Source organism: Malania oleifera, chromosome 13, assembly GCF_029873635.1.
Source record: "Malania oleifera isolate guangnan ecotype guangnan chromosome 13, ASM2987363v1, whole genome shotgun sequence".
NCBI lineage: Eukaryota > Viridiplantae > Streptophyta > Magnoliopsida > Santalales > Ximeniaceae > Malania > Malania oleifera.
In genome coordinates, this window is record NC_080429.1 from 2,781,865 (window position 1) to 2,926,043 (window position 144,179).

A 144,179-nucleotide genomic window follows, 5' to 3' on the forward strand; every position below is an offset into this window, starting at 1 on the left:
CGTAGCACATCAAGTGATGGTAGAAATTGCCAGGAGTTCGAAGGAGCAGGGTGGTCCATCTGTAGGCCATGGTTGTACGATCGAGAAGTTCATAAAGATGAATCCTCCAGCTTTCTCAGGGGGAACGGATCCTGCAGTCGCTGAGAATTGGGTGCAGGTGATGGAGAAAATATTTGCAATGCTGCAGTGTTCAGAGGAGCAGAAGGTGCTGTTTGCTGCCTATAGACTGACTGGGGAGGCCGAGAGATGGTGGTCAGCGGTGAGAGTATTAGAGCAGCAGAGGATTGTACCTGTAGAGATAACGTGGGTACGGTTTAAAGAAATATTTTTCGACAGGTATTTTCCAGCCTCTTCCAGGGAGGCTAAGATTACGGAGTTCCTGAACCTGAAGCAGGGACAGCTGTCAGTACAGCAGTACGCGGCGAGGTTCATCGAGCTATCTCGCTTCGCCCTGTACATTATTCCAGATGAGGCAAAGAAGGTACGACAATTTGAAAGAGGCTTGAGAAGAGAAATTTATAAGCAGGTATCGATTTTGAAGTTGCAAGACTTCACCGAGCTGGTTGACCGAGCCACTATAGCAGAAATTGGTGATCGATTGGAGGCTGAGGAGTAGAGGCAGAAGAAGAGGTCTACACCTTCTGGTTTCCAGCAGGGAGTTGGTTGTGCCGCGTGGAAGAGAGGTGGCTATTATAGGAACTAGAGACAGAAGACCGGGAATCATGGTTTCCAGGGTATGCAGTCATCTCCAGCTTACCCATCTTATGGAAAGAGACACCTGGGAGAGTGTCGTATTGGGCGAGGTGTCTGCTACAGGTGCTGGGAGCCAGGACATATGATAAGGGAGTGTCCGACACAGATTGGTACTATTCCTAAACCTGCACGAGGAGGTTAACAGGCACCACGAGGAGGCCAGCAGAGGAATACGCCCCAGCCAGAGTTTTCGCTTTGACGCCAAGAGATGCTGAGGCAGCAGGAGATGTGGTGACAGGTACTGTTTCAATACTGTCATTTAAAGCTACTGTTTTGTTTGATTCTGGGGTGACGCATTCGTTTATCGGCCGGGATTATGTTAAATTATGTGGGTTTGAGCCTCAATAGTTAGAAATTAGTTTGTCTGTTGCTACGCCGACTGGGGCCATGGGGGTATGTAGAAAGGTACTCAGGTACTGTCCAGTGGATATTCAGGGGAGGTCTTTGTTAGCTAATCTGGTGGTTTTAGACATGCATGGGTTTGAGGTAATCTTGGGCATGAATTGGCTAGCTGCCCACTATGCTAGCATTGATTGCCATCAGAGAGTGGTAGTGTTTAGACCTCCAGAGGGACACGAGTACAGATTCGTGGGATCACGTGTGCGCACCCCACCTCAGTTATTATCTGCTATTCAAGTGTGTAGATTGCTATCAGAAGGTTGTCAGGGATATTTAGCCTACGTGAAGGCTGTATCAGAAGGGGAACTGAGGTGGAGGATATCCCAGTGGTGAGAGATTTTCCTGATGTATTTGTAGAGGATTTGTCGGGACTACCTCATGATCGTGAGGTAGAGTTTGTTATTGATCTGGTTCCGAGGACAGCGCTGATTTTGAAGGCGCCGTATAGAATGGCAGCGGCAGAGCTGAAAGAATTGAAAGAGCAGTTGCAGGAGCTGTTAGATAAGGGGTTCATTCGGCCCAATGTGTCACCTTGGGGAGAACCGGTTTTGTTTGTGAGGAAGAAGGATGGCTCGATGAGATTATGCATCGACTATCGAGAAATAAATAAAGTAACTATCAAGAATAAATACCCGCTCTCGCACATTGATGATTTATTACGCTCCGAGTACCATCAGGTGAAAGTCAGGGCAGAAGATGTTCCGAAGACGGCATTCAGAACACGGTATGGTCACTATGAATTTCTAGTTATGCCGTTTGGGTTGACGAATGCTCCTGCAGTGTTTATGGATCTTATGAACAGGGTTTTTCACCAGTACTTGGATCGGTTTGTGGTAGTATTTATTGATGATATACTGGTGTATTCGAAGAGTCCAAAGGAGCATGAGGAGCATCTGAGTATAGTGTTGCAGGTGTTGCGAGAGAAGAAACTATATGCGAAGCTTAAGAAGTGTGAGTTCTGGCTGGAACAGGTTACCTTCCTTGGACACGTTATATCTAAGGGTGGTATTTCTGTTGATCCGAGTAAAATTGAGGTGGTAGTAGACTGGGTACAACCAAAGAACGTGCACGAGATCAGGAGTTTCCTGGGATTGGCTGGGTACTACCGCAGGTTTGTTGAGGGCTTCTCTCGATTGTCAGGCCCGTTGACCAGATTGACCAGGAAAGGAGGGAAGTTTGAGTGGTCTGATGAATGTGAATAGAGCTTCTAGGAGTTGAAGCAGCGACTCATCACTATGCCTGTGTTGACGATTCCTTCAGGAGAAGAGGGGTTCGTAATTTACAGTAATGCGTCCCATAAAGGGCTTGGATGCATGTTGATGCAGCGGGGGAGAGTAATAGCCTATGCCTCACGATAGTTGAAAGAATATGAGAAGAACTACCCTACCCACGATCTAGAGTTGGCGACGGTTGTTTATGCACTGAAGATTTGGAGGCACTATCTATATGGGGGTAGGTGTGAGATATTTACTGACCATAAGAGTTTAAAGTATTTCTTCACACAGAAGGAATTGAATATGAGGCAGAGGAGATGGCTGGAGCTAATAAAAGATTACGACTGCACTATTAGCTACCACCCGGGAAAGGCTAATGTGGTTGCTGATGCTTTGAGTCGAAAATCAATAGAATCATTTGTATCTGCAGTGGAGATTCAGCATCTGATTCAGATGGATCCGGAGAGGCTCAGTGTGGAGCTGGTAGAGGGCGATCATCAGGCGTTCATTGCTGACTTGGTTTTGCAGCCGACTCTACAGGAGAGGATTAAAGCAGCTCAGAGGAATGATGCAGAACTAGTAGAGCTTATGGGAAAGGTACAGGATGGTCAGGAACCAGAGTTCAGCATTTCAGATGATGGAGCCCTGAGGTTCCATACCAGGTTATGTGTTCCTGCCGATCTTGAGATCAAGAAAGTCATTCTGGAGAAAGCACATCGATCCCTATATACTATACATCAGGGTAGCACTAAAATGTACAGGGATCTCCGAGAGTCCTTCTGGTGGAGCAACATGAAGAGGGAGATAGCTCAGTTTGTGGGTCAGTGTTTGACGTGCCAGCAAGTGAAGGCTGAGCATCAGAGACCGACGGGATCGTTGCAGCCACTCCACATTCCTGAGTGGAAGTGGAAGCATATAGCGATGGATTTCGTCTCAGGATTACCGCCAACATTGCATGGACAGGACGCTATTTGGGTAGTGGTGGATCGATTGACGAAGACTGCCCACTTTTTACCGATCAGAGTTAGCTACTCCATGGACAGATTGGCTGAATTATACATCCAGGAGAAAGTTAGGCTCCACGGCGTCCCAGTGTCCATAGTTTCAGATAGAGACCCAAGGTTCACATCTCATTTTTGGAAGAGTCTGCAAGGGGCCATGGGTTCTCAATTGTCGTTCAGCACAGCTTTTCATCCTCAGACAAATGGACAGACAGAGAGGACGATACAGATTCTGGAGGATATGCTGCGAGCATGTGTGCTGGACTTTGGAGGTCGTTGGATGCAGTATTTGCCACTAGTTGAGTTTGCGTATAATAACAGCTACCAGGCCAGCATTGGGATGGCACCTTATGAGGCACTGTATGGCAGGAGGTGCCGATCCCCGTTGTACTGGGATGAAGTTGGAGAGAGACAGGTATTGGGGCTAGAGCTGATACAGCAAACTCAAGATAAAGTCAGACTCATCAGAGACAGGATCAGGACAGCGTAGAGCCGGCAAAAGAGTTATGCTGATACTCATCGGTGAGAATTGGAGTTTGACACAGGAGATCATGTGTTCCTGAAGGTGGCACCGCTGAAGGGCGTTATGAGGTTCGGGAGGAAGGGTAAGTTAAGCCCTAGGTATATTGGACCATTCGAGATTCTTGAGAGAGTAGGTCCAGTTGCCTATCGTTTGGCATTGCACTTCTGAAAATATTTTCTGCGCATAAAGTTGTCAAATTTTTTGTACCATTTCCTGGGAGCTTGTTTGAGACCATACAAGCTCTTCTTCAATCTGCACACAAGATCCTCTTTACCTTTTATTGAGAATCCATATGGTTGGTGTATGCAAATCTCCTCATCAAGATCACCGTGAAGAAATGTTGTCTTCACATCCAACTACTCCAGATGTAGACCCTCAGAGGCAACAATGCTTAAGACTGATCTAATGGTTGTTAGCTTCACAACCGGTGCAAAAATGTCAGTGTAATCAATTCCTTCCTTTTGCTCAAAGCCTTTGACTACCAATTGGGCTTTGTATCTCTTGGATCCATCATGCTCTTTTTTGATGCTATATACCCACTTGTTGTAAAGAGTCTTATTACCTTTGGGTAACTTAGCTAGTTCCCACGTTTTATTGGATTTGAGGGACTTCATCTTATCCTTCATTGCAAGCTCCCACTTGCTCGAATCTCCCATATGACATACTTCATCATAGCATTTGATTTCTCCTCCATCTGTAAGAAGTAAATAATTCATATATCTCTTATTTGGTACATGCTGCCGAGAAGATCTCCTAAGCTCCATAGCTGGAGTATGAGACGGTGGTGCGACAATCTACTCCATAGGTTCCTATGCTTGAGGAATCTCGGTATTTTGCTGTTGTGTCTCCTTTGCTTGAGGATTCTTGGTGTTTCGCTGTTGTGTCCTGACACCTTCTAGGACATCATCAAAGTCTACATAGGTTGTTTCATTTTGAATTGGTTTTGCGGGTTCTGTTAGTTCTGTTGTGTGTCTATCTTTGTACATCACCTTTTCATTAAAGATCACATCTCTACTTTTGATCACCTTCTTGTTTTCATCATCCCAAATGCGATACCCATACTCATCTTCACAGTAATCGACGAAGGTGCATTTTCGGGACTTTGGATCAAGCTTGTTTCTAACATGATTATTAATATGCACATATGCTACACAACCAAAAACTTTCAAATGTGAAAGTCTCACCTCTTTTTCGCTCCATACCTTTTCTAGTAGATTGTTGTCCAATGGTTCTGATGGACTCCTGTTAATCAAGTATGCTGCAATATTGACTGCTTCTGCCCATAACTGTTTTGGTAAGTCTGACTGCATACGCATGTTTTTGGCTCTTTCGGTCAATATTCGGTTCATCCGCTCATCTATGCCATTGTGCTGAGGCGTACCTAGTATAGTTCTTTCCATCCTAACACCATGCTCATAGCAGAATTCCTTGAAACCGTTGTCATCATACTCACCATCGTTATCGGTTCTCAACTTTTTGATTTTCAAACTAGTTTCATTTTCAACCATTGCTTTCCAAATTTTAAAAGCATCAAAGACATCAGATTTGTATTTCAAGAAGTAAACTCATTCCTTCCAAGAATGATCATCAATAAACGTCACGAAGTAATTCCTTCCACCTGGGGATGAGGCGGTCATCGATCCCCATACATCTGAGTGGACTACTTCAAGTCTTTCCTTCTTTGGGGCACTAGTGAATGTTTAGAAACTAACCCTCTTCTGTTTCCCGAGTATACAATACTCGCACATATCAATCTCTACTAACCATAGATCACTCAACTTTCCCTTTGAGTGCATCACCTTGAGTCCATTCTCACTAATGTGACCAAGTTATTGATGCCAAATGTTACTATCGACATTTCCTGTAGCAACTAAAATAGACATACATGCATTTGAAGTCACATAAAGCGTTCCACTTTTCTTACCTCGTGCAATCGTCAATGCACCCTTTAAAATCTTCCATTCATTGCCAATGAATGTTGTGATGTATCCCTCATCTGCCAGTTGACCAACTGAGATCAAGTTCTTTCTCAGGTCTGAAATATATCTAACATCCTTCAGCTTCCATACTGACCCGTTCATTTTGATCTTTACAATTCCCTTGCCAGTTATGTTGCAAGGTTGATCATTGCCAAGGTATACTTTACCGAAGTCACCTGGTATATACTCCTCTAGGCAATCTTTACTGCAAGTGACATGAAATGAGGCTCCAGAGTCTAAGACTCAAGACTCCTTCCTGCTCTCCAAAGAGCATATCGACATATCACCTTCTTCTAGAGCAACATTTTCTTCTGTCTTTGCCTTATATTCCTTTCTTGGACCTTTGCACTGGTTTCTAAAATAACCGAACTTTCCACAATTCCAGCACTCAATGTTCTTTGTGCCTTGGGAACCTTTTGGATTTCTAGATTTGGATCGTCTGGACCTAGATCTACCGCGATTATTTGATCGGCCATGTCCACTTCCTTTCCATGAATCTCTTCATTAGCTTTCCACATTCAATGTTGAACTTTAAGTGGAAGCAGTGTTTAACATCTTGATCTCTTTCGTCAAAATCATGCCGACGACTTCATTAAAATTCAACTTTGATTTTCTTACGGAACTACTGATCGTAATAACAATACCTTTCTAACTCTCAGGCAACTGACTAAGAATCAGTAAGGCACAAATCTCACTATCAAACTTGATTTCAACTAAGGCGAGTTGATATGACAGTTCATTGAAATTATTTAGATGTCTACTAAAACTTTTACCTTTGGACATGTTCATGGTAAATAACTTCTTCATTAAGTGTACCTTATTGGTGGTTAATGGTTGCTCATACATGTTGGAGAGCACATCCGTAAGAGACTTGATGGTTGTCATGTGCTTGATATTAAAGGAAACAAACTTTGTCAGCGTTAACCTGATAGTTCCAAGAGCTTTTCGATCAAACAACTCCCACTCGTCCTCCTTCATGGAATCTAGCTTTCCCTTTAATGGTAAGTGCAACTCCTTACCAAACAAGTAGTCTTCAATCTGCATCTTCCAGAAACCAAAGTTGGTGCCGTTAAACATCTCGATCTTTGAGCTATTTTCATTTGACATCTTGATTCGTCAATCTAGAGATGGAATCAACTCAAATGGACAACACGATTAGATTTGGAACAACTGAAAAACTTCGAAATGGTTCAAGTCATTCAAAGAAAATTTGGTCAAACCTTCTGGTCAAAATCGGTCAACTTTTCGTTAAACTTAACGGAATATACTCCCACTTAACAGAATATTCCGACGTCGTTACTGATGACGTTAATTAACGCTGTTAACAAACTGCTGACGTAACTGGTGGGACCCCGTGACGACGTGGCAAATGGCGCTGACGTGGCCAGTAGGGCCCAATGATGATTGTGCTAAATTACACCAAGTAAATTCCTAGAGAAGTGGGGGTTCACAATGGACCGCTTAAGTCCCACTTTTCTAGACAGAATTTTCCTTAGACGTGTAATTAGCACAATATAGCTCCGGGGACCTCCAATCTGTTCCGATCTAGAAATTTTGCTCTGATTTGGCAACTTTGCTCCAACCTGACTCTGATATCACTTGTTAGAGATCTAGGAATAATAATCACACACAAGCAAAATAATCACACAAAATAAAAACACCATATTTACATGGTTTGGTCTAATTTGACTTACATCCATGGAGCACAACGAATATACTATAATCTGGGAGAAAAATAAGAGAAGGAGACTCACACTCAACTCAACTCTTCTCACACTTTTCTCTCACCTTCAGCACTCTCACACTCCTTGCTCACTCACTTCACTTGCATTCTTTACACAATAAAAATTTTTCTTATTCATAGATACATAGGATAAATATAGAAGGAAAAAAGTTATTGCATTCTAATGGATAATGAGCACATGGTTTTTAATGGATTATTTGAGCATGTGATAATTGTGTGTGTGTTTTTTTATGGAATGAATTTGACACGCTTATTCTCCTCTGCTGCAGCTCATTCTCCTCTGCTGCAGCTCATCCTCTTCAAAGCATTTCTTCTTTTTTTTCGTTTCCATATTTTCTCCGTTTCCATTTCAGCTTAACATATAGTGCACCTCCCTTAGTGTTTTTTTTTTTTTTTAAATCCCAAACTCCCGAAGATATGAATGGCAAATTTTCCTAAACTTTCAAAAATTTTACTAACCCTGCCAAGTTTTGCCAAGAGAAGACATGAATTTACTGTTGGACTTTTGTGGAGCCTAGTTGTGTGCAATCTGGATGATGATTGTTTTTGGGTGATTGTGTCAAGCGGTCACACTTCTCAAGAGAGCGAGAGAGAGAGTATTGTATCGCTACACTCTCTGTATTTTTTTTTTTTTTATAATAGTGAAATCTCTACAACTTTGTGGACATAGGCAAAATTATCGAACCACGTAAATACTGTTTTGTGCATGTAATTGATTTTTCTTTGGCGTGTATTTTTTCTATATTTTGTTTCTCATGGGTTTCGAGAAGTTGTTGTCAATTCCCAACATTTAGCCTAATTTTTGGCTAAAAAATAGTCATAAGAAGTAGCATAAGTGCCCCAAAAGTGAAATGTTTAGGGAGTTCCTTTTTCCCAAACCTCGAAGGAGATTCATGGGTTTTGAAATCTCAAAAGAGATTTGAGTTTTTAAACCAAATTTTAAGGGAAGTCATTGTTTTTTATCCCGACAATAATAACAAAGATGCAATTTATTCATGTATTTTAAGAATGTCATTTAATCGTATGTATGTAGATCACTTCATAATTAGGATATTTTAGGATTTTTAAAAATGTAACTAGCTAGAGTTTTTTTTTTTTATTACTTTAGACTTTTTGGTAATCCTCTGGTTGAGGATTTGGAGCACTCATTTTAAAATGGGAATAATGATTTCAATGTTGAAGTTTTTTTGGGAAATATGTACCAATTCAAGAATAAAATTCTGAATTATAAAAGGTATGCTAGATGTGGAAATGTTAAAAAATTATTTATTGAATCAACAAACATTAGTATCCGTTTGGATTAAGAATTTCACTTGGGAAAATGAAAGGAAAAGAAAATAAAGAGAAAACTCGTTCTTCCTTGTATTTTTCTTTTCTTTTAAATATTATCAAAAATAAAAGTTTGTTTTAATATAATTAAAAATTAAGAAAAATTAAACATTAATGTTGTGTAAAATCGAAATTTTGTTTATGAATTGGGTATATTTTTTATTTTTATTTTCTCAATTTTTTCGATAATTAAATATGAAATGTGAATTCCTTGATATTTTCCTTTTCATTCCCTAATATTTTCTAAATTCCAAATAGAGCCTTAGAGTTTACTTTTGAACTTACTATGCATTTGGGAGCACGAATTTTAAGCATTGAATTTGAATTTGTGTAAATTTAGATAAAATATTGAGACTAAAAATTTTAGTAATCCACATTAAAAACAACAAGTTAGCATAGAGCTAAAAGAGTTAAGTATTTATGATTGGAAGTATAAAATTATGTGGAGGTTGTTTTAAATTCTCACATATTCAATAAAAAACTTGACGACTAGAATCTTAACCACTATCTTATTAATAATTCAAAAGGTTTAATACCCTTCAAATTACTTTATTTGTTTAGTCTAAAATGCTTATTCGTTGCAACATTTCTCAAATTTTATTCACAAAAAAAATAAAATATCTTTCTCATAAAAATATTTTTGTTTTATTCACATCATAATATATATTTAAAATTTATTCAATTTGTTGGTTCATCACGAAATTTGTATCATTACTTTAGTATTATAAAATCATTTATTCTAGTGTTCTAATATTATATTAATGTATTATGTACTATAATATTATTACATTGTAGTCTTCCAACATAACAATGTTATATTATTATAATATAAATAATATTACTTTATATTTTAAAATTATAATAAATCATTAAAATAGTGATAATAACATAACTTTATATTTTAGTTAAAAATTTTCAATTAATGAAATCACAATAAACAATGGATCCTACATGAGTGTCACCCGTTAGGATGATATGTGGTTCGATAGGACTTGATAATTGATATTATTTTATTAGTTAAAAAGGCTAATTAGAAGATTAGGTCAATCTTTCAACAAAACTTACCTTATGTTTGGATTTGTAATATAAAATTATATTAAAATTACAAAAATATGAAATTTTGCTTTTTAAACTTTTTGGAAGATAAAAACAAATGTTTTAAGGTACAAACCAAACGCACCTTAGTACTTATTCTAAGTCATTAGAATTTCTTGTCCAACCCCCACGTATGTGACTAACACAAGTCTCAATTGGAAATTAAGAAGAAGGAAAACGAAAAAAATGAAAAAAAGAGAAGAGGAAAGTTCCTGCGAAGACTTGACCCCAAGCAACCTAAAACGGTGCCGTTTTTGAAGATCCTTGGACGAAGTAAACTCTGCCCTAGCAGCAACACTTCTTCAATCAAAAGTGAACTTGTTTATTTATAGCAGTAGAAATGGTGGTCAAGCCGAGCAGCCCAACTGGACTGTGACTTTGCTCTACTGTCTCAGATTGTACATCTTGCGGGCGCGCGAACTCTGAACACTTTCCTGGCATTTTTTTTTTCTCTGGAAACAACCGGAAAATAGTTCATAAGCAAACAATCAAGCTCTGGGGAGCCCCTCCTCAAGTCAATTTTGGATTCTGGAACAAAAAATCAGCACCCTTTAATCTTCAATGCCTGGTTCATGATTGCCCAGAATTTGCTTTCGATGGATCCATGACTGCCGGCGATAGCATGACCCAGTAGGGAGTAAAGGGCTTCTGAAGAACCCTTGGGTTTGAACAAACTCAATTGGGATATGGACAGATCTAGGTCCAAGAGGAACTACTACTATGACCAGGACTATGAATCTGAAACCCTAGCGAGGACCAAACCCAGGTACAGCAACCATAACCACCACCATTATACAGCGGCCGGCCACCATCATCGCCGCGGTGGCGGTGGCGGTGGCGGAGGCGGCGGCGGCGGCGCCAGAGCGGCCAAGGTCTCGGACTCGTCGTTGATGGTCACCACGAGCTACCGGATCCTTTGCCTCGACGTGAAGGCTGGTGGCGTAATTGGGAAGTCCGGTAGCATCATTAAGGCGATCCGGCAGCATACCGGAGCATGGATCAATGTACACGAGCTGGTTCCGGGCGACGAGGAGCGGGTTATTGAGATTTCGGATACCCGGCGGCGCGACCCGGATGGGCGAATGCCGCAGTTCTCGCCGGCGCAGGACGCGCTGCGGCTGGTTCATGAGAGGATACTTGATAGTGATGGAGGATTTGGTGGTGGTGATGAGGAGGATGATTACGGGCCGCCTCGGGGCGGTGGCGGAAGCCGGGTGGCCACAAGGCTTGTGGTGTCGCGGATGCATGTTGGGTGTTTGCTTGGGAAGGGAGGGAAGATAATTGAGCAAATGAGAGTTGAAACAAAGACCCAGATAAGGATTCTGCCAAGGGATCACAGTTTGCCCCGTTGCGTATCAATGTCGGAGGAGATTGTTCAGGTTAATTTTGGCCCTTCTGCCTGTCCTAGTTGTCTGGTTTTGCAATTTTGAGATTTGATCTTTGGGTTTTGTTTAACTGGATTTGTTCAGTGTTCTCAACTGCATTGATAACTAAGTAACTAACACTGGTTTGGGTTGCTTTGAGTAGATTACTGTGATTTTGGGAGTTGGAAGTTCTAGGGGGATAAATATAGATTGCACAGAGAGTTCCAAGAGTTGCCACATTGTCCACATTGTTGTTTCTACTTGTTCAGTAAACTGTACCTGAAAGTTGCAGCAGCTATTGGAATTGTCTGTAGAAATTTTGAAAATTGATCTATGGGTTTCCTTTTTAACTGGGTTGTGCAAGTATTTTCTACTGCATTGATAACTAAAACTGGTTTGTCTTGCTTAGAGTCGAGATGACTGGATTTGGAGTTGAAGTTTGAGGGGGATAATTCTAAATTGCCCAATGAGTTATAGGAGTTGCCCATCGTCCACATTTTGCTTTCTACTCATTTAGTAATCTGCAGTTGACAGTCGTGGTATCTTTTGGAATTGTCTGTTGCAATTTTGAAATTTGATATCTAGGTTTCCTTTTTAACTGGGTTGTGCAAGTATTTTCAGTTGAAATTGTAGTATTTTCTGTTCATTAAGTAATCTGCAGTTGAAAGTTGTAGTATCCATTGGAACTGTCTGTTGCAATTTTGAAAATTTATATTTGGGTTTCCTACTTTCCTTTCTAGCTGGGTTGTGCTAGTATTTTCAGCTACACTGATAACACACACTGTTTTGGCTTGCTTAGGGTGCAGATTACTGCATTTAGAGTTGAAGTTTAAAGCTATACACCTAAATTGCACAGTGATTGTAAAGGTTATCACATTATTCCTGTACTGATTCCGTAATTTGTAGTTGAAAGCTGCAGACTTGTTTCTTTCTTAGCATGTGTCTAATCACAGTCATTGTGGAGGTGCCACTTCCTTCACTTGCCATGAAGAGTTGGTTCTGGGGGAGATTGGTACTATTAAGCTATGGCATTCATCATACTTCCACAAACTACCTGCCAATAGTAGGAGTTTACGATTTACAGTTCATTTTAACCTCAAGGCTGCTACAGCCATTCTGTTGATTTTTTTTGCTGGGGCAACTGTCATAAAAAGCAATTTAACCATAAAGTAGAGGAAGCCTCACTAGTATGAGTTTTATTGAAGTACTTGACCTGGTTTTGATTTGTTCGATGATTTTATGGTAAACTTGTTTATGAAATGATGAGAAGTTGTGTCTTATATCCAAATCTTGAACTGAAAATGTTATCGTTTGTGGGTTTGATATAGATAGCAGACGCTGCCACAATTATATTTCCTATTTTCGACCTTGGTTTTGAGTGGCTAAGTATTGTATTTATCTTATGGAGGGTGTGATGGTTATTTTAAATTTCTGGGATGACATCAATGTGTTGAATATTAGTTCGGAACATACTACTTGGATTGATTCCTCTTTTTCCAGCTATTGCAATACAAGCATTTGAAATAGGCTCTTTCAACAGAGTATGAAAACTAAACTTGTCTGGTGTGCTAAAGACTGACTTTGCACTTTATGTTGCCCCTTTTAGTTGTCAGTAAACTTGAAAAGATTAAATAAAATCTTCTTTTGGCTAGGACTGTGAGGATATTGTTTATAGTCACTAGGCAACTCTATGCTCAAAGGACTATAATATGAAGTATTTATGCACTTACAAACCAATTTCAAAACACCTTCATCCCAAGCTTCTTGAAAAATATGGTAACTAATCTCGTACAAGAAAGGATGGGAAGTTGGAAATGAAGCAGAAAAATTAGAGACTGCTTCACGGTTCACCCTTTGCAGGCCTGAATTTGCAACATTTGGACTTCTGGGAGCTCTTTATGGTTGCTGAAAGTTACTTTATTAGCCTAATTTCATTAGCATTCAAGTAGTTCAGGAACTCATGTTTTTTCTGTTTTTTGTGCTTGCACAGTAAAATTTAAAATTTATATATTTTGATTAAGATTCAATTTTTTGGATATGGATGAATCTACACGTGGTGTAATGACTGAATATGCCTCTGCCCTTTCCCCTCAATTTTATATATTTATTAGATATAAACTTATGTGATCTGCTTCCAATAGCTTAAGCTTTGTTTATAGATCCTAACTAGGGGCACAATATTTATCTAGCAGTTGTATGCCATTCTCCTGGTGTCTGTCAAGAACAAGTTTGCTATTCTAAAAGAGAATGTGTATTTGTTATGACCATATTTTCTCAACAGGGATCAAATTTTTTTGCTTGAAAAATAAGTTCTGATTTGAAATTTCTTTGTTGTCTGATTTAGTTGTTTCCCTTCCAGGTCGTGGGTGATGTGAATGCTGTGAAGAATGCTATAGAAATTATCTCATTGCGCTTGAGGGAAAGCCAACACCGCGATCGTAGTCATGTCCATGGGCGATTACATTCACCAGAGCGATTCTTTCCTCCTGATGATGATTTTTCTCACATGAATAACACATCTCGACGACAATCTTTGGATGGGCCTACTTTCGGATCACGATTACCTGCTACCATGACTAGCTTTAGAGGCAATAACCATGCCTCGCACGCTTCTGGTTCCACAGTGGAATCTGGGGCTGCTCCTGCACTGGACAACATGCAGCCATTTTATGGTGAGGACATTGTGTTTCGAATACTCTGCCCAATTGAGAAGGTTGACAGTGTTGTTGGAGAATCAGATGGGATTATGGATTTGCTTCAAAATGAAATTGGTGTTGATGTTAAGGTTAAGGATCCTATGACTGGGTCAGATGAACAGATAATTAGTATTTCTTCTGAGGAGGTACATGCATTCTCTCTTTGTTATATGAGTGGAAGTTTAGTCTTCTTATGCTTTCAGTGGTGAAGATACTCTTTATTTTTACTCTTTCATCTTTTAGAGCTCTTATAATTAACTATTTAGCACATCTTACTGTACCTAGGTCACTAGGTGGTTGAGATAAATGCTCTTTTATGCTTGTGGTCCCTCCCCAAAAAAATCCCTTTCCCCTCATTCTTTCTTTTTTATTTTTGTTGATTTTAAATTGATTTTAACGGGTTTATGGTTTATGTTTGTACAAAAAGGGTCCTGATGATGAGCTATTTCCAGCTCAAGAAGCTTTGTTGCACATCCAAACCCGCATTGTTGATCTTGTTCCAGATAAAGACAATGTTATTACTACCAGATTACTTGTTCCATCCAGTGAAATTGAATGTTTAGATGGAAGAGATGGATTGTTATCTGAGATGAGGAGATCAACGGGTGCAAACATACAGATCCTGCCAAAAGAAGAAGTCCCTGCATGTGCGTTAGCAACTGATGAGCTTGTACAGGTTTGTTGACTGATATGTGTATTGAGTACTATGAAATCCTGAACTCATTGAAATGATTTTGGGAAGATAATGTGCGCAACCCTAGCCAAGGTTCCCTATAACCATTCAACATTTGGCATTTTTTAACTGGTCCTTCATTTTGTCTCCAGATAGTAGGGGAGATAAAGGCAGCTCGAGATGCTCTTGTTGAGGTGACATCAAGACTACGGAGTCACTTATATAGGGAGTTTTTCCTAAAGGACATGCCACCAACGTCCAACTCTGCAGCAGGCCCTGTGGAGAGTGCATTGGGGCAGGAAACAGCTTCTCCCAATAAAGCAACTCCAGCTCCTGAAGTTTATTCTGGAAGTGGTCCTCCAGTGACATATCAGAATGCGCAAATGGTAGCAACAACACAGCTGTCAAAGGTAATTCATGGATAGGGAGATGTTCTTTCTTCAATTAATGTAGCCTGTGATTTTGCTTCCTTCTGAAACTACTATATTGTTCTTGGTTTGTTGCCTTTTTTTGGTGGGGAGAGTGCGGGAGTTTGGGTGTGTGTTAATCATAGCCAACTGCCCCTAAGCGGATGTGGACTTGATAAATTTGGGTTTGAAAATCCTCGAAGTAGCCTTTTTTTATTTTATTTATATTTTTTTTATGACCACTGCTGCTGCTGCTACTACTAACAGTAATTATTCTTACAACAACAACAATATTAAAGGGTCATCAAAGCTCTGATAACTTGGTTTCTTCCTGGGTAAGCTGCCCTAATATGATTTTAAACTAGATGCAGGATGCAGGCACAAGATTTTGGAGTTCTAAAACTCTGGCCTGTATTTTGTAGGAGTCTGCAGGGTCTAGCAGTGAACCAGTAAAGCAGAACGAAAGTGACCGGCGTGAAGATGCGCCAAGTGGGTTGAGCAGGTAGTGAATCTCTCCTTCATTTAATTATGCAGATTCCCCTTGGAATCACCTTCCCAGTTGTACCTACCATTTATCTTCATTTTTCTTAGAATCCCCGTTCCACTTGTCACTCGGAGTATACTGGAAGTTGTAATACCAGAGCATGCAGTTTCCAAGCTCATAACGAAGACGAAAAACAGGCTTGCTCAGTTCAGTGAGGTGCATTTGACTCTTTGTCCTTATTTGTTTATTTTTATTTAATTTTTGTTTCAATTTGCGTGTGACCAAGCACCTTTTCTCTTGACCATTTTCTATTATTTTAAACAGTTGTCTGGAGCCAATGTTATCCTTATAGAAGATAGACCAGATGTCACAGAAAAAATTATTCAAATATCAGGCACTCCAGAGCAAGCTGAGAAAGCCCAGAGCTTGCTCCAAGGCTTTATTCTTAGCAGTAAGTCTCTCTCTCTCTCTCTGTGGGCGTGCGCCTGTGCATATGCTAATTATCGGCTTTCTTGGTATTTTATCTGTGTCCCAGCACAAGAGGATGCCCTATGAGGTGGTGTGACGAATGGGCATATACCAAAATGGGATGGTGGCTTCCTGTGCTAATTTGAATGCCGATTTCTTAGATGTTTTTATGAAAACCATGGGGAGGGGAGAGCATTTCACTCCATAATCCTGGTGGAGCATTAAACATTCTGCTGTAAATTTAGTAGCCAAGCTCTACTGGGAAAAAAAATTTCATGGCTTAAGCAAGCAATGTAGTGTGTCCATTTTCCTGCATATATGAGGCTGTGGTTCAGGGCTAGGGCTTTTCTACTTGATTTTCAATTAAGTGGTCTTTTTTAGTCCCTCCTTTTTTAAGGGTAGGAAGTACTAAAGTTGTTACACTTGATTGGAGTCCAGTTGTGATTGCTGTTCTCTAAATGGCTGGAGTTCTTTTCGGAGCTAGCATAGAGCCATCCAAGGGAAAGTGATGTTTGAAAATGAGATGTTCTGTATATAAACAGAGACAAGCGTATAAATGGTCCTCTAATTTTACTTCTCTTTTTTGGCCCTGCTTTTCACAAGCCGCCCATTGATTTTCAGTGTGCTTTTCTTTGTTAATTGATTCATGTTTATGTTTAAACTTGACCCCCCTTAGTTATTAATGGCAGCCACGACTGATTCACTGTTGTATAAGAATACTAGTTTCTCCGCATTTATTGAATTAGGAGGAATGAAATTAAATTTATTACTTGATTTTATCATACTCTTCATTTAAATTTTCATTTTATTCTATTCCTATTTCGTTTCATTCTTCAAACCAAATACGACACTGAGTTCGTCTTCATAAGATAATTAGAGGTGTAAGTTAATTGAAGGTGAGTCAATTTGATTTTATTCAATTCAAATTTTATTTAAGACTATTATTCTTGAACAACATATTTTGTTATGCCATCTTGTCCCATCCTATTCCTTATCGCTCTTAATTTTACTAAACGAGACTTGATTCATTACCATTCTCTTTAAAAAAATTGGCATCAAAAAATTGGCATCATGGTTTAAGGTTGGATTTAAGTTTTATCCTTAATGGATCAAAAGAAAGGTATGATGATAAAACAGTAAAATTTTTTTGAAAGCTAAGAGGTTGTTTGGTATTACTGTCAAAAATTAGAAAAAATTAAAATAAAAATTTTAATTAAAAAATACTCATTTTCATATTTAAAGTAAAATATTATAAAAATATGATTGAAGTCATAAAATTACAAATAATAAATATTAAAAATTACTATAATAAAAGAAAATTTATTATAATTATTTTATTTAATTGATCTACTTTTAGAATTTACATCACAATAAAAAATTTATTAGACATAATAATTAAAAAATAGTAAAAGTATTTTATAATTGACTTTATTATTATTTTTTGAAATTCATATATGTTTTTATTTTAATTATATTTAAATTTGTTTGATTATTTAATTTTGATTTTAATTTAAAATTATATAAAATGAATAATTTATTTCAAAAAAACTTATTTTTGAATATTAAAATTTGTGGAAACATGTTGTCAAAATAACTGAAAATCATAAAATCTAATTTTTAGTGTTTTTGCAAACAGTTGAAAACTATCAACACAAATAGAATCTGACAATGAAAATAAACGCATTTTTATAGCTTATTTTTTCACCGTGGAAAAATATAAACAAAAAACCAGCAATGATACTAAATAAGCCCTAAGGTATCTAGCAAATCTCGTCAGCACGTGATTGAACCATCCTATTGGATGTCTATTATTGGTATGATGTACTTTACGAATTCTATTACTCTCTAAAAAAAGATAGAAGACAATCAAGTAAAGAATTCGAATTAAAATGAAAATTGTTGAGACTTGAGAGATGACACATTATAGGATTAAGGTGGCAAGCTTTTACAAGTTTTAATTTGATATGGACATTTAATTAGTGAGCAAACCCTATTTTTTAAATAACGAGTTATTCAATTGAGGAAAAATTTTTTCTTAAAAAAATAAATAATTTAAAGAGCTTTTCATTAAAAAAGGGAACAAAAAATGCCTTATTTTTTTTTCTTCTTTTTAATTTTATAAACATTTTTTAGAAAAATATTGGCTTCCTTAAAGTTTTTTGAAGAAAGCTGCAAAAACTTGTTAGTGATAATTGAGAAAGTAAAAGAACATGATCTTACTTATGTCTTTTTCTGCCACAAATATCCAACTTTCTTTTTCATCTCCAAATAAATCAAGTTTCTTACCCATATTTTAATTACTTTTGAATAAATTTATGTGTCTATCAAACATCGATACTCTTTAAACATTTTCCTAAATATTATTAAAATCTTTTTATAATTTTAAAGCACAATTTTAACATTAGAAATTGTCTTAACATTTCTCAAACATTTATTGAATATCCTCTTATATTTTTAACAATACTTTATGTTGAATTTTTGAGTCTGATCCTTGTTTCGATACTGATAAAGCAAAAATATTTCATGTGTGTGTTTAGTATTTGAACATGTCTATATTTTAGCACACACATGTGATGAAGGGAAAAATTGAAGTCATGAGAAGCTTAAAGAATACATCATCTAACTTATTTCATGAAGAATTGAAGAGCAAAAGAAGAGAAGATGTTTATTTGTAAATTGTATTGCATTTAGATTTATATTGTAAATGCATGCTTTACATGATATGATATATAAGCTCAACTAACCATAGACTGACCTTAGGGAATCTTAAGTTTTCTTGATAAACCCTATACTCAAAATGTCATACTCATACACTTAAGGGTTGAAATGTTTAAGATCATAACAGGGCCAAACTTACACTTTTAACTAGGCTCGATCGAACGACCCCTTCACGTTTAAACAAGCCTCAGTTGACTGATCGGTCATTTTAAAACTTTGAAGAGCCCAATCGACCGACCATGTTTTGGCCTATTTTATAAAGAGCCGACCGACATTTTAGCCTTAGAAAGCCCTAGCTGACCGACTCTTAAGGCCAGCCAACCGAACCAACAAAGGTTTGGAAATCGCTTATGACCAACCGACCGGTGTCTTCCATGGTTAATCGACCCACTTTGAAATTTTGAATTTTAATAAAGGCCAGCCGACCGACGCCTTCTCTAGTCAACCGAACCTCACGGGTTTGGACATTTTTTTCAGCACTAAACGAGTTTAATTTTTAATTAAATAATTTTAATAATCCCCTCCATGTCCCTAACGGTCAGATTTTTTGGGAATTTTATATATACCCATTTCATAAGCTTAATTAGGGTAAGATTAGATTGATAATCCTCTCAAATTTTTGTGCTTTAGTTCTTACTCTCTTATACTCATTCATTTGAAAAATCATTTCTAAGAGAGCTTTTATTTTCTTTTTACTTCATTCACTTGCAAATTTATTGCATTTAAGAGTTGTTTAAGAATCATTCTTGTGAGCATTTATATCATCATTTTTAAAGCACCCACTCTCACTCGTCTTTCATTTTGACAAAACAATTTTTGAGAGTGAGATTAAAGTTTCTTCCATATATTTTTGTGATAAATATTTTTAGGAAAACTTATTCTAACTTGTGAATCGTTTTGCACATCTAATGCAAAATCCAAAAGCTCACATTGTTTTTTATTGCAAAAATTTTCTTGAGCAAATACCCTATGCTTCTTCTACATTTATTTTGAAATATATTTTTGATAAAATCTTTGGGTAGGTTAAAAGAACCTTGAGCATATTTTCATATATATATCTTTGCTTGAAAGGTTTCTTATATTTATTTGGACAAAAATTATTTGAAGGCAAAACCCTAGGTTCTTCTATTTTTTATTGAAAAATATTTTTGGAGAAATTTATTTGGGTTTTAATCTTTAAAGTATTCATCATATATATTTTATTCAAATATTGCAAAAATTGTTTTGAGAAAAATATATATACTTTACTGAGTTTGAAATTTCATATCATTCAAAAGTGCATATAAAGTTTCAAATTGTACATCTCTACTTGTTTGTAGAAACATCTCATTGTACGAAAAAAATTAATATTTTTGTATTTCAGGCTTGACCTGAAGAGGGTGACTTTGTCTTGTAAGGAGGAACCAGTTTGACTTAACCTAGTAAATTGAGATAGTGAGACTCCGCCCTATAAGAAGGAACCAATTTGACTCAGTTTGGTAAATTAAGTTGGGGGGACTCTGCCCCGTAAGGAGAACTGGTTTAGTTTCACCCGTAAGTGAGATGGGGAGACTGCGCCTCGCAAGAAGTATTGTAAACGGCGTTGCTCCACCTGGTTAAGTGAGCACATAATGGAATCTTTGGGTGGTTGACTCAAGGCGGGAATATAGGCCGGAATGATCGAACCTCAATAAAAAATAGCTGTATCATTCTCTTTCCCTATACTCTTTACTTTCCATATGTTTATACTTAAATTGTTATGAATGATTTATTTGTTTTAAATATTTGCATATATTGACATTTGTGGTATTGATGTTTGCATAGAAAGATCCTAGGTTGCTTAATACTGGATGTGGGTTAAAAATGAACACACTTAATCTTGGGAAGAAAATTTTAAATATCCAATTCACTCCCCTCTTGAAAATACATCATTCCTGTCACTTTGAACAATTAAGGGGTCATTTGGAATCATAAATGCAAAAGTGTTTTTTTTTTTAAAAGTATTGAATTTAATAAGTATTGAATTGGAAAAGTGTTGAAATTTATAACTGGTGTTTAGTTAATTAAGGGGTATTTGGATAGTTACTATTATTATAAAGTACTATATGATTATTTTAAAATATATTTTAAATTAAAAATAATAGTATTTTTTATTAATAATTTTATCAATGACTTTTTTAATTATTTATAATTAAAATTTAAATATTTTCTATTAAAAACTAATACAAGATTATTATTTTTAATTAATAATAATTTTCTTATTAATGTACATTTATAACATATTTTATCATATTAAATTATGATAAAAATAAACTTCATAATTTAATTTATTTAATTTCAATTTAAATTAATAAATAGTTATTGTTAAATCTAGAATTGAATTATAATAACTAATATTTATTTTTTAATATATTTAAAATAAAAATGTTAATATTTTTATAATTAAAAATTCAAATGATAATTTTATTAATTTTTTAATTAAAATTTAAATATTTTCTATTAAATAAAATAAAATATTATATATTTATTAATTAACAATAATCTTGATAATTATATATATTTATAACATATGATTACCATGATAATTTATGTTAAAAATAGTATTGATAACTGAATTAAAATTTTAATTTATTTAATTTTAATTCAAATTTATAGATGGTTCTTTTTATTCATTCAAGAAGTTAATGTATGATAAAATAATATATGATTAATTTTCAATTAGTAATTATGTTAATTGTCATTTTTAATTAATATTTAAAAATAATTAATAATTTAATAATTTATTATGCTAACTATTATTTTTATTCAATATTTAAAATTTTTATTAAGTAAAAATAATGTAACATTATTATTTTTATTAAAAGTGATCTTATTCTCATTTTGTATTTATACATATGATTATCTTATTAATTTATATTAAAATATTATTATTAATTAATTTAATATTAATAATTTTTTAATATTAACTTAAATTAATTGATGGTTCTTCTTCTTTATTTCATAATTGAATTATGTTAATTAATATTTAATATATAATAATACATGATAAAATAATATATGACTATCTCCTAATGCATTTTTTTAAATTATAAAATACTTACTAAATTTTCTTATATTTACAAAAAATGACCCTACCCATAAATAGTGCAACTTATAAGTGGCCGAATAAATATTTTAGATTCCTTCTCAAAATTCAATTAAACAGTTACATAAAAAATGTTTCTAAAAAAGTACTTTTTACATAAGTGTTTGTTATAATATAACTCAAATCCCACTTTTTTATTTTTTATTTTTTGTACAAATATTTATTTTAAGTGATAAGCGCTATAAACACTTCTTTTTAAGTGCTTCTCAACAAGGGCTTAATGAATTTTTATTTGTAAAAATTGTAATTAGAAAGAGTAAGAACAAATATATGAATCTTTGAAGATAAAACTTTATTAAAATTAATACTACTTATAATTAAAAATGAATATAATGTGAATTTTATTTTTGAAAAATAAAAACTTATATGTATTAATATTGAACTTAGTTACACAGTGTGATATATATATAAAAAAAAAAAAAACACTCAATATTTATCATCTATAATTTATTTAATTGTAAAATTATATAATCATTAATTAATAAGCCACTCTCATGTTATTTTACATTTTTAAAATTTATTATATTTTAATATTTGTACCATATTGTGTTCGTGTTTCCCAGAGGGTTGTACAATTTTCAATTTGAATCTAAGTAATTGACCGAATTGTTTTGGTTCATTCTATTCGCGTCCAAATGTAAGAGCTGAAAAAACAAAATATTTTCAATTTTTAGTTTTCACACATAGTCCATCAACTATCACAAACACTAACATGTAACCAAACCTAGCAGGCAACAATAGTAGCCCAACCCCATTGTCTAGACTTAATTAAAATTCGTTAATCTAAATCAAACTTTATGTGTCAATTGATCCATAATCGAGAGATGTAAAAATTTTATTTGTGATTAAATAAATTGGATCGGGTTTATATGATAGATATCCTTCAACCCTTAAAAAAAAAAAACACTAGACTCATAAACCATTAATCATTAGCCAAGTTGGAACACTGTCAAGCCCTATTTTTTTTTTGGATTATGTACCGGGTATCCATGTGTTCGTTTTACGGTCCACGTGACTAATCCTGCGCTCCTGAAAGTTGACCCCACAACTCTAAAGGAAGGGTAAATTCAGTAGTTCAGGGATGGAAACGAATCCAGGAGGGTTTGAACACCTAATCTTGTGAAAGGCACTCCAATAGCCCATACTATTACCTGAATCATACCCTGGGAGTCAAGTCAAGCCCTATTCTTAATTTATCATTGGTGTGTATAAAAATTATTAAAAAAATCAAGAATCAGGCCAAAATCAAAACGTTTCACATTTTTATTCGGTATTTTGATTTCAGTATTAATATTTTTTAAATTCAATTTTTGATTTTTTAAATAAAATAAACCAAACCAAAACAAACCAAACCAAACCAAACCAAAAAAATAAAAGAACCGTAACACATATGTATCATATAGATTTTGTATATTAAATATTCTATTTTATCTTCTTTTTAAAATAAGAAGACCATTTAGAGGGAGGACTGAGGCTTCCGCCGGACTCCGCACTTCAGGTCGCCTTTGCGATTTCAAGGGCCTTGACCAGTAACGACCAAGCAGAGCTTCACTTCGGCTGCTCTGTATTCGCTGTTTACTGTTAGCAATCTGGAGTCTTCGTCGATCTTCGTCTACGGCACGATAGGCCTCCATTTACCACCAAACGACAGAATCGCCCGACCGCAGGTCCGCAGCCGCCGCACCATTTTTTCCGGCAGAGGTGTGTCCTGTCGACTTTTAAAATATGATCTCGACTCATATATTTCGACTTTGTGAATTTCTTATGAAATTAATGATTATTGGTGCCTTCGTGATTTGATTTTTAACAGTAGTAATAATGCTAGTTACAGCACTGGTCTTTGAAGAATTAAAATGCTTATTTTTACTAATCAAAACACTGATTTTGAAACATTTAGACAATGATTTTTGAATAGAAGAAAATGCTACTTTTGAACCCTAATTCTGAAAAAAAGAAAAAAAGAATTCTGCATACTAAAAACACTAATTAACATGCTGATTTTTGAAAAATAGTTAGAACACACTAAAGGCACCAAGTAAAACACTAATTTTTTTAAAAAAACACTGAAGACTCTAATCGACTACTTTTTTAGCATGAAATTCAGAATCAAGACATTAATTTTTAAGCATTAGAATTTTGATTTTCAAACACCTGGACTCCTTTAAACACTGTTGTTTTTACTAATTAAGAAACCAAAAAATACTGATTTCTAAACGCTAAAATTACTAATTTAAACAATGGCTTTTTGAAGTATTACAGTACTGCTTTTCAGAGTTAAAACATTGACCTCTTTTTTAGCACTACAAAACACAGGCTTTAGCACATGAGTAAAATAATGTTAGAAGCATTTATTAGTGAAGTACCAAAACTAGTATTCATTGAAAATGAGTATTTAAAAAAAAAAAATGATCAGTCAATGAAATTTTGTGTGCATATTCTTGTTATTTTATTAAATTTAAGTGTCCTATTCAGTCTATGACTTCTATTAAAAATTCTTAATTTCCCTTGGTCTGCTAATTTCTATGATGTTATTCTGTTGGCTGATGTTGGTTCCTTTTTAGGAAGTTTTGGTTGTAAATTGGTTGGTTCAATTTTCACCATGTTTGGAAGGAACCAAACATTTTGGTTTGGTTTGGTTTTTGCCATTAGTTTGGTTTTTTCCATTAGTTTGGTTCGGATTGGTTTACCTGTCCATTGAACTAAAAAAATTTCAATTTTTCTCTTTCCACCTGCGAACCAATCGAACCAACCGATTGCATAATCCTAGTTGCTTATTATAGGTGGTGCTGATATTTATTCACGTGACAACTTAGGCGGGTGTAAATGTCCAACATAAACAGGCAAGCCCTTTTGCAGTTTTGCTGATTCTAGTTGGTCTTCTCAGATTCAGCCCATCTTGACCCAAAAGCCCCACTCTGATAAAAGCTTAGCTTGAGAAAAGTCAGAAATGGAATGAACCAAAAAAACCAGAGCTGGTGACGAGGGAGGACAGCAAAACTTCAGCATCTCAATTCCTTTCTGCAGGTATGCGAATCTCTCTCTCTCTCGCTCTCACTTAGCAATTTTGGCAGGCTCAATCTGATATGGTAAAATGATGGTCTGATTCTTTTTCCCCTCATTTGTTTCTCTCTTCTGTTGTTTATCATTTGGCATTTATCTGTTTGTTTGATTCATTGATTCAAAGATGGTAGTGGGGATATTCATAGGCAACACTAGTTTAGCGCAAAAATATTATCCTTTAGGGTTTGGGCTATAAACAATGCTGCTGCCTTCAGGATTTGGCCTGAAAATCGTTTTTCTCTGGGAGAGATTAAGGTTTGAGAAGATTGTAGTGTGCGACAGAGTTTCTTTGGCGCTGGTGGCTTTGGCATTTCTCTGTTTGCGCTAACCTTTTTAATATTCTTTTTTGAGTTTACTGTTGGGGATATGGTGGCTGGTGTGGAGATTTTTGGGGGTTGTTGAGGCTGGAAACTCGACCTGTGGCTTTGATTGAAAACATATTAAATGTTTTATGAAATTGATTAGGTAGATCTTTCCATATGAAAGAATATTTAAATATCTAAAAGGATCACCTACTTTTTTCGCTTTTAATTTTCAAGCTTCTCATAGGCCCCTTAAATGTATACAGTTGACATATTCCTTGGTTATGTATGATATGTTGGCTGTTTCGGACTGCTATAGTGAGGCTGTAGCTACATAGATGCTAAGGGCTATATTTGCTGCCAAAATGTATTCCCAAGCCACTTTCTGCCTTTGGTCTTTGCACTAGGACCTAATTGACAAGATGATCCTTCAACTTGTCATCCTGTAATTAAAATACCATGATTCCAATGTAGAAAAGCAGCAGAGTGTCCACGAGCTTGCAAATAGTAAAGTAAAGAAATTAGTTACAGTGTACGGACTAAACATCAGCCATCTGGCCCATCTCAATGTACAGTAGAGCCCTTGTAGATGCTACTTTAACAACTAAAACAATCCAAAAATTAAATGAATTTTTGGTATTTCATCTGATTGGAAATTTTTATTGCTGATTCCATATGATCTTTCTTTCCAGAACATAGCCCAATGCATATACAAAAGTAATGCAGCGGTAGCAAGTTGCAGCAGCTTCATCTTAACATAAATGAATTAAAGTTTCAGGGTTACCTTGTATATTTTTTTAAAAAAAAGGATACAGCCCACTTATATTCTATGCAAATGAGCCAAAGGGCTGTAGTTATAAAAAAAAAACCCACTCAAACCTTTATGAATTTCTAAGGAAATCTGAGAGGAATTTGCAGGTTTCATCATTTGGGCTGGAATGTTTTTAATCTTGTGATTATTATTTTGTCTTATTCCTTTTTTGTTTGTTTATTTGTTTTTCCAGTTGTAGATGGGTGTGTGCATGCTCATGTAATAGTTTAGCAATCTTTTCCATTTTTGATTTTCCAAGGAATTACAAAATTTCAACCTTATTTTCTAGTCTCCAGAATTTATATGGAAAACTTGGAGAATAATGCAAAGATCTCTAATTTTCTTATACAAATGTTCGAAGAATGGCAAATAAGGTGGTTTTTTTTTGTAATTCATTAGTAAATTGAAAATGGGAATGAAAATTGTTTTCAACAACTAAAAAGGCCCTAATATTTGCTTATGTAGCAGGACAATGAAACAGCCACAATGATGACGACAATGAGAAGGGGTTATCTAAATCATCCTATATTGTGTAGTATGACTTAAATACAAGTGGCTGAAATTTGACGTGAAGTCAACTGAAAATATTATATGGTTTGAGTTTTGGCTTTAGCCTTTAAGCTTTCTTTAAGAATCAATTGTAAAGTGAAGTTTCATTTGAAGTTTAAAATCTTGTTGATAGAGTGATGGAGGACTGGTACTTGAAATATATATTCCCAAATAAAGGATGGCATATTGTCTGGATATGGAGGCTGTATGTCTCTAGAATATGGCCAGTTATGGGAGTCGAACATATGAAAGCTTTAATTTCTGAGTCGTGTACCTTTGTGTTCAAGTCAAGCATAGGAGGCTTTTCATCAACTCATTCCTGGGGCTGTGATTCTTGATTCATGTAGGTTATGGATAAATTAAGGAATGAACATATTCGCGGTAAGTTAGGTGTAATTCCTGTAGAAGATAAGATAAGATAAGGGAGGGACGACTTAGATGTTATGAACACTTGTAACGTAGGCCACATAGTGCGTCAGTGAGGAAGAGTGAGTTAGTTATTGTGGGGGGGCAGTAGAAGCGTTAGGGGTAGACCTAAAATAACTTGGAAGGAGATAGTAAGGATTTAATAGCCCTGAATCTGTCAAAAGAAATGGTCCATGATCGCATAAATTGGCTAAAAAGGATTCGTATAGCCGACCCCACCTAGTGGGACTTAAGGCTTGGTTTTGTTATTTTTTTGTTGTTGTTGTAGATGTCCTGCCATTAAGATCCGAACATATAAATATAGAGATATAGAGAAGACTGGAATGCTTTTAGCAAAAAATTTCTTGTCATGAATTAATGTAAATAAGGACTACAGATGCATGAATCCAACTCCCTGATTCTGAATCTGAACATTTCTTCCCCCATCAAATGTTTATTTTATTTTATTTTTATAGAGTTCCTATTTATTTGTGTGCACTCTTCTATTAATCAGTACAGTATAGGCATCAAGTGCTTATTTTTTTAATAGGCTTATGTTTATTTTTCCCATCAAATGTTGATATTATCCCTCAGTAGGCATGCATCAATTACTGCACTTTAACTAGGATTATGTTGATATTTTTGTTTGTAGTGCTTACTTTATCAAGGTTTTGTTCTTTTTTTTTTTTTAAAATGCTTCGGCGGCTTATCATTGGGTGTTGACTCTCATTGAAGATGACAATTTAAAAGTAGTTAATTACTAATGATGTTGACATGTAATTTTGGGATTGGTTTGTTAATGTTGCTTTTAAAACTTGTTAAGAGCTTTTTTCTAGATTATGGTCTGTTAGATATTAAACTTGGATGTAATTTATGGATTAACGGTTGTATATAACTTCTTTTCTGTTAATATGTAATTTTCTCAACTGTTTTAAGGCTTCATTGTTGGAGCTTATTTTTCATTCGTAGTGCATGAACATGGTTAGGGAGGTTTGGTAGGCAAGTTTGGCACAACGGTAAGGTTGTCGCTGTATGACCTGGAGGTCACAGGTTCAAGGCGTGGAAACAGCCTCTTGCAAAAATGCAAGGTAAGGCTGCATACTATAGACCCATTGTGGTCCGCCCCTTCCCCAAACCCCGCATACGAGGGAGCTTTGTGCACCGGCCTGCCCCCTTTAAGTTTATGCAGGGTTTAATTCTCTTTTTTGGTCATTTTTATTTATTTATTTATATTTTGGGGCATTCTATTATTTCCTTTTCTGGACAATTTATTGTGCAGGGTGTGAGCTGTAATATGTGCTTAAGATCTGATATATTTTGATAACTAGGTCGTTAAAAATCAAGAACAAAAGAAATGAAATTTATTAAAAAACCCACATATATAAACTCACGACTTTTGTGGGATAGAGCGAGTATCTGCCTTCGGACTCACCTAAAATCTCTTTTGCTATCCTTATGATAGAGTTAGCCATTTTATTCTAAACAGTATTTGCATCTACCTTACCACCTATTGTCCAATCACTCTCTTTGATAAATTTATCTTTAAATTTTACTATATTATCTCCCTTCAAGCTCCACCATCTAGTCATCTTGTGTTGATTTATATTACTCTTTCTCTTTCATTTTTTTAGTATGTATATCTAATACTAGAATCTATGTTGTTTAGCCGAACTTTCACTTAGCATAACTTTATAATCCTTACAAGATAGACGATCCTCGTTAGAAGAAATCTATTTGGCTTTTATTATGCTCACTCTTGAAAGTTATTAAGTGTTCTTCTCTTTTTATAAAACAAGCATTTCATAACCAAACTATAAGACATGGCAAAATCTAAAATTGTATCGCTGGCCTCATTTTTATCCCATATCATCCATGTATCCTCTCATAGCTTATATTATCCTTTCCAATGTGTCCATTTAAATCAATTCCTATGAATGTATTTTCAGACGCTAGTATCCCATGTAAAATACTATCCAAATCTTCCCGAAATTGTGTTTTAGGAATTTCATGTTAAGCCTATTTGGGGAGCATATGTACTAATGATGTTCACTATCTCTAGGCTTAGAGCTATCCTAATTTTAATGATCCTATCACCTATTTTTTTAATATCTACTACATTATGTTTTAGGTTTTTACCTACAATAATTCCTACCCCATTTTTATATCTTTCTTTTCTAGTGTATTAAAGTTTAAATCCTACTTTTTCAGTTTCTCTGACTTTCTCTCTTACTTATTTTATCACTTGAAGGCAAATTAAGTTGGTTTTTCTTCTAAACATTATTTCCACTATTTCTATACTTTTGCCCATAAGAGTCCCTATACTTCAAGTTGCTAATCTAATCCTAGTTTCTTGTGCTAACTTTTTAGCTCTCTCCATTCTATGCTGACTCGGTCTATTCCCTTGACCTAGGTGAGCTTGGTAAGAATTCATGATATAAAGACCTTACAAAGTTTTATGTTGGCTGTTAGTTACTTGACATAACTTTGCTCCTTTATTCGGGCTTGGGACCGATTATGTGTACAAAGATAATTTGTGTTACATAGGTGATGTAAAAGTTTGAGTATTTTTTTGAATGCAAACTTATTTCACATAGACAATTTTCTTAAACACACCCTACAATCAGCGGAAACCACACAAACAACACATTGCATTTAAAAATCTCTTAAGCATACAATTTTGGCGTGCAAATCCAAGCTAAACTAAAATTAAAAAAACTCGTGCCTTAGTAGTTATTGAAAATTTTTGTATACTACTAGATTTGCAAATGAAAAACACAAAAATGCATATGTTAAGTCTACAGATAATAATCACAAAATCTACTTTACTAACCAACAATTGGAAAAAAAATAGTAATAATATTTATAAAAAAGAAATAACAAGAGATGAGAAGATCTCACTGGTGGCTGAAACTGTAGGGCAATGATAACTAATCAACTAAAAATACTACCATAAGTTGGCATAAAAAAATTGATGCTGCTAACTAAAAATCAATCGAAGAATATTGAAGCAATGAGGGGTTGCAAGATTTCTTCAATCCAAATTCAAGATTCAAATTCAAGATTGACGATGAAGTGGAGTAGTCAATGGTGTCGACATAACCTCTCATTAAATTCACGCCCCCTCACACATAACTACCCTGATCAAAGCTGGATGTTCTCTTCTGACATGTTCTTGAGATAAAATGTGCGATCTTGTGTATTTTCAATCGAAATTTTATTGGCCCAATCCTTTAGAAAAACTCTGAATTTGACAGTTCGAAAGAGACAAAAAAATACGAAAGCACGAAAAAATTTGAGGATTTGATTTTTTCATTTCCAAGAAAATAAAATTCAAGAAGTGGCAGTGTGTATGTAACTCTAGATTTCATATTGAACAAGTTGGATGGCGAAGAAAAGAAGAGAAGAGAGAGAGAAGCTCCACAAGATGATGAAGAAACTCGTACAAGAAACCACTACCAAGAACAACAGAAATCAATAATAATAATAATAATAATAATAATAATAATAATAATAGTTTTTGGCAACTTGAATAATTGTTTTAATATTCATGCATGGACAATTTTCTAGACTTTCTAATTTTACAATTTTCTTCTTTGTTGAAAAAATTTATCATGTTGTAGTTCCATACATTCAGATGTTTTGCGAGGGGATATGATAATATGGTAAATATAATGATATTGGTACTAAAACATTATATTTTTATACACAAGGGCATTATGATGAATTTTATGTTATATAATTCCATTCCTGTAGTTTTATTGTACATAGCAAGAGATGGAATGGAATTGGCATTGCGTTCCATCACTGACCCCATGCTTCAACCAAACATTGTAATGGAATTTGACATTGCATTCCATTCCTACAGCAATTCTATTCCTCCCTCAATTCTATTCCATGAATCAAACATGCCATTAAAGTTTTATAAATTTTATTTATTTATTGTCGTTATGGGAGTTTTTAGCAGTTACAAATGTTAGTCTTTGATTTGAAATGGTTAATATGTGTGATTTTTTAAAATGTTTACTTTTTTTAATTACTCCTATATTTTTCTTTTGAATATTTAATTTTGAGTGGTTATATGTGAGTGTTGAAGGGCCTTCACGGAATAGTATGGCGAAAAAGTGCAGGTTCAAGGCTACTGGAAGTTCTTTTATTTAATAGTAGTACATCGTCTAACAGACTTATGTGTGCCTTTTAGTTGACATATATTTGCAGTCTCAATTCAGTCTGTCTGGTTGGGGAGAAGTGGAGAGAGGTGAGAAAAGAAATGGGTTTCTCTTTGCTTAAAATCACTTTTTCTCTTCCAAATAGGGAGAGAAATGAAGAGAAATTACTCAAAGAGACTAAAACACACTTAGACAATTTTTTTATAAGTAGTCTTGAGGGAGGTATTCTTCAAACTGACAATTGACTTTTATTTTCTTTGCCAATATTTCCGCTTGCTCTATTATTAAATCATACAATATGGGGAGAAATTAGTTTCCTTTCTTTTATCTCCACTTATTCTTTTCTTTTCTTCCCGCTTTTCTCCAACCAAGCATGGTTGTTAAAATCACGACTTGGATCATAGAATCATACGATTCTACAATCCAATTTCACCCCCATGATCCAACTCCTAAGGAAAATCGCATTGCCGTAGAATCGTAAGTGGGATTGTAATGGTCCTACAACGCTGCCTGGATTGGGTTTTTTCCCTCTTTGGGCTTTAATGATAAGGCCCAATATGTGTTTTTACTGTACCAGAGGGCCTAAAAATTTCACATTTAGGCCAAATCTTCAAATCTAGGGCAAAATAGCTCCTAGCAGCAGTAGGCTTTAGTGTTCGATCAACAGCTCTGTTCTTTTTGAGTCTTTGACAATCAACTAATTGAGAGTGATCACTGATTGACCAGCTCTGTTCAACAAGTACAACCAGAACCAGAGAGCTTTTGGTGTTCAATCAGCAGCAAGCCAGCAACCAGCCAACCTTTTGAACACCTCTCGTCACTCTCCTCCAGTCGACTACTCCTGTTCATGTTCGATCAGCACTTGCCAGTTCCCACTCAGTTGCTGATAGCTCTTTGGTGTTTGAATCCACTCCTCAGTCCTCTTCTCTCTGTTGAACACCTCAGTGGTCAGCACTCTTTCAGTCTTCAAACAGATTCTAGGTATGCTTGAGCCTTGAAACATTTTTTCTTCTTGAATCTTGAAAAGAAATAACCATTTAACAGAATGAGCGTTCAGCACTCAGCTCAGCAGTGAGCTACAGCTGCAGCTACCGAGCTCTGTTTTTCTCCTTCTTCCTCTTTTTGTTTTTTTTGATGAGTTGCTGTTCTTTTTTTATTGAAGAAAGAATCAGCAATCTCTTTTAAGTTATTTTAAGTATTTAACTTCATTGAAATTTTCTTTTTGGTTGATGATTGATTTGACTATTTTTTTTTTTGTGAATTTGACCAAGGTATATGGAATTTTGTTGATGATGATCTCTTTATTTTTTATTATTTTATCAAAAATTGGTTTAATTGAGCTAGATTCCCAAATATAATAGGAATGCAAGGATTTGAACCTTGATCTCCCTGTTGTACGAGGGACATTCCTAAATTATGTTTTTAACTTGATTGACTATTAATTAGGCTTATAGTCTTGTTATAAAATCCATATACATTGATTTTAAATATTTATTTTACAATGAAACTAGAATCTTATGATTGTCGATCCGATTCTACGATCTGATCCTGCAGACCCCTCCAATGATCCTACGTAGAATCCTGATTCTGAAAACCCTGCAACCAAGCATACTGTTGAGGGATTTTTTCAAATGATTATGATTGACAATCATGTCTTTCAGCTCCGTGTATGTAATTGCACTCTTATGTAGAGCATTAACGTACCATTGTCATTCTTTGGTTGTGTGCAGGTGGAATTGTCTTATGTTTCCCATACATTACTTGTTTTCAATCTGATGTGCATATCTGTTTGTAATGGTTTAAAATTATTTTTTAACTGATACAGTCAAATCTTTTTCTGTTGCGTTGAAAAGATAATTTGTCAGGGTTGGATGGCTCATATCCAATGCGGCCGGAATATCCTTCGCCAGATTGTGAAACACAGAAACCTTCAGGACTCTGATCCTATATTGAATCCGCTTTTATATGCTGGCCAAGGTGTCAGATACAGAAAGTTAGAAATTATTCTTACAACAGTGAGTCGATAAACCAATTTCTCCTTTTTCCACCATTCCATTAGGTTACCTGGCTTTTAATTAAAATTTGATTGTTTTAATACATTTAGAGCATTGATAAGCTTGGCAAAGCTGGTGAGACAGTGAAGGTTGCTCCTGGATACTTTCGCAACTATCTGATGCCCAAGTTGCTGGCTGTCCCAAATATCAACAAGTTTGAATATCTTATCAGGGAGCAACGCAAGGTTCTTTTTTCACTGCACATGTTTTTATCCTCCTGGCTTTGCCTGCTTGGCAGTTGGGAGGCGTATACTGGGGTTTTCATGTCATTGTTTCTAAATATGAAGTTAAGAGGCCTTGTAAACCACTGACAAAACTTTGTCAATTCATGTAAAAAAAGGTTCTGTTTTCATGCACATGGCTAACAGGTCACAGTGGATGTAATGTTGATGTTATAACTGGAAATTATTCCAACATTTCCTTTTAGCATGTTGCAAGATTGTCAGTTTAGCCTACTTTGAAGAAAAATTTCAACTGTCTAACCTCGACATGCAACTTCACTTCCTGGTGAAATTGGAAGACCTTATCTCAGATTCTCAATGCTTCGAGTATTAATGATCTTTACTCCTTTCCTTTTCTCCTCCCCCCCCCCCCCCCCTTTTTAAAAAAATAAAGGGGAAAAAACCCATGCATAAGCAATTGCACGTATGGAAACTCGTGCATTTGTGTTTATGTCAGGATGTTTCCTTCATCTTACAGTGCTAATCATTCAATAGCCTGCTGGTTAAGATTTAAGAGATCCAAAAATTTTATTGCTACTTCATACCTGAGCTCTTCCCCCCCCCTCTCTCTCTCTCTCTCTCTCACGCAAAAACATGCAAGCAAGTGCTCACAGATACATGTGTGCATTTGTTTGTATCTCTCAACTGTTTTAGCTTCTTATTTACATGCATTTGAAAATTGCATGACTTGTGTCTTATTGCCTTCTTTGCTTCGTCATATCTTCTTTACTTTCTAATCATGACCTTGTAATATTTTTAGGAACTTACTGTGCCATGCGTATCACTTGTTTTGGTCAGATTTACCAACCTAAGGAAGTGGAAGTGGTTAAAAAAGTAGTTACTGAAAAGGAAGAAGATAAGATGAAACAATATGAAACAGCTGCAAGACGTCTGGATGATGCTCGGCTGGTTCGTATACTCACTCTCTTAATCACTGTCATGGAATGTTAAATAATGTTTGTTTTTAATCTTTTTCTATTCCAAATTGAGAAAAATGATTTTGTTTGCCATTACAATGCTTGGCTCTCTGTCCAAAATCAGAGAGTAGAGCATGACATGGAAAAAAAACTTATGTTGTGTTTGGTTCATAGAATGTCTATTACTAGGAATAGAACAGACATAATAGAAATATTTGATACCTTACAAAAGAAATCGGGTTGTTATCATAAAGCAAGTGGCAATACAAAAATTTATTATATTCCATAACATGAAATAGATAAGGAATGACCATTCCCAAATTTCATGAATGCCAATTCCTATCTTATATTATGTTTGGTAGAATAACACAAGTTTTTTCATAATTGACTTTTTTCTCAATTACCGTGTTAACAATTTTTATCTTGCTCTCATTTTATTCCATTGAATTCTTAAGAATAGACATTCCATGTATTAAATGCAACCTTGTTCTCATCTTATTCCATTGAATTCTTAAGTATAGACATTCCATGAATTAAATGTAACCTTAACAGCATGTTTGGTATGAATGAAATGAAAACCAAAGGAATGGAATCAAATTTATCACTTGGTTTGGCCACACTTTTTATTCAAATTTTCATTCCATTCCTTTCCTACTCCATGCTGTTCCGCAAAATAAGGATGCCATAGTAGTTTGTTGAAATAACTAATTTAATTTCATCATTTGTTTTGTAAGTCAATGACTCGATTTAATTTCCATGAGTTATACCTGCACTTAGAAAGTTCTGTAGGTTTTGTATTTCAGGAATCAAATATGCCTCACTTCTGGATCTTTAATCTGATCAATATGGTATTCTTCTAGGTCTTGAGAAGGTTCATCAAGGTTGATAATGAACTGCGTTCACCTGTGACAAAAGAGGAGCTTGTGGTTGAGGTGCAATTTAGCTTCTTTTCTATTGATTACTTGCTCCTTTGAAGCAACATGTTTTTGCAATTTGGGTTACTGGTAGTGGGTTCAAAGTTTGAAGGTCCATGCGTACAGCTTGTCTTTCAATTTAGGCTAAATTGCATTCCAAGCATTACAAGTGCCTGAAGTTTTGCTAAATGGCACTAACCTCTGAAGTTTTAATTGTAAGTATGTAGTCCTTTTCAATTTCAGCTTTTATAACATCCCTAATAAAGACCCAGACTATTCTTAATCATAATTTCAATGATGTAATTTTTAAACTTCAAGAGGTTAGTTCATTTCAGTGAGCTTCAAAGACTTGTGATATAATTTACCATTCAATTTACAAGGGAGTGGTCTGATCTTTGAGCTAGCCACATACGGTTGGATGGGGTTTAGACATTAGAGGCATTGATTTATGAAAGTTAATTTTATTCATCCAATATCAGGTGGCAAGGCAGCTTTGCGTGCGGATTGAGCCTGAAAACCTGCACTTGCCCTCGCCATTGTCAGCTTTGGGAGAGTTCGAGGTTCCGCTTCGATTGCCCAAGTCCATTCCTTTGCCGGAGGGGAAGGTTCGATGGACCCTTAGCATTAAAATCAGGAGAAAATGACTTGAGTTTTAGGCTTCACAATTCGTGTCCAAGTGCAAACATTTTGATTTGCATATTTTGCCAGTGATGTCTCTTTCTGATTCTGAGTGAAGCCATGGGAATTTTTTTTTGAACATTCTTGTGATGCAGAGTTCGCTTGTAGAAAGAAATAGGCTTCTGTTGGACATTTTATTTTATTCTTTTTTGTTGCAGGAAATACATTCCTGCATTGCTAATCTTTCCTTTCATCCTTTTTTCATGGTCGTGGGGTTGACCTAAAGTCTTAAACCCATCTTTTTATTATTTATTAGAACACTGCAACGATTTGATTGTTTGACTTTTAATTTTAACAGTACCAAAGGGGCTATCTCTTCAAATACCCCCGGGGGGGGGGGGGGGGGGGGGGGGGGGGGGTGGGGGAGGGAATCTATTGGAAGCCTCAAGCGCCACGAGATTAACCAAAAATAACAGCTCAGGCTTGAAATGCCTCTTTATAGAACAAAAAAAATATATGTCATTGAGGTGCCGTGGCAGCTACTAGCAATATTATAAGCTTGTTTCCTACCAAATGCTTGTAAAATAAGTATCAACTATTACTTAGCTACTCACTAGTAGTGTATTTTTGAATGTCTAAATGTAATATGTTATTAATTTTATTTAAATTATACGAATTGTAAATTTATTAAAATTTAACTTATAAGTCTTCCAATTTAATAAATATATTCCTGTAAATTTGACTATATATTTTATTAAAACTGTTCTTTTGTTTTTTGTTAAAATCGTTATTAAACTGTATTTTATATTTATTAAAGTTAGAATTTATAAAATCAAATGCATTAACTATATATTTAATTTGCTAAAATAATTTTATATATTTATATAAATTATATGTAAAGTTATTTTCATGGTGTATGTTGTTTGTAGGTGATATTGTCTTTAATTGATTTAAGTAGGGATTGAGTAAAATTTAAGTTAGTATTATGAAGGAAAATTTTGGAATCTAAATGTTTTGAGTAGATATATAAAATGTAATTTCAGTAAATAGTAGAAGCAATATAGAGAAAAGATTAAATTTGATGGCCAAGAAATTAATAGTGCTAGTTGATTTTGATGATCTACAAACTAAAAGGAAGTTTGAAGAAAATGTAATGTGTGTTTATATATATATATACTAGTTGATTTCGATGATCTACAAACTAAAAGGAAGTTTGAAGAAAATGTAACGTGTGTTTATATATATATATATGTGTGTGTGTGTGTAATTAAAGCATGTTGGGTACAATTGAAAAGTGATTCAGAAGTGTTGTATGATTATGTAATACCCTTATTTATATAAGATTGTTGTGAGATCAATTATGTTATATGGATTAAAATATTAGACAATTAGGAAATAATATATTCAAAAAGTAAAAGTCATCGAAATGAAAATGTTAAGGTGGTGTTTTAATGTTAAAAGATAAATCAAGAAATTAACATATTTATAGTAAGTTAGATGTAATTATTGTGGTAGATAAAAGAGTGATAATTTAGATGGTTTGGACAAATACAATGTAGGCTAAATAGTACTCTAAGGGGCAGTAGAAAGGTTAGAGAGATAACTAAAATAACTTAAAATGCAATAATGACTAGGAATCTAATAACGTTGAATTTATCGAAAGGAAATGCCCATGATCGTGTAAATTGACAGAAAATGATTCATATAACCAATTCACTCAGTGAGACTTAAGATTTGATTTGATGTTGTTGCTATATATGAAATTATATATTTAATATATTAAAATTTATAAATAAATATTTTATCAAATTAATTTATATACTTTAATAATAAATGTTAAAATAAATAAATTATAAATATATGAATTTTATTTAAAATACGAATGTTTTATTAAACTAATTTGTATACTTCAATAACACATAATTTAAAACAAATAAATTAAAAATATGGGAATTATATTTAAACTATTGATATAATTGATAATTATTACAATTCAACAAAAATATTTATCGATAGAAATTAAATTATAATTTATGAAATACAATTTATAAATTATTAAAAATTAAGAATAATTTATTATAAAATTGCAAGTTTTCCGGACATAATAATAATCACAAGTCATGCTAAATTCTTTATAGAAACTTAGAACCAAAAAAAATTAAACAACTTATATAATACATAATTTTTTAATGTTCCAAAGCAAAATTATTATAGAAAATTAATTTTAAATTTGAAATAATAAATGTCACAAACACTTTCTTTAAATGCCCAATCTCCGGCCCACCTTTGGACATTCTCGTCGAGTCATCTCATGATATACCAGGTGTCGGACTATACTACTCCCCATCACCAAGGGCTTATGTTAGCGTCTTTCCCCTTTACTCACTCACTCTCTCTCTCTCTCTCTCTGTTAATTTTCTCCGTTACCTACGACAATGGCTTCTCTTCTCCACTCCCCTCCTTCCAACCCCAGGTACTACCTCTCTCTCTGCCCACCTTCCAACCCCAGGTACTACCTCTCTCTCTCTCTCTCTCTCTCTCTCTCTCTCTCTCTCTCTCTCTCTCTCATGTTTAGTAAAAAAATGTGCTTCATTTAAGATTATGTTGGTTAAAATTTAGTGTGTTTTCATCTTTTATTGTATTTGTTGTTATGATATTCCTTAATTACATGCTTTATCAATGGATCCCTCGTTTGAGTAGTCCTTGTTAGCGCTTCTTCGTTGGAGTAGTACATGCACGGATTTTAAAGTCGATAAACGTACGAATTTAGGTATATCAGCGAGAAAATTTAATTCCAAAATTCTGGTCTGACATTGACTAATGATTCTAATTGTACCCATTTAGGCGCATCTCCACTCCAAAAGTTTGATGCTTTGGTCTTCTGGATAACTGGGTCATGAGGTTTTGGTGATCATATATATGGGTCGTTGAAAATTAGATAGTGTTGCTGAAACACAAATTAGAAAGGAAGTTGAGGGCTACGGCAGAAGACAGAGGAGGGTAATTGGAGCTGGTGCTCCAGTATTACTCCCCAATATTAAGCCGGTGGGAGGGTTCTCAATGGGATAATGGGCTACTAGGCTAGGATTTTTGTGCACATGTTTGGGCCCTAGAGGCCTTTAAATAGAGAAAGGAGCATTAGGACGAGTGCTTGGAAGTTCTCAAGTGTGGTGGATTGGGTGTGGGAGCTGAGGCTCCCCACCCGGATTTCTCTCTCGATTGTCCGCCAACATGTCATTTTTGGGCATGAGATTGTTCCAGATTTTCCTATTTTTTTGGTAGTGGGGAATATGGCCATCCATGTGGCATCACCTCTCTAGTTGGTCAAAATTACACACATTGGTTGGCTCTCAACCCCTTGTTTGAATTTGAGAGGTCATGCAAAGGAAGGAGCTTTTGTTGTTGTTGGACACTTTCCTGCATTTGGGAGCACATAGTTCGTACCTTGGATTGGATTTGGACAAAATGTAGCATAAACTTATATTGAGCTTCTTTCAAATCCACACAAATCCAAATCCATCCATACTCTCCAAACCTTAGGATATTTTAAGATTGCTTGGTTTTTCATCCTTTTCTAGATTAGGATAATGGTGGTGTACGGAAGGATGGACCTGGAATCCCATATCAAGAAGCTAGGGAGACCTTCCCTAATGATATTGAGGCTTATCCCAAGTGATTTTTAAGGACAAATAGTGAGGGTTATGTGCCAAAGTTGGACAATAATTTAAGTGAGCCATGAAGAACCCTCGAGTATTAGGATCCTTCTATGAAGGTATCAATGAACAAGAAAGGATATATACTTCCCAACATTGAAGAAATTAAATGGGAGCCATGAACTCTGTAAATGGGTGGTCATTGTGCTTTTTGTGTGGTGAAGCTTTGCGAAGAATAGACAAAGTTTGTGGGACAATTCAAGCACGGTCATGGTAATTCTTGAGTTGCATGATGATTAGTTCACTTTCCTTTTCCTCTGCAGCTTACTAGTCTACATATTATCTAGAGCTTACACCTTTTTTCTGTTCAATCATTTGGTAGACTACATTTTTATCACCATTGATATCACCATCTTGTCTTTGTTGCTTTTTTCTTTCATGTCTGTATTTATATATATTATTTGTTGTATTCTAGGCAGATTTTGGGACTGTGTTTTGTTACTTGAACTTTTCAGGGTGGGCCAAGTGTGCCTAGGCACGAAATTTGACCAGCTGCAAAAAGGCATCATGCATTTCTCTGTTTGTCTCCAAATCCAGAAATCTAATGTCAAGATTTACAAGATTCCCCAGCGTGCCATTGCAAGACCTTTTGCTACAGCTGGTTCATTGGAAAAGAATGGGGCAAATGGTCATGTTTCTTCAAAAATCTTGGCTCCGAATGATTTTGAAAGGTGGGAATTTGTGGATAAGTATTCATGTAATTGAGTGTATAATCAACTTATTGCAGCTCATGTTTAATAAATTAAGTTTCCAATTCCCAAATGAACATGTGAGTGCATACACACACACACATGAAAATATTGGGGGGAGGGGGGGTTAAATGATGGGTTTGACCAAAACTAAGATAAGTTTTTGTTGAGTTGGGTAAAAAAATTAGTTTATTTAAACAAATTTTTGCAACTTGAGTATCATCTAGAGGCTTAGTTGGTTCTTAGTAAATTCTATATTTATCCTTGGTGCAAAATTTGATCTCTATTGGTGACTCCCATGAGGATTTTCTTTCAGATAATTTTTTTTCAATCGACTCATATTCCTAATGCTACTGCTTTTGCCCCCTTCTCTTTGATTTGGAAAGCTAAATTTCCTTCTAAGATTAAGACATTTATGTGGACAGCCATACAACAAGAAGAAGCCTTAAGTCCCACTAGGTGGGGTCGACTGTATGAATCATTTTTTGCTAATTCACATGATCAGGGGAATTTTCCTCAGCTAGCTTAAGAGCTATTAGATCCATTCTTACTACCTTATTCCAAGTTATTTTAGGTCTACCTCTATCCCTTCTTCTACCCCTTTCTATTTTATGTGAACAACAATCTTGGAAAAATTAATACCGATGATTTGCTTCAGAAACAAAGACCAAACAAATATTCATTACCTGATGTGTACGTCCTTGTTTTACGAGTAGAGAGACTTCTTCACATTGTTTTTACACTATTGCTTCTGTTGGACCCTTTGGAGTAATTTTTTTGGCAATTTTGGAGAGACATTTTGTGCTATGATGTTTAAGGGGTTTGGGAAGGGGAAGGAGAGAGGCTTTGTGGAAGTGTTTGATTATGGCTATTATTTGGTGTATATAAATGGAGAGAAATACCAGGATTTTTAAGAGTATGGACACTTCTATCTACTTGCTTTGGAAGAGAGTGGTGTTTAGTGCTCCTAGCATCATTGTGGGTTTTGGCAAGTAAGTTCTTATCTATGGAAGACTTACAGTGGGATTGAGTTGCTTTACTCAAGTAGAACTGTTTTTTAATTATTTGTTTTTTTAAGGCTTTTGTTTTGTTTGTTCCTTTTCTTTTCTTTTGGAGGATATCTTACCCTCCATTTTTTCTTTCTTTCAACCTCTTGTACTCTCTTTCTCTAATCAAACTTAAGGGTTTCTTATCATTAAATTTGCACTCTTTGTTTGGGGTGTTCAGTGCCAGATGTGTTAAATTTCCATATTGTGTGTACGGATGGACTAAGCTAACCACTAGTGTTGAAATAGTTGATTCTCCATTTCTTTACTGTTTCTTCCTCCATCCAATTCGTTAATAATGCCTCGTTAAGTTTAAACTCGTGAAATCTTTTACCAATTAGGCATTCTACAGATAAGGATTGTGTATGTTATGCCTCCTCAGACCCTCAATATGTCATTGGAGCCTTGTGCACTGGATGCTTTACGTTTTATTTTCTGGGGAAAGTATTGATGGTTGATTTTACAGCTTCTAAAGAGAGTTCTAGCTCATTCAGATTCTACTGAACACTTTCATTGGTTGCATGTGCGAGTTTCACCTTGGAAAAATAACTAGCAGATTATTTACTTTTAGCAGGTCTAAAGTATTGGACGATAGCTCAGGCGTGCCCATGCATGGCTTGTACGATTTTGAGAGGCAATTGCAAGAGTTATTTGATGAAGTCAAAACTACGATTAAGGAGGGCAATATAAATGATGCTGTCGATATACTACGGGCAAATTACAATTCTGTGAAAGACCAGATGGATGCAGGTGCTAGAGGCATAGAAGAAGCTGCTATGCTTGACATAATTACCCTAGGATACATGGCTGTTGGTGACCTAAAGTTGGTTGCATCTTTATTGGATATGGTTACTTCTTTTCCCTTGTGCCTGTCACCCAAGTTTCATTATATTCCAAAATGTCATCAGCTAGTTATATTACTAAAGCCATATGCCTGTAATGAGTAATTTGTTGAGTGGTATTGCAGATCATTTGATTTCAACATGTAACCCTTTTCCAAATTGATGACATGAGGAGTCATTCCCAGTTTTAGTTATACTAATTATTATTTATTTTAAAATTTCATTGTGATTTTATTTTCTATCAGTTGATAAATTTCTCTACCAATTTGATTGGTATGAATATGGTTTATGAGATATTTGATGACTATTAACACACACATCACATGTTTTACCACCCATCCTGTAAATACAAACATTCAATTTCCATATTAACAGAGAAGCAAATGCATTTCTTTCCATGGTTATCGAAAATGTACTCTTTTGTGCATGTAATTGCAATGAAACTTTTTATTTGCAACCACATGCAGGTGCACTCTCTCTCTCTCTCCCATGTTATAGTGTTATAACTGACAAGTCATTCTGAAAGTTTTAACTTTTGACATATGAATTCTGTATTTGGAGAGAAGCAAATGTTTGCATATTCACGCTGATTGAAAATTTAGCTTGATTCCTTTCTCAAATACATGCTTGATTTGGTGCTAGATAGTCTTACCAATTGATGATGCCTTATAGCTTTAAATATGTCAAATGTTTGCAACAGATTATGTTTGCATGATTCCATGCCATTTCTACATGGGAAATTTGTGTTTGTGTCTGTAGGCTTATTTATTTTTTCCCATTTCCTTGTTTTTATTCCATTTCCTTATAAAAACTAATTTTTGTCTGACATTTGTTTGTTTATTTGTTTGTTGGGTGCATTTTTTATGTACAACCAGTTGAATGAGGTTGTTTCTGGCTTAAAGAATGAGGAGCCGCTTCTGGATTCAGTACTTGTGCATATGGGAAGTATGTATTCAGTTTTGGGGAAGTTTGAAAAATCAATGCTCATGTATCGTAGGGTTCTTGATATTCTGGAGAGAACTTATGGTATGTGCTGCACTTCATGCTTTACACTTTGCAGCAAGTCAGTGTGATTAGGCACACCTGCCTAGGTTTTTTTATTTTTATTTTTATTTTTTCATTCAAATAAGTAATTATGTCTGTAATGTTAATTTCAACTTTAGTTTCAGCATGCCCAGATTAAAAGTAATTAAGCAGGGTTTCAATTAACGAAACTTTAGATTTAGCATGCTAAACTTGCCGGCCACAGGGCTACCTTTGGTTGACCAAAACACTCAACCATTCTGCATTTTAGGAATTGTGTTCGTTTAAGTGCTATATATTTATATTCAGGGCCATATTCTTGTTAAAGTATTAATCCCTCATTTCTCAAATACTTGCCCAACAGACATTTTGACCTTGTGTGTTGCACAGTGTGGGCTTCCTCTTGGTTTTTCCTGATATGCTTAACTTGAACTGAATAACTTAGTGGGCAGTCACAGGTCTTGTTGCTCTTCATCAACCAGCTTGTATGACCATTTAAGCTGCTCTTTATATCAAATAGAGTATCATTGACAGCTTGTGGTGTCTAGAAATGAAAACAATTCATCAGTAATATAGATAATGCAATGAGTAGCAGGGATGTCAGTATAAATATTTGACTTTATTATTCTGTTTAACTTTCATAGATGCCTATAAAATTTGAATTCAGTTTTTTGAGAAATCATCACAATGTTGTGTTTTTTTTTTTAATTGTAATGTGTGTAAAATCATGTGATAATCTGAAGGGTTCTATTGTGAAGGAGAAGAAAATATTGTGGCCGTGTTTCTCAAATTCAGTAATAATTTGAGCTACCATGTTGATATATTTGGTTTAGCTGCTATTTCTTGGACTTTAACTGGATCCTTTACTTGTTTTCTAAAGGCCTGTTTTAGCAATATGCTACAAGCAGCTATAATCGACTGCTGAAAATATCTTTCTTTTTTCTCTATTTTTTTTTTGGCTAGGGAAGAGTAACACTTTTCTCATCACACCATTGTTGGGAATAGCAAAAGTTCTTGGTTCTACTGGAAAAGTAACAGAAGCAATAGAACACTACCATGGTGCAATGACAATTTTGGAATTGAGCAGAGGTTCTGAAAGTGAGGATTTGGTGGTACCTTTATTTGGACTTGGAAATCTTTTACTGAAGGAAGGACGGGTTGCAGATGCAGAAAATTCTTTTATTAGGTTATAGCTTTCTTGCATATTGAATGAGTGGTTTGTGATTGGCTGTTCAAATTATTAACTCTCTTCTCCTTCTTCTTCCTGTGCCCATCACCTTTGCTTTATTCCTCTTTATTTTTTTTCTTTTTCTTTTTCAATTGTGTAGAATTTTAGATGTATATACAAAGTTATATGGAGAGAATGATGGAAGAGTTGGAATGGCCATGTGTTCCCTAGCCCATGTGAAGTGTGCTAAAGGTTAGCTTTATAATCTTTTTCTATTTGTATGCAAATGAATTTCTTCTTGTTCTATAGTAGAAATGATGATGATTCTTCATTGTATTACATCATTCTGTTTTGCCACTGCACATGGTGGACACTAGAACTTGTGGAGGGTTGAAATTTGCTGCAATTATGTGCAATTGAGAGTAATGTTGGATTTCCTAGATCATGATGGAATATAAAAATTTTATGCATGTATTGTGAATTTCTGAAGTCCCAGTGTTGTTTCATTCTTTATGATTTTAAGTAGATGAAGTACATTCTAAATTTCAAAATGGGTTCATCTGCCATTTTCTTGCAAGGGAGTGTGGATGAAGCTATTCATTTATATAAAAGTGCACTTCAGATCATCAAGGATTCAAGTTATATGGCTTTAGATGACAACATCATGGAGAAGATGAGGATTGATTTGGCAGAATTGCTTCATGTTGTTGGAAGGTTAAAACCCTGATTTTAAATTGAGTTCTACAATTTAAATGCTTTTGAATAGTCAAGTTTTGGATGTTTTATTTTCTTTTCTTTTTTTCCCTTTTAAATTCATTTGTTGTTTCAATGGAGGAATAAGCAGTTGCTTTAATAAGGTAACTGTTTGTCTTGAGGTTCAATAAAATCAATAGGTAGAACGAATTTCTTATTGTTTTATGTCCTTCATCATTTTGTTGTGGTCTTGTGGGTCCTTTGTGTTCAATGTTGAAGTGACTACACATGAGTTGCCAGCTAGGGTAACTAGAGAGGTCTAGGAGGAGATTTTAAAAAGATAAATAACTAAGTAAAGCCTAGAATCGAAAATTAATGTGCCCTTGGAGTGACGGTAATCAGGAATGTTCATGTCTATTCGCAGGTGATATTTGCTCAATTGCACTATCAAGTTGATCTCAGAAAAAAATAGCTGTGGGTGGGTTCCTATTTATAGAGTTCCCCACATTAATGAAAATTGGTAGGTGTTGAGTAATTGGGTAAAGTAAAAGACCTAAACTCAATGATAAGTCTCTCCCTCTATTTATAATACATGTTGTACAATTGGAATGACTATAATACCCTTACTCACACTTATTACTAACAAAACTATAACACATAATAATAATAATAATAATAATAATGCTAAAAGATTAAATAACCATTAACACTCCCCCTCAAGCTGAAGCACATATATCATATGTTTCTAGCTTGTTACAAATGAATTTCACACGAGCACCTCCCAAGGCTTTAGTGAACGAATCAGCAAGCTGAAACTTAGAATTCACTTGAGTGGCCTTAATGAGCTTATGTACAAGTTTTTCTCGAATAAAGTGACAATCAACTTCAATATGCTTTGTTTGCTCATGGAAGACGGGGTGGCAATATGAATAGCAGCTCGATTATCACACGTCAACTCTATAAACTGAGAATGTGGAAAACTTAGTTCTTTCAACATGTTCTTCAGTCAAACAAGTTCACATGTAGTGTGTGCCATAGCCCTATACTCTAACTCAACACTTGACCTGGAAACCACAATTTGTTTCTTACTTTTCCAAGACACATAATTACCACTGACAAAGGTACAATACCCGGTTGTGAATCTTTGATCATATAGTGATCCGACCCAATCTGCATCTGTATATCCCTGAATATGACGATCCCGATCCTGATATAAGAAACCTCTCCTTGGTGTACCTTTGAGATATCTCAAAATGCGAATTATTGCATCCCAGTGACTTGTTCTCGGGGAGTCGAGAAACTGACTCACAACACTTGTTGCGAAGGATATATCTGGTCGAGTGACTGTGGGATAATTCTAAGATAATTCAACTTTCCAACAAGTCTCTGGTACCAACTTGGGTTAGGCAACAAATCACTCATATTTGGCATTAACTTACTATTGGGATCCATGGGTGTATCAATAGGTTTGGACCTTAACAATCCCGTCTCATCTAAAAGACCAAGAACATACTTCCTTTGCGTACGGGATCTCGATACTTCTATACCTAAGAAGTACTTCAATGGTCCCATGTATTTGGTTTGAAACTTTGTAGAAAAAGCTTTAGGTTCTGGATGCTATGATCATCATAACCAGTGATTACTATGTCATCCACATATACTGTAAGCAAAATATTGCCTGATGGAGTATGACAATAAAATATAGAGTGATCTATTGCACACCGATGAAGGCCAGACTCAAGCACTACAACACTAAAACGGTCAAACCATCCTCTTGGAGATTGTTTTAATCCATACAATGACTTCTTGAGCCAACATACTAAGCCTGACTCCCCCTCCACAACAAACGCAGGGGGTTGCTCCATATATACCTCCTCGTGAAGATCACCATGTAGGAAAACATTTTTCACATCTAGCTAATGTAGAGACCAATGACAAGTGGTGACTAAAGAAATGAACAAACGCACTGAGGCAAGTTTAGCAACGAGGGAGAATGTGTCTGAATAATCCAAACCATACACTTGAGTATACCCCTTAGCCATAGGGCGGGCCTTTAGACAAGCCATAGAACCATCAGGATTGACTTTCACATTGTACACCCAGCGACAACCAACCATAGACTTATTAGGAGGAAGGGGTATCAAATCCCAAATATCATTATCATGTAGTGCACTCATCTCTTCAACCGTTGTCGTCCTCCACTCGGAATGGGATAATGCTTCAAAAATAGTTCTTGGAAGAGCAACAGAAGACAGAGCTCTAACAAAACAGTAATAAGAGGGTGACAAGAAATCATAACAAACAAAAGTAGAGATCGAATGTTGGGTACAAGTGCGTTAACCTTTTTGAAAGGTATTGAAGGATCAACATCACGAGAAATAAGATCATCGGACGAGGGAACTAGAGGCATAGTAGTAGAAGCTTGAGGAGGCACTTCTCCCTTGAGTTGTTGTGTGTATACCTGCAAATTGGAATGATTTAAGCGACGAGAAAGACTTAAACTGGATGAAGATGTAGGAGGATTGGGCATAGATACTAGGTTTGGATTTGGAAGGTAAGGCAGTGGAAGAGACTCATCAAGGTCAACATAACTTAAGGAATTCAAGTAGTATGGTGTGGACTAAAAAAAAGATGACATCAGCAGAGACAAAGAATCAATGTAAACTAGGACTATGACATCGATATCCCTTTTGAGTATAGAAATAGCCTAGAAAAATACTGAAATTAGGAATAGCTTCTCAAGAGGGGGGGTGAATTGGATTCTAAAAATTTCTTTGGATTCCTTTTAAAATACCTTAAACTTCTTTTATTTCTTTTAACCAATTCTTGACTTGTTTTTTTAATTCCTTAATCAATCAAGAACTTAGTTCTTTTATCCAATCAATTAAACACAATCTTCAAACCAAACAATCAATTTATTTGCCAAGTACAAGTTAAACAACAAACAACCAAACCAAGATATAAAGTATTCAGCACTTTGGTAATATAAGATCTTGAGATAGTTTGTTTGTTTATATAAGCCCTGTGATTATGAATTATAATTTATGCTTACTGAAGTAAAGCCCTGTATAAATAAATCCAATCACTCTTTTCAAATATTTAGAATTCAAATAAACTCTTGGCAAATTTATCTTTGGGGTGTTAACCAAGTAACGTACTCCCGTATGGTTTCCGCAAGATATGGTGTAACCAACGTACTCCCTTTCGGTTTCCGCAACCCAAATCAAAATTGGATTTTAAGTTTACTTGATTTCCAAATATGCGTAGTTTGTATAATTTAGATATTTAAATCATCCACGCAGTTGTATATGAATTGAAAATAAAGAATAGGGAAGGAGAGAGTGAAACGGAGATTTTTACGAGGTTCGGCTTATATCCAGCCTACGTCCTCGCCTTTGGCAAACCACTAAAAGATTCACTAAACCTGTTCCGTTGACGGGTAGAACAAAATCGATTACAACATTCTTTGGTTAAGGTTAGAGTCTGCCTTCTCCAAACGATATTCCCTCGTTCGGTCACTCCTTACATAGGTTAGAGTCCGCCTCTCTAAGCAATATTCCCTTGCTTAGCTAACGATCCAAACACCTTGGAACGTCAATGAACTACAAGAAACACAAGATAAAATCTGCGTACAAGTATACTCTCTCAAAGAGCAAGTTAGTACAATTTCAGCACTATATACTTCAATGTAAAATATCAATAGGAAATAGAATGAAGTTCAAGTGTAGAATTCACCAATATTCTTCTTAGAAGAGGATTAGCAGTAGGAATTCAAAGGAAGAAGGATCAGCACTTTAGAGTTCTCAGCAAAAGAATTTTTCAATGAGTGAGCAAGAGAACTTAGGAAGAACAAGAGTACTTTCAGCTTCTCAAAACAGATTTTTCAATTCTTGGATTTTATTTTGTTTTGCAAAACCATGTATTTATAGGCTTTCAAACTTGCAAAAGTTTCCTTAAAGAATTTTCCTATTTATTAGAATATTTAAGGTTCAAACGGCTATAATTTAAAACATAAGAATTTTAAAAATTTGCCCGTTGAACAGTGTTTAAATGTCTGACAGCAGTGACCCCGTTTCAGTGTTTTGGCCATAACTTTTTCTGTATAACTCCAAATTATGTGTTCTTGGTGTCAAAAGAAAGCTAAGAGAAAATCCTACAACTTTCATGTTTACCACTCTTTGAAATAATGAGTGTTTGATAGAGAAAAATTCACCTCAATGCGGCTGTATAAAAACTGACAGCATTTTGGAAAAATTTTTTTTGGTGCTCTTTATTCCAAAAATGATTCTAACCTTTTTAAAATAATTTTTGACCTTATAAAAATATTATTCAGGTATTTTAAAAAGTATCTAGGTCTAAGAAGTTAATCTAAGAGCTTCAAAATATTTCAAACGATATTTTAAACATTAAAGCACTTACATGAGACTTCTAAAATATTAACATTCTAAGTTCTTGAGTGTTCATGCTTTGTCCTTGGATTGAATCTATCTTTTTTTCAAGCTTCCATATTCTTTAAGCTTTCTCACTTTGCCTTTCTTTGGCTCTTTTGACTTTAATATGCCTTGGCTTTCAACAACTTATTCATGTCCTCATGTTCTTCAACAAGTAATTCATGTCTTGGCTTATTTAAGCTTCATTTGATCCTTGTGAGCACTTTGACCTTGCTTCCATCATATTTGATCCTTGTGGGCATTTTGACCTTACTTTCACATATATGAACCCTGAAATATCATTACTCACACAAATACATTAAATTTCACTTGTTTGTTAGCATCAAAACAAGATAATAAGATTTTAAGCCTTGTAAGGCCAACAAATACATTTGATAGCACGAGGATCCAACTTATCCATTCTTGGAGATAACTGATGGACAAAGGACAGACAACCAAATATATGAGTAGGAAGGTAGAACAAAGGAGCCTTAGGAAAGATAATTGAATGTGGAATTTTACGGCCAAGGACAGAGGATGACATTTTATTGATGAGGGAGCAAGCTCTGAGCAAAGCATCACTCCAAAAGACTTTGGAGACATTCATTTGATACTTAGGGTACAAGTGACTTAAAGAATATGTCTGTTTTTCTACTTTTCTACTCCATTTTGTTGTGGAGTGTGGGCACAAGAGGACTAATGGATCATATCAGAGTTAGTCATATAAGTATTGAATTGGGTACTGAAGTACTCATTAGCATTATCACTAGGAAGTATCCTGATTTACATGTCAAATTAAGTCTTTATTTGGGAACAAAAAACACAAAAGATATCAAACAACTTGGAACGATCGTTTATTAAATATAACTAAGTCATCCTAGAGTAGTCATCAACAAATGTCACACGACTAGGACCCCAAACATCAAAATGGACAAGCATGAAAGGACTAACCACCCGTTTGTCGACCCGGAGAGCAAAGGGAACATGATGATGCTTGCCTAATTGACAGGACTCACTCCGAAGATTAGACACAAAACTCAATGTAGGAACTAGCTGTTTTAACTTGTACAAGGACGGATGACCAAGACGATAGTGAATTTGAAGTGGTGTAGCTGCGACTGTGCAGGCAATGGGTGGAGAAGACGACTCAAAAGTAGTAAAGTCCACAAACCTCACGTCTTGTGTCAATTGTCTTTCCTGTCTTCATATCCCGAATAACCACGGAATTAGGAAGGAATGTAATAGGATAATTTAGTGATTTTGTAAGCTTACTAACTGACAAGATTAAAAGAAGATTTAGGAATGTATGAAGCAGAAGAGAGAGAGAGAGAGAGAGAGGGAGTAGGGTTTACTGTTCCTTTCCCCTTAACAGCAATAGTGGACCCATCAACAAGGGTAACTTGAGGGAGATTTTTAGGATATTGAAGGTCAGAAAAGAAGTTGGCTGCACCTGTTATATGATCAGTGGCAGCAGAATCAATAATCCTAGGACTAGTAGGAAGGATGCTAGATGACATGCAGACTGTAGGATTACCTTTCTGGGAAAAAGAAGCAATGCGATAAGATGCTTGTTGAGACAATTGGTATTGTAGAAACCTGGAATACTCCTCTGATATTGTCGTAGTACGCGGTTCACTCAAACAAGTGACTAGCGAAGGAATCATACTTTTTGGGATTTGGAAACGCCATCGTAACATTCGAAAACTCAGACCAATGATCATAAGATTAATTGCTGGAACAATTGGAACAATCACAAACAAGGTGACCCACCATGAACAAGCCACAGATAAATCAGTACAAGGCTGCCATAGCACCAAGAAACTCGCATGCAGCCCCAAGAAAGCAACACTCAGCACTGGAACAATTGGACAGGTGAACCTCCAAAACTACCATGAGCAAATCACCAACAACCTCAGATCCAGCCCCAAGAAAGCAACACTGCCACTGCCTCACACACAAAAAAAAAAAAAAAAAAGCTTATGAGCACTGCCACTGGCCCAAGAAGGTCACCAATGGCTGTTACTAACACCAAACAACAACTAACAAACTACCATGAGTGCATTGTCACAACAAAGATTGGTCTTGGAGCAAAAAACACATGCCAACAGCTTGATATTTTGGTGTATGGAAGGAATTAGAATAGTGAATAAAAAAACACAGCAAATCCAATAAACTCATTAACAATTGATAAACAGCTTCATGAAGCATCAAACAACCATTCCTTGGGTGCTGCACTGCCACGGACGAGGTGAACAACTCACCGATGGATATAGCACTGCCACAGCGTCACAACTGAACATATGAATGCTGCTACAGCTCCAAAAAAACTCACAAAGAAGCATTCACAAGCCTTGAACAAACATTAACAGAATGCCGTGAGTGCATAGTCGGAAAAGGTTGAATTTTTGAGCAAAAAACTGATCTAACAGCTTGATAATATAGTCTAGAGAAGGAATCAGAGCATGGCAGAGGAAAAAATAAGAAAAAGGTGGCCGGAAATTCACTCATGCGCTGGTGCGTGGGGTCAGCCCTGCCAGCATTTGGTTGGCGCGTGGGGGCTCCTCCAGCAGTTGGGTTTTGTGGGGGTGAGTCGTGGGGGGGGGGGTTGGTTTCTGTTTATGGGTGTATGGTTGGTTTTGTGAAATAATATGGGATGGAGGTAAATCTAGGAAGGACAGCCATGGGAATGGTGTTTTCCAGCGACGGGAGAGTAGGGTTTAGTTTGGATCACACTCTGATACCATGTTGAGTAATTGGGTAAAATGGAAGACCTAAACTCATTGATAGGTCTCTCCCTCTATTTATAATATATGTAAGTACAATTGGAATGACCATAATACCCTTACTAACTCACACTTATTACTTACAAAACTCTTAACACATAATAATAATAATAATAATGCTAAAAGACTAAATAACCAACCATTAACAGTAGGGAACTCCTTGCAACATGTAGGATAGTAGGATGTGGTAGGCCTGTCATTATGTCAGAATTTCTAATGGGATGAAAACATAATATGAAATGAAGGATAAGCAGGTCAAACACCATCAAATTTGATTTTTCACCACTTTGAAGGAGCTAGTTTATTACCAGTAAATGAATTTCTCCTGATTTCTGAACTTTAATAAGTGGGAGATGACTCTAAATTGGGAAGGTAACCATCAAAAGTTGTGGAGTTGATACAGTTTATTGTAATAAATTAGTTCTTTGCATTTCTGATTGTATGGAGTGATCTTGGGTCGTGCTGAGTGATTATGAATCTGCTTTCACTTCAAACAAGCTAGGTTAGATTGTAGACTGAAAGGTGAACAATCTGTTGTGTGCTGGTGCCCTGAACTTGCAGCGCTTGATAAATAATTCTACCTGTTAGTATTAACTTATAGCATTAGTAACTTAAAAATGTCATCATGTTTTCTGTTTCATCGTTATTTGGATTCTCTCAGAGGGAAAGAAGGCCGAGAGCTACTAGAGGAATGCTTGTTGATTACTGAGAAGTATAAAGGAAAAGAGCATCCCAGCTTAGTTACCAATATTCTAAATCTTGCAACCTCCTATTCACGCTCGAAGAATTTTGTGGAGGCTGAACGCTTGCTGAGGACAAGCTTGCAGATTTTGAAGAAGAGTGTGGGGCCAGATGATCAGTCCATCACCTTTCCGATGCTGCATCTTGCAGTTACTCTGTACCATTTAAAACGGGATGAAGAAGCTGAGAGTCTTGCCCTGGAGGTTTTGCGCATCCGAGAGAAGGCATTTGGTAAAGAATCTGTTCCAGTTGGTAAGTTTTTTTTGCCCATTTCTTTTGGTGGAAGCTTTGGGTTGTTTTGTGGCTTCAGTAGCATTTTTTGTTTGTTCATTAACCACTTGATGTTTTAATTCAGGGGAGGCTCTAGACTGTTTAGCATCCATTCAGATGAGACTGGGGAGGGATGATGGTGCCTTACTGGAGCTGCTTAAGAGGGTTCTGAGAATTCAAGAGAGAGAGCTTGGCTACGAAAGTGAGGAGGTACTTGAAACTCTGAAAAAGATTGTATTCTACCTTGACAGAATGGGGAGAGGGGAAGAGAAATTGCCTCTGCAGCGAAGATTGTCTATGCTTAGAACCAAATTCAAGCAAAGGGTCCGGTACTAACAGCCTTTCATGATTCAAACCCTTGAGGATGGTTCTCTGCTGTGTTGGGGCAACGAGGAAGACTCGAGTTTCTAGATACAAGAACTTGCTGCAGAGTCGGGAATCATCGGCCTGATCAAATCTCTACTGGATCATCCAGTGCCTGCAAAGCTAATATACTTTCACACTGCCCATTGACAGCAGAAGACAAGAAAAATATTGTGCAGCAGTACATCAAATCAAAGATCAAAAGAGAAAGAGATGAAAAATTTTGCATTGTGGTAGTCATCCACAGCTGGGCCAGGCGGCCCAGGCTCAATCTTCTGCAAAAGTTAAGAGTACATCAAAGACCATTCTCAGGCTTCCTTGCATTAACCGAGGAGAGCATTGGGAGGAAATTAACTTTCGATGGGTTTCACGTGAGAAAGCTTAAAGAGAATGAATGTGAGTGTTGAACTCGAGGTGGGTGCATCCCATTTTTTCTTGCAATTGTGCCATTTGATTTCTCCAATTTTTGTTTGGATCTTAAAGCAAACAAATGGTAGTGGTTACAAATTTAAAGTTTTTCTACCCAAAGGCCATGTTTAGTTGTATATGGTGGCAACATGATTTGTCTTATCATATAGTTAAAGCTTGTATACAATTTTTTCTTTTTAATAGAGAATAGTATTCTTATGTGCGCATATTTATAGTACACAATTTTGAATTAAAATTATATGTATTATCAAAATTAATATTGCACCCGTGCATGTGGGGTACAGTTGTCTAGTTTGAGGTTGGGGTGAGCATAATTTTGTTAAAATTGAATTTAATCGAGTAAATTCGGTCGATTTGGTTCAGTTTAAAATTTATTTGGTTCGATTTAGTTTTCATTGTTGTTGAATTTTGACTTTTAATTTTCGATTTGGTTTTTAGGTTTGGTTAATTCGGTTAATCAAGTTAATCGATTAGTATAAATTAATAATAAATAATTATATATATTATATATTAAAATATTTTATATTATATATATTAAAAATTTATATTTTATAAATATATTAAAATATTAAATCGGTTGTTTGGGACACATGTCCTTCAAGTGGACGAGGTGTCCTATTGTTGATCTTGTCACATAGTCCTCACTTGGACAAGGTGCGCATTGAGGTGAGCTTATGTGTGACCTGGACAAGGTGCTCCACGTAGGTGAGTTGGGACATGTGGCATTCACGTGACCAAAGTACTCCAATGTGAGTTCATGACGTGGCCTTCACGTGGTGAGGGTGTAACGTGATGAGCTTGGAATGTGGCCTTTATGAGTTTATGTGGCTTCAACACATGGCCTTCACGCGGACACGTGATCAAAGTTTTAAACCCACCATACAATTATCACGTGATCAATGTTTTAAACCTTAGTGACCACCCTCAACAAATTCAGTAAAAAAATTTCATTACCCAAAAAAACAAAAGAAAAAAAATAGAGCTTCAAGATTTTGATGTATTTAAATACACAGATATATGAGTTTCTTGCATGTGTAAGTGTCCTTTATTTAGTATTTAAATATAGAAGTAATAGTTGTCCAATTATTGTATGTGACTCATATCAAGTAGAACACGTATACAGAGAAAGCAAACTAATGCCAGAAAGCGGAGTGGAACGGAATGACAATATTAGCATTTTGGGTTTGTAATTTGTTGTTTTATTGGTTAAGACAATTAATGGGTTGATTGGCCCCGCGATACGGTAAAAGGGTATTTGAGGAATTTTCTTAATACCTTTGTATGATTTTTTTTTTTGATAACCCGAAGACTCTCACCACCATCGCACTACTTTGGACATTGTGGTGCGGCACTAAACCCAAGGGGGTGAAAGTCGTCCGTCCATTGACGTACCCCTAATAATTCACGAGGGTAAACTTTCAAGGGGCAATCAAACTCGTGACCTCTGTATGGTTAGGGTTAGTATAAATACAAATGTTATTACCCTATTTTAATATTGTGAAATCCAGCTCCCACTTGCTCTTGTGGATGTAGGCATACTGTCAAACCACGTTAAGTCTGTATGTTTTTGTGGCTTTATCTCTATGTTTTTCCGTACTATTCATTATAATTGCTACACAATGTGACTAAAATATTTTAATGAAAAAATTAAATATTTCAAGTATTTATTAGTTGATAACTTAATTCAATTATTATTAATGATTACATATTAATTCAATTATTACTGTAAATGGTTACAAAAATTAAATAAAAACTTCATGGGACGGTTTAAAAAATAATAAATATTTTTTTATTGAGTAAATTGATGTTGATGTAACCTCATAATGTTTATATATAAGCATATGGTGTTACTAGTAAGATGCATATAATCTTTTTTTTTTTTTTTTTATTACATTGGGTTCCTCTCATCCCTATCACCACCAGTGGATTCTCCAGCGGACACTTCCCTTCGGGGTACACGACCTGACACGCAACTTGGCGGGACTGGCGAGAGAGACTAATCCCACGCTTGTACGCACGGCGCCCTCCACACGTGTAGGAGTAAATCGCGGATGTGCACTCAGACTGATAGGGTTCGAATCCTCAACCTCTCCGTAAAGCGGCCTATGAGAATTCGTCCTTACCACCTGAGTATATGCCTGGGGGCTAAGATGCATATACTCTTCTTTGTATGAGTTGTGGCACCTTAATTCTTCATAATAATTTTTGTATTTTCTTATATATGGAAAGTGTTTAATTTTTAATATTATTTATTATTATTATCTTTATTTTTTGAAAATAATGATGTTCAAGACCCTTTAGACACTCGACTAATTCGCCGGAATAAAGGATCTACCTTTATACCATTCTCCACTTAATTACAAAAGTATCAGCTGGAATGAAAAGTAGAAGCCTCAAAACTCGAATCATGGCAAGTTAAGTCTTGAGTTTTTCATTTGAGTCACCATAAAATGTTTAGGATTCACTGTTATCCCTATATTTAGGGAGGTTTTTGATTTGTAATTAGATAAAATGTAATATAAAATTATACTAAAATTTATTCAAATTCACTCAAATTCAAATTTAAGATTCGAAATTCATGCTTACATTTAATATAGCTTCAATATGACTTCGTGTACAAAGTACACAACAAAAACTAGAAAAAATTAGGATCATAAAAATATCGAGAATTTCTTGAGTTTGTTTTACAGTGAAAAGCTAAGTGTAGGAAGCACGACTTATAAACATAGTTGGTTGGTTCATTGGTTGAGTTGGTGGCAAGACTTTCCTAGTATTAAATAAGTAAAAAAATATATACAGAGAAAAATAAAAGAAATAGTTTAAGAACAATATAAAATAGTTTAAGCATAGTTAAAAGTTAATAGCATACAATATAAAATTTTGTCACTAATTTTTCCTATATTTATTTTTCTAATTCTTTCTAAATTTTAATAAAATAGATTATTTTATATTTTTATTTTCTCTCTTTCCTATTTTCAAGTTGTAAATGGTAAATTTCAAGTGTTCAGAGTGATCATATTAATATGCTAAGAAAATGCATGTGAATAATTGGGGGGATTGAAGCATGAGGCACAAAATGTAGGTAGGGGTGAGCATTCGGTCGGTTTGATTAAAAAATCTCATTAACCAAACCAACCAAAATTCCTTAATTAACCGAATTCAAAATCGACCAAACTGAATTTCAGATAAATTGGTTAACCGATTTTAACCAATTTAATATTTAAATATATATATAATATATATAATATAATTAATATGTACAATTTTAATATGTACAACATATAAAAAATAAAAAAATTTAGTATATATAATATATAATTATTTATTATTAACTTATATCCAAAAAATCGAAAATAGAAATTCAAAAAAAAATAAAAATTGAACCGAATTGAATAAATTTTTAACCAAATCGAACCGATCGAATTTGCTCTATTAATTCAGTTAATTCAATTTTAATTGAATTATGTTCACCCCTAAATGTATGTGTCGGGTTTTTGCAAAAAGTGGATAGGATCATCACCATCCAAACATAAAATGGGAAGGGTCTCTCTCTCTCTCTACATAAAAATATTTTACTATTTTATTTCTAAAATAAGAAATTTTGAAAAATAATCTAATTTTATGTGTATTTACTATCAAAATTTGTACTACTTAAATTTTATTATTAACTAAATTTTGAGGCTTAGTTCGATCTCCTGTATATTTTTAAAAGGTTTTTTAAAAAGAAATTGTTGAAAAGAAATTTTTTTTATATATATTGAAAAGATATGGTTTCTTGTAAAAAGAGGAAATGTTATAAAGAAAAAATTAACTTTGAATGTTTGGTAAAAAAGTTGTGGTGTGCTTAAAGGTATTTAAAATGATTAAAATAAATATGTATTTTTAATAAGTATCCGTCGATCATTTTTTAATATTTGAAAATAAATTAGGACATTAATGGAAATGAAAATTTTGTTAAGGGAGAGTCAAACTCGCCCTTAGACTTTAAATTCCAACTTTTTTTTTTAACAATTCAGGGACTTCAACTATTATCGGGTCACTTCGGACACTATGATACGATACTAAACCTAGGAGGTGAAAGCCACCCACCTATTGATATACCTCTGGTAATTGAATACTACTTTAACTGATCCGACAGCTTTTCAACTCTTCTTAATGACCAAAAACGAAGAACTCTTTTAACAAAATGGAATTAAGCATAATAATTTTTGCTTTTTTAAGTAAGATTTAAATGAAGCAAGAATTAAAGCTTTAAAATTATATAATTAACATATATGTCTGTAACATATATATATATATATATATATATATAAAATTAATTTTTTAGAATCAAATTTGACGTCAACGATAATGTCGATGTGTTTGGACGTATGGCTGACTTTCATGTAAAAGATTTTTTCCCTAAATAAGGACAGACGTCACGCACCCAAAGGGACAGAACAACTTGTTGTGGCCACAAACAGGGGAGACGATCTTTCCTCGCAATTTTTTATCTTTTGGATGCAAAATTTCTTTTGGGCAGTTTTCGGATTTGCACGCACCCGGATTAATCCCATTGATTTAGTTTAACGCCGGGAGTGATGTAAGAGGCAAGCAAGAAAAACAGAGGACCCATTTCATCAAATAGTCTCTCTCTCTCTCTCTCTCTCGGTGTCTGTGTCCTAAGATCCAAGCAGAAGTTGTTTTGTTTCTCGGGGGAATTCCAGAGACCCATTTCCCCTGTTTCGCTACTCATCCCGATTGTACGATCGGAGAAGTTTCTTAACTGGTATATTTTCTTTTCTTGTCTTTATCCACTCTGTTTCGTGTTGAAGCAGGTGAATGTTTCGTTTCTTTATTGCTTTTGGTTCCTTCACTGTGCTGGGCTGCGGTTGGGAGGGTTGGTGAGCCGGTTTGAGGAAGAAAATTAAACTTTGGAGGTTGTTTAGTAATCATCCGAGTATCCTTGGTTTTAAGTTTAGCTTCAATTCATCATAAGTGAGATAAAAATTTGAAAAGGAGAAAAGGGTTTTTTTCTTTTCTTTTGGGTTCCTAATATACGATGTAATCTGTCGATTCTCTTGATCTGTGCAATTTTTTCTGTATTGGCAAGAGAAAAAAGATTCTTGATAAGGTTTCTCATCTTTTTTTGTTTGAATATTGAGGAAATCATATCCATTTTTCCGACAGCCGGTTTGTCTTTTTTGGGGGATTTCTATGTGTGTCATCATTAGCTTTAGTCGAACCCGGGAAGCATTTAGAGTAGGGTTACTGAGATAATCAATATTTGTTCATCTATAATTAGCTGCCATTCCATTGATGATCATAAATTTACACAAGCGTACTTCAGTTTAGGACTGCTGTTGTGGGTCTCATTGTGGCTAATCATCAGTTCTTCTTATCAAGGTTCTTATTTTTTTGTTTCACTTATTTGCTTGCTTACATTTCCTTCATTTATTTATTAGAGCTGCAATTGCGTCACTTTTGGAACAATGTTGGTGATCATGGGGAAACCTTACTGATTTCTAGTACTTTTTTACCCTTTTGAAACCCCCAATTTTGGGGCACAAGTGCCCTCCAAAGAGGCAGGCTTACCTAAACTCGTTCCCCATCTTATGTGGACTTGAATCCCCATTTTCACATGGGGGGTGCAGAGGGATGACCTCCGGGCTCAAGACTCCGTTTTCTTCAATTATTAGTCATTTGAGATTACCTTCTGGGAGTCTTTGTTGAGCAGGACTTGTGTTTGTACATATACTACGGAATTATATTTCTATTAGGTGTTAAGTTGAGGTGTGATTTTTTGCCTACCCTTTTCATTCTTTGATGCCGGCATGACCCATGTGCCTCAGAGGTTTTTGGAGACCATTGGTTGAAAAACAATGGTTCTAGGTTGTTTTTCCTCAGAAGTGTGTGTGAAAAGCTGTAAATCTGGTGCAATGCAATACTCAATTTGATGGAGAATTATGGTCCTACATCTTGAATTTATGTTTGTTGGAATACCTTCACTTAAAAACTCACATAATGCTGTGCCTTCTTTTGCAAAACTGCAAAACTAAGAAAGCTTGTGTTCGATCTTGTTTTTTTTCCACTACTAGCATGTCCATGCCCATTGAAATTAAATTTGAATCTTGTGTTCTATTTTTAAATGGAAAATTTGCTCACTTATGGCTTTCCTTCTTTTATCTTACAGGTTTTCATATTTAGTGCATTGGTTTAATTACTTGTTGATATAAAGTCTTTTCTCTTTATTTCTTCCATTTTATCTCTCTCTCTCTCTCTCTCATTAATTATATGGGAGCAAACTATTGCAGCGTGAGAGGGTAGGAATGTTATGGATGTTGCTAATGCGGGAATATGAGTCATGCTGCTCATGCATACTTCCCAATCACCCTTACAGCCATTTTAAATTTTTTTATGCCTACCATACCAGAAACGCATTGTTTTGTCGACATTTAGTAGTGATGTTTATTATGTTGCTCTTACACAGCTCACACTTTCAAGGTCCCTTGGTAACAATCTCAGTTTACCTTGTTAGGAAAAAAATTGGTTATTCTTTACTTATGAGGGAGAGACTCTAATTTTACGAAGGAAAACATCAATTCTGTATATCTGCTGACATAGCCTACATGGAGAAGGCTTCAGATGTGCTAGAATTTGTTAGATGAAATAGGCTATTAATAGAGTTTGAAAAATATTTCTTGTTATCTGTGTTTATGTTATTCCACTGTGTTGTGAAAAGGATTCATCATAATAATTAAAAAAAAAAACTATTATTTGGGAGGCTTGAATTAATCAGTTAAAAGAACCAAGGTCTTAAATTTCGATTTCAACTCAAATGTCGAAGCTCCAATAGAATGGAAATTTCGCCGGAAATTTCAATTTGAAAAAATAATGGAAATTAGTAGTAAAACTTGGAATTCTTTGTGAAACTTTAGAAATGGTTAACAAACATAATAATATAAGTTTTAGGACTAATATATTACAAATTAAATACATCTATTCTTTGTATGAGGTGGAAAATTTGTAAAATAGTAGCTGTATCAAACATATTTGTTAGATAATGTACATTAAACATTGTACATTAAACATATTCAGTTAATACAAATGAAATTCATAAATCATTTAAATATTGGAAAAGTTGTAAAATAGTATATGTATCAAACATATTTGTAAGATAATGTACATTAAACATATTCAGTTAATATAAATGAAACTCATAAATCATTTAAATATTATTTATTATACAAATAATGATAATTTAGACATTAACGGTTAAATAAAATGTTATTGCAAGTTTATTTTTTCATATAATTTCAAAAACACTTGTAACAATCTTTTGTTTTGATAAAATAAATTAAGATAGAAATTTCACTTCACTCCTAAATTTCTCATTTGAATTCTGACAAAATTTCCTCGTATAGTTAAAATTTTGAAAAGTTTTGCTAAAATTTCGGATGATTCGTTGAGATTTCGACGGAAATTATGCAAGATGGAAATCGACTGCCATTTCGATTTCGAGGGTGATGGAAATCGGAAATTTCTACAATTTCGTGAAAATTTAAGACCATGAAAAGAACTAGCTTACTTGCCCATGTTGGTAGTTAAAAATAGCAGGGACATTTGTCGCAGGACACTGCATGATAAGTCATTTGTTCGAATGGTTGGTTTTCATTTGTCTAACTTCTGAAGTGTTTTTATATGGAAAGCTTATTTGAACCTAATTTGTAGTGTAAAGATTCTGTATAAGCTTTCAAATGTCTTAATTTTGTTTCAGGGCAAATGCTCGTTGGAATATGTCTTCTTGTGATAGATTCCTGTTGTACTACTACTGCCTTTGAAAAATCCATTAGAGACAAGTAAGAAATAGAGTTATGGCAGCAGCAGAAGCAAGGGCAGCTTGGCAGCGGGCTGCCAACCGTTGCTTTGTTCAAGAAGATGCTAGGAGAGCTCCAAAATTATCTTGCAGCACTTCATCGTCTTCATCAAAATCTCAATCTGAATCTGAACCAGGTGATGGATCAAATGGGCCATATCATAATAAACCTGGTTGCATGCTTAATAATCCAAACTCTGATATACCACATGACATAAAATGGTGGTTGCACCTGCAACCTGGCTTTGGGCACCAGAAAGATTTTGCATATGAACAGCTGAATACCTTGGAAGCTGAGGTCGATGTTTTAAGTGCTGGATTTACTAATCAAACTTCCAGATGTACCGGGGTTGACCAACACATTGAAGAAAATGCTCCTCAAACTGGTGTTAGAAGAAATACGGACTCTTGTGTGGACCATCCATTGAAGGCCTGTGCCACTTGTTTGAAAATTGACTGGGACACTAGAATGCCTGAACTCAAGGCTGTCTTTAATGATAATCCAAAATCAGTACACAAAAATACGGATATGGGAGAGTCTTGGTGCTCGGATGATCATCTGATGGATTTTGACTCCCTCAACTCCATAGTCTCTAAACAGCCCAAGAAGCTGTCTTCTGATTTAGGATCCCATTGGATTGAAGCTGAGAAGTCTGAGCCATGGTGGCGCATAACTGATAAAGAGGAGTTGGCTTACTTGGTTGCTCAGAAGTCACTTGAGCATATTGAGAATTGTGATCTTCCACAACCCCAGACCAAGCACTTCGGGAGGAGACCATCTTCTGGCCTGGAATTTGACCGTTCTGGGATACTTGCTTCATCCTTTGATCAGAAGGCAGGTATGGGCTTCTCCAGTCTGACTAGCTGTACATGTGAAAGTCCCACTTCAGTGAGCATGAGTGAAAAACAGTGCGCTGTGGGTGATTTAGGGAGCTCACTGCATGTTTCAGGGGGACTGCTCAGGTATTCCTTCGAAATTGTTATCTTACCATTTTTCTTCAATATTGCCATTTAGGATGTCATGATTTTTTCGATGAATCAGTCCACAATCCCTTCCATGGTATTTGAGTGCATGGGAGGACATCCTCGCTCCTTTTTAGAAAAAATTAATTGAGGACATCACCATAATAATTAAAAAAGGCAGAAAGGATGTGTGTTATATGATATTTCAAAATGCCTTTCTGCTAATGAAATCAGATAGAATTAGCAGTGGACTATGTATGTGCTCCACAGCTTACAATTTTCAAGAGTTTCAATTTCTGACCTTAATTTTTTTACTATTATTTCACTATTACATCCTTTTAGTTATTAAAAAAAAATGTACAGTGAATAGGGGTATTTAAAAATAAGACTGCTTCAGATGTAGCACCTTGACAGGTTCTGGGAAGCTGCATTGGCACCACTTTTAAGATTTTATTTCTAACTACTGGAATACTGTGAAATATCCTTGCCTTTCTAAGCAAGGTGAGAGACTTATTGAATTTTTTTTTTTTTTTTTGGGCAAGGCTAAAGATGGGAATTATATGAAGGATAAAATTAGAAGTATTAGTGCAGTTTTTCTTCATATTATGAACTCCGCCATTTTTTTGCAGAATTTATGCAGTTCCATCTGCCAGGGTGTTCCTTTTTGGTTCTCTTTTCTTTAGCCACCACACATGCTCGCTGTGTGCGCTTGCAATATTTTTGAAAAAAAAATGGAAATCGTTAAATCACATATCTGTTCAAGTTATCCTCAGTCAACATGAGGGAGCTGACTTTTTCCCAACAACCCCTCTCTCCTTCTTTCTACTTTCTTGATAGCCTATGTTATGGACAGAAAGTTTCTGTTTCTCTCTTTTTCATCTGAATCATTTATTTTACATTTTTTAATACTTCTTATTCTATGCTCCCTTCTGTCTTAACAGTTGAGGGTATTGCATTTGCCCCCTGCGACACTTTGTTCCTCGACCATATTTTTTGTGGATTCCCAAGACAATTAATGTTGTATATTTTGCTTAGGAGATGATAAAAAACTGATTGAAGCTCTAACATGACAAAAACAATTTGGTAAAACAATTTCTGCCTGTGATGCCTTTAATGACCTAATGTTTTCACACTAGTTGGTCCCAAGCTTAGGTAAAGGAGGAGAGTTGCGTTAGGTAGTTGATAGCCAATGTAAAATTTTCTTGAATAGCAAAGAAAGTTGGTGGTGGGATCAAGATGTTCAAAAAGCCGTGAAAATAAAAGGAATTTAGTATAAAAGATGACAAAAATGTAGAAACGTGAATAACTTTGAAAAGTATAAAGAGGCGAAAAAGATGCAAAAAAAGGTCACTAGTGAAGTTAAACATAGATCATTTAATGGTTTGTATGTGATATATTAGATACAAAAGAAGGGGAAAGAAATATATTTAAACTTGTTAGAGCTAGAGAAAGAAAACGTTAAGGACCTAGGTAATGTAAAATGTATAAAAAGTGAGGATGATATTGTTTTGGTTGAGGAAGAACACCTAAAAGAAAGATGGTGAAGTTATTTCAGTAAGTTGTTTAATGAAATCCAAATAGAAGGCTTATATTTAGAATTGACAAATGAGGAAAAGATTAAAAATATGAGATTTATTAGCAAGATTAGAGTTAACGAAATTAAATTTGCATTAAAAAAATGGAAAATGGAAAAGTTATAGAACTGGATTATATCCCAATTGAAGTTTGGAAATGCTTAGGTGATAATGAAATTATATGGTTAACTAATTTATTTAACACAATTATAAAAACTAAGAAAATGTCAGATGAATGGAGGAAAAACACTTTAATACCTATATATAAAAATAAAGGAGATATTTAAAATTGTAATAACTATTGTGGAATTAAACTTATGAGTCATACGATGAAATTGTCGAAAAGGGTAGTTGAACAAAGGTTAAGACTAGAAATGAAGGTCTCAGAAAATCAATTTGGTTTTATGCCTGGGAGATCTACTATAGAAGTTATATATCTTTTAAGAAGATTAATGAAAAAAGTTTAGGGAAAAGAAGAGGGATTTGCATATGCTATTTATTGATTTAGAGAAAGCATATGATAGGGTACCTAAGGAAATTCTATGGTTGGTTTTAGAATAAAAGGTGTATGTAGTAGGTTGATGTCATTAAGGATATGTACGATGGAGTAATGACTAGTGTGAGGACTATAGGTGGAGAGACTAGAGAATTTTCAATCACAATAGTTGTACATCAAGGATTTGCTTCAAACCCCTATCTTTTTGCTTTAGTGATGGATCAACTGATTGGGAGCATCCAAAATGAGGTTTCATGATATATGTTATTTGTGGATGATATTGTATTGATTGATGAAACTAAGAGTGGGGTAGAGGCTAAGTTAGAATTATGGAGAGAAATTTTAGAATTTAGAAGTTTTAGGATAAGACAAAATATATGAAATGTGATTTCAATAATAGTAGGAGGAATATTGGAGACAAAATTAAACTTGATGATTTAGAAATAAATAGCACTTGTAGATTTCAATACCTTGGATTTTTACACAAGTTGAAGGAGAAATTAAAGAGGATGTAATGCATAGAGTTAAAGCATGTTGCACAACTAAGAAACGACATATCCAGAAAGTGAAAGTTGTTGAGATGAGAATGCTTGGATGGATGAATGATATAACATTGAATGATAAATTAAAAATTGAACAAATTTACAGTAAGTTAGACATAGCTCCTATAGAAGATATGATAAGGGAGGGACGACTCGAATGGTTTGGGCACTTGCAACCTGGGTCACATAGTGCGTCAATGAGAAAGAGTGAGTTAGTTATTGTGAGGGGTAGTATAAGGGGTAGAGGCGGACCTAAAATAGTATGGAATGAGACAATGATTAAGGATTTAATAGCCCTAAATTTGTTGAAAGAAATTGTCCATGATCGCATAAATTGGCGAAAAATGATTCATATAGCCGACCCCACTTAGTGGAACTTAAGGCTTGATTTTGTTGTCGTTGTTGTTGTAGATTATATAACATACCACCATTTTCTTGGCCCAGGGTTAGCTTTTGACCACCTCAGCTGATGGTAGAGGTCTAGCTTTCCTTTTTATCAAAACATATTTAAAAAAAGAAAGGAGAAGCATATATCTATGGGAATCTTCCAAATTGTTTGCCAATTTTCAAATTATTGACTGATTTTTATTCTTCCCCAAAAGTTTGTTTGCGCCCATTGCTTGCACATTTTTTTTTTTTCTTTTTAATATTTATACTTCTCTAGATTTCAAAGTTGAGGGCGGGCCTTGGATCAATAGTAAGATTGCTTTTTTGTGACTGGTTGCTCATGGTTTCAAGTCCAAGGAAACATTCTCTCTACATAAAATTAGGGGTAAGGCTGTATATACTGTGACGACCCTCTCCTTACCCTTGTGAGGCAGGGAGCCTTTTTTCTCTAGATTTTTCAAATTATGTCTGCACTGCATGGACCATCTGTGCAAATTCTGTTGTGCTGACTCTGCCATATATTCAATTGGTCAACAGTAAAATAGGCCAAAAATTTCTGGGCCCACTCAGCTCAATGTAATTAACACACACTTGCTCATTATTCATTAATTCATTATTTTCTCTTCCAGCTCCAACAATATCTATGGTACACCCGATCTGGTGGAAGCCCAACACACTGCTGAGAGTGATCCCAGCAAAGCTCAGCTGTTGGATGCCCTCAGCCATTCTCAGACACGAGCAAGAAAGGCTGAGGAGGCAGCACGACAGTTGCAGACAGAGAAGGAGCACATTGTGAAGCTCATTTTCAAACAGGCCTCCCAACTCTTCGCTTACAAGCAGTGGTTCTATATGCTACAACTGGAGAATCTCTGCCACCAGCACAAGATTGAGGAACAGCCAACGTCCACTCTATTTCCAGACTCTTTACCATCAGTTCCATGCAAAGGCAGGCAATCAAGAAAGAGTCGGCACAAATCTGCAAATCAGAAACCCGGGATGCCAGTGTATAATGTGTGCAAGTCTGCTGTTGCTTTTGCAGTGGGGTTAAGCCTTGCTGGTGCTGGGCTGCTGCTGGGTTGGACCATGGGTTGGCTGTTCCCTGCCCCCTGAACCGAACTTTGGCAGCCTGATGAAAATACCCGACTTTGATCGTCATTTAGGAGGTAGGCTTATGTAGAAATGCAGATTTCTCATTGATACAAACTTCTCGCAAGCTGAATGAAATGGCCAATCGACATCGATCTTCTTTTGGGAGGTTGGTTCGCAAGGAAATGCAAATTTCTTGTCGTTTAGATTTTCAGCTACTTTTGGTACATATCTTCTTGTGTAGATTTTTTTCACCGTTTGTGTTTGTGTAGGCAAAGAACCCAGAAGCTTTGCTTGGGATTTAATCTGTTTTTGTGGATAAACCTTCCTGGATGTGTTAAGAATGATACTTCTGTAAAAGAAGTGATGAGATGTGAATATGGAAGTGAAAACACATTGGGTAAAAAGCTTGTCCGACCTGTGTTTCTTTTTATGGGTATTTGGGAATTGGATTCTAGCTATGGAATGACCAATTTTTTTTGCCTTCTAGTCAAAGAATGTATTGTTGCAGTGACAAAAATTAGAGACGATGTTTTGCACATGCAGCACAAATGTGATAAATCTGTGATTAGCGGAACAGATCGGCATGAATAATTATTAAATATGCTGTTTAAATGTTCATTCGGTTGAAAAAAAAATGGCATTTTTATTGTAAATCTAATATTTTTTACATGAATAATTATTAAATATGCTGTTGAAATGGTCATTAGGCTGACAAAAAAAATGGCGTTTTTATTATAAATCTAATATTTTTGACATGAATAATTATTAAATATGCTGTTTAAATGGTCACTAGGTTGAAAAAAAAAATGGCATTTTTATTATGAATCTAATATCTATAAACCCCATCAGAATAAGGAGAGAACATGATACTGTGAGATTATTTTTATGTAATGTTTGTTATATGAATATATTACAATCTATACAAATTCAATTTCAATCCATCTCTGAACATTGGGTTGAAGAAGATCACCTTAATCATATAATTGAATCATAAAATGATGATTAAATATTTAATCACAAGTGGTTTCAGAGCCAAAGGTTCGTAACTTTAGGTAAGCGACATTATAAAAAAAATCAAGGCATGAAATTAATTTTCCTGACGTGTTAATAGTTGAAAGATCAAATGTGTGACCGAGATCAATAAAGATCATTTAGACTTGGAAGATGAATCCAAATAAGGTCAAAATGTGGAAAGTAGGATTGGTTCAGAAGTACGTAAGGTGCGGTGATAAGACTTACTTGAGCAATTGTTGAAGAATTGGATGATAACCAATTTAAGAAGACTTACCTAAAATTAGGAATTTAATAATTTGGCTCCAACCCATCCTTAAAAAATTACAAGGTTTCACATTTTTACTCTTCTACCAATTAATAGCCCATAATTGAGCTCTATTAACTTAAAATTTTCAAATTAATTATTCAAAGTAAAAAAGGTTTAAATACTTAAAAGATTGTATTTAAAAATATCAAATTTATGCTCTGAATTTAAATTTATTTAAATTTAAGAGAAATTCATTTATATTATATTTTATTAAATTTACACAAATTTTAATATAGACACCAAATTTAATTTAAAAATAAAATATAAAATGATCTTTTAACTAAAAACTTAAAGTAAGGAGCTCTTTCTATTTTTATTTTCTCCTGTCATTTTGTTTTAACGAGTTGTCAACTTTGACCTTGCCTACTTAGCTGACCATCAGACCACGTGTAAATTGCCGACCCACAACTCATTAAAAGAAGACGCCCAAATTTCACGAACATCACCCATTATATAGAACAGATAAACTGTAATCCAAACTTTTCTTCCACTTTCTGGAATCTGCATTCTGGCTTCTGTAATTCTTATCATCTCTCTCTCTCTCTGTGAAGATGCCCTTCTGTGAGGTCGGTGGAGATGGAGGTGCGAGCAATGGGTTCAAAATTTTCTACAAAACATATGGTCACGGGCCGACCAAAGTTCTTCTCATCATTGGTGACATACCCATTTGCTGCTGTTCATTGTTTTCTGGATTGTTTTGATTTTCAGTTTCTGGGTCGTTGATGGTTTCTCGATCAATGGTCAGGTTTGGCTGGGACCCATGATTCGTGGGGTCCTCAAATTAAGGGACTAACGGGGACGGAGACTCCCAACGACGATGATTTCACGGTCGTTGATCGGAAACCAGGGGGTGATGGAGGCAATGGGCTTGTTGAGGTCTGCGCATTTGATAATCGTGGAATGGGTCGGAGCTCGGTGCCCACCAGAAAATCGGAATATACGTGAGTTTCGTCGTTTAATTTATTTAGTTTAACTTTGTTCTAAATTTTCTGTAGTTTGCTTTCTTTTTTTTTTTTTTTTCTTTTTTGAAAAAAAAAAAAAGTTTTGTAGGAGGCAGTTTGGGTTTCGTTTTTCTTTCTGTGACATTTTCAATGAAACAAAATTGTTAAATATTTTTCTTTGGTAGTATTAGCTCAGCTTCAGTTTGGTTGCCGGGAAATTGAGGTGAAAAAAAGAATTGAATCTTATGCTATATATGGTCGTCTAATTCTGAAATATAGTGAGAACTCAAATGCGAGCTCTAGTATCTATATGCCCAATCAGTGTAGTTTTTTATTGCTTGAAGTTCTGAATGTTATTTCTTTCCTACGTTGCCCTTGCCACAAAGGGAGCATTTTTATATCTCTTGTACCTAAGTTGCATTTCCAATTATATTGAAGTTTTCACTTATATCTTGTGATTGCTGGATGCAGAACAAAAATTATGGCGAAAGATGCAATTGCTCTATTGGATCATCTGGGTTGGAAAAAAGCCCACGTTTTTGGACATTCAATGGGTGAGACCATGATCCAGAAAAGTTTAATGTAGTCGATGAGTAAATTGTATTACACCAATCCTAGTCAAAGAAAGATATCCCAAGGAGTTGCCAATTTGCCTTCATATTTAAATATTATTTTAGTTGCAATGAAAAGCGAACATGTTGGCTGTTTGGGATCAAAGATTTAGCTTTGAGTTGATGGAACAAAAGTAGGGCCCCTTGGAAGGAGAAGTAGATAATTTATGCTTCTTCTTTTTTTTCCCACTCACAAACCCCTCTGAATTCAATTATTATAGATTTACGGTTATGATTGAACATGTAAGGATTTTATTAGTTCGGTGACCATATCAATCCTCCTTCTATGATTTGATAGAATTGAAGACTGTAAGCTTTATTCGCTCTTACTTCAAGCAAATTTTTTTGCCGTATTTTCTTTTGAGCCAACTCTTCGGCTGATTTTGTTTTGTTACCATTGATACAGGAGCTATGATAGCTTCCAAATTGGCAGCTATGGTTCCCAATAGAGTTCTTTCTCTGGCTTTGTTAAATGTAACTGGTGGAGGCTTTCAATGTTTTCCAAAGGTATTATCTGTATTCAGCAGATAGATTTTGCAACATTTACAATGTTATTGATTGTTCAACTAAATGTAAGCTATGAGTTCTTTGTGCATAGCATTAGTATCTTCCATTCATCTGGCACAAAAATAATGTTCATCTTGTATTCATCTGTTGTGCTCATACTTGATTTGAGTAGTAAATTTACTTCCACTCTGGAAGTTGCTTTGGTGAATAGATTTTGGATGATGCTACCTACTCTTTCTATTATTTACACATTTTAACAATCTGTTGATGACAAAATAATGAGGGTCTTTGTCCAGAACAAAATAAATGATGTGCAACATTATTTCATAATTTGTTGCCATGGTAATATGCATGGGAAATTTGCTTTTAGCGGGCGAAGTGTCAATTAAACCCAAGGAAGAAATGTTATAATTAGACACTCATTTATGTGTCTCTGGTACCTGTGCTGCTTTATTGGGCATGGATTTGGTGATAAAATGCAAAAAGTTCAAAATAATGGGAAAAAAATAAAACAATATGAAGTTTTAAAAAATTATCCTGTCAACATATTGACATTCCATGTTAAAACACTTATGTCAATAAATATGTGAATGTTGAATTATTTATTGTGCATACCATCCAAAGAGGGTGCCTCCCCTGGAGAGGCCTAATTGCATAGGCCTAGTTAATATCTTTTGAATACCTACTAGACTTTTGAACATCTCTTGGAAAATTTCCATCTAAGTTTGTACCTTCAAAAAGGATGTTCATAGTTTGATGCCCTCCTCTCTTTTCAGCATAAGCTTCTTTGGGCAATCATCAGTCAGCAGGAGGTTAATCTGAAGAGAGTTAAATAAATTATTGCACCCAAAGCTTTTTTGTTGTCGTCTTCAAGTTATTATAAGAGATGCTCCCAAGTGCCAAGTCCTGTAAACGCAAGGTCGTTTTTTAAATCTGTATTCAAAACTAGGAAAAAAAACACACACCTACAAATAAGTTAGGATGCTTGACCCCTCAATGCCTCAAAAAGACTCCTTTTCTGGGTGATTTTGTTGAATCTGAAAAAAGAATGAGAATCAACTACGTAGCGCTTAAATCAGAGAAAAAATGCATACAGTGAGCTATGAGTTGTGAAAATGGACATGAATTTTATAAAATGACAGATTTGAGGTGTTTCAGGCGCTCTTTGGGGCGATGCCTGAAGGGGCTGAGAATGAACTACTGAGCTAAAGGGTTTTAGGTCCTTGAAGGGGAGTCTGGACTGTGGAACCATAGAGAGATGAAAGGGATAACCTGGAGAATTTGTTGGATAGGTTGGGGTTTATCGAGTCTTACTGGAAGGAATGAGGGCTCTTTTTAACCCCTAGGACTTGTGAGCAGGGAAAAAAAAGTCATAGAACAAGTTGCTGGTTGCGGTTTATGTTCTTCTAGTCAGTGTTTTTGGGAAGCTGTTTTGTTGTTGTTAAAACTTGATATACATTGTTTATTCCAACATGGTATTTGACCTAGTTACCAGGAGGTCCTGGGTTCTAGTCTTGTTGTCCACATTTATTATGTGGTGTTGAAAAAATTATTATATTCCCTATAGTGGGTGTTATTTATTAGTTGTTTATCTCTCTTTAAGCTGTCGGGCTACACATGTGGGGGAGTGTTAAAGCTTGATATACATTGTTGGTCCACAATCTAAAAGCTTAAGCTTTTAGGTAAAGTGGTATTCTAACGATTTTCATTGGCTCTTATAGTAAGAAGATGGGAGTGTTTAGAATTAAAAACAGCTTTATGGGTTTTGATTCCTATATTGGAGTGCGACTTGCATAATATCCTATAATGGGTGTTATTTATTTATTGTTTATCTCTCTACAAGCTATTGGGATGCACGTGCATGGGAGTGTTATAACTTGATTTGCATTGTTGACCCACAACCTAAAAGCTTAAGCTTTTAGGTAAAGTGGTATTCTAACAATTGGTATTGACTCTTATGGTAAGAAATGGGGGTGTTAGTGTGACTTGCATGATATCCTTTTTTCAAATGTACAATTACTTGGTTTGTTGTGGGTCGTAGGTCCACACTACTCAGATTGATAGGTTCTTATTTGCTACAAATAGGGGGCAAATAGGGGGGAAAGATTTTCCTAGTTTGACTTGGGGGATGCTCCCTAAAGTGGTACCCAACAAACTGAAGTCCTCTCTTAACAGAATGACTGGTGTGTTGGTGTATACAATTTCTCAAGCCTAGAGAGCTTTTATTGGGCTTTTCAGATTTTAAATGCAGCTTCAGTGGCAGAAAAAGAAGGGAGGGAGGGGGGGGGGGGTAGGAGGCTTATAATTGTTTTTGTTGGGTTTTTCTTGATAAGGTTTTAAAGAGAGGGGGTTTTGGGATAAGATGGAGTAAGTGGATTACGGGGTGTTTCTATTCTTCATGTTTCTCTCCCCCCTCCCCCCCCTCTCTTCCTCTTTTCTCTTTTTTTGGGTTATTGTGAATGGAAAGCATAAATCTGGTTTAAAGCTTCTAGGGGTCTTTCGATAATGGGGTCTTTCTCTATTTTTTTTTGTTTTTTCCTCTCTCATGATTGGTGCGTTGAGTAAGGAATGGATTTGGGCTTATTTAAGGGGGGTTAGGGTTGGTTTTGAGGATTCATATATCTCGCTTTGTTGGATGATATGGCCAGTTCCCTTAATGTGTTAACTATCTTGCAGATTTTTGATGACTTGTTGTTTTTGAGATTGTTTTATTCAAGAGTGAGGTGGTTTGCGTTAATGTGAACTCAGGGGTTCTTTCTTACAATTCTAGGTTCGAAGGTGCCCTGAACTGGCCTATTACGTAAGTTTTCTCATCTTCATTTTGAGAATCCATAAATGGGCGCTCATGTTTAGGAGATTAGATGGATAGAGGGGACTTTTGCTAGGGGTCAGATTACTCTCGTTCAGGCTTGCCTTTCCTTTTTCCTGCTGTATTACTTGTTCCTTAAATAGGATTTTGTGAAGGTGCCTTCTAAGTTGGGGAAATTGATGAGATGCTTTTGAGGGTGGGGAATAAGAGTAGAGAGAGGGTGGTTTGATTCTCGTTAACTTGTCCCAAAAACATTTCCTCTTGAGGAAACAGTTACAGCAGTTTTCATTTGATTCCCTTTAGCGCAATTTAGTCTATCAACAAAATGGGTGGGATGCTTAAGTTGGATTAAATTGTGCTTGCGCAAGCCCTTGAAAATTTTTCATACATATCCTCTTTTTGTTTGTCTAGCTTTCATAATGATCTGGAGTTTGACTTCTTTTTAACTTTCTGGAGCATAGAGTTGTGAAACATTCGTTTGTGAGGAGTCTGAATGAGAGGGAGACAAATTATCTAGTCCTTCTTGTTGAATGTGCTAGGTTCTTTCATTCTTCTATGGGGACAAACAAAATGAGTTGGGCATAGGATGCTTCTGGGACTTCTCTTGAAGGCCTTTTTTCATTATTTTGACTTATGTTCCTACTGCATTTCCTTATACCTTAATTTTATTTGTAAAATTAAGGTTCCTAAAAAAAAAGTAAAAGGGCTTCAGTCCTTAATAAAATCAACACTAATGAAGGTCAAGTAAAGAACTTTCTCCTGATGTTTGTGTGCTTTGTTATAAAGAAGCAAGACGTGTTCTCAATTAAAAATTAAAAAAAAAAAAACAAATTGTCCCCTTTTCATGAGTATATGGAATAATCTGCCCCATTTTTATTGGGTTTGTCTATCTCCTTGAATAGACCATATCTCCTTCATTTTAGGGGTGTTGAGAATAAAAAATGAGAGCAAGGATCTTTGGAGGTGCACAAGTTTTGCAATTATTTGGTGCATTTGGTTGAAGTGTAATGCTAGAATCTTTGAGATATTGGTACTCCTAGTTTGGTGTAGAGTAAGCTAGGCTTTCTTTTATTGCATCGATGGTTTGCAAATGGTTTATTTTATAGGGGTCTCTGTCACTGCTTTGCAACAAAACTAGAGTGCTTTGTTCATTAGGCTTTGTATTATTGTAAGTTTCTTTTCTTCTTTTTTGGCTTTCTTGTTAGCTTGAAGGAAACATTGCCCCTCCCTTTGTATCTTTCTTCTTTCTCTCAATCAATTTCTGTCATTAGTTTTTTTTTTTTTTTTCAAAAAACAAGGACAGATTTCGGGTGTTTATATTAGATACAAAAATTCTTTTGACCTACAAAAATGACTCCCTATTATTGTTCGTGTATGTCCTACTTGGTATATGTTTGTTTATAGCTTTATTTGTACATGTGTGTATATAATATGAGGAACTCTCCTTATATTGGCCATTTTATGGACAATGTATTGCATGTTCCAATGTTCCATACACAAGGCCGATAGTTTAAACTAACTATACAGGAAATAACTTCAAACATGAATCACATAAAATGGAAACATGGCATACTTGTTGATATGCATACTTTGAAAGTCAACATTACTTAGCCTCATTTGTAAGTGCCCAATCAAGTGTCATATTTGCTTGTATCAAACTAGAGGCCAACTTGTTAACAATCATTGGTAAAGAGGTCAGACATTAGGCATGTCAACTAGAGCAGACCGTTTTATTAATCAATTGATACGATTGTCAACTCCGCCTGTGATGCAGTTAATGTCCTAATCTTTTCACACAAAGTTGGTCTCAAGCCCGGGTAAAGGAAGAGGGTTGCATTAGGTAGCTGATAGCCAGCGTAAAATTTGTAAGATCACTATGATGTGAATCCTTACCGAATATTTGCTGAGGTGTCCCCTACGAGCGACACATTGCACTTATATCACCTGGGTGTAGCGAAAAGTAGGCGAGGGTGGGTTAGGTCGTTGCCCCGAAGTGACACAACGTGTCGGCGCTCAGGTACCTTGTCAAATATTGCGAGGTTTCTCACATCATTCTGGACGTGGGCGGGTAAAGAAGTTAGTTCAGGAGACTAGAAGTAGATTAGCAACTTGAAATATAAGGACACTTATGGGTAATAGCACGGAAATTATGGACACAATGATTAGAAGAAAAATTAATATAATATGCCTTCAAGAAACTAAGTGGGTGGGTGAGAAAGTTAGAAAAATTGAGAAATCGTGATTTAAACTTTGGTACACTGGAAAAGAAAAACATAAGAATGAGATAGAAAATATTGTAGACAAAAACTTGAAAATGGTGTTGTAGATGTAAATAGATTAGGGGATAGAACTATAAAAATCAAAATATTCTTACGCCAAGAGATAATAAATATCATTAGTATTTATGCTCCTCAAGTAGGCTTATCAGAATATCTTAAGAGACAATTTTGGTAAGATATGAATAGTATTATATAAAGCATATCAGGGACTGAGAAAATATTCGTAGGAGCATATCTGAATGGACACATTGTAAGAGATAATAAAGGTTATGAGAGGATACAAGGAGGATATGGATATGAAGACAAAAATGAGCCTGGAGAGATGATCTTAGACTTCACAATGTCATACAATTTTATTACAATGAATATTTGCTTTAAAAAGAGAGAAGAACACTCAATAGCATTCAAAAGTGGACAAAATAAAAATCAAATAGATTTTTTCCTAACTAGGAGGGTAGATCGTTATTCATGTAAAGATTGTAAAGTTATCCTAGGTGAAAGCTTAACCACACAACATAGATTTTTAGTGTTAGATATATGTATAAAAAAATGGAAGAGAAAGGATAAAATAAATCAGTGTAAGAGAACCAGATGGTGGAACCTAAAGGGAGAAAATATAATAAAAGTTAAAGACAAAATGATCAAAGATAATGATTGGACTATAGAGGATGGTGTTGACACAAACACTCTATGTTAGTGAAGCTAAATATAGATCATTTAATAATTTGTATGATACATTAGATAAAAAAAAAAGGGGGAAAGTGATATATTTAAACTTACTAGAGTTAGAGAAAGAAAAAATAAGGACTTAGGTAATGTAAAATATATCAAAAGTAAGGATGATATTGTCTTGGTTAAGGAAGAAGACATAAAAGAAAGATGACGAAGTTACTTTAGTAAGCTATTTAATGAAAACCAAATAGAAGGCTTAAACTTAAAATTGACAAATGAGGAAAAGACTAAATATAAGATTTATTCGCAAGATTAGAGCTAACGAAGTTAAGTTTGCACTAAAAAATATGAAAAATGGAAAATTTATAGGACTGGATAACATTCCAATTCAAGTTTGGAAATGCTTAGGTGATAATGGAATTATATGCTTAACTAATTTATTTAACATAATTATAAAAATTAAGAAAATTTCAGATGAATGGAGGAAAAACACTTTAATACCTATATCCAAAAATAAAAGAGATATTCAAAATTGTAATAACTATCGTGAAATTAAACGTATGAGCCATACGATGAAACTATGGGAAAGGGTAGTTGAACAAAGGTTAAGGTTAGAAACAAAGGTCTCAGAAAATCAATTTGTTTTTATACCTGGGAGATTTACCACAAGAAATGCATTAATTAACAATTTGAAAATACTAACTTGTTAGGAAAATATTTTATTTTGATAATATTAGTTATTTGATATTTATGTTCTATATTTTTCAACTTCAACCTTCTTTTAGTTATTTTATATTTGTATTGTTCGAATGTCTTATGTGTCTAATAGACTAATGGAGTGTATAATATTTTGTTTTATTAATTAATTTAGCACACATAAGAATTTATCACACATTAGAAAAATGAGAAGCATAAATATGCGCACAGAAGTAATTTTTCTATCAATGGTGGCTTAAACCAAATTTAAACTTCTTGTCTTTTCCAAATAACTTAGTTGAACTAAAGGATCCAAAATACACTAAAACTCTTTCTAAGAAGAGCTAAAAACCTGAAACATGCAAGTATGCTAATATGCACAAGGTTGTGCGTGCTTGAAAAAAATTCACAGTCGTTACACCCGCTTCCCGTTATGTTACATTTGCTACTCCCATTTCCCGTTACACCCGTTACCGTTACGTTACGCTACCTGCTACCATGATTTAAAACCATGGTACCTTGAGAAGTTCTATGGTGGGTTTTAGAAAAAAGAGTGTATGTAGTTGGTATACTATTTTCATTAAGAATATGTACGATGGAGTAATGACTAGTGTAAAGACTATAGGTGGAGAGACTAGAGAATTTCCTATTACAATAGGTGTACATCAAGGATCTACTTTGAGTTTTATCTTTTTGCTTGAGTGTTGGATCAATTGACTGGGAGTATCCAAAAAGAGGTTTCATGCTGTATCTTGTTTGCAGATGATATTGATGTAATGCATAGAGTTAAAGCAAATTGGGTAAAATGGAGAAGTGCTTCAAGTGTGCTTTGTGACCGTAGAATACCCTTAAAATTAAAAGGAAAGCTTTGTAGGACGGCTATAAGACCAGCTATGCTATATAGATCAGAATGTTGGGTAACTAAGAAACAACATATCCCAAAAGTGTAAGTTGTCGAGATAAGAATGCGTAGATGCGTGAATGGTATAATATCATTAAAAAATGAACATATTTGTAGTAAGTTAGGCATAACTTCTGTAGAAGATAAGATAAGGGAGGGGCAATTTAGATGGTTTGGGCACTTGCAATGTAGGCCGCATAGTGTGCTAGTAAAGAGGAGTGAGTTAGTTATTGTGAGGGGTAGTAAAAAGGGTAGGGGTAGACCTAAAATAACTAGAAATGAGATAGTAAAGATTTAATAGCCTTGAATTTGTTGAAAGAAATTGTCCATGATCGCATAAATTGGTGGAAAAGAATTCATTTAGCCGACTCCACCTAGTGGGACTTGAGGCATGGTTTTGTTGTTGTTATTATTGTAGTTGATACGATAGTCATTCCTGTGTACACAAATATAGGTAGTTAATAGAAGAAGGGGATCAAAGTAACATTATTAACATATATGAGGCAAGTCCGTGTCTAACATATATTGAAGATGTTAATCACAGTATTAGATGTATGGTAGTCATGGAAATATGTATCTGTCAAAATTCATTATGACAATTATATAGGAGTTAGTCAAAAGACTCAAAACAAATTGTAATTTTGATGGTTAATCATGTTTTTTGACCGGGAATCCCTCCTAAATATTGTCGATTTCACTTTGACGGAAAGTCGATGGTGGTCTAAGGTTTGTTCTGCAGATGGAATTTACGAGATGAAATAGAATAATTTTTTTAACTGTGACAGTCCAGTTGTACCTATTCCCAGATTAATAGTCAAGTAACGGCTTCTTGCAGCTTGAAAGACGAACTATATCCATTGCAATTCGTTTCTTAAGGGCGAAGACTCCTGAGCAGAGGGCAGCTGTGGACTTGGACACACACTACACAAAGGTCAAATAACATTCATTTTGTCTATTTTTTGGGTAAACTATAATTGTTTGCAGATTATCAAAGAGGAGCTGCCAATAAAGTAATTTTTGGGAAGAATCTCTCTCTCTCTCTCTCTCTCTCTGCCTTTTCTTGTTATTGGGACAAGAGGGGGTGGAGGGGGATTGATGATTTCTCTATTGAAAAAGAAGGGATACTTCTAAAAGAATTTCAAAAAGTTTTAACAGTGAATCATTCAGGGTGGGCTAAGCTGAAGAAAATCTATTCATGAGAACAGAATATTGTGTCTGCTCTAAAAGTTTTTGTAAGCTGGTTATCTGTAAAATAATTTTTGTATATATATATATATATATCTGTGTGTGTGTGTGTGTAACTAAGTGTAGTAAAAGCTCTTATTCCCATGCCCCCATCCCCACAAAAAAATATATTAAAAGTTATATATAGAAAGGAGCATATTGTTCCATTACGTTATAGCTCAAAACAACTCATAAGGATTTCAGGTTTTATGTGCAGGAATATCTTGAGGAATATGTTGGAGCTGACACAAGGAGAACAATTCTACATCATGTAAGGATTACCAAAACTAACCCTGCATCATGACCACATTTATAGGTTAATTCTGGTAAACTGAACTTCAAAATAATTTTTTGTTAGCCTTCACTTTTGGTGGACTATTTGCGTTTCTGGCTGTCTTCTTGGTAGATAGATGTAGAATCACTGTAACAGTGACATAGTAATTGTCATAATTGAAAAGGAAGGGGAGACTGATTTATTTTTGTAGCCAAGCTTTAGGATATGGTCATTATGTGCTTCTGAATCAACTTCTTTTTTTCCATATTACTGTAACTAAAATCCATCTTTTGTAGGAATATGTGAAAGGTATATCTACAACTGGGATGCAGTCTAGTTGTGGTTTTGATGGTCAAATTAATGCATGCTGGACGCATAAAATGACAAATACAGAACTTGAATTGATTCGTTCAGCTGGATTTCTCATATCAATTATTCATGGCAGGTGGGCAGTCATTGCTCAGAATGTTACTCCTTGTTACAGCCCTTTTGAGAAAATTATAATTTATGGAACACCTGAAAGAATCTCTTTTTTTTTTTTTGGACTATATAGGTATGATGTCATTGCGCAAATATATTATGCAAGGAAACTTGCTGAGAAGTTGTATCCCTCTTCCAGAATGATAGACCTTCATGGAGGGCATCTAGTGAGTCATGAGAGGACAGAAGAGGTAATTGCTTGGTTAGTTTTTAGAGTTTGAGTGATAAACTAGGCCATGAGATTCTTGGTGTACTGAAAAAAACTGTAATAAAAGAATGTATCTCTGGGTATTATGCAGAATTAGGGCATTAATTGGGAAAATATCATGAAAATTTTGGGAAAGTTTTGAGATTGAATGTGGGAAAAGGCATGCAAACTTTGAAATGTTATATAGGACAAGATCTCGATTTATGCCGAAGTTTGCTAAGAATTTTGGAATCCATAAAGATGTCATCTGGATTTTGCAGAATATTTATTTTTCATTGACGTCTGAACATGAAGCCGGTGGTAACACTGGTGAAGTGGAAACTCATTATTTGGCATATAAAATATGAGAGAAGCTCTCATCACAACTAGATTGGAGTTCTCATACTACATTGAAGTACTCGACCATTCAGCTCCCCCATGGCTCCCACCTATGATCCCACAGAAACATCCATTAGTATTATATTAACTATATGATATATGTTCATTTTATAAAATCCTAATTTCTTTAAAATTTTCAATGTTCTCTCTTCTATTGTGCAACTAGGTTTTTGTAACATTTGAATCAAAGCAAGCATTGGGTAGATAAACACAACACAATGGGATCTCTAAATTGATCTAACTGCAAAATTTTTCAGGTTAATCAAGCTCTTTATGAGTTGATCAAGGCTTCAGAAATGAAGATCAGCCCAAGTGAGTGGACAAATTTGCCAATGGAAAGTTCTGGTATGTGGCAAATATCCTTCTTTTTTGTTATTCTCCTGTGAATTTGTCATTTCCCCCATCAGAATCACTCCTTGAAAACCAAAGATTCAATATTCTATGATGGATTTCTAACCAAAAGAAAAAACTACTGCTGTTGAAAGGAACTATATTTCTGAGAATGCGAACAGAGAGACCAACATTACGACTACATACCCCTTTCATTCACTTATTCTTGTTTGGCACTAATTTTAAATTATAAATTGTTAATCTCTAATCTACTTATATTTCATTGAGTAGGGACACAAATGTCACTACTCAGCAGATCAAATGCCGATGGAGGCTTCATGTTGAGCACCGTGGAGAAGCTACGTCTTTGCCTAGTATACCTTTTTGGTCTCTTGGTGTTGGTATACGAGTACATACGAAGAGCTTTGAGAAGTCTAAAACCAGTTAGAGTTGGGTCTACCCTTACATAGGCCGATTTTCTCTGAATTTTCATTTTTTTATTGGTAAGCCCATTTCTAATTTTTTTTACATGACATTCTATTGCTTTCTATCCCAAAATACACCTGCAGGAAAGGAAGGAGAAGCCCAACAGCCTACCTCTGTTCTTTTTGCAGGGTCTCGTGTATTAATTTCTGAGCCCACGATTTGCCTCATACTATAACTGCTGGGTATCAGCTAGACGAAAACCCCCTAGACAGGTGAACCAGCCTCTTGGACGTTCTTGTATGCAACAACAAAAGGGGATTGGAAACACTAATGCAGGTTTTTCTGCATCGAAGGGAAAATTCAGCGGGAATAGCTAGCATCCTACCCTAACATTAACTTGTCACTGCATATGCTAACAGCTATGAGAGAGTATAGTATATTTGTGCTGCTCACACCTTTGGAATTTTATTGATATCTGTTGTGAGGCATACTTTTCCCCTGTTAAGAATATTTATGTGATTGAAATTCACGGCTTATGAATACTCGATATACCTATCTGAATTCAAACGAGTCCCCACAGCCCAATCGTTAACAGAAAGCACCAGTTGAATTTATGAAACTGAGGTAAAAGCCAGCCAAAAAAGTTATTGTGAGAAGAACCTGAGCTTATGGTAGATGGGTGTTCTGGATTTGGACAGTTCCAAATAAAACAAGTAGACTCGAGGAGAGTTTACAACGTAATGTGTGCGCTTTTCTATGTTACTCTGTTTTCACCAATCTCTCAATTATAGTGCAGATTAGCATTTCTAGTTTCTAACACGGCAGAATTCTCAGGCACTGTAACCACAGAAGTATTGCAGAGAGATAGAGCGAGAGAGAGAAAATGAGAGAGAGCTTGCCTGGTGTTTCCCTGAGAGTTGAACATCCATTGAAGTGTTCACAAGGCAGAGAGAGAGAGAGAGAGAGAGAGAGAGAGAGAGATTCTGAATGGTGTGAATAATATTCCATTGGAACAAGGAAAGAGTAAATGCAAAAGGGGAACCCACATGAAAATAATATACTCCTAGAAAGAATATGCCAACGTATGAGTTTGGGCTGCACTGGTACGCCAAGCAAACGGTCTTTGGCTCTGCTTCTGTCATGTCTTGATTGGATCAACTTCGAGGTTATGATAGGGAGAGTTCTTCCAATTGAATCAAAAGGAAGGTGCCAGCTTACTTAAAAAGTATATAATAATAATTAAAGGTTTTAATCTCATTTTCAAAATGGGAAAACTTTTGAAATAACTAAATAATATTTAATCTACTTTTTATTTTTTATATTTGTTAATGTCTTTGTTTATGCGCATATTTTGACCATTCAAACGTAAGAAAAATGGTTCAAGAAAAAATTAAAAATTATATTTCTTAAGAAAAAAAACGTCTTGGACATGATTAGGGAATTATGAACCATTAATTAACCAGGCCTTAGATAGTAACTCTAGTAATTTGATTAGAAGTGCTCCATATTCATATTGACTAAATGCCCTATCCAAGTCAAGGGGTCTTATCTTGAAAAGTCTTGACAAATGATGATTGAGACGAGATTCGGCATTTTAGAATGAAATGTTGGATTCCATTTCGGTTGTAGGTTGTAACCATCTCACTATTAAGGATATGATAGAAAGAAATAATAGAAAAAGGTTCCAATATAAAGATCTTGTGTAGTGTGTAGATCAATTCTATAGCACCATTGATAAGCATTCCTTGAGTAGAGACTAAAAGAAATGAAGTTTTTTTTTTATGAAAAAATATTTAAATTAAAATAAAATGAAAACAATTGTAGCGTAGTTGGTGAAATAAATAAGGGAATAAACCCAAATGACTTTCCAATAATTGGTCGTAGCACAAAACCAACTATTGGAAAGTTAGTTTTAGTTCAATTTGATTCCAATTTGATTCCCTGCCACTCCGTCTTGTCAATGTAGGCAAAACTGACTTTTAGAAAGTCAGTTTTTACAATGAAACCGACTTTCCAAAAGTTGATTATGTTTTCCATGTATGTATATATGTACTCTAATTTTTTCTGAAAAATATTACCCTCAAATTTATGTTCTAATTTTGTTCCTATATTTTTATCTGTTTTGGATTTATTGAGAAATACAAAAATTAAAAAATATTTTGAAAGGGTTTAAAGGAAATTACAAAAATGAGTTAATTTTTTTTTTATAATATTTATAGGAAATAGAAAAATAATAATAAACAATTTTGACACTATTTGTTTATGCAAATAATTTTTAATTCTTTAAATAATTACAAAAAATGGCACCTTACTTTTAATTTTCTATTTTTTTCTTTCTCACTAGTTAAACTACAAAAAGAGAATGGATATTATGTTTATAAGTAAGGAAAACACGTCAAAACAACTATTTTTAATCCAACAAAGAGGTGATAATTTCTAGCCGTTGTTAAAAATAAATACTACTTTTTCACAACTTTCAAGTTTAATAGAGTGAACTTTCTTAAAAGATAAACTAATTTAATCCAATTAAAAGAACAACACAACAATTGTTTATAGAGAGTCTTGTAATATTACTTTGCATAAATATATATATATATATATATATATATATGTGTGTGTGTGTGTGTGTGTGTGTGTGTGTGTGTGAAAGGTATGAAATAATGATGTTGATCTGACATGGGACCATTAATAATTTCTTATTAATGTTGAATAGGCTTTTCAAAGGATTATTAGTCCAAAAGTATACCATTTGTTGTCTTTCGAGTATCTTAAACAACACGTTGCCGCCTTGAATTCCTGTTTACTCCCAGTAAATCCTCTTATTTCAATTATCCAAAGTTTTGATGACAAACAATATTAGTCTGCAATGTTTTGTTATTGTATGTTTATATCCCTAAGTATATATATAGGTTTGTTGAATGCTAACTAGTTTTCATCTGATCCATCCACCTCATTTATCCCGCCTTCTATAAATTGTCTTTTTCCATTCACGGTCACATTTAATGTCAGGTCGCATCGGTTCGACCTTGTATGCCACCCTCTCGTTCATTACAATTGATTGAACCATTTGAAAGTGATATGGACAGAGTTGCACATGAACTTTAGTCACGCCTATACTCAATTGATGGTCATGGTTCGTCATGAAAATTGAGTCCGACTTTGAATCCATGCAAAATTGTCTTCTTAGGTGCAAGCTCCATTGACAAAAATTCTAATTGAAACAACGTATGTGGCACATCATTCTAACCCAAAGTCGTTGTCACTTGTGAAAGGTGATCGCACAGTCTATTCGTCTCAACGGTATTGAATTTATTATAAAATTGATAATGATGAAAAAGTCTCCCTCTGCACGGTTGAATCTCCACCCATACTCCTACTTCGAATTATGCATTTAACAAATTTCGGCTATGTACATATCAAAACAAAAACTTTTGAGTCCAATGTGATTATCACATTTGAATCATATTATCGACACATGTCTTCTTCCACCACCTCCTCATTACGGATATCTCAAAATCAATTTTAATGTGTAGTCATTCTCATCAATGTTTAATCCTTCATATATTTTTCATTTGAAACTTTCTAACTTCATCATCCTTCTGACTCGAATCACGCTCGTTAACCTAGTACTATACTCAATACCATTTGATCAATGTATAATTTTACCATCAATGTATGATAAAATCGTAATTTTGTTAGTCGACAAACTTGACATCATTCTAAATTTTCAATACCAAATCTTAATCACTTCTCAATTCTACGTAATAGATTATTCTATTTATTGATCACTATCCTATTAATAAATATATTCTTACTCTAATAACCATTACTATAAATTCTTCTCTTTTAAATCACACTTAACTTTTCAGTTTACAAACACTATTTAACTACCACTATAACTAAATTCTAATCATTAATAACTAAGTGCTAAAATAACTACTTTTTCTTCTAATATATTCAAATCATTTAATATGTAAATAAATATTACTCGCTAATACTATTTTATAAAATAAACAGTAAATAACTATTGCCAAAACACCTTTTTTTTTTTCTTTCAAAGAAGGGTGACACCTTCATTTATTTATTGATAAATCCTCACTTTTTGTGGAGGAATACCGTGGTTACAAAACAATCAAGGGGAGAAACAAAAGACAAAACATTAAAGGGCTCTCAAAAATAACACCAACATCCAGCCAAAACAGAATTATAAGTCCAAACAAAACAAAATAAAATAAGGATCTACAAAACAAATCTCACGCAACAAGTCATGAGGCCACTATTTAATATAATATTAATAATATTAACTATGTTTTATGTAGCTGAAATCAATAATTTTAACTCTATAATTTGTAAACAAATTATGATATTTAAATTTTCAACTAAACTAATGTAAATATTTTTCTCAGAAAAATTAAAAAATTAATGACAACATACAAATTATTTCAATTTAAAAAAAAAATTCCCACATAACAACTAATTTTTCAACTCAATATATTTTACTTAATGACTAATTCCAAAGCAAATTTTTATTATTCTAAATTTCAACTAAACTAATGTAGTAATTGCAACTTAAGAATTATTTTTTCCTAAAATTATTTTTTTTTTTAGAAAAAATTAATATAAATTACTTCTTTAACAAAATATTGGTGCTATTAAAAAATTTTGAACAAATAAGAACTTTTATTCAAAACAGTATCTCAACAATATTATTCTTATCTACTTCAAATCAACATTCTTTCTAATAAAATTTTCACAAATAATTATTTTCAAGTCATTTAAAACTATTATTTTCAGAATAACATATTATTAAGGTTGAAAAAAATAATTTCACGTGTAAGAAAATAATACAAAATTACAACACCATAATAAATATTAAAACAAATCTTATGTCATGTACATAAATCTTAATCTCACAAAAATACATTAATATAAATACATTACAATCATAAAAATACCTCAATCACAATGAAACTAATGTAAAAAATCAACGTACAAACTCCAAATGTTCATTTCTACTACAACATTAAACACAAAAGTTGAGAAAATTTCAACTTCGATAGTATAAAGGAGAGGATTTTTTTAGGATTAATTGATTGAATGGATATTTGTACGGGTGATCCTCCTTCCTCTCAATGACAACATTCACTAACAACGTGCTCACTGATTGTTGAAAAAGAGTCGTTGGATGAGCAAAATGGGGACGGAGGACGCAGCTTTGCTAGAGGGAGGCCGAAGGAGGGAGGGAGAAGGAAGGAAGAGGGAGAATGCACGAGGAAAAAGAAAGGACTACGGGAGGATTTAAAAGCAAAATCGACTTTTCAAAAGTTGGTTTTGTTGATATCGAGGCAACGACACTAACACACGCTCAGAGATAATGAATGGTCATTTGACTATTTCAATTTTTATTTTATTTTTAACTAGAACAGACTTTTGAAAAGTCGGTTCTACCTACCACAAAAAGACTCGACACAAATTCGGTGGTAAGGAATCAAATTGAGCTAAAACTGACTTCTTAATAGTTGGTTTTGTGCTGAAACTAACTATTGGAAAGTCGATTAGATTTATTTCCATATTTATTTCACCAACTAACCTACAATTATATTTATTTTATTTTAATTTAACTATTTTTGTAAAAAAAAACTCAAAAGAAATGTATAACCAATGTTTCGGTAGATTCAATCTTGGTTTTCAATTATAACTTCCACACCTATTTATTTATTTGGGAGCATTTTCGGATAATCATGAATGATTTATTTATATTTTTGAATAATCATGAATGATTTATTTATAATAAGTCACATAATAATTTGTTAACTTTGTTGTATTCCCAAAAGGAGAGGGGGTGAATTAGAATTTTAAAAATTAATCCCTAGGTTCAACTAATCTAGTAATAGTATTACTCAACCTAAGGTCAATCTATGCAATCCCAAATGCGCAGATAAATGTAATATGTGGAAATTCAAATCATACGCATCATTTACACAATAACATACATGTGCAGTAATATAAAGTACAGAAATGTAAATAAACAAATGATATGTTATCGGAATTCGGTCAACTGTGTCTGTGTCCCCGCCTCAAACTCGCAAGCCCAAGGATTCCACTAATGGCTCACTTAACGGGTGGAACGACACTGATTACAATCAGGTCAATTAGCACAAAATTGACCTCAATCTTTATAAATTCTCCTTGCGGGGCGGAGAAAACCCTAGGTCAAATTCACAGGGCTGACCCCAACCTGATCCTTCCGGGTTAGATTAAACCCCCTCAGGCCACACCTGGAAATACAACAATATTTTTCACAATCAAATGGTACAGTGATTATGCTTTCATGTAAAGCAGATATTTACCCCAATATGCACAGTATACTTAATCAATCACACATCAACAATGTAGATAAATGTAAGTTCAGTGATGTGCATTTTTGTACAAATCATACTCAATAAGTTATGATCGCTAATATGCTCAAGAGTGTTCTAATCAAGCTATTTTTTTGAAACAATATATACCAAATCTCAATAATAATCTAAGTTTTAAAGATGTTAATCAAATATTCAAACTAATTCAAAATATTTTCTTTCAATGTAATGAGCATAGGAGTAGTTTGAAAAATATTATAGCTTATAAAAATATTTGCACAACCAAAAGCAAAACTATTGGACACTTGCAATAACAATGCAAATATCCTAAACTTACTAGGTTATCCCAACACAAGATTTATAGTATGAAAATTTGTGAGATAAACCTAAGCTAAACTCTCCAAAATATACTCTCACAATACTAAAATGTATCAAGGGAATAGAAATTTGAGAGTATTTGGACAAAAAGAGTATTTTCAAAAGAGAAGATTTTTGGCTAATTATTTGGTTAATCTCACCCTAATCCTCACAAATAAACCTATATTTATAGGCAAGGGCAAAAATATGATGGTTTGGGACCCACTGGGTACTATTAGAAAAGTTTAAAAAATGTTTAAACATAATTAACCCAAGATAACATGTATTTATCTCAGTTAAAAACTTTTTAACTCAGCGAGGTTCAAGTGGTTGAACCTTGGTTCGGTCGCCCGAATAGACACAGTTATAAAAGGTTTTTAAATAATTTCGGTCGCTCGAGTTAAAGTTTGGTGGCCCAAATTAAAGTAAGAAACATTTCTTCATAAATTTGGGTGCGCGGTTATAGGTTTGGTGGCCCGAATCCCTATGTTCGGTCGCCCGGAGGTCTTTTTGAACTAAAATGTTCGGGTGCCCAGGTTGGTGAAAAGCACTCTGAGATGGGTTCGGTTGCCCGAAACCTAGTCAATTCGCTGACTTCTTAGTTGTTTGGGCGCCCAAGGTGTTTTGAATACTTGGGGTTCGGTCGCCTGACCTCTTACATATTTTCAATTAAGTCCAATTTTTTTTTAATTAATTCCCTTGATTATGTAAGTGATATGGGGACTTATTCTCTATTAGTTGATTTGCTAATTACATACCTACACACAAACTCGAAAGTCATCAAATACCAAAAGTATTTGTCATTATCAAAATCGAATATGACCTATCAGGTCAACATAATTATTTCAAAAATAGTATAAAATTAAATTTTAAATATTTTATAAAAATATCGTCAAAGCCTATTTAAGAGAGTTTCTGACTTAAATTATAAATATGTAAATTATATAATTAACATAAATTTTATTTATAAATTATTTCAACAAAGAGAACATTTTAATTTGTCCATTTTGTTAACCTCAAAAAACAAGACTGGGTAAGAAACAACTGTTTTGATTTTTTATTTTTTTTTAATTTAAATATGGACATCAAACAATTAAATTGCCCAAAATTAAAAATTCCAATTCCGACATAAGAAGAAGGTCAAGGTTCACACACTTAAAACGACGCCGCTTTATCAAAATAAAATATCCTCTGTCCCTCTCCCTTGCCTAAAGCCCTCCTCCCCCACGTTGCTGGAAGATAATGGCTGCTACAGCTGCTCCCGACAGCTCCAATGGCCAAACTCTTCCCTCTCAATGGGACTTTAGCTGGTAATTCTCTCTCTCTCTGTTATTTTACTGTATGTATTTTTTCATGGGTTTGTTTAAATCTTTTTTTGTATGTGTTCTTCAATCTTCTTGGGATGGTTAAAAGGCTGAAATTTTAGCTTAAGAGCGATAAATCCAGGTTTCCTGATTGCTTTCTTCGTTAATGGGCTGGTGTTTCGAGCTATTACTGTCACCATTAGAGATAAATTTGAAAGAACTGCTGAAGTAGCAGTGTCGCTTTGTGATAGAGAAATTTGCTTTTCAACTGTTCTTTTTTAGGTTCATGAGATTAATGAGAATTTTAAACTTACTGATTGGATTTCTTGATTCTTATAGCATGGGCTGGAATCCCAGTTTGCAGAAGCTTATGGGAGTCTTCTATGAATTATTTTGATTTGGGAGTGACTTGGGTATGTTAACACAGAGGAGTCCATAGGTGTGTTTGATACATATGGGTGAGCACCAACTTGACCCAAAAGCTTAAGCATATTGGGCCTTGGACTACACCATATATATAATCACCCATCAAATACTCATTTTTTTTCGATGTGGGACAAATTTCACAAGTGGAATTCTTAATAGGGTAAAATTCCCTACTTTCATTTTGTCCATTTCAACAATAAAAGCATGTGGTGTCGACTATAAAAAGGAATTTTTCTTGCGTGTAGAACGTAGATCCCACTATTTCAGTTTACATGGTGTGTTATTGTTAAGGAATCCAACGATTAAGTATAGAGAATTTCACCTAAGTGAATTCCTATTGATTTTGGAATAGACACCTAAGCTCATGGATAGGTTGATCTTGACTATCCTGAGAATAATTTATGTTTCAGAAAATTTGGAACTGTTCCTGGTTGTTCTTGAGAAAGCTGCAAATAAATACATGTGGAGGAATTTTTTTGTTGGAGCTCCATTCCAAGCACTTTGGAATTGAATTTACATTGATCCAGATTCCCCCTATCTTCCCCAAAAAAATTGTTAAACACAGCAAGGGTTTCTGTTTTGAGGAATTTAATATCTGAATGAAATCTAGCTTTGTGCAACAAAAATGCAGCCTAAGTTTTACTTAATCTATGGAATTTTACCTTTTCTCATTTATTGTTTTTTGGGAAAACATTTTTTGCTCATGTTGTAGTCACTTTTTGATGAATAATAAGGCTTGAAATTGCAAACTCGTTAAGACTAAAGTGCTGTCTCTTTCTCAAAATGTGAGGAAGGAAGGAAAAATGGATGCTTTTCTTAATAAAGTTGACAAAGTTTCCTTTTAACCCTTTTGCTTCCTTGGAACAAATTGGTCTATCTTGGAACCAAATGGAAGGTAAACTAGATAATCCATTGTGCATGCAATTGTTAGCTCTGTTATTCTCCATTCTCTTGTTATTTATTATAGACCATTTCATATCTATCATTGTTTTATTTATGTGTGAACAAAAAAATAAATAAAAAAAGGTTTTCCTTTTATTTTTTCTTTTTTTTTTTTAAATCTTTGGTTAACTCTTGAATTTGCTTTTCTTTATTTGGAAATAATATCTATGGTTATTATCAAATTACCCCCTAAACAATGACATGGTGACAAGTTATCCCTCTTGGTCTTAAAATGGATCAATTAATACACTGGGTTTTGGCCCTATTTTAGTAACATCAATTTCTCAACCCACATGAACTAAATGTCAGGCTTAACATTTGAAATGGTGTTCCCATCCCCTCTGTTGAATAAAATAGATGTGTAGGTCTTTAGGGTTTTCTATGCTAGGGTTTCAAGCTTAAAGAGAAATCAACAACCATTGTGTGTTCAATCCATAAGGATTTCGAAGACATCCACATTGGAATGTGCTATGCCATATGAGAATTGTTTGTGCATGTTGGTTTGCTAGGGTTTCAAAGTTTTTCCCAAGCCTAAAGGAATTTAAGGATATTTTAATAATCTAGTTTGTGTTTTGTAAGGGGAAGCAAGGTCGTATTTATCTATCTTTAATCTTTATGTTGTTCTTTACTAACCATTGCAGGCTCATGACATCACGGGCTCACATGGTAAAAGCAAAGAGAGAGAGGCTTGTGTACTCATGTGCCCTCCTCTTTGTTTTTGCCACATGGGGCCATGATGAATAGCCGAATTCTTATCTTATTTTTTATTATGCTCCAGCTCCTTGCAAAATATGCTTACTTCATGAAAAGCAATGATCTCACGTGTTGTTGATAGAATGCTTCAAATGGTGCTCATATATTTTTTGTTGTCCTAGATGGTGTTGATATTGTAGTGTTCAAAAATGTTGTTGTGTGACTAGCCCCCATCTGCATCTTATTTACTTATTGTGTGTTATTATATGCGTTAGCCCACTGGCTAACATTGCTTTTAGATATCTTATTGTGGTTTCGTATGTATTTAACCACAGTCCTACAATTGCTTTTGTTTTCTATGGTTGTATGAGATTGAACTTTTGACATCACTTCATATCATGCTAGGAGATTTGTCTATTCTCCTGGATTTACATGTGTGAATAGTAAAGAAGATAGTATTGATAAAATAAATCTCAAAGCAATTGAGTTGGAGACCATGCTTAAAGGCTGTGCACTTGTCATAGGGAACCCACTGTGGTACTTACAACTAGGTAGAGACCTAGTTGATAGAATAAATTCTGGCAGAAAATATTAGTTTTCTGTTATGGTTATTCTCTTTGCTAATTTTTTGAATTTTAAAAAATTTCGGATATACAACTAATAATAATCCAGAGTCTCATACGAATGTAAATTCTTTTCATCTCTTAGTGGAGGGGATGGAAGGATTTTCAGAAGAGGAGAGGGCATGGAAGTATTTATAGAAGAGGAAGAGGACCATTCCCTTACTCCCAAAATGATGTGGGACAAGGGAAAGGCCCTTCAATTCTCTTTCTTGCTCAATGCTCAGCATACAGGATTGCTATGGCAGTAGTAGTACTGCCTTTCCCTTGTTAGTCCCTCGTGCGGTTGCCTTGTCCTGCACCAACTTTGATGAATATGGGGGAACCCTTGCCCTCCTATAAAAACCCAAGTCATAATAGTTTTCAGCATCCCATGGGCTGTATCTTGTTGCTATTATTGCCTGCTTTGTAAATTTTTTTTCCCTAGATTTGGCATGTGGCCTTTGGGCAGTCTCATCAATCCAAAAACTTGTTAGGAATGGTGTAGTCCCAAGAAAGGAGAGGGAGGGGAGGGGGGGGGGTGAATTGGGTGTTTAAAAATTTTATGCAAATGCTTAATAATTTTAATCACAATTTAGGCACGTGATCTAAGTGAACAAACACAATCAATATTCACAACAAATATGAACAAATGTAAATATGCTTAATTTAAAAAGATTGTGTGTGTTTTAAATATGTAAAAGCAATCTCAATATATAATCGTAAAAGTGCGGAAATAAAATAGTATAGGGAAGAGAAAACAACACCGGGATTTTTACAAGGTTTGGCTATATCCGCATACGTCCTTGCCTCAAGAAAACCACTTGAGGATTTCACTATCTACTCCTTTCAATAGGCGGAGCCACCTCCCTCCTTCACTCGGCAGAGACGCCTTTACAATCCATCTTTACAGACGGAGATGCCTTTATAATCCCTCCTTATAGGCGGAGATACCTTTCCAAGCAACATCCTCTTACTTGGCACGATTTACACCTGAACCATCGTTTGTAGAAAGAAAAATAGAAGTTGTACAATGAATGCTCCTTGATTGAGCGAATGAGTACACTTGAAATACAAATCTAATACACTCCAAAATGAATATGAATGAAGCTCAAAGGAGACTCTAGAAGGTGAGCACTTGAAGGATAAACAAAGAATTTGCAAAGAGCTTGAAAAAAATTTTCAACAAAAGATCAAAAACTTTATGATGGATAAGTATCTCTTTTTCTTCCCGTTAAAACAAGTTATAGACCTTGTATTTATAGCCAAAATGGCCTACTAGCCGATTTATGACCGTTGGGGGTTGAAAATATTTGTTTATTTTGAAAACTAGCCATTTCCCGGCCGTTACACTGCTTTGCCCGAGAGGCCCAGTCGATTGAGGCGAAGGCCCGTTCGGTCGGATGTCAAATCCGCGAGTTTCAGTCAACCGAAGTAAAGATCCAGTCGCCTGGATTCTGGGTTTTCCGCTGCGGACACCCTTCAGTATTTCGAGCATAACTTTTTCTATAAAATTCCAAATTGGACGTTTTTGGTATCAAAAGAAAGTTAAGAGAAAATCCCACAACTTTCATGTTGAACACTATTTAAGATGAGAAGTGATTGATCGAGAAAATAGCTCATCAATGCAGCGGCAGAAACATGAAGGATTTTGAAAAACTTGTTTTGGGGTTTTTCATTCCAAAAATGATTTTAACACTTTGCACATTTGTAAAATGATTTTCAACACCTTGAAGTAATTTTTGCACATTTTAAAAATGATTTTCAATGGAATATAGAGTGCCTAAGGTCCAACTAAGGTCACCTATGAGCTTCTTCACATAATCAATGAAAGTGTACTTACATAGGTCCTATTTGCAAAATACTTGAAATAAATTCTTTAAATTCTTCAAGCTTGGACTTAATGTGTTCCATGATCATAGCTATCGCCTTCAAGTTTGGTCTTTATATGCTCCATGTTCATAGCCAAATAGTTTCATCTTGTATGCTTCATGGCTTTCCAATTTGCATCTTTTATTGTGCTTAGTACCTTAATACTTGTGTACACACTTAATAGCACAATTAGATGTTTTGGTTTGTCATTATCAAAACAGGATGAAACCTAGAAAAGGCAACAATACCAAACCAAACTGATAAACCAGTCTTCGACTTTCAACTATACCGTCAGTTTACGATTGAGTTTTGGTTTGCTAAATTCAAGCTGACAAGTTTGGTTCAATGTTCAGTCTTGGATAAAACCAAACTATATAGAACTGAATACACCTCTGCATCCCAAGCGAAGGTTGTGGTGAATTTCAACCAATAATAACACAATGTCATGATGCTAAGGGATGTGGTGGATCTCAATTCTCAACTAGTTATAACCCAATGTCTTGATATTGAAAGGTGTAATGGATCTCAACTAGTAGTATCCCAATCTCTTGATGTTGAAGGATGTAGTGGATCTCAACGAGTCATAACCAGTGTCATGTTGTTGAAGTGGGTAGACATGATGAAGGGTTTGCTTATGAAAGTGATGGTTTCGATGTTTATGGATGAGGACTTATTTGGTTGCATATCCTAAAACTAGAAGGGTGGTTGGCAAGTGAATTGTAAGGCTCAAAATCATGGAGGAAGTTAAAATCTAAGTCAAGAGTGGGGATTTACAAATTAAAAAGTTTTTAAATAAAAAATAAAGCAACGGGTTATTGAAATTCAGTTAGGATACAGACATACAGTGTCTCTCCATGATATTCAAATGATGAAGGAGATGACAGATTCCCAAAATTTGATGATTTTTTATGAGAGAATCATGGTAACCACCATCGCCCCGGGTGAGAATACATGCAAAATGTTATTCCAAAATGTGCAAATTTTGAGAAAATCTATAGGGAGCAAATCAGTCCTTGATTCCAGGAAAATTCATTTTGGAGAATGAGTCAAATAGAAAGTTGAATGTAGGAGGAATTCTTGGGGAGAATTCACAGTTAAAAGATAGACAATTAGATAATTAGGTTACATTCCAAATCAAGATGATGAACAGTTAACATAAATGTTGGAGGTTATATAGGCAGTTCATTGATGATGAGTATGCTGAGAAACTAACTCTATTTAGTATGTCGGAATGGAACAGGAAAATCCCAAAGTTGTATGAGATGATGTTAGGGGTCTGTTTAGATGAAGGATTTTGTTTGGGAAGAGGAAAGGAATGGAAAACAAGAAGGGAATTCATTTTTCATTATACTATATATTAAATACTATCGAAAATGAAAATTTGTTCTAATATGTTTAGAAATAAATAAAAATCAAATGTTAATGATGTATAAAAATCAAACTTTTGTTCATTGCTTTCTCACTTGTTAACTGAACATGAAAAAGTGGACTCATTTGAAATTTTCCTTTCCTTTATGTAGTGTTTTCAAGTTCCAAACAGGGCCCAAGAGTCCAATTTTTAACTTAGTCATAGAAAATGAAAGCAGCAATAGCACATGGATTAAATGCATATAGCAATAACATATTTGAAGGTAGCAACACCACAGGGGTTAAATACATATAAAACATGCAATAAGAAAAAGAGATGCATAGAGTGACCATTCGCACACACAACATGCTTAAAACACTACAACACTGCCACCATTTTGGACAGCAACAGTTGCTCAGAGACCATTCGAAGCATTCTTTCAACTACACACAGAACCATTACTTTCATAAAGTAAGCATATTTAACTGGGAACTAGAACATAGCAACAACTAAGACAAAGCCATAGAAATAAGGTCTTACTTCTCCTATAGTACACAAACTAGATTTCGAGAAGATGAAGGCTCTACAACCTTAGAATAACATCAATATGCCTAAACGTACAGCACAACATAAACCAATAAGGATGAGTTTCTCTCTCACTTTGATCGTTGAGCTTCTCTTTATGTTTGAAACCTAGCAATTCAAACCCTCATGTTTTTTATTCAGCAAATACAGGCTGGAACATCATTTTCAGTGTTAGACCTTGCATGTAGTATACATGGGTTAACACATTAACCGCAATATTGGACAAAAGGGGCATTTGAAAGAGGACCAATACCGATGTTGATTGATCTAAAACCAAGGTGGCGTGGGTATTTAGTTCCTGCATTAAAGTTCATGGGAATAATTGTTATTGACCCTTTTTATTTATTTTTCAGTGAGACTTTGTGCTAGTATTTTGAAAAGGCAAGGTGTTTTAGTTTTAACCCTTCTGAGGGCAAAGCATAAGCCTTAAGGTGTTGATGCATAAGCCTTTTGGGATTTTTTTTAGATAAGAATATATAAATAAATTACAATTTTTAAAAAAAATTAAGAAAATTACAAATAGGATGACAAATTTCAAGTTATTTTTATGATCTAAGATGCAATTTATCAATTATTTTTGGAAAGCTTGAGAGTGAAGAGTTCTAAAGATCAACTCAGATTAGGACATCCTTCATATAAAATGTTTCAAAGTTTCAATCCAAATCTAATTTGAGATTCACACACCCAAAAGATGCAATTCTCAATTATTTTTGGAAAGCTTGAGATTCAAGAGTTCTAAAGATCAACTCAGATTAGGACATCTTTCATATAAACATGTTACAAAGTTTCAATCCAAATCTAGTTTGAGTCTTTGAGATTCACGCACCCAAAATGCACAATCCCCAACTAAAAAGGTGCAAAATGTATGTCTTTATACAAATGCATGAACCTTAATGTATAATGTGCTAGACCCTTGGGATTTGGTATTTTAGATTTTGCCTCAAATGTGTTTTGGGTGTGCCTCTTTTTGAGGCAACCCTTGATTGAGCCTTCTAAAACATTCCTCTGTGCAGTATGACTCTTAGTATTTTGATTTTGAAACCAAGGCATAATACGTTTGTTTGTTGATATTTTTCCTTCAGTGACTTAGAAGTGGATTATGGATCTGAAGAAAAAGCTTCTGTGGTCTGCACAGCCTTAGCTGTTGATAAGGAGGTGATGCTTCATCTGTTGAAACTCTCCAGCTATTTTGTAGTTTTCAATTAGATTATTAATCAATTTTATTTCCACTTGCAGCTGCAACCAGACAAAGTGAAACGGCAGATGTCGATCTCTAATGGGAAGCTGTCAATGTGAGCTTCATCTCCTTGACAAGTAGTAGTTGGATCCTTGCGTGTCAAAGAACTTCTTTTATATTATTTCCCTACAAATTATTTTATTAGTATCTACTGAAATAGAGTGATTTTCATCATTTCAACATGCTCCAAAATTGAAAAGCCGTGAAATTTTGTTCTTCTCATTTGTGTTGGTATGATATAATAAGTATATACAATCAGGCTGCTTTAGAAAAAATGAAAAATAAAAAACCCGACACTTTGTTTGTGCGGAGATCTTACGATAAAAATTTTGAAAGGGGGGATGATTAAATTTTTTTGGTAAGTATACCATCAACGTTATCATTGTTTATTTGTTATTATAAACTATTATTCCATCAATAAAACAGTATTTATTAATAGCTACTAAAGTAATATTTTTATATTATTAACTGAAACATAAATATTCTTGGAATTCTATTTTGAATTTTTGACAGGGCAAATTCATCTTTTCAACAAATTGTTGGCCATTTTAGCATACAGTAGCCTTCTAGTGCCTTATTTTTCTGATCCTAACCTTGCTTTGACTTGTTTTCTCATTTACCCTTTTCTGGTATTGATGCAGACATTTCGAGGCTGTTGAGGCAAGATTCCTTCGTGCATCATTTAGTGCTTTTGTCGACGTTCTTACACTCGCAACAAGAACAATCGAAGAATTCAGCCCAGCAACGAAATTATGATGTCAATTTTGTTCTCCAATTTGTATGTTTTTGTTGTTCAATGAGCTGTAACTTTTATTCATGCTCATTAATGAAAATCATGAAACCCAAAATTGGGCTGTAGGGTTAATTCTGTCTCAAACCAGACACGTACAAATAACCTTGACAGTTTTCAGATGCTGCTGCTGTTCTAGCTTTATTCTCTACAATGATCAGCTTTAAGAAAATGGACTACTTGAACTAATATGGCGGTTCTACCAAAGGCGTTGTCAGACTTATTAGCATTTGAATGTAGTTGTGCAGTCCAAAGATTTTTGTTCTGTGCATCGACATCTTTCAGCAGTTTCTGAAAACATCCATTAGATTTTTGTTGTGTTTGTTTTAATTCATACTAATTTAAATTTCAGGTTTAATTTCTAAGTTTGCAAAGACAATATTTTCCAGAATTCACAATTGTGACTTACATTATTTTGCCATGTCATTTGCATTTATTGTTTGCTTACTTGCACATAATTCAAACACTATTTTCTTAAAGCCTCTTGTTCATCTCATCAAAAGGTGCTATGATATTTGTCTAGCAGATCCCCTGTAAACTCTAGTGAGCATTCAAATTTAAAAACATGGAAACTGCACACCAGTACTCTTTGAGAACTCAAACTTGAGTTTCAAATTTGAAATTCTGTGGAATTTAATAGAACCCAATATCAATGTAATAGGACTCAATATCAATGTGTTGCATCTTGTTTGAATTCAAATAATTCTAATTTTGAAGGCTTGAATTCTGGACTCTAGTGACGAGGTAGTTCTATGAAAAGCATGGAAAATTATGAAAATGTCAGTGAAACCACCGTCTGCTGTGAAGTTCATATCAATGTTGTGAAAGGCCTTCGGATGGTGTCAAATGACTATCAGTTGGGAAGTTTACATCAGACAATTCAAAAGCAGCAAGTTTATAGTATGTAAAAATGTCAATTTGGCAGGTAGCGTGCCCTAATGGGGTTCTGCAAAAGGCTACCTTCTTACAAGAAAATGCAGCAAGTCTTTAGATTGTATCAGGTAGAATTGGCAAGCATAGTATGATCCAAATGGGCTTTGTTGGGTGCCTTTGATGTACTCGACTGTGGCTTATCTCTCCTCGTATTGGTTCTTCCTCTGGTCAATGAAAACAAAAAACAAAAAAAAGTACGCACCCAAAACCAAATTGAGTTGAGGCTGATTTCAGAAGTTTCATGCAGTAAATGGATCAACCTTGCATATACCTTTAAAGAATTGTAATAGTCACATATATACAGTCAATAGTACAACATGTAAAAGCAAAAATGCAAAATATCACAAGACCATAGATGGTACTACTGGTTTTTGCTTACATGAGAAATAAAAAACAATTATATTGGGTAACAAAACAAGGGGGAGGGTGAAAATGCAATTCTGCCATCATTCCCCTACTTTTGAGGTTTTGCTTATCCTTTAGATATTTGAGTCTTTTCAGTATTCATCCAAATATGTATACAATGTGTCATCTTTCTTCGACTTGCGCCTGCTAAGCAATGCCTTGAGGAGACGTTTACTTTTGCTAGGGATCTGATCAATATCTTTAGCATTTTCCCTATCAGCGTGGAGACGCATAGAAGCTGACTTTCGAGGCTCCGAAGGGTACTGGTACAACAAATTGGAAGCATTCATCATACCAAGCATTAACAAAATTGATAAGTAGATGGGTATAGAAGTTAAACATGCAGTTATGCTTTATTGACACAGCTTAAACTCTCAACTTTTCCCTCCATCGGCAATGGATTAAAAGAAAACAGGAAATATATATATATATATATATATATATATATGTGTGTGTGTGTGTGTGTGTGTGTGTGTGTGTGTGTAATCATCCTATCCTTACCCGCTGTTTTGCAGCAGAACGATTTGGAGTGGTAGGCCTACTTGAATTTGGCGTGGTTGGCCTCCTTGAATTTGGAGTGGTTGGTCGACTAGAAACAGATCCAGATCGCAAGAGTGGAAACCGATGTGGTGAAACTGCTCGTTTATCTGACACAAGCAAAGGGCATCAATAAAAATAATTTTCAAGTAAAAATACGTATCTTTCTTATAACACATTATTAAGATTTTAAAACATAGTTCCAAGGATAGTTTAAAGATGACGCAAAATACAGAACAAACCTAATTCTTTTTGGGGTGTCGTGCCAGTGAAGGAAAATGTTCCAAGTCGCTGAGAAAGTCGTGGAGAGGGTGATGGAGTACGCCCTTTTCTGCAATGGCATATTTCTCAATATATCTAGCAGATATAAGTACCAATGACACTAATTCAATGTATTGCAAGATAAGACATTGATATTTACCTGACTGCAGATGGGGGGGTTTCTGTAATTGTAGCTCGAACAGCTTCATGAAAACAATCAGATAACATAATTAGATTATAATTTTATTTTTCCTTGAGACACAATAAATTATATGAGATTGAAAAAAAAAAAAAAAAAAAAAATGCTAACCATTCTTAAAGTGATGCCAGTCATCCTCATCATCTAGGCTGCATCCTTGGTATTTTGATTTAGTGCGGTTGGCACCATGCATGGTCTCCCCAACTGAAGATCAAATTTAAAATATTTAACATTCAAACATCCTCATCTCCACTATTGAAGTCAAAGAGAGAGAGAGAGAGAGAGGAAAAAAAAAGAAAAACAAGAAGGGAGTTCAATGAGAATTCCAACAGAAAACAAAGAGTCCAGAGTATACTTGCCTGGCAAGATGTATCGTTTATGGTACTTTGGAGTATTTATAACCAGAGATTGTTGAGAAAGACCCTCATGATCTATATATTCTTGGCATGTGCGCAATCTCTAGATAGCACATCAAAGGAATGAATTGTGTCAATACTCCATGTGAATCTAATTTATTATTTTTCTCTTGTGCTAATGCACACAACTGGTCAAAAAACAGAAAATAAATTGTGAAGTTTTGGTTTAGGATGGTTAGTGGAAATAAAGGGTTCATAGAGATGCTAAAAAAAACTCAACTCATAGTAAGCCAAGTAGATGTCTAGGCTAAATTTCAACTGTTTCTACTTGCGATCCAAAATAATAAGAAAAATATAGACTATCATTTTTATTTATTTTCATTCCTGACATACACAGCCTTCTCTATGCAACCCGTCATGCTATAATACAACAAAGATTTACTTCATGTCCATGCATGCAGGAGGTGGCTTTAAAGTCATGCCTTGTTGCTTAAAAAGGTAAGGCCACACCACCAAATACCAATTGAGAATTTGGCCTATCATCCTAAATTGTTGCAGAATGACTTGAGAAGCAAATAATATAATATAATATAACTATATATGCAGAAGATACTGAGAAGCTGCCCCACAGTTTCAGAATTTTAAGCATTGATGATAATAACCATGTGTTTGGGAGCTTGGATAGCCTTGGCTTTTGATTTATGTTGATCTGAAAAAAACAAAATACAAAATTATATTGAACTGTCCAAATCCAAGATTCGAAATCTGCACTCCCACACACAAGCTTAGTTACGTATATTTGTATGTTGTTCACTTGTTCATATGACTAAGCCTTAAAAGGGTATCATATGGTTAAAATATTAGGGTTGTGTCAGGAAGATCATGAATTCAAACCTTGGATATGCTAATACTGCATTTTGTCCAAATCTGCACAAATCTAAATTCAATTTCCAAACTTCAACCCCATATTTGGGAGCTTGGAGTTCAGATCTTGGATCTGGATTTCTGTGGTTTAAATAAAATAAAATAGAAAATTGTGCTGGATTCCACTCAAATTCACACAAATCCAAATCCAAAGCTTGAAATCCATGCTCCCAAACACAACCTAAGCTCCCAAATATGAGGTAAATGTATTTTAAGCTGAATTTTCTTGCCAAAACACTTTTCTAATTTCATTTTTAGTAAAAAATGGCATGCTAATATTATATAATGTTAATTAATGAAATTTAAAAAGATTTATAATAAACTTAACAATAACTTTGAAGTATAAATAGATGTCATGCTCAATTGTATGATGCAACGTTATTTACATCAAGTATGTAGTATATGCCTTTATATCGAATGTTATTTATATGCTACAATCAAGAAGTGAAACAAATTGAAATGAACTACTCTGCAAGAAGAATATTCAGCATAGAACAGAGAGAGATGAAGATGGGAAAGAAGAATTCTGTCTTCCTTACTTTTTCACATATAGAACTGTACACTCGGGGGAAGATAAATAGGGAGAAGGAAAAAGATAACAGAAAAAGAGGGAATCTCGAGCAGAGCAGGGAAAATAACTGCCCAAAACAGAAATAAAAAAAAGAACAACTATCTGTTGGACCCATTCACGTGGGTGCTCTTTCTTCAGATTTCTGGTGGGAGCTAGGGAGCTGAGCTGGAGTTGCATATCTGGCATCTTTAATTTGTAATAGCCCCCCGCAAGATGGAGAGTAGATGTTTTCTACTCCCATCTTGGACAAGTGAGAATAAAAGAGAGAAAAGGCTATAGGTTTGGTGAACATATCTGCCATTTGCGAGTGGTTGTTGACATGGTGAGTAATGAGACTACCGTCTTGAATTTTTTCACGAATGAGATGACAATCTAGCTCAATGTGCTTTGTGCGTTCATGGAAAACTGGGTTTGTAGCAATGTGTAAGGCAGCTTGGTTGTCACAGAAGAGTGTGGCAGGTTGGGGATGAGTCACTTGGAGATCATTCAAGAGGTAACGGATCCAAGTCAATTCGCAGCAAACCATTGCCATGGCTCTGTACTCTGCCTCTGCAGAAGACCTAGAGACGGTGTTTTGTTTTTTGGATCGCCAAGAGATCAGAGAGGAACCAAGGAAAACATAGTAGCCGGTTATGGATTTTCGGCTATCAGGACATGAACCCCAATCACTGTCACCATATGCCTTTAACTGTAAACTGGAATCTGAAGGATAAAAAAGTCCTTGACCTGGCGCCATCTTGATATATCTAAGAACCTTGTGTGCTGCATTTAAATGAGGGACTCGTGGAGTTCCCATGAACTGGCTGAGGAGTTGAACAGAATAAGAGAGGTCTGGTCGAGTGATGGTCAGGTACATCAAGCGGCCAATGAGTCTTCTGTAAATGGTGGGATCTCCAATAAGTTCTCCTTCATCTCTCGACAACTTGAGATTTTGATCCAAAGGAATTTTAGCAGGTGTAGACCCAATGGTTCCCGTATCTGATAGAATGTCCAATGCATACTTTCGTTGACAAAGATGGATTCCCTTTGCTAATCGTGCAACTTCGATGCCAAGAAAGTATTTGAGTTGCCCAAGATCTTTGATATTAAACTTTTCATCCAAAGCTCCCTTAAGTTTTTCAATAGATCTCATGTCATTGCTGGCCATAATTATGTCATCAACATAAACTAGGATGGCTGTGAAGGAACCATTATGCATTCGGGTAAATAAGCTGTAATCTCCTTTAGATTGGGTGTAGCCATGCTGGATGATGAAGGAGGAAATTTTAGCATACCATTGCCTCGAGGCTTGCTTAAGGCCATACAAACTTTTAAGCAGCCTGCAGACCTTTGTTTCATCTGCTGTGCGATAGCCAGGTGGCAGCTTCATGTACACTTCTTCATCAAGATCCCCATAAAGGAAGGCATTGTTGACATCGAATTGATGTAGATGCAGGCCTTTGACTGCTGCCAATGCTAGTAAAGCTCTGACAGATACCATCTTAGCTACAGGGGAGAAAGTTTCATGATAGTCTATGCCCTCTTCCTGTGTGTATCCTTTGCAGACCAATCTGGCCTTGTATCGTTCAATGGTCCCATTGGCATTGTATTTTATCTTGTAAACCCATTTGCATCCGATGGCTTTCTTACCAAGAGGAAGCTCAGTGATAGTCCAGGTTTTATTCTATTCAAGAGCTGCAATTTCAGTCACCATAGCTTTCTCCCAATTAGGATCCTTAACAGCATCATGGTATAAATAGGGTTCAGTGTTTTTAGTGATTGTGGTGACAAAGGCCTTGTGTTTAGGTGTAATGTTATGATAAGATAAAGAGGCACAAAGTGGAAAAGGACTACTTGGAGCTGCAGGACCTCGTTTCTTGTTGGACTCCTGTGAATGGGTGAGAAAGCCAACAGAGCTAGCTTGCTGATTCAAGGTGAGGTGGTGGCTTCTTGGTTCTAGTAGATCTCCTTGGGACATGAGGACTGTTTATAGTGTGGTCTAAGGTTTCACCAGGAGGTTGAGGTGATGTTGAAGGCTGACTTGGTGTGTTTTGTGGGCTGTCATGTTTAGTGGCATTAGCTGGTGTATTAGAGTCTTCATAGGAAAAATCCATGATGGTAGGCTGAGGAAAAGGAAGCTGAGTAGTTGGGACAGCGGTGACTTCTTCAGATTGCAAGGGGAAAATGTCTTCATGAAAAACGACATTCCTTGAGATGAATATTTTTTTAGTTTGCAAGTCCATTAGTTTGTATCCTTTCACCCCAAAGGGGTATCCCAAGAAAGTACACTTTCTTGCTCTTGCATCAAATTTGTGCTTGTTATTTGAGAGAGTTGAGGCAAAAGCTAAGCAACCGAAGTCTCTGATGTGGGCATATGCAGGCTTGGCTTTAAAAAGGAGTTCAAAGGGACTTTTGGATTTTAAGATGGCAAATGGAGTTTGGTTAATGAGGTAAACTGCTGTCAGCACATAGTCACTCCAATATCTGACAACAAGCCCACTTTGGAATCTCAAGGCTCTTGCAACATTTAAGATGTGCTAGTTTTTTCTTTCAACTCTAGCATTTTGTTCAGGGGTCTCCACACAAGTTCTTTGGTGAATGATGTCCTTCTCATGATAAAATTGTTTTAGATCAAATTCCCCTCCATTGTCACTCCAAATGGTTTTGATTTTGGTTGCAAATTGAGTTTCTATCAGGGCACAAAATCCTTTTAAGGTAGAACTTGCATCAGATTTAAATTTCAAAAGATACACCCAAGTGCACCTACTGAAGTCATCGACAATGGTAAGAAAATATCGGAAACCATCATAAGAAGCTTCATTACATGGCCCCCAGAGATCACAATGAATGAGTTCAAAACAATGTTCAGATTTGTGTTGACTACAAGGAAAAGGAAGCTTGTGAAGCTTGGCTAAGGGACAAACAAAACAAGGCTTAGTAGTTAGTGAAGTTTTGCATACAAGTTCAAGATTGAGAAAATCTAATTTTACTGATGAAGGGTGTCCTAGGTGGTAGTGCCAAAGGTCCATGTTCTGGTTATTGGTAATTGCAGCTGTTTGTGGTGATATGTTGGTGGCTTTGGACAGGGCTTGAGTCAAAGATGCTGGAGGAACTTCATTCGGCAGCAAATGGTATAACCCATTCTTCACCTCACCCATTCCAGTCGTGCGCCAAGTCAAAAGGTCCTGAATAAAACAATTTTTAGATAAGAAAATAAGACAACACTTCAAGGTGTGAGCCAATTTTCTGGTAGAGATGAGATTGAAAGAAAAGGATGGAACACACAGGACATTGTGAAGAATAAGGTCTTTTGTTGGTCTCACTGTGCCAATGTGGGTCATAGCGACAGCTTCTCCATTAGGCAAGTTACAGAGTAGGAGACTTCAGCTGTTATGGAAGTGAAGAAACAGGTCGCACAGACCATATGATCTGTTGCACCCGTGTCAATTATCCAGGGAACAGCTGAAATGTCTTTGGGTTTGCTTGTGTAAGCTGAGAGACAGAGAGGTATACCAGAGAACTGAGGAATGTGTGCATCAGGAGGAGAAGCTATGGCAGTTTGAACAGAATGCACCGAGGCTTGACGAGTCTGCCTGAGCATGGCCATTAGTTCCTGGCATTGCTCTTGAGTTATTGTGCTTTGACCTCCATGAGTTCCTTGTTCTGGAACAGGTAGAGGAGATGCTGAAACCTGCTGAGCATACGAGGCAATAGGTGGAGTTCTACCATGAAGTCTATGCCCTAAAGGATAGCCATGAAGTTTGTCACATTTTTCTGTAGTATGTCCAGGAATATGGCAGTGATTGCACACTGGTTTGCTAGGATTGGCCTTGAAACACCTCTCCAGAGAGTGACCATGAATTTTGCAATGAGATCAATAGTATTTGTCATGTCTCTGAGAGCTGTTTTGAGGTGTGAGTTGTCTGGTGTTATCCTTGACCAGGAGTGCAAGAGGTTCTATGGGAGAAGGGTCAGAAGATATCTCTCTACGCTTCTCTTCTTGTTGGATGATTGAATAAACCTCGTTCAAATTAGGGAAAGGTTTAATGAGCAATATCTGTGGCTTCAAACCTTTGTAGGAGTCATTGAGTCCCATTAGGAATTTCATTACCCAGTCCCTTTGTTGATTTTCGATCACTATTTTCAAGCCACCACAACTGCAGCTAGGGATGGATTCATAGTTCATCAGTTCATCGAGAAGTGTTTTCAGCTTGGAGAAGTAACAACTCACCGAATCTTGTTGCTGCATCAGGGCAGCAATTCCTTGTTTGATTTCATAAATCCTTGGGGCATTTTGCTGTGCAAGACGATGCTCAAGCTCGACCCACAGCTGGTGTGCCGTTTCTGCATACAGGGTGCTGCATTTGATGTCAACCGACATGGAGTTTTGCAGCCAAGTAATAACAATGTCATTGCAACGAAGCCAATGATCCATCAAGGGGCTGTCAGGATCAATTGGCTCACGAATGCTGCCATCGATGAAACCCAGCTTGTTCTTAATACGCAAGGCACGCTTCATTGATCTTGCCCAGGGATGATAATTGCTGGAATCCAATACTTGCGTGACGAGTAAAGCTCCAGAGTGGTCGTTGGTGCTGATGAAGTATGGGCTGCTGGGCTATGATGGATCAAGATGGATTGAGTGATGGTTTGAGGCTGTTGAATTGGTGTTTTGGTTTTGGTTTTGATTGGTGTCTTGATCGGAATTGGTGGAGTCAGTTCGAGCCATTGAGACTAACCTGGCTCTAATACCATGAAACAAATTGAAATGAACTACTCTACAAGAAGAAAATTCAGCACGGAACAGAGAGAGATGAAGAAGGGAAAGAAGAATTTTGTCTTCCTTACTTTTTCACATATAGAACTGTACACTCGGGGGAAGATAAATAGGGAGAAGGAAAATGATAACAGAAAAAAAGGGAATCTCGAGCAGAGCAGGGAAAATAACTGCCCAAAACAGAAATAAAAAAAGGAACAACTATCTGTTGGAGCCATTCACGTGGGTGCTCTTTCTTCAGATTTCTGGTGGGAGCTAGGGAGCTGAGCTGGAGTTACATATCTGGCATCTTTAATTTGTAATAAGAAGTAACAAAAACATTGCTATATAATAAGAAATTCAATAGAAAATTATAACTTTGTGCTTCACACAAGTCTAGTATGAGCATTAAGACAGATCATGCTGTTAGAGAAGGAAATGTTGCAGCAGATTTTCTAGCTGAGCTACAGCCATCTAAGACAATGCCTCTAGGAGACAAAATTTACCAAGAGAGTTGATTCACTTCATTTCTCTGCTTGTGATGCCATGAGCTGCACTTTGCTCAGATAACAATCTGGGATGGTTGCATGATTTTGGAACCCCCTCCCCTGTTTTCCTCTTCTAACCCCAAAAAGGAAGTTTCTAAGAAAAGTTCTTTATTTCCCATATTACTAATGCTTCCATCTGCCATGATACAAGATAAAAAATGAAGCAAATTTTGGTTTGTTGTGACCAAAGACTATCCAAATGTCGTACAAAAGTCTACCCCTCACATTTTTTGGCAAGGTGACTTTGATGCAAGAGCCACTGCCAATTTCATGTCTGATTTCAGAAACTTACCCTATGTTTGGGAGAGGCATTGGAGTTGGAGTTGTGCAGATTTAGATAAAATGTAATACAAAATTATATTGATTTTTATCCAAATCCACTCAAAACTAAATCCAAGGCCTGAAATCCATGCTCCCGAACACAGGAGTTAATTTCTTCGCTAAACTACATAAATTTGCCAAGAATTGTTATGCACAAAAATATAACAAATTTAAAGCACAGAAGTGGGTGGTGTTGTCCGGCATAATTAACCTAAAAATTTTGCAAAAACAGCTTAAACTGAGATCCAAATTATGGCCGATTATCCATCAGATCCCCGGCAAACCTTCTACCAAGTTGTACTTGAAATCACCTTCAACATTTCAAGATTCCTCAATTGAAGCTTTATTTATGATTTCAATCCTAAAACTAAATGAATCAGATGATCAAACTTGATAAATTTTAGTTAAAATGGATTCCAAATAAGAAATTCAAAATCTTTCTTGTAAATATCAATTTAGAATTTCATTTGGACAATAATTTGATTGAACAAATAAAGAATCCTCCAAATATCCCAGCATACAATAGAGAAATCCAAGCACACCTGTTCAATGCAAGAAACCCGGAGCTCTGTTCCAGAAACTTCATCAACCTTTTCGTCCAAGAGATCGTTTACCTTATATGTAACTGAACCCAAATGGTCCACAGTGTTCACAATAGCCTTAATGGCATAATCTTTCAATGTTTCAACAACTCTGCAAATGTAGGAATATGATTGGAATTTCATACATCAACACCCCCCCCCCCATTCCAAAAATCTCACAATAGAAAGTATCAATTGCAATAGCTGATAATATAAACTTCTCTATATGTAATGTAACTCACATCTGCTTCTGATCATCATTGGCGTAAGATAGTTCAAAATACTCAGCTGCTGAGTACAACTGCCTTCTCAAATTTTTCAAATCCTGAAAACAAAATGCAAAATAAAAACATGAAACTTCAAAATCCTCTCTCTTGGGAAGCTTCAATGCAATATATCTGAATTTTGCATTTTCAAGGAAGTGTCTAAATGAAAATGCAACAATTTGTGCATTTGGTCGATTTGATACACACGAGGATAAAATTAATAAACGCCTCCAATAACTTTACATTGTGCAAACCGAGTCGTAAAAACTTATCACTTTCAAGATACAGAAGCAAGTGTACCTTGAGACTATCAGAGAATAGCAAGCTCTGCTGCATAGAGAGCTCATCATAGTTGGATATTTCTGGGGGAAATGGCAGAGGAGCAGTTGAAGCCATGGTCTTTATGAATGAGAAATTCAAATATTGAATTTAGAATCACTTGACCTGCAGCAATCAATTTACGAAATAGTAAAAAATAAAAGCATAAGCAGGCATACAATATAACTTGACGGAATCGAAAATAAATACCCATTTTAAATCTGAGAAGTAAAAACCAAAACCCCTAAGAAATCAGTGTGTGTGTGTGTGTGTGTGTGTGTGTGTGAGAGAGAGAGAGAGAGAGAGATCTTTTACAAGTTAGAACAGACAAAGAGAAACGTTACATGTCCAAAAGGCTGCAAACCAAACATTAACTATGATTAAACACTATAAAAATAAGAAGAATAACAAATTGAATAAGCCAACATAAGAGCTTTTACATAATTCTGCAACCATCCCCAGAAAGCAAAAATGAAAAGGGCAACTAATAAACTAAAGTTGCAGGACTTCTATGCTGCAGAAACTGTTGCGCAAATGCCCATCTTGTCTTAATCTTCACCAACACTCTCATTATCAGAAAGCAAAGACCCACATGAAGTAAAAGCCATCGAATCCTTGCAACATCGCTGAAATTTCAAATTTTCAACAGCCCTCTAGTTGACCGCCGAGAATACGGAGAAAAATTTGGTACCCAATTCTAAGACAAAACTGCTTCAAGCATACTTGAGCAGAGGCTTTATCTTCTTTGCATCCCAAACCCCAGAAAGGAAAAAGGAAAAGAAGAAAGACCAAGATTCAAAATCAGAGTTCCTCTTCTCCCAGAAGTTTCTTAGCAACCAAACAGTGTAAAGTTTAAAAAAAAAAATACAGCTAACCTGGTTCTTTTTCAGCTGACCATTCCTCCACTGCAGCTCGAAACTATAAGGCACAAAAAACCCACCTCCCATTCAAGTGGAAAATCAAATGAAGAGAACCCAGATGCTGATTAAGGCCAATGGAGACATAAATAAGCCATCCCTAATTTTACAGAGATAAGTGTTTGTTTGGTGTGGGATTTTGACCACACCAGAAAAACGACAAGGACAAGGAAATGGCTGAGCTCTAGGCGTGTAGAGGGAGAAAGTAGAAAGAGAAACAAGGGGGGGGGGGGGAGAGAGAGAGAGAATGAAGTGGGGTTGAAGAAGAAGGGACAGCAATCAAGGAGAGCACGTCGTTCTTCAGAGAATCCGGAGCATTTTCAAATTTTCAGAGCAAAAGTCTTCTGCTTTTGGAAGCAAAAGACTGCCTACCCATTGCTCATCATTAACACTTGCCGGGGCCTTCTATCTGCTCTCTCTCACTCTCTTTCTCTCTAGAGTGGAAAAAATAATTGCAGGCGAATGATTATCCACCTTTGGCCATGTTTAATTTTTTACATAATTAATTCAAATTTTAAATTATTAATAGTAAAAAATAATGTAGTCCAAAATGGGTCATTTTAGTTTATAAATGGTTAAAATAAGTGAAAATTTCACATTCATTGACATAATAACATATCTACAACTGCTATTTGTTGATATATCAAGTGAGAAAAATATTGTTGCTATACCAACAGAAAGATGTCAGAATGTAGTCTCTATTTTGCTAACTAAAAAAGATGCTGTTGTAAATAACTAACAATGGAACTGAAACTGAAAATGGAGTGTTGTTGCTGATTGCTGTGAACTAAAAAAACTAATAAGCTGAAAATACTAATACGTCCCCTCAAGATGATAGTGATGAATAAAGATTCAACACACCCATCTTGCGCAAAAGATGATGGAAAGCTTCAGAACCTAAGGCCTTTGTGAGAATATTTGCTAACTGGTGATGAATGGAAACATGAAGAAGATGTATAAACTTAGCTTGAACTTTGTCTCAAATCAAGTAGTAGTCAATGTCTATATGTTTTGTTCTTTCATGAAAAATAGGGTTAGAGGCAATGTACATAGCAGCTTGATTGTCATAAAATAACGAAATGGGTAAAGAGACCGAGACACCAAGATCATTGAGCAGAGTGACAAGCCAAGTGAGCTCACAAGAAGTAGTTGCCATAGCACGGTATTTAGTTTCAGCAGAAGACCGAGAAATAATAGTTTGTTTCTTAGATCACCATGATACAAGAGAGTTATCAAGGAAAATACAAAATCCAGTAACCGATCGACGAGATTCAGGACAATTGGCCCAATCAAAATCAGTAAAACAGTGAGTTTGAGAGATGAATGAATAGGAAAGAAAAGACCCTGTCTAGGAGAAGATTTCAGATATCGAAGCACACGATGAGCAGCATGAAGATGAGATAATCGAGGGGTATCCATGAACTGAGTAAGCATTTGAACAAAGAAAGCAATATCAAGTTTAGTAATTGTAAGATATAATAATCTTCCAATAAGACGTTGATATTGTAAAGGATCTAAAAGCAAACCACCTTTAGACCGAGAGAGCTTAAGATATTGAGTCATTGGAAAGGAAACAGATTTAGAGCCAAGAAAACCAGCATCTTATAGAATATCCAAAGCATATTTACGCTAGCAAAGAAAAAATCCTTTGGAAGAATGAACAACTTCAAGCGCCAAAAAATATCTTAAGCATCCAAGATCTTAATTTTGAAAACTAAATGGAGAAATTGTTTGATGGCATTGATAGAGGTCATTTTAGAACTGGAAAGTATAATATCATTAACGTAGACCAGAAGAGCTGTAAAAACCGTAACAGATTTCTAAATGAAGAGACACGAATCAGACCTAGACTGATAAAATTCATAAGCAATTAGAGTAGTAGCAAGCTTAGAAAATCATTGCCTTGAGGCTTGCTTTAAATCATAAAGACTTTTATGAAGACAACAAGCCAAATCATGCTTTTCCTGAATCCCATAACTAGGAGGAAGTTTCATATAGAATTCCTCTGATAAATCACCATGTAGGAATGCATTGTTCACATCGAGCTGATGAACAAACCAATTTCTAGTTGTAGCAACATCTAACAAACAACGTATGGAAACCATTTTAGCAACCAGAGAAAAAGTTACAAAATAATCAATGCCTTCTTTCTGAGTGTATCCTTGTGCTACTAATTGAGCCTTAAATCATTCAATAGAACCATTGGAATTATATTTTATATGATACACCCACTTGCAGCCAATAAGTTTGTGACCAAGAGGTAATGAAGTAAGTGACCAGGTCTTGTTTTCCTCAAGTGCTCGTATCTCAGCAATCATGGCATCATGCCATTCAGGAATTTTAACAGCTTGGTGATAATATTGAGGCTCAAATTGAACAGAAATATTTAATACAAAAGAATGATAAGCTAAAGAAAGATGACAATATGATAAAATAGAAGATAAAGAATGTGGATTACCTGATGATTGTTGAGTTAAGCTGTGAAAAGGATAAGGGACTGAGTTAAAATTTTTGGCCAGAGAATAGTGGTAGTCACGAAGATAAGAAGGTGGGTATCGTGATCGTGTTGAATGTCAAAGAGGAACAAAATTGGAGTTAGATATAGTGGAAGATGAAGGCAAACTGTTTGATGAAGATGGAGTGTTTGATGAAAAAATGGAAACATCAAGAACAACATATGTTGGATGAGTGGGCAAAACGACATCAGAAAGCAATGGTTTTGTAAGAAAATCAAATGGTAAAGAAGCAAAAGGAAAATCATGTTCATGAAAAATAACATCACGAGAAATGAAAATTTGATGGGTTTGTAAATCAAATAGTTTGTAACCTTTAATGCCGAAAGGATAACTGAGAAATATACAATGACGAGAACGAGCATCAAATTTATGACGATTGAAAGGAAGAGTAGAAGCGAAACAAAGCACACCAATAACTCTCATATAAGAATATGAAGGAGGTTTGCCAAATAAAATTTCATAAGGAGTTTTATTTGATAAAAGAGGGGTAGTTGTGCGATTTATGATGTATGCAGCAGCTAAAACACAGTCAAACCAAAAAACTAATGGTAAATGAGCTTGAAAATGAATTGCTCTTGCAACATTAAGCAGATGTTGATCTTTTCTTTCCACAACTGAATTTTGTTGAGTAGCAACATATGATTTTTGATGAATGAAACTCATACATATTAAATTCAAGACCATTATCAGTTCTTATGATTTTAACATTGGCCTAAACTTGATTTTTAATTAAAGCAAAAAAGGAATGAAGTAGCATGCAAGTTTCAGATTTGGATTTCATAAGGTAAATCCATGTGCATCTGGAATAATCATCAACAATAGACAGAAAATAACGAAAACCTTGTAATGAAGGAGTTACAAAAGGATCCCAAATATCTGCATCAATCAACTGAAAAATAAAGGTTGATACAGATTGACTATGCTGAAATGGTAGTCTGTGTTGTTTTGTAAGTGGACAAACATTACAAGATTCATGATTATTTGAAGTAGAAAATGAAATTTAATTGCGTAGCATATGTAACCGATCAGAAGAGAGATGACCTAGTCGTTGATGCCAAAGATCAAATGATTGGTGTACATTATTTGAAAAAGAAGAGTTGACAGCAGATGTAGCAGAATGACTTCCATTTGAGAAAGGAAGCAGGTAATAGAGGCCATTAAATAGTTGGCCTGGTCCAATTGTAGAGACCCAAAAAATTTATTTATGGAAAATAATAAATGAAAGTGAAAGGAAAAGAATATGAAAGGGGGAAAGAAATTTAAAAAGAGTATCAGCAGGGTTTCGTCGACGAACCAATGGTCTTCGTCAACGAATGTCCCTCTAGGTCTTGTCAACGAAGTACACATGTCTCGTCGATGAGAAGATACCGAGAGTGTAGTGACCCGAAGAATAATAGTATTTAAATAAAAATGAGGGAGAGAAATGGAAACAAAAATAGAAGGAGGTAGTAGACTTCGCGTTCGTCGACGAAATTGCATTTTGGAGAATATAATTTTAGGAAACTACCAGGCTTTGTCAACGAATAGCAGGATTTCGTAAATGACATTACATTTTGGAGAATATAATTTCAGGAAACTACCAAACTTCGTCAACGAATATAGGATTTCGTCAACGAAGGTCTTCGGGACCTCGTCGACGAAGATAAAATTTCGTTGATGAGAAAATACCGAGAGAAAGATTTGGCCTACTCTGAATTTCGTCGACAAAGGGTAAGGTTCCTCGACAAATTCGCTGAAGGACTCGTTGACGAATCTGGCCCTATAAATAGTGCAAACTCGGATTTTTAACCCATTTTCAGTGCTGTCTCTCTCTCTCTCCTACGGTCCCTCTCCTTTCTCTCTTCGATTTTGGCCCCGCCAGTCGTCGGATTGACGATCCGAAGCCACCACGACACTCCTGGTGAAGTTCTCTGTAAGTCGGAGAAACTAATTTCAGGAAACTACCAAGCTTCGTCGACGAATGCAGGATTTCATCGACGAATGCAGGATTTTGTCGACGAAGGTCTTCAGGACCTCGTCGACGAAGACAAAATTTTGTCAACAAGAAAATACCGAGAGAAGGATTTGTGCTACTCTGAATTTCGTCGATGAAGGGTAAGGTTCATCGACGAATTTACTGAAGGACTCGTCAATGAGGTGATGTGTCTCGTCGATGAATTTGGCCCTATAAATAGTGCAAAGTCGAATTTTTAACCCATTTTCAATGCTCTCTCTTTCTCTCTCTCTCTCTCTCTCTCTCTCTCTCTCTCTCTCTCTCTCTCTCTCTCTCTCTCTCTCTCTCTCTCTCTCTCTCTCTCCTATGGTCCCTTTCCCTTCTCTCTTTAATTTCGGCCCCATCAGTCGCCGGATCGACGATCTAAAGCTACCACGATGCTCTTGGCGAAATTCTTCATAAGTCTGCCGGAGCGGATCGTTGGTGAAACAAAGTTGGATTTCATCCCAAATTCAGGATAAGGTCTTTTAATCCATTTTTGGCCTTATGACTGTTATAAGAAATGATGTAGGCAAAGACATACTAATATTCTAGTCTGGAAAATGTTGTTTTCAGGGTGTTATGTAGGAGGCCCTACCGGTGTTAGGCTAGTAAACCATAGGGGTTTTCCAGTAGTTAGGTAAGGGAAACATGCTATGCTAGGAAATTTTGAAATATTATACAGTTTATTAAATTATGAAAATTATGTATTGAAGTATGGTGTGGCTTGAGGATATGAATATAGTACGGAGATATGTTTTATGAATTTCAGTATCATGATTTTATGAATTTCAGTACCATGATTATACGAATTCTAGTACCATGATTATACAAATCTCAATACCATGATTAAACAAATTTCAGTACTATGATTATGTAGTTTTCAGTGTTATGATTATACAGTTCTTAGTACTATGATGTACGGATTACAGTTATAGTTTAATCAGTATCATGGTTATTACAATTATTTCAAAATCATGGTAAATTATATAATTGTATATAGAGATATATTATATAGTATCAAACCCTATTGGACTATGCAGTTACAGAACACGGTACCGTTACTACAGATATTATGTTATGTTATGTTATGAGTGCAACCACCTATTTAGATAATACATGGTAGTAGGTGGATCACCTAGGCCCTTGACGTGGACAGACTCCCCATCAGATATGGGTTGAGGTGGGCAGATCAGATCGATGGAGTATAGTGATTTACCCTGGTCAGCTAGCCAGTGTAGATCCCACCTACGGGCCGCACGACCCTGTCATGAGGGGTTAAATCATGACACACATTTATCCAAAGGAAGTTTTCAATTGCTATTACGTATATACAGATTTACAGAAACATGGAACATACTTATGTATACTAGAAATATTTTAAATAGTAACCTACAATACTGATATGTTATGCAACATGGAAAGGGTAGTGGATTTTTATCACTTGTACTGTATTTACATATTCAGTTATACATGATTATCAGAAAAAAAGATTTTCATAATATTGTAGTTTATTTGCCACACACTAGTAATAGCATATTTCATCTTACTGAGCGTTGGCTCATCCCAGTGTTGAATCATTTTTTAGGTGATCAAGGTAGGCGAGCAGACCAAGCTCGCAGATAGAGAAACTTCAGTAGTGCCCTGTGTAACAACCTGCTTATTAAATTGATTTTTTTTTTCATAATAGCAAATAACATACTCTGATACCATAGTATTAACCTAAGCAGCAGGAAGCAGAAATCATACAAACACAACCATAAACCATTATATACAATACCACATAATACCAAAGTACTACATGTTTCCAAAATATGTACATGTATTTGTTTCCCAAAAATACCCTCGGCTAGCTAGGGTTTACAAAAACGTTCCCAAAATGATACTCACTCTCTGACAGGACACTACAGACGCCCCTCTATTTGCGAGCCTGGTCTGCTCACCTACCTAGATCACCTGAAAAATATTTCAACACTGGGATGAGCCAACGCTCAGTAAGAAGAAATATGCTTTTACTAGTGTGTGGCAAATGAGCTACTATATATATATCATGAAATCTGTTTCATATAAACATAAATAACTGAGTACAAAAGTACAGCACAAATAATAAAGTACACCACCCCTTTTCCCTATTGCTTAACATATCAGTATTATGGTTATAATTCAAAATACTTCTAATATATATAAGTAGGAACCCCGTTTCTATAAATCAATACGTAAATATTAGTAACTGAAACTGTTCCATGTGGCTATTTGTGTCATGACATGCCCCTCATGATGAGGTTATGCGGCCCGTAGGCTGGATTTACCCTGGCTGGCCAACTAGGAATAAATCACTGAACTCCGTCAGTCGACCTGCCCACCTCAACCCATATCTGGATAGGGAGCCTAACCTCTTCCAGGGCCTAGGTGGTCGACCGTACCACGTATTATCTGAGACTTTCTTACTTGTCCATATTCTTTATTTCTTCCAATCCACCCACTATCACATTGCCTGGGTCAGAGCAATATTCTTTTTTAGTATCAATGCAAACCTCCATATCTCTCTCAGATAACACATTATAATTATCCTTACACACCCCACCCTCCTCGCCCCCCTCTCTCTCATCCACCTCCTCCACTAAAGACTCCTCCCCATCCTTATCCTTTTCAACTTCTCCCCCCTCCCCCTTCATCAAAAACTCTGATTTCCTGGGTAGTCCTAAAACAACCAACCAGTGCTACCTGCACCCCTAATATCCCGGATTTATGATCTTGAGAACATTCGGATTTCTCTCCACTATTTTTCTCTACCAAATTTACTTCATCCACTTTATGTGTACTCGCATTACTAACCTCATTCACAACTTCTTTATTTTTCTCATTCACACTCGAAGGACCACTTACGTCTCCATTCTTCTTCTCCTCCACCCTCTGATCCTGAATCTGCAAAACAAGACCTTCCTCTTCAACTATCACATTTCCTTTTCTACCCACTTCTTTCCAAACCATCCCATTTCCCTCCTTCCTCATACCTACCATCCTTTTATCCTAAGGCTTTACTCCAAACCGGCATACCACATTAGTGTGACCTTGCCTACAACATTTATCACAATAGAAACCCCTCTTCTCATATATTACCCATTGTCAACTCTGCTTTTTTCCTACCACCAACGGAAAACCCTCCAGTCTGTATAAATGTAAAGGCAAATCTGGTAAGAAAATCCACTGTAGTGCGATCAATGGCTCCTTGTTGACATCAAAATTCACAGATCAGTTAAATAGCCGAAATTGGCACCCTGCCACCCATCTTCCTTCTCGTGCCCATGCATGAATATAGTCTTTTCATTTACCAAATGCAACAAAATATGATTGTTGTCCATAAAACTTATCATTGGAACTTCAGAAAGACCAGAAGATTGGATAATATGCCTCCGAAGGACATCGACAGATGGCCTTGCAGAAAAAAAATTTAAGCACCAATGCAAATTTTAGATCCTTAATAGCCTTTTCCATCTAGATATCCGAGAAAATAAAACATAATTCTCCATTAATCAGTTTTGGCTTCCTCAAAGGGATTTTGAATTTTGAAGATGGAATTGGCCTCTTCAATGCTTCTGCAAACGATTTTCCCCCTACGAAACCTTCCCCTTTTTGACCGTATCATCCCCTAAACCACTCCCCACAACCCGTAAACCACCGTCGGCACCTCCCCTTAACCCTCTGGTAATAGCTACAGGAGACGGCGTGGCCATGGCTAGCGACTACTTGTTTTCCATATTGAACACCAACAAATAAAAAACCAACCTTTTGTGGAGAGAGAAAAAGGAACCTAAGTTTCGATGGTGCTTGCAAACTCCTTGGCGTGTGATGTCCCTTCTCGGCGATTCACACTAACGATAACGTCTTTGGACGGTATGTCGTCACCGTCACCGTATGTCATCGCAGGTTCGCTGTCGCAGCTTCGTCGTCGTTGTCTCAGGTTCTCTTTCGCAACTTGAAGAGAACCCGAGAGCTTCCCGTCGGTTCGCAGAATCGAAACCTCTATCGGAACATGCAGACGCACTATGTCGTCATCGCTGTCGCAGAAGCTTCCCAACGGTTCACTGTAATGAGGACACCATTGGATACGTCGTCGTCGCTGTCACCATCACAGTTTCGTCGTCGTCATCGCCTTCGCAGGTTCGCTATCATCGCCGTTGCAGGTTTGGTCGTCATCGCCGACTTTAACTTGGGTTCACTTCTCCTCACTGAAACCCGAGAGCTTCCGTCGGTTCACAGAACTAAAACCTCCGTTGGAATACGCAGATATGCTACGTCGTTGTCGCAGAAGCTTCCCGATGGTTCACCGTAACGAAGACACTAATCTCTTATGAGGTTTAACAAAAAGACAATAACCTCCCTTGAGGTTTCAAAAATTTCAAGAGACTCTCCTGAAATTTCAAAAATCTCAAGTACCTTTTCTGAGATTTGTCAAAAAGACACATACTTCCCTTTTTTGAAACCTCAGAGAAGGTTAGTGTCATTTTTGACAAACCTTATAAAAGATCTTTGAGATTTTTAAAATCTTAGAGGAGGTTTCTATTTTTTTGTCAAATTTCAGGTGAGATGAGTGTTTTTTGCCCTTAAATTTTTAAAATTATTGATTTGACTATAAATTATTTCCATCATTAAATAGCCGTGAAATTTATTAGCTAAATTTAGTGATGTGTACGATGCATGAATAATTAATAAATTTATTTTATGTCAAATAAATGGAGTGACCAATGAGTTTTCCATTTTTTAAAAATAGAAATTAAAAAACACCGTAAAAGTCTTTCAAGAAGGAAATATAGTTACGTTGGCCCCTCTATCAAGTCATAAAATATATTGAGTATAAACCATATGATTGGCTAGCGATAGATTGTGGGCTTGTAGGCCAGTTAATATGAAAAATAAGATTTTTACCATATCTAAGTTACACTCATTTTATATTCTCATTAATTATTTATTAGACATAAAATAGTAATTTTTCCAATTAAATGTATTAATTCAACTTATAAATAAAATAAACTTAAGCTTAAATAAATCTTAGGGCATATTTAAATGAATATAAGTCTACAGATTTTTTCACTCTTTTTACATAGATAAGAAAATATTAAAAATTACAATAATTCTAGTTTTCTCTTTTATTCATAAAACCCTACTAAGATACAAATAATATATTTGTATTCAAATTCCAAATATAGAGTATGAAATTTCGAATATAATTTTTTATTGACAAAAATAGCCTCTGAGAGAGCACCGGCCCATGGGCATTTCTGGAAAATAAAAAATACACATATGTGGGCCTGGAAGCCCACTCTCGGTCATGGGTTGGTCCGCCATTCGTGGGCAAAAGTTAAGGCACGCCATTATTGAACCACACAAAATTCACATGCTCCGCATCTCCACCATCCTCGATGGACCCTTCCCCCCTTTAGATTAAAATTAGTACACGTTAATAAAGCTATTCCCAACACAATCAGATTTTTAAATTTATTACAATTTCTAATAATCAAGCACCATATGAATAAAATCATATCATTATTTGAAATTAAAATTACATTTATAAAATATATATATATGATTACTTTCTATGATTTAAATTTTTACTTGTACTAATATAAATTTAATGATAGTTGAATTTGATTTTTTATGTATTATTAATTGAATAAATTCATTTAAAAAGTATGTCTTTGGATGTTACTTGGTTGGAAAGTGTTTGCTTTTTGAATTATGCAAATTTTTTATTTTTTCTCAAAACAAAATAATTGACTTTAAACTATATTTATTATATTAATTATAGGTCCATGTAAAATTCGCACGTCCATTTAATTGTAAATTTGATGTAACTCTTATAAAAGATAAGATAAGATAAGAGATCGACGACTCAGATGTTATGAACATTTGTGACGTAGTGAGTTAGTTACTGTGGAGAGCAGTAGATGGGGTAGGAATAGTCTGAATAGACATAAAATAACTTAGAAGAAGATAATGAGTAAGGATTTAACATTCCTTAATCTATTAAAAGAAATGATTCATGATCTCATAAATTGGCTAAAAATGATTCATATAAAGAGAATGTAGTACATTTTCATTGATATGGAAATGTTTTATATATAAGACTTGTACAAGGTATAATTGTTACAAATTCAAAAGTATTTAAATATCAAATCAAGAATGTCATAGACTATCAAATACAGACAAAATATTCAGTAATACAACTGAAAAATTTGAATTATCACTGACTATCGGAAATCAACAAATCTTTAATTGTAAGGATTTTCGGCAATTCAACAACTAGTAGAATCGGCGACGATTGGCTGAAATTATCAACAATTTACAGTAATCCATCGACAGTTTAGTGAAACTATCGACGATTTTTGCCAGAAAAACTTTCTGTCTAAAACCGTTGAAGGTTATATAAAAACTGTCGACGGCTCACTGGGAATCTACACAATTTCCTTTATAGAACCGACCCCACTTAATGAGACTTAAAGTTTGATTTTATTGTTATTTTTGTAAATAATTACAATAGCTATTTTTTTATTTTACATGGACATGACCCTCAAAAGTGGGATCCATTTGTCGTCATCCATAGACTATAAAATTGACAAATGAACAGGTGTAGGAAGAGTCACCTTTCTTATTTTTCTACCATTTATCATGGAAATAGTTTTTTTTTTATTTTAATTTTTTAATGAATTATAAATATATCACCTTATTTATTAATTATCTAAATTTATATTGGGTTATAGTCTTCCAGATTTTTGAATTTTTACCCTATATTTAAGAGCATGAAATTTAAATTTTAGATTTGAATTTGTATAAAATAAGCAAAATATCATATAAAATTTTAATGACTTTCTTCAAGATCCATAAAAATTCAAAGTCAAGCCTCAGCAAAATAAAGTCTTATATATATTTTGAAAAATTAAAAATAAGTTGTCTTTTTATAACTATTTTTAATTTTTAAAAAAAAAAAAATTATTTTGTACGACTGAAAAATAATCCTTTATTTTATACATTCTAAATACAAATATTAAAAAAACTAAAAGATAAACTGAAAACTATATAATTCTTAAAGAAAAACTAAAGGGCCCCTTAATTTTTTTTGGAGATGCAATTTTTCATTATATGCATTTTTACCTTGAGTATTTTAAGAAAGAAACATGTTTGATATTGTGTCAGATGTTAATTTTATTTAGCGTTCAAAGTGTCTCATAATATAAATTATTTATTTTATAAATTTAAATATTATTTAATAAGTAATTACACATAATAGTAATGTATCTAAGAATGAAATCAAGTTAAGTGTGAAATCGTTTATATGATACGTAATTGGAATTCGATATTTGACCAAATCACGAACTTAATTCCATTTTAAGCTCATGACCTTGTTCGAACTAAATGAGTCATAAATCTAATCTATATAATTGATTCAAACTTAAAAGGATGTTTTCATATTAATCACTGCGAGCTTAATTGATTTTTTATAATTTATTTACTGTTTTATATTATAAAAACCAAATAATATGTGTTATATACATATATAAAGTATTATATATTATATATAAAATATATATTAGTGTTATTATTTAATTAAATCGAATCACGAGTTTGAATTTCTCATTATATAACCATTTTGTCAGCTTGACTTTATCTAAATTGACTTCTTTTACAATTGAGAGTATGAATTTTAGATCTTAAATTTAATTTTGCATGAATTTAAACAAAATTTAATATATCTAAATTTATTAAATTTAAATATGAAAGTTTGTACCTGCAAACAGAGTCTTGAGCCTAAGTATGATTTGCAACTAATTCAAACTTAGTTGGTGTAGAAGGTCAAATTGGTGGGCCCAGAGGTCCATTAAGGCAGTCCTGGCCATCCCTTTCTCCTGATACATCTAGTCTTCCACGTGTACTGCATTCAGTTTGACTCCTGATTGATAGTGGACCTATCAGGGCAATAATTCCCAACGGTGCTGATCTGTTATAGCAGTGGGCCCCAAGCCTGTCGTGTAGCATTGGAACTTTATCACTTCATCTTTATCCTTCTCCAGCAATACTATACTTTTTTTTTCTCTCTTTTTTTGGTTGAATTAATTGATTAATCAAATTAAAGTGTTAATCAGCGCCGTGTTTGGCGGGGAAGAAGTGCTAAACACAAGGATGATTGCCTATTAGGAGTGCTACTTAACAAAACCCCACAAGAAAACTAAAGTATGAGATTCACTTTAGCATCTAATCCAAACACCATTTAATATATTAAATACTTAGATTTAATTTGGTGTTTTTATGATTTTCAAAAGGAATTTTTAAAATCGAGTTGATGAAAATAAGTTTTTTATATTATTGTAAAAATATTTACTCCGAGTTATTGAAAAAGTATTTAAAATAATTTAAATATATATATTTCTATAATTAATATATCGACAGTCTCGTAATATTTGAAAAAAAATTAAGACAACAATGTAATTGAATAATTTAGTGAAAAAAAATAATTTTAAACTTTTAAAAATTTTAAAAAAGAAGGTTAGCATTGAGTGTTTGGTAAAAAAAAGTTATAAGATACTTAAAAGTATTTAAAATAATTAAAATATATATATGTATTTTTAAAATTAATGTATTAACAATTTTATAATATTTGGGAAAAAAAAATTTAGGCAACAATGGAATTGAATAATTTACTAGAAAAAATATCTTTTAACTTTTGAAAGCTCACAAAAAAAAAAAATAAATTAAAACTTAGTTTGGCCCCTAGTGTGGCTTTTTAAAATGAATTTTTAAAAGGAATTGATGAAAAAAAAAATTTTATATTGTTTTAAAAAATGTTTGGTCCCCACTGTGAAAAAAGAGTTGTTAGAAAGAAAATGTTGGTTTTGAATGTTTGGTAAAAAAATTGTAAAGTGTCTAAAAGTATTTAAAATGACTAAAATAGATATGTATTTTTTTTTTTTTTATTACATGGGAACTTCAGCCACCAACGAACCCTTCTGACTCCCTGGTACGACACTAAACTTACAGATCAGCGTCCTCTGCCCCCAGGTAAAGTCCGAATGCGAGCATGGCTTCTGTGCATTAGTTAGACGTTTGGTTAAACCGACCTACGGGACACATCTCCATTGCCATCTAGGTCTCCACTGGCTCACAGAGAACTCTCACCATCCACAGTCCCCGTTGGCTCATAGAGTAAATTCTCACCATTCATAGGTACCGTTGATTCCATAATTGTATCTACCTGAAATTAAACCCTCGATGCTCCTTCTTACTTGCTAATAACTTTCCATCGTGCCATGCCGTGAGGGCATAGATATGTATTTTTAGAAAATATAATTAATGTATTGATAGTTTTGTTATATTTGAAAAAAAAAATTAGGACAATAATGAAATTGAATAATTTGTTAGTGAAAAAGTTAGTTTAACAAATCCATCTGCCAAATATGTTTTAACCAGTTTAGTGAAAAAGAAGGTCAAACTCACCCTTGAGTTGCTTTTAAAAGCTGAAAAATATGTTTACCAAATATATTTAACCTAGTTTTTATTTTTATTTTTTGAAGTTGAGGAAAAGTAGGAGTCAAACTCACACTTAATCTTAAACAATGCTTGACACAAAGAGTGTCGAAGAGTTTAACCCTATAAATTTAGACAATATTGAAAAGTAAATGTGAAATAATTTAATTATTATAAAATATACATTTGAGAGTTATCCCATGTCAAACAATTAAGAATGAGTTTGGTTCCTTGTTTTCGTCTCAACTTCTCTTTTAAAAGTAAAATTAGGTCGAACATATTTAGTAATATTTTTCAAGTTTTTAATTTTTAGAAAGTATTTAGAAATTACAGATTTAAAATTTTCAAAAACTAAAAAAATTAACTTTTGGTCCAACCAATTATTCAATTTTATTGCAAAAATTTGATCAACATGCTTGGTAAATAATTTTTTTAGTTTTTTTTTTTTAAAGTTAACTTTTAACTTTTTTTGAGAGTTTTTAAAAGTTACACATTTGAAATTTTTAAAAACTAAAAATATCAACTTTTTTCTCCAGTAAATTATTCAATTTCATTATAGTCTTTGATTTTTTTTTTCTGTTCAAATATTGCACACTATCAATACATTGATTATATTTCCTAAAATATATTTTATTATAGTCATTTTGAATTCTTTTACACTTTGTTTGGATAACTTTAAAATTTGAATTTGTATTAGATTTGAATAAGATGTAATATAAAATTATACTGAAATTTGTTTAAATCCATCCAAATCTAATGCCCAAAATCCTACTCCCAAATAGAATATCAGATAACTTACAAAAAAAATGCAAGGTAAGACTGCATACTATAGACTCATTATAGTACACCCCTTCCTTAGATCCCACATACACGGGATCTTTGTGTATTGCACTGCCCTTTTGTTTTTTTTTTTACCCGAAGTCATTTTTTTATTTCTAACTACTAATTTTTCATAGTGTGACTAAATATTTTTTAAAACAATATTAGTAAACTCTTTTTCATCAAAGTTTATTTTAAATGTCCTTTCAAAAAAGTTAGAGAGGGGTCAAACTAAACCTTAGCGATGGAAATGAGACTTATATGCGTGAATGAGTCTAAAACAGGATAATTTTTTAGTTAGGTCAAATTGGTGCTCACCCATATATATTAAATTTGCAAGAAGATTATCTGACTATAACAACTATTTTTGTTATTTATGCAATAGGATGATGATCTATTTTCTCTTTGCGGTTAAATTATTTAAGTTGAAATTAGAACTTAAGTTGAAATTAGAACATTATATAACGGGTAAAGTGTTTTATTTTTGTTATTGTGACAAAAAATATATATATATTTTTTAAGTATTACAACTCATTCCTACCATTTATATTGATCTTATCACATTTCCTATTAAATTTGTTCAATAAATTAGGATGACTCAGATGGTATGAACACTTGCAACGTAGATTATATAGTGCACTTGTGAGGAAGAGTGACTTTGTTACTGTGGGGGCAGTAGAAGAAGTAGGGGTAGACCTAAAATAACTTGAGAGGAGATAGTGAGTAAAAATTTAATATCCTTAAATCTATCAAAAGAAATGGTCCATGATCGCATAAATTGGTGAAAAAATATTCATATAACCGACCCCACTTAGTGGGACTAAGATTTGGTTTTGTTGTTTATATACAAGTAGAGACATGTCCAATGCACGAGCTATCATTAATTAATTCTTAACATAAATACTATTTTTTAGAAATAAGTATTAATACTAGTTTTTAATTAATGATGTATTTGTTTTTTAAAATGAAAATATATTTTCCATTACTAACTTGCTAAATTTAGACAATTATATCAATTAAATTAAATGCTTTTGTGATGCGTGCGCATGTAAATACAATAAAATATATATATATATATATATATATATACTTTGGATGAAACTAATAAATTCATTATGAATATATGTATTAGTTGTAGTGGTGACTTTGAAAATATATGATTTAATATCACCATTAATAACATCCAGACTTAGATATTTTGAGATCATTGGACATTTAAATTTTGACTATTTAGCACTTTATACATTGTAAGATAATTATATCTACTTCTTTATTTTAATAAATAAGAAACAATTTAAAAAAAAATAAAAAAGCTTTTCTTTTTCTTTCACTCATAAAAATAGTTTTGGACTAAAAATTATAAATAATAAAAAGTAAGGTTATACATCATATGAGACGGTTTGTATTTCTATTTATAAATCAATGCTTAGTGTCATGATCTCACATTGAATGTTTACAAAGAAGATCTTGAGCTTATAAGAATAATTTAAGCTATAACTATGTGAGACATCTTTCATAGGACAAACCCGTGAGATCAATGGGTTAAAGCAGACAACACATCACTGGAGTTGGCTTAAAGCTGTTACGTTTGGTATTAAACCTACCTCGGTGGTACTATCATGTGGATGGATCCTACACATATGTGTAAGCCACTTTGATAATTGCGTCGGAGATCTCATGAGAGAGCATGTCACGATCCTACGTCAGATGTATATTAAGAAGATCTTAGACTTATAAAAATGGTTTAGGTTCTAATAATATGAGACACATTTTATAGGACAAATCTGTTAAATGAATGAGACAAAGCAGATAATAATTTACCGAAGTTGGGTTCAAGACCGTTACACTTAGCATATCTTTCATGAAGTGTTCAAAATTTAATTAAAAAATAAAAAGAGAGAAAATCAAATTGAAATACATGATCAATTTTTAATTCAATTTGTTTATTTGGTTTTTGTTTTGATTTTTAATATCAATTTAAATATTTATTAAAAAAAGAAGAAGATGAGAATAACAAAAACATATTCAATATTTATTTATATTTTAATAACACTAAATTTATTAAAATGTATTTCATATTTTATTCCATATGATGTTTGTTATTTACTTTATGAAAGCTTTAATTTAGAGCTCAATAGACCAGCAGGCTGCCTCTCACTTTTCTAAAACTCTAAGTGGGCCTGCGGGCCCAATTCCAACTAGGCGGTTTTGGGCTTTGGATACAATCTAATTAAGGGGTTGCCAAATTTAATTTTAGTGGGCTTGTAAGCCATTTCATGGGCCCATGTCCTTGGGCTATTAATAGCCTAAATTAGATTTATTTAAGTACTGAGTTTTTTTTTTTTTTTTTTAATGGTCACGCTTAAATATTAAAAATTAACAACAAAAATTAAAGCAAAAAATTGAACGATAATTTATATGGAAGAGATAAGTCTCGTATTTATATATATTTTTTGTCGATACTTTATTAAAATTATTATTACCTTATAATTTCGATCCTTAAAAATAGAACACATTTAAGTGTTTAATATTTTGCTATATAAAGTACTCTAGTTGTCTAGACCACGAGCTTGCATGAATCGTCGCATTATTATCTAATTAACAAGTATCACAAATCCCTAAAATTAATTAAATTAATATAAACAAAGAAGGATAAAGTATGAATGCGCCGAGAAAAAAATATTTGCTCGACCAAACTTGATTTAATTATTTTAAATTAAATGTTTAATTATAATATACTTTTTGACGAGTGCAACCTAATCTACCTACACAGTCTACAATGACATCCATCCCCTATATGTTGATTTTTTTTTTTTTTGAATATACATGCATGCATACATAAATATGTGTTTAAGTAATTATTTAATTAGGTACTAAATTCATATTCACATATATTCTATTCATGGACGAGTTTTAAAATTTAATAAAATTATTAAATTATTAATTTGTTAGTTAATTACAAACTATTAAAAATAATTTTAAATAAATAATTCAACATTTAGGGGTCGTTTGGTTCATGATATTAAAAATATTGGCATGCAATAATATTTCTAAGAATCTCATTCCTAAGAATAGATTGTCTGACTCATCAAAATATTTTTGTTTCGTTCACGTTGTAATATTTCTAAGAATGTGCACAGGATTCGCATGTTAATGTTTAATTGATTTAACATGGGAATCGTAATAGATATTTTAATAAAATGAAATTATATCATAGACCTTGTGTAACTATGTGAATAACAATTGTATTTTTCAACCTAAAAACCTACTAAAATTACGTATTTAATTAAATTTATATCCTAAATTTTTTAGCAATTGTAAATTTAAAATAATTAACACTAAATAATTGATTAATCAAAATAATTGAGGTCAATATAGTGTCTAAATTTACTATTATATTAAATTTTACAAGCCAATAATAGTATTATTTTCATTTAATAAATTACCAATATTAATTGAGATGCTAATTAGCATAAATATTACACTTTTAATAAACATTTAAAATAATTTATATCTTTAATTAATATTTTACAAATATATATATATTTTCAAATTAAAAATACTTAATATTTATACTAATTTGAAATACTTACTCTTATTTTATTAATAATTTATTATTTAAAATATAATAATAAAATGTGCTTATATTATGTTGTAGGGACATTATTATCCAAAATCCAAAATAGTGAGAACAATTTAATGAAAAAAATTAGATTCCCATAAAACTTACCAATCGAGTGAGGTGATAATACTATGCTCATATTTTACGTGGATCCGTTCATTCCCACGAATTGTAAATACATAAAATTTACCTATTCAAATAAGTGTGAGAATACGATGCCATGGGTATCACATTCTCGGAAATTTTGAAAGATAATGAATGAAAAACTCTCTTAAGGTTTCAACCAAGTTTGGAATTAAGAAAAATATTTAAAATATATAAAAACATTATAAAAAATTTGAAACTTATATATAATTACATGATTAAATTTGATGATTTAACATACAAAATTAATATTCATATTATTTGTAGTCTTATAATTTAATAATTTTATTTAATAGCTATTTTTGATATCATATCCCGTACATAACATGGGGTCTGTGCTAGTATATGCTTATATTATATAGTTAATACACATTTTTATCTATATTGAGAAAGAAGTAAAACTTAGTTGACGTGCTTTACAAGAATAATCTATATAAACTCGTCTCTCCACACAAGAAAAGAAGTTTAATTTTTCCCGTAAATTAATGAATTAATTAAGAACTTGGTTTTGTTAGATGACTTACGTTCTATTGTTAGCTCCAACATCATGATATATAATATAATCATTATATAAAGAAAAATAAAATGTACGTGAACATATAGGTCCAACTGGGTTGGCTCGAGTGGTAAGGGTGACTTGTGACTTTTGTGACTCCAAGGTCATGAGTTCAATTCTCGTTTAAATGTTTATCTCGATGAATTATCAGAAGTACATCAATGGGCAGACGACTTTTTCCTCCTGAATATGGTGTCATACCATAGTGTTCAAAGTTGCACGATGATGGCTAGAGTTTTTGGGTTATCAAAAAAAAAAAAGTGAAAATACGTACATTGAATATTAACATGCTTTTTTTTTTTTTTTTTTCTATCAATTCAATCTCACTATGGATTTTTAAATTTCAATTAAATCATAATATGCATACATGCATATATAATCATAGCACATTTTTTTACCTATGATATGAGAGAGAGAGAGAGAGAGAATGAATGTGAACCTCATACACCCTATTAATCTCAATATTTAGTAGTTTTTGTGCGGCTACTCAATTAATTAATTACAAATGGTTTCAATAATGGCTTATTATTTTACTTATAGTAACCTCCACTCTATTAATTAAATGGTTTCTAGAGATGCATGCATCCATGCATGCAAATATATATATATATATATATATATATATATATGTGTGTGTGTGTGTGTGTACATGCATGCATGAGCCCCACGTCGATGGAGGAGCAATTAAAATAAATAAAAAATGCAGCATTAATACAACATTAATACGAGTATAATACGTGTGCATGCATGTAATATATTACATATTATATATTATTTTTTAAGGAGGTTACGTATTATCTATTATTTATATAAATTAATATATATATATATATATATATATATATATATCTATATGGAGGCGCAGCCTCCATTGTATGCATGCTTTTATTGGTAATTGCAGCAGTAATAACTAGCTATGAATTTTTGGCGCATTAATTCATTAATACCCACTTAATAAATAATCGTAACTCCCCACTTCTCTCCCATCCTCATCATCTTCCCAACCCTTTCTTCATATTTATCTCTCTCTCTACTCTCTCTCTCATTCATCATCTTCTCCGATTAATTAATTTCCGCCCTCTCTTCATTTTTTATTTTCGATCTACTCTATCTCTAAATGGAGTTCTCTGAGCAGTTCAACCAGTTCTACTTCAACGACGATATTCCAAAGGCAGATATAATCAATAACCAGCAGCCATATCTTTATAATCTCGACTGCCCATATCTACATCAACAGCACTATCCAAAGTAAGCCTTACTACTCGACGATCCACTATTATTTTACTTAATTTATTAGTTAAATCTCTAATTCCAAGTATTCATGCATGCATGCTCGATCTAAATGAAATAAAAAAGTGATAAATTCGATTTTTCCAAACTAATTTTGAGTTTTGCCCAATATATGCAGATCAACAGTGCTAGATCAGTACAGCTTCAACACTTCAAGCTTCTCTTCCTACCAGAACAATCAATACCGCTTACCAGATTTCGACTTTGAGGAGCTTGAACCCCTCGGCGACGTCGGCATTGGTGACGTAGGCATTGGCGGTGTCAGCGATTTTCACTTTTGGAATGAAGATTTTTCCTCCATTGTTGAAGATTCTGTACTGGCAAGAATTGGTGATGCTGGGAAACTAGTAGGCAATTATGAGGAAAGTATGTTCATGAGCGGGATTGTTCATCATAATGATGGGAAGAATAATTTTCATATGAGTTCTGAAAATGGGATTTGCATGAAAAGGGATTTGTTGACAAATGGTGAGTATGATGATCATGATCAAGAAGATGCATTGGCAGCAGTGTTTAAGGGCAATAACAGATGGGGGATTAGTGCTGTGGTGAGTTCCGGGGAGGCGGCCGGGAAGGAGGGCTGCAGTGGTGGCGGTGGCGGCGGCGGAGAAGGAGGAGGGAGGTGGGGGAAGTCGGGAGGGTTGGAGTTGGAAGAAATCCAGAAGCATTTCGACGTGCCGATAACGAAGGCAGCGAAGGAGATGAAAGTAGGGGTGACGGTGTTAAAGAAGAGGTGCAGGGAATTGAACATAATGAGATGGCCTCATAGAAAGATCAAGAGCTTGGAGTCTCTCATTTCCAATCTTAAGGTATATATATACTCTTAATTAATTATTTTTTTATTCTGAATTGATCTCTCCCCTCTTGTGTTTTCACCCATCAATTTTTCTATTTATGACAAGCAAATTAAATCTCTCAAATTTTTTGTTAGTGGCATTTCGAAATCAGTTGATTTTTCAAACTTAATAAATTTCAAGGAATTTCATGGCATCACTTGTCATAGTTTTGTGTAATGAACATATTTTGTTAAATTAATCATTTTTTTATATACATAGCAAAATTATTGAGGGTATACAGTCAATGTACATAATATGAAAAGTGGTACCTTGTCTCGACTAATTTATGAGCGAATTAATTTATACATACATACCTGATTCAATTCTCTATAAGGTGTATAAGTAGGTTTTTTTTTCATCATTGAAAGAATTGTAAGTAATGGTTCTTCCATGTACGATTTTGAGTTCATCAAATTACAAAATATTATGTCAATATTTGGATTCATACAAGTGAGGAATATGATTTGGTGTGGATCCCAATTATGCGATAGGTTCACATATTAATATAATATCTTGTGATTAATGGGTTCTAAATCTTACATAAAGAAATTGTTCCTTACAAATATTTCTTCTGTTTCTAGTTACTATTTAATTTAATTGGATGTAATATTTGTCCATATGCAATTGATTGGTAAGTTATAATTGGTGATATGAGATGAATATTGATAATGTAGGAGATGGGAATGACAGAGGAGTTGGAGATGTTGGAAGAGCACAAGAAGATGGTAGAGAAGCTGCCGGAGATGGAGCTGAGTGAGAGAACCAAGAGGCTTAGACAAGCTTGTTTCAAGGCCAACTACAAGAAGAGGAGGTCCACCCAACTGCTGCACTCCCCATAGGCCATACCATGTTAGGACACCCTACCCCACCAATGAACACAACAAGGACATATATAGGATAATAGATATGTATCCCATATGGGCATTAATACTTAATTAGATATGATAGGTGCCCTAAGTCATAGATGGGTTTCGTAATTACCCACAAACAAAAATATATGTTGAGGGTCTTAGCCTACCTCATGTGATGCAATCTAACTTATATATATGGGTAGTACTAGGTGTCATAACTTTTTGTAGCAAATATAAATGAGTTGTACACCTATATATATATGTCCTTTGTGTTTGCTTCGAATATTTTTTGAGACGCATTTTAATTTTAATTTTTTTTATTTTTATGATTCGAGATTCTAATCTGGTTAAGTCCTTTGGATCCACCCAGACAATACGAAATTATGGGATGAGAACATACCATAAAATGTTTTTTGTTGACAATAATCATAAATTATTTTAAAGGAATCATTAATGATCTTTTGATAGTTTTAAATAAGTGATAAGAGAGAATGATTCGAGATTCCAATTTGGTCAAGTCCTTTGGATCCACCCAGACAATACCAAATTATGGGATGAAAACATTAGTGTGTGTGTGTGTGTCTATTGAAATATACCATGAAATGTTTTTTGTTTACAATAACCATAAATTATTTTAAAGGAATCATTAATGATCCTTTGATAGTTTTAAATAAGTGATAAGAGAGTGAAAAAATAAGAAGTTATCTTTTTTGAATTTGTTGGTTTACTACTAATTCATCCATAATTTGAAACTTTTACTAAAGCTATATATGAATTGAATCTACAAAAAGAGGATTTTTTTTAAAAATATTTGGAAGACAAAATGCATATTAAAATTAAAACATCATCAATTTCTTAACCCTATTAATAGTTCGATATTAATCAATTAATATTAAGAATGTTCATTAGGTGTTTCATGCATTAAAATTAAGAGTATGCAACATTTACAGGTACTTTTAGGCCTAAGACACATAATGATGTGATTATCGATAGCATAAGCATTAACACAAGATAATTTTTTCATGAAAAGAAAAACCTTGGGTCGTGTTTAGATTGATATTTCCTAAATCAAGCCTAACATGATAATAGGCAAGTCTTATATAAAGGGGGACAAACTTACTGCATTGTAAGGGTAGGAGAAGGGTTGTCACAGTACATACAATCTTACCCTTACTTTTATGTAAAGTGATTATTTTCCTAGACTCAAACCCGTGACATATCGATTATAGAGGAACAATCTTACAATTGATCCAAGATCCATTCTCAAACAAGTTTTATATAATTTAGTTAAAATTTTGGTATAGTTGCTAGCTTTTTGTAATATCAGAAAAATTTCATACTTTGATTTGGACTTCAAATTTCAATAATGATCAATCCTTACATTATTTTTTGGGAACAAATAACATGTGTATTTGTATTTAATAGACCAATGCAGATGGGTATTCACATGTTATAATTTATATAAGAAATTATTTGGTGTACTTCACACATGTACCGAGAAAGTTATCTCAATCCATTTTGTTGGTTCTACCAATTTATTAACATGGTAAGAGCTAAATATTTTATGAGTATTTACATAAGCAAATCTCATATACAATTTACATTTTTAAACTGAGTAAAACCCTATTCAATGGATACTATATAAATGACATAATTCTTAGGTTAGATGCATTCCTCATACGTCGGTTGTAACGACCCGAAAAATACTGATATTTAAATATTAAAGAGAAAAAAAAATGGAAACATGAATAGAAGGGGGCTGTAGACTTCGTCGACGAACGCAAACATCACATTTTGGAGATAATAATGATAATAATAATAATAAATTTAAGAAATTGCTAGGACTCGTCGACGAATACAAGGGTTCGTCGACGAGTGCATAAGGAAATTCATCGACGAAGGCAAGATTTTGTCGATGAGAAACTACCGAGGGAGGAATAGGCTACTCTAAATTTCGTCGACGAATGTAGGGTTTCATCGACGAATTTAATGAAGGACTCATCGACGAGATGACGTGTCTCGTCGACGAATTTGACCCTATAAATAAGGAAAAACCAGATTTTTATCTCATTTCAGTGCCTCTCTCTCTCTCTCTCTCTCTCCTTCTCTCTTCGTTTCCGGGCCTATTTTTCGCTCGATCGAAGATCTGAGGCTACCACGACACTGCTGGCGAAGTTCTTTGCAAGTCTGTCAGAGATAATCATTGGAAAAGTTTGGTTGGATTTCGTCTCAATCTTAGGGTAAGACATTTTATTCAGTATTTGTCTTTCCCTCAGTTATGAGAAATGTTGTAGGTAAGAAAATACTGATATTTTGTTCTAGGAAATTTTGTTTTCAGGATATTGAGTTAGGAATCCTGCAGGTATAGAGCCAGAGTTTTATAGAGGCTTTTCAGAGTTAAGGTAAGGGAAATATGCTATGCTAAGATTTTTCATAATGTTATCAGAGATTTCATAAACACATATTTATACCAGTTTATTATACAGTATTTACAGAATATGAGTTTAAATGTTTGTGTGGCTTGAGTAGATTTTCATGTGATGAATGATTTATATAACTTTTATAAAGTATCATACTACACTGAATACACAGATATAGACAGTATATACAGTTTATATAGTTTTTCCAGTATATGAGATTACACAGAATATAAAGATATAGATTTATATTCACAGAGAGTATACAGAGAAATGTACATGCATATACAGCTTTTATATGGATAGTTTCACGAAACAGATATATAAAATATATACACATATACATGCATACAGTTTTACTCAGATCAGTATTTATATTACAGCTTTATACAAAATAGTATATACAGAGTTATAGCATGTCATGTTTCCTATTACCATAACATACAGAGTATACAGACAGAGATACAGAGGTAGCATCAAGATGCTACAGATACAGTATACAGAGATTATAGTATTTACAGTACAGAAATAAAGAGTTATGGTAATTTTGGAAACATGATGAAAACAGTAAGTATATATATATATATAGTATCAGATCCTTGAGGAAAGATTACAGACAGATACAGATAAAGATTACAGAGCACAGTACCGTTGCTAGATACAGATAGAGTGCAACCACATATCTCAGATAGTGTATGGGTACCGTCAGCTGTGCTTAGAGAGTATGCAGCTCCCCAGTTCGCTAGGTGGAGGGGGCCGATTTGACGAGGTAGTAGCCAGTCCCGAGCTTAGGAGTGGATGTAGTTTGGTCGGGCTGAGGTAGTGTAGAGTATATTGACTTATCTGGAGGGCCGACGCACAACCCTGTTATGAGGGGTCAAATCATGACGTACAGAGTCCCAGGGATAAAGTACAGATATGCATATGTATGCAGTTTTACAGTATATGATGAGTATAGTATGATATTATCAGTATGAAATGTAGACAATACAGACGATACAGTATATTTTAAATTGTGAAAGAAAGATATGCCTTATAGATTAGTTATTGCATTACAGTTCAGTTACTATTTAAAAGTACTCTTAACTTAGTTGTCACACACTAGTAATAGCATATTTCCACTTACTAAGCGTCGACTCGCCCCTTTACTTTAATATTTTTCAAGTGAGCTAGTTAGACGAGCAAATCAGGCTCGCGGATAGAGAGTATTAGAGTTGTGTATATTTTTGGATAGATAATGCTGGAGGAGTATTTTTGTATAGCTATAGTCTGTATATACTGGATTCTAGTATTGGATAGTATATATGTGAATGGTTATATGATATGTGTTCCTGCTGCTTAGGTATGGATGTAGATACACAAATATATATATATATATAATAAAATAAAAATAATGGTAAGAATTTTGAGGACGTTAGATCGGTCCTATACATTTTTAGTGGCAAAGAATAATTTCATGTATTTTAAAGAAATCATCATTTATACGAGAAATTATTTGGTGCATTGGACACTTGAGAAAGTTATTTCTATTCATTAATTTGGTTGGTCCTGACATTTTATTAACCTGATAAAAGCTAAATATTTTCTCAGTGTTTACATAATTAGCAAATTTCCATATAAAGTTCACATTTTAAAACTAAATTAGAACCCTATCCAATGTGTTAAGCAATATGAAGTATACACAACTGTCATAACTTGTAGAGACCCGAATAATTATCATAATTTAATAATAGGAAGAGGAGAGAAAAGGAAATTGTAAAGGAGGTCACAGCAGGTCCTCGTCGACGAATGCAAAAGCTTATTGGGTTCGTCGACGGGGACACGTGTCTCACTGACGAGAATATACCGAAAGACTATTTTCTTCAACTCTGAATTTCATCAACGGGGAATAGTGTTCGTCAACGAATTTCCTCCATGACCTCGTTGACGAAGTGACGTGTCTCGTCGACGAAGGTCAGTGTATAAATAGCCTAAACTCGGGTTTTATAGCAGAAAATCATTAAAAAAAAAAAACTTCCCTCTCTCACTCCTCTTTGGTTTTCCTCTCTTCTCTTTAAGATTTCGGGCTGAATTCTCGCCGGTTCAACAATCTGAAGCCACCACGACACTTCTAGAAAAGTTCTCTACAAATCTATTGGATTAGATCGCCGGTGGGGCTACCTTGAAATTCATTCCAAATTCAAGGTAAGATTTTTTATTCGAAATTTGATCTTTCCATAGTTATAGAAAGTGTTGTACATGAAGAAATACAGAAGTTTAGTTCTAAAAGATATTGATTTCAGGGTATTGAACGGGAAACCCTACGGGTGCAGGACCAGTATATTTTAGGGGGTTTCATTTCGAAAATCAGGTAAAGGAGTAAACTAAAACAATTATTTTCCATGAAAATTATTATTACTTATTAGCAAATTAATTTTCAGAAAGCATGTATTATATGTATGAGTATGTTGGTAGAAAATGCATATTTGGAAAAATACTACTATTATACAGGAAATATGATTTTAGAATGGAAAATATGGTTTTATTTAGCATTGTGTGGCATGAATATTATTTTATTCAAATGGTATTATGTTAATCAAGTTTATAGGAAAAACATATTTACAGTCATTTCAGTATAATACAGTACATTATGTTCTCAGAATACATGATAAATAATATAGTTATTCAGATCAGCATTTATGATATGTTCGGCGCAAGGCTATGATTGAAAGTCGGCACAAGGCCGTGGATTATGTATGCTTTCGACGCAAGGCCGTAATTATGAATGTTTCGGCACAAGGTCATAGATATGAATGTAATCGGCGCAAGACCGCATTTATTTTTGTTAATACAGAAATCAGAATATGCTATCAATCTATTTACGTTAAATAGCATATTATCATGTATTATATGTTATCAGAGCCCGGATGATAGTTCAGATCAGTTACAGGAGCACGGTATCGTAGCTATATATGAAAATTCAATTCAGTTTAGACTTGTGCTAACCGCCCCTGCTAATATAAGGGATAGGAGATGGATAGTCAATGTGACATTCAATGTAGAGTTGTAGACGTCCACTTGTCAGTCCGAACCAAGGTGTGGTAGGCCCATCGTACTTACAGACATTTTTGACTCGACAGTGGTCGGCCAGCCATTGTCGGGTTCCACTTTCGGGCCGCATAACCCGTCATAGGGGGTAATACATGACATTAGCTAACTATACATCCTGAGTAAATTACAGTATTATAAGTTATATTAGACAATTCATGAACAGTATGATTTATTAGAGTTATGAAATTATATGTTTACACAATCATGTGATGTTCAGTATTTTTTAGCATGTGAAATGTATTGTATATCTACTATAGCACTAAATATTCATGTTGTCACACAACTGCATTTAGTTTATTTTCTCTTACTGAGAGCTGTCTCACCCCCAGCTTAAATAAATTTTCAGGAAACCCAGAAAAACCGGCGGATTGAGGCCACCATTGAGTTAGTTTGGTGCTACCCCGTTAAGAGGGTAAGTTTTGTACTAGGATAAGGAGATTTTTGTTGCGGGATCCTGGATATATTTTTGAATGTTTTGGGCATTGTATATAACACACTATTTTGATGGATTGTAGTTTACTCTGGTATTACGTACCTTTTGGTTTGAAGAATGTAATTTATATTTACTACTGCTTAGGTTTCCACTGTGTATGACAGGTGCGTCCCCGTTTCCCACGATTCGGGTTGACTATATATTATATGTGATTAATTATATGGGAATTTAAGTAGGTTGTTACATAACTGCTTCTAACATACCCAATCCTCAACATATAAGAATCAAACCTCTTATACCATTGCCTAGGGGATTACTTTAAACTATAAAGAGACCTATTCAATTTACATACCAAGTACTCTTTACCTTGTTCCACAAACCCCTCCAGTTGCTCCATGAAGATATTTTCCTCCAACTCACCATGAAGGAAAATTGTCTTTACATCCATCTGTTCCAGATCTAAATCATGCATGACTACCAATGCTAACAAGGATCTAATAGAAGCATGCTTAACAACAGGAGAAAAGATTTCATTATAATCTATACTTTCTTTCTGTTTGTATCCTTTTGCTACTAACCTGACCTTACATTTTATTCGTTCTGATTCTGAAGTAGGTTCTTTCTTTCTAAAAATCTGTCACACCCCGAACCCGCAGATGAGTCCCAGGTGTGAATATAGTAACCTAACCTGTCTCTGTATCAAATAACATACATGATGCAATACTGAATGATGGTCTGATCCCGTGGGGTACACGTGAACCCTATATACATTCACATACATATTCATACTCATCAAATACACAGCGAAAAATGTTCTTTCTATACATACATCATACCATACCAGAGTCTATATAGAACTAGAATGTACGTTCCCAAAGTTATAGTACATAGCTCGAGTGTCTACAAAATCCAACAATGACAACCTGGTTACAAAACTCGTACCTACACAGGTACTAAATGTAGCTAAACAACAAACTCGCTTTCGGACGCTAGGATGCTAGTTTCAGCTATCTGAAAGACCTGAAAAACATTTGTATATTCAGAGTGAGACACCTCTCAATAAGGAAGAAAGCAATTTATATCAATGTGTGACATATGAGTGTTATTTTGGCGTAAAACATAACGCAATACAATACAATACGATACAATTCCATACAGTTCAAAACAGTTCCAGTATTTTTCACAAATCCACTCTAGTACATGCGATACCAAACATACGGTCAATGTCGTCACACTCAAGCACCCGATACCCTCCAATAACCGAAGCCTCACAGCGATACCATTGCTAGTACGGCGTAGCTCACACCCATTGGTGACCAGCCGAAAAGAACAGACTATATTTCACACCCTCGGATATAAAGTCAGACACTCTCGCCCATGGTAATTAGCCGCCACTAGTTGATTTCACAAAACCTTGAACCATTTTGGAACTTATGTCCCTATACTCATTAGCGTACGGTAATTAGCCGCCACTAGCTATTTTTACAAAACCTGGAACATTTACATACGACATTTCATTCCACACTTATTTGAGTATACAACAAATCATATCGTTTTTCAGTTCAAGAATACAATTTAATACAAATATGGGTACGGTCATCTCAATACTACAGTTTTAATACAACATACGATTTCTCCAACAAAATAAAGATGATACTTGAAACCCCCAAATTTTTTCAAAAACTGTAACCCGAAAATCCCGCATTTTCACTCGATAGATTTTCCCAAATAAGTAATCAAAACACACATATGATCGTAACCTACAGGTTTACTGATCCCGATTTCAAAAGTAAACTGATATAAATAGAATCCCCTTACATTTTCCCGAATACCAAACTACGAACTCTACGACTCCAAAACTACGAACGAGATACCAAAACCTAAACAAAGAACAATACTTCCTTACAATTCTTACTACTACCCATATTTCGAAACGAAATTGAAATCGGACCCTTACCTCGGTTTTGGGTCAAAACACGAAAATCCTCAAAATGACTTTCTGATCCACTAAAAACGTAGAGATTCCTCCCCTGATCAACACAGTAACATCGAATCACCGAATCAGGTGACGAATGGAGAAGAATCAAAGAGAGAGAGAGAGAGAGAGAGAGTTTTGGCTTACTTATCCAAGAAGCAAATGAAACAGATATTTATATCCCCCTTTGACCCGACCAACCTCATCGACGAGATGGCGCCTTCTTTGACGAATAATCCATACATTTCGTCAACGAACCAGCCCCTTCGGTGACGAACCCTATTCCGATATTTTACAACACGTTCGATATCTCTTTGTCAACGAGACTGTGAATTTCGGCGACGAAGAGTATGAGGGCCTTCGTCGACGAAGCCTACAAAATTTACCTTTTTACCCTTTCGCTATGCAGTCAACTCACATATCTTGGGTCTGGTTTTTACAACTCCCCTCCTTACAAAAATTTCGTCCTCGAAATTTGTAATCTCTCACTTACTAGCTAAACTACATACCCAAATGCATACCTGACTCTAGGAAGAGCCGACGGTCACCCACATAGCAGCCCCGTCCCAATACATACATACTCTCACTTATGGAGGAGGAATACCGTGGTTACATACATACACTGTCTCGTGAGCTCACAATATCACATACTCTCCCAGAGACTAACCACGCAATACTACTATGATAACAGAGTATTACATACATACATACATACATACATACATACATACATACCTATACCAACCCTGCTATCAAACTACTACTCAGAACAACTGTGGATACTTCTGGCGTATTTTCGTCTCTAACTCCTAAAAAGCTTCCTCAACTGTGTGATTCCACCACAATACCTTCACTAATGGTATCTCCTTGGTATGCAACTTCTAAACTTTACGGTTCAGAATCTGAATGAGTATCTCCTTATATGCCAAAGCATCCCCAATCTCTACGGATTCGTAACTAATCACATGTGATGGATCTGAAACGTACCTTCTCAACATGGATACGTGAAACGCATCATGGATCCTCGAGAGCGCTAAGGGTAGTGCAATCTTGTAGGCCACCGAATTTACTCATTTCAGTCTCTTGAATGGTCCGATATACCTAGGGCTCAGCTTGCTTTTCTTTTCGAATCTCATCACCCCTTTCATCAGAGCGATTCTCAGAAATATCTTACCCCCAACCTCGAATTCCAACTCACAATCTAGAGGTAAAATGGGTAAGTCTTCTAGAAATACATCCGGGAACTCCTTAACCACTCGAATATCCTCGAGCTCCAACTCGTCCCGCGGTGGTTCCTTCAAGTAAGTTAGGTACCCCTAACATTTGTCCAATAGTAACCTCCTCGCCTGTAATGCCGATAAAATCTATAGCGTCGAATGCACACACGATCCTACAAACTCATACTTTTACTCCTCAAGAGGCCTGAACACTACTACCTTTTCATGACAATCAATCACAACATAACTGAAGGATAACCAATCCATCCCCAATATGATGTCAAAACCAGACATATAGTACACCACAAGATTTGCTGGTAGCAGGCTTCCCTAAATTTCTATTGAGTAGCCTCCTAACATCCTCCTATAAGACGTTACACTCTCATACAATGTAGCTATAGATAACCCCTTATTCATAACTTGGGTCTTAACCCCACACAGCTTTACGAAGCTCACAATGCAAAAAAATGGGTTGCACCCAAATCAAATAAAACAATAGCTCTATTTGAAAATAATAACAAGGTACCTGTCACTACATTCCCGGCACTGTCAGCATCCGTTGGAGTAAGAGAATATACCCTCACTAGAGCTGTGTTTGCCTGGATGGTTCCCTAAGGTATCTGATTGCTACCCCGGTTCACACTGGATGCAGGCGTGTCTCTCTTTGGTGCGCGGCAGTCACGAGCCATGTGGCCTGATTTGCCACAACTGTAACAGTTACCTCCAAATGACTGGCACTCACCGTCATGCCATCTATGGCACTTGATGCAACGATCGTGCAACTGGTCCACCTGAGAACCCTGATGCTCGATATTCTGGTGGTAGCCCGTGCCATTGTTCCTCTTCTTCCATGATCTCGTACGAGAGCCAAATGGCACTGGCCTCTTCTTCAGTTCCTGATCCACCTCATCCTCCTGGATGTTAGTCTCGATCATAGTGGCCTTAACCACCAAAATCGAAAATTCACGGATCTGCATCATTCCCACCAATCTGCGAATGTCTTTCCTCAGGCCCTTCTTGAACCTTCGAGTCTTCTTGTACTCGTTCGAGATCAAGCACAGCGTGAAACGAGATAGTTCTATATACCGAGCAGCATACCCCTGCACCATCATATCTCCTTGTGTCAGAACAGAGAACTCATCCGCCTTAGCATCACATGTGAAGGCTGGGAAGTATCTCTTAAAGAACACTTCCTTGAAGTGACTCCATGTCATCTCTATTAGACCGGCTCTCTGCTTCTTCAGCAAACTCACTGCAGTCCACTATCGCCCAGCCTCTCCAGACAGCTGGAAGGTAGCGTAAAGGACTCTCTGCTTATCTGTGCAGTGTAGGACCTCTAGAATCCTTTCGGTCTTCTTGATCCAGTCCTCTGCTATCATCGAATCGGGTCCTCCTAAAAACATCGGAGGGTGTATACGTGTGAACCTCTCAATGGCACACCCCGCAGCTGTAGGAGAATGCTCACGCCTCCTAACACTCCGCCCGATCTCTCGCATAACCTGCCTCGTCAACTCTCAAGGCACAGAAGGAGACTCATCGCTCGCAGTCCCCTCAGAGCCACTATCCAAGTTGTTATCCTTAGACTCCTTTCTAAAAAATAAAATAGGAATCAGTTAGAATTCCTATATAGTACACAGTTAACACAAACATTAGAACTAATCATGTCAGCTATTACTCTCACGGGTCTAGGACTGTCCTATCACACTAATACGAAACCATCAATGGTTTGCCGTAGTTTTACTGAAATCGTCATCTCAGGAAAAACACAGAACACTGCCAACGAGTGCCTGTCTAGCAAAAAAACAACCCTCGACCTATTCTACCCATTTCCTACATCCTATACTTTGGTATGTACACATAGCTACGCCTAACCAAGTCTACAAAACCTAGCAACCTGATTAGCTCTAATACCAAGCTGTCATGCCCCGAACTCGACAATGGGACTCAGGGTGTGATGTTGTAACCTAACCTGTCCTTGTATCATACCAAACACACGTGATACTATAATGAATAAGGGTCTAACCCCGTGGGGTTTCCGTACACCCTATACACATTCACATACATAACATAAATGCAACAGAAAAGTTTATTCCATACATACATCGTACCATACCAGAGTCTATACAAACAGTGTCCCAGGGTGTCAGCAATACCCAAAACGACAACCCTGTTACAGTCCAAGTACTTACACAAGTACTCTACGTAGTAAACCAACCACCACGCTCCTAACGCTAGGACGCTTGTTCTGGTTACTCGAAGGACCTGAAACATGTACGTACGATAAGGGTGATACACATCTCAGTAAGGCAAAATCAGGTTATATCAGTGTGTGGCATATGAGTGTTATCATGACATAAAACATACACAGTTCAGTTCCAGCATTACATGACGTCCCCGACATATGGCGTAGCCCCAGGCTCCCATGGCATCATACCGGTACATCTAGTGGATCCACACCCTTCGGTGATTAGCCGGTAAGAGGCGATATTTCACGCCTTCAGATATAGAGCTAGACACTCTTGCCACTGGTAGGTGGTATTTCACACCCTTAGATATAGAGTCAGACACTCTTTTACAACTTGGAACAATTCGGAACATACGTTCCTATGTCTCATTTTAGCATATCACAACTCAAAGCATTTTCATATAACAGTTTATTCCATACTTATTTAGTAATCACAAAATCATAATTTTCATAATACAATTTAAAACAAGTCAAGGCACGACCATCTCCATAACATAATATACTCAACAAAATATCCACGGTTTTCCAACAAAACCAGAGATGCAACCTGATGCCCCCTTTTCCTAAAAACTGTAACGTGAAAGCCCCGTAACTTTTACCCTTTAGACTTCCCCAAATAAGTAGCCAAAACATACACAGGATCGTGAACTACAGTTCTACCGAATCCAATTTCAAAAATAACCGATATAAACAGAATCCCCATACCTTTCTCCAAAAATCCAAACCCGAACTCTGCTACTCCTAAACAGTGAATCGAGTTCCCAAAACCTATAAATCATAATACGATAATTACTTACTATCTTACTCTCTACAAATCTACCAATAAAACCGAGCCTTACCTCGATTTTTGGGTAAAAACTCGAAGATCTCAAAACAAAGATCCGCTCCACATAACATGTAGAGATTCCTTCCCTGATTCTCATACGAAGATCCGCTCCACAAAACACATCGATTCTAAAGACGAAGAAATCAAGAGAGAGAAAGTGGAGCTTCGAGTTCTATAGAGAAAGAAAGAGAATTTGGATAACTTAGCCAAGAAGCAAAGGAAATGGATATTTATAGAGCGTTTGACCCAGCCAACCTCGTCGACGAGGTGGGATCTTTGTCGACGAGCCAGCGAAGGAAATTCATTGACGTCACAGTGGCCTCGTTGAC

General features: G+C 34.9%; 7 protein-coding genes across 22 annotated transcripts; 6 read left to right on the forward strand and 1 right to left on the reverse strand.

Annotated features, from left to right (window-relative positions):
- The first annotated feature begins 10,346 nt into the window (after window positions 1–10,346).
- Window positions 10,347–16,911, forward strand: LOC131146826 (RNA-binding KH domain-containing protein RCF3). Of its 2 annotated transcripts, XM_058096626.1 has the most exons (8): window positions 10,347–11,416; window positions 13,761–14,243; window positions 14,525–14,773; window positions 14,923–15,180; window positions 15,600–15,679; window positions 15,769–15,877; window positions 15,986–16,112; window positions 16,197–16,911. In XM_058096626.1, exons 1-8 carry the CDS (start codon window positions 10,724–10,726, stop codon window positions 16,214–16,216), a joined length of 2,019 nt encoding a protein of 672 aa, XP_057952609.1. In that variant the 5' UTR covers window positions 10,347–10,723; the 3' UTR covers window positions 16,217–16,911. The 2 variants fall into 2 exon arrangements, with proteins under 2 accessions (XP_057952609.1, XP_057952608.1); XM_058096625.1 differs by having other exon boundaries at window positions 15,986–16,911.
- A 6,461-nt stretch (window positions 16,912–23,372) lies between these two features.
- LOC131146312 (uncharacterized) lies at window positions 23,373–36,337 on the forward strand. Of its 3 annotated transcripts, none has more exons than XM_058095839.1 (7): window positions 23,373–23,672; window positions 24,856–24,995; window positions 33,118–33,279; window positions 33,369–33,503; window positions 34,338–34,448; window positions 35,317–35,388; window positions 35,850–36,337. In XM_058095839.1, the coding sequence occupies exons 3-7, from the start codon at window positions 33,136–33,138 to the stop codon at window positions 36,012–36,014; spliced, it is 627 nt and encodes a 208-aa protein (XP_057951822.1). In that variant the 5' UTR covers window positions 23,373–23,672; window positions 24,856–24,995; window positions 33,118–33,135; the 3' UTR covers window positions 36,015–36,337. The 3 variants fall into 3 exon arrangements, with proteins under 3 accessions (XP_057951822.1, XP_057951823.1, XP_057951821.1); XM_058095840.1 differs by having other exon boundaries at window positions 23,394–23,672; window positions 24,812–24,995; XM_058095838.1 differs by having other exon boundaries at window positions 23,402–23,672; window positions 24,752–24,995.
- A 1,996-nt stretch (window positions 36,338–38,333) lies between these two features.
- On the forward strand, window positions 38,334–54,384 carry LOC131146310 (uncharacterized). 5 transcript variants are annotated; one of them, XM_058095833.1, is made up of 9 exons: window positions 38,334–38,497; window positions 40,157–40,372; window positions 42,011–42,284; window positions 43,154–43,304; window positions 44,265–44,487; window positions 44,630–44,721; window positions 45,048–45,183; window positions 53,037–53,368; window positions 53,472–54,384. In XM_058095833.1, exons 1-9 carry the CDS (start codon window positions 38,424–38,426, stop codon window positions 53,720–53,722), a joined length of 1,749 nt encoding a protein of 582 aa, XP_057951816.1. In that variant the 5' UTR covers window positions 38,334–38,423; the 3' UTR covers window positions 53,723–54,384. The 5 variants fall into 5 exon arrangements, with proteins under 5 accessions (XP_057951816.1, XP_057951817.1, XP_057951818.1 ...); XM_058095834.1 differs by having other exon boundaries at window positions 38,340–38,461; XM_058095835.1 differs by having other exon boundaries at window positions 38,366–38,497; window positions 43,154–43,223.
- Window positions 54,385–58,595: 4,211 nt separating this feature from the next.
- Window positions 58,596–67,488, forward strand: LOC131146167 (uncharacterized). Of its 2 annotated transcripts, none has more exons than XM_058095539.1 (3): window positions 58,596–58,946; window positions 61,935–62,996; window positions 66,625–67,488. In XM_058095539.1, the coding sequence occupies exons 2-3, from the start codon at window positions 62,032–62,034 to the stop codon at window positions 67,103–67,105; spliced, it is 1,446 nt and encodes a 481-aa protein (XP_057951522.1). In that variant the 5' UTR covers window positions 58,596–58,946; window positions 61,935–62,031; the 3' UTR covers window positions 67,106–67,488. The 2 variants fall into 2 exon arrangements, with proteins under 2 accessions (XP_057951522.1, XP_057951523.1); XM_058095540.1 differs by having other exon boundaries at window positions 58,610–59,563.
- A 1,313-nt stretch (window positions 67,489–68,801) lies between these two features.
- Window positions 68,802–81,708, forward strand: LOC131146168 (uncharacterized). Of its 4 annotated transcripts, none has more exons than XM_058095544.1 (11): window positions 68,802–69,059; window positions 69,151–69,346; window positions 69,818–69,900; window positions 70,364–70,464; window positions 78,657–78,752; window positions 79,263–79,316; window positions 79,616–79,764; window positions 79,873–79,990; window positions 80,643–80,730; window positions 81,007–81,218; window positions 81,330–81,708. In XM_058095544.1, exons 1-10 carry the CDS (start codon window positions 68,957–68,959, stop codon window positions 81,183–81,185), a joined length of 1,167 nt encoding a protein of 388 aa, XP_057951527.1. In that variant the 5' UTR covers window positions 68,802–68,956; the 3' UTR covers window positions 81,186–81,218; window positions 81,330–81,708. The 4 variants fall into 4 exon arrangements, with proteins under 4 accessions (XP_057951527.1, XP_057951526.1, XP_057951524.1 ...); XM_058095543.1 differs by having other exon boundaries at window positions 81,007–81,164; window positions 81,285–81,708; XM_058095541.1 differs by having other exon boundaries at window positions 68,812–69,059; window positions 79,616–79,990; window positions 81,007–81,164; window positions 81,285–81,708.
- Window positions 81,709–89,014: 7,306 nt separating this feature from the next.
- On the forward strand, window positions 89,015–97,842 carry LOC131146711 (uncharacterized). Its single transcript, XM_058096464.1, has 4 exons — window positions 89,015–89,167; window positions 96,709–96,781; window positions 96,863–96,918; window positions 97,505–97,842. Exons 1-4 carry the CDS (start codon window positions 89,100–89,102, stop codon window positions 97,617–97,619), a joined length of 312 nt encoding a protein of 103 aa, XP_057952447.1. The 5' UTR covers window positions 89,015–89,099; the 3' UTR covers window positions 97,620–97,842.
- Window positions 97,843–98,823: 981 nt separating this feature from the next.
- Window positions 98,824–109,983, reverse strand: LOC131146469 (protein ABIL2-like). Of its 5 annotated transcripts, none has more exons than XM_058096099.1 (12): window positions 109,484–109,919; window positions 109,049–109,348; window positions 108,924–108,964; window positions 108,591–108,734; window positions 108,267–108,349; window positions 107,986–108,136; window positions 100,348–100,447; window positions 100,100–100,192; window positions 99,950–99,992; window positions 99,771–99,859; window positions 99,493–99,638; window positions 98,824–99,254 (listed from the first exon to the last, which is right to left on the reverse strand). In XM_058096099.1, exons 4-12 carry the CDS (start codon window positions 108,684–108,686, stop codon window positions 99,084–99,086), a joined length of 972 nt encoding a protein of 323 aa, XP_057952082.1. In that variant the 5' UTR covers window positions 108,687–108,734; window positions 108,924–108,964; window positions 109,049–109,348; window positions 109,484–109,919; the 3' UTR covers window positions 98,824–99,083. The 5 variants fall into 5 exon arrangements, with proteins under 5 accessions (XP_057952082.1, XP_057952080.1, XP_057952081.1 ...); XM_058096097.1 differs by having other exon boundaries at window positions 109,049–109,351; XM_058096098.1 differs by lacking the exon at window positions 109,049–109,348 and having other exon boundaries at window positions 109,484–109,983.
- Window positions 109,984–144,179: the final 34,196 nt, after the last annotated feature.

Bases quoted from the DNA above. Each gene is read 5' to 3' on its own strand.
- LOC131146826 (XM_058096625.1), top strand. From the start codon at position 10,724: ATGGACAGATCTAGGTCCAAGAGGAACTACTACTATGACCAGGACTAT. The intron at 14,244-14,524 runs GTACATGCATTC...TTGTACAAAAAG, and splicing joins TTAGTATTTCTTCTGAGGAG to GGTCCTGATGATGAGCTATT. The intron at 14,774-14,922 runs GTTTGTTGACTG...TTTTGTCTCCAG, and splicing joins CAACTGATGAGCTTGTACAG to ATAGTAGGGGAGATAAAGGC.
- LOC131146312 (XM_058095839.1), top strand. From the start codon at position 33,136: ATGGCTCATATCCAATGCGGCCGGAATATCCTTCGCCAGATTGTGAAA. The intron at 33,504-34,337 runs GTTCTTTTTTCA...TGTTTTGGTCAG, and splicing joins TTATCAGGGAGCAACGCAAG to ATTTACCAACCTAAGGAAGT. The intron at 34,449-35,316 runs GTTCGTATACTC...GTATTCTTCTAG, and splicing joins GTCTGGATGATGCTCGGCTG to GTCTTGAGAAGGTTCATCAA.
- LOC131146310 (XM_058095833.1), top strand. From the start codon at position 38,424: ATGGCTTCTCTTCTCCACTCCCCTCCTTCCAACCCCAGGTACTACCTC. The intron at 40,373-42,010 runs GTGGGAATTTGT...TACTTTTAGCAG, and splicing joins GCTCCGAATGATTTTGAAAG to GTCTAAAGTATTGGACGATA. The intron at 43,305-44,264 runs GTATGTGCTGCA...TTTTTTGGCTAG, and splicing joins TATTCTGGAGAGAACTTATG to GGAAGAGTAACACTTTTCTC.
- LOC131146167 (XM_058095539.1), top strand. From the start codon at position 62,032: ATGGCAGCAGCAGAAGCAAGGGCAGCTTGGCAGCGGGCTGCCAACCGT. The intron at 62,997-66,624 runs GTATTCCTTCGA...TTTCTCTTCCAG, and splicing joins GTTTCAGGGGGACTGCTCAG to CTCCAACAATATCTATGGTA.
- LOC131146168 (XM_058095541.1), top strand. From the start codon at position 68,957: ATGCCCTTCTGTGAGGTCGGTGGAGATGGAGGTGCGAGCAATGGGTTC. The intron at 69,347-69,817 runs GTGAGTTTCGTC...TGCTGGATGCAG, and splicing joins ACCAGAAAATCGGAATATAC to AACAAAAATTATGGCGAAAG. The intron at 79,991-80,642 runs GTAATTGCTTGG...AAAATTTTTCAG, and splicing joins GTCATGAGAGGACAGAAGAG to GTTAATCAAGCTCTTTATGA.
- LOC131146711 (XM_058096464.1), top strand. From the start codon at position 89,100: ATGGCTGCTACAGCTGCTCCCGACAGCTCCAATGGCCAAACTCTTCCC. The intron at 89,168-96,708 runs GTAATTCTCTCT...TTTTTCCTTCAG, and splicing joins TCTCAATGGGACTTTAGCTG to TGACTTAGAAGTGGATTATG. The intron at 96,782-96,862 runs GTGATGCTTCAT...TTCCACTTGCAG, and splicing joins CCTTAGCTGTTGATAAGGAG to CTGCAACCAGACAAAGTGAA.
- LOC131146469 (XM_058096096.1), bottom strand. From the start codon at position 108,686: ATGGCTTCAACTGCTCCTCTGCCATTTCCCCCAGAAATATCCAACTAT. The intron at 100,448-107,985 runs GTGTGCTTGGAT...TGTGCTATCTAG, and splicing joins GGGTTTCTTGCATTGAACAG to AGATTGCGCACATGCCAAGA. The intron at 99,639-99,770 runs GTTTGTTCTGTA...TGCTTGTGTCAG, and splicing joins GACACCCCAAAAAGAATTAG to ATAAACGAGCAGTTTCACCA.